Source organism: Pteronotus mesoamericanus, unplaced genomic scaffold (assembly GCF_021234165.1).
Source record: "Pteronotus mesoamericanus isolate MK-2021 breed Mesoamerican mustached bat unplaced genomic scaffold, CSHL_Meso_final scaffold_21, whole genome shotgun sequence".
NCBI lineage: Eukaryota > Metazoa > Chordata > Mammalia > Chiroptera > Mormoopidae > Pteronotus > Pteronotus mesoamericanus.
This window is the reverse complement of record NW_026555310.1, coordinates 15,058,008-15,200,889: the sequence shown is the minus strand read 5'-3', so window position 1 is coordinate 15,200,889 and position 142,882 is coordinate 15,058,008. Positions and strand designations below refer to the sequence as shown.

At 38.7% G+C, this 142,882-nt stretch overlaps 2 protein-coding genes, 1 non-coding gene and 1 pseudogene across 3 annotated transcripts; 2 read left to right on the top strand and 2 right to left on the bottom strand.

Moving 5' to 3' along the window:
- Nucleotides 1-34,746: 34,746 nt before the first annotated feature.
- Nucleotides 34,747-39,496, top strand: ETFBKMT (electron transfer flavoprotein subunit beta lysine methyltransferase). The gene is made up of 3 exons (XM_054591277.1): nucleotides 34,747-35,270; nucleotides 37,581-37,711; nucleotides 38,616-39,496. The coding sequence occupies exons 1-3, from the start codon at nucleotides 34,945-34,947 to the stop codon at nucleotides 38,957-38,959; spliced, it is 801 nt and encodes a 266-aa protein (XP_054447252.1). The 5' UTR covers nucleotides 34,747-34,944; the 3' UTR covers nucleotides 38,960-39,496.
- A 2,492-nt stretch (nucleotides 39,497-41,988) lies between these two features.
- AMN1 (antagonist of mitotic exit network 1 homolog) lies at nucleotides 41,989-94,855 on the bottom strand. Its single transcript, XM_054591276.1, has 7 exons — nucleotides 94,744-94,855; nucleotides 71,354-71,486; nucleotides 65,439-65,583; nucleotides 63,768-63,985; nucleotides 63,408-63,464; nucleotides 58,115-58,226; nucleotides 41,989-42,569 (listed from the first exon to the last, which is right to left on the bottom strand). The coding sequence occupies exons 1-7, from the start codon at nucleotides 94,770-94,772 to the stop codon at nucleotides 42,496-42,498; spliced, it is 768 nt and encodes a 255-aa protein (XP_054447251.1). The 5' UTR covers nucleotides 94,773-94,855; the 3' UTR covers nucleotides 41,989-42,495.
- On the bottom strand, nucleotides 89,659-89,766 carry LOC129085156 (U6 spliceosomal RNA). Its single transcript, XR_008530659.1, has one exon. It is a non-coding gene; the product is annotated as a U6 spliceosomal RNA (small nuclear RNA).
- A 40,227-nt stretch (nucleotides 94,856-135,082) lies between the features above and the next one.
- LOC129085129 (ubiquitin-conjugating enzyme E2 variant 2-like) lies at nucleotides 135,083-135,402 on the top strand (annotated as a pseudogene).
- The last annotated feature ends 7,480 nt before the right edge of the window (nucleotides 135,403-142,882 follow it).

The window sequence follows — 142,882 nt, the reverse complement described above, 5'->3', positions numbered from 1 at the left end:
AATGTTACGGCTATATTGCAAATTACGGCATCTTTCCTAATGTACGGTTGTATGAACAAGAGTAGGGAAGAGCTTATGATTTTGAGTATAGAACTCTTTGCTGCAACTTGACCAAAAAGCACACACCTAGATATGGAAATATTTTATGAAAGACTCTTTGTAGCTATATTTCTTAAAATGGAATTCTACTGGAATTCTAACCCAGGGAGCACAGTACAGGAGTTAAGCAGGAGTCTGGGGCCAGACTGCATGGGTTCTAGTCCTGACTAGGCTGTTTACTAGCTGGTAAGCTTGCACAAGTTTTTAACGTTTTTGTGCTTGTGTCCTTATCTGTAAAATGAGATTGGTGATAATAATATTTACATAATGGGTTACTGAGAATGAAGTTTGTTAATGCCTATAAAATACAGGATAATACCATGTAATGACTGGTAGGTAAACGTTTGTTAAATAAAACACCAATTTCAGGAAAAAATATGGAAACATTAATTCTAATAACATCAGTAGCTGCTTTTATAAACTAGTAAATAGACTTTTTTTTTTTTTTTACTTGCCAAAAGGCAATTGAACTAAATCAAAATAACTTACCATGAAGTTATCTAAACCCTTCCCTCTTCCAGGTTTTCTCTAATCATTAACTATATAACCACAACTAGTGGTCATGGCAACTAACCAGATAGTTCTTTTTAAAAATTTGTTTTTACAACTATTTAATCAGAATTTCTTAAGACCTTGAGCTTTATTTTACTTTCTTTCACATTCCTTAGTAACTCTTTCAAAAAGCACCCCCCTGCACCCCCCCCAAGAAAACCCCCATAATAATGACTAGCAAGATAAAGTAATATTGGAAAGCAATGCCTGTTCAAAGGTTGGGTTTAATTGTGAAGGGCCAAAGGTCACGCATAGCTAGGAGTGTCATAGTCCCAAGAGGGCTGGCCGTTGGTCTTCAGGACCCAGGTTAAATTCAAGGCTATTCCAGGAATTGTGCTTGCTGTTTGATTAGCATAGACTATCCTAGGCCACACAGCCTCTTCGCCAACCAGACAGAGTCCCCAGGCAAACAGAGGCTGTGAACAGGGGACTTGGAGTTAATCTAGTTCTTACTAGAGCATTCTAGGATACATTTCCAGGCCAAATTCCAGTGACAATTTTAGAAACCATGGATAAGACGGAATCACTATGAAAAAGATTAAAATATCACCTTATGCTTATGTGTCATAGTAGCTTTTCTAAGTATTTTCAGCGTTTTAACATGAACAGTCTTAGGCACAGAGCAAGACTCATACAATTAACTACTGCTTCCATGACCAAGAGCATTCCAAAGATGAGGGGTCAAAGCAGAAGGTTAATTATAAATCAGAATATCTGTGGATCCTTGGACCGGGCGGTCTGTCCAAACCTGAATGAATTACAGAGACAACTACGGGTTTCCTTCGTTTTCCCCGCACTTCTTTAATACAGGTACCTGCCAAGTTCTGAGCACTGACAGAGCTTTAATTCTCTTATTTTCTTCTCATTTTCATTTTTGTGTGTGTGTGAAGCTATAACAATAAAGGGGTAAATGGAAGGCACACATAATCTTACCACCTTAATGCAATTATCTTCATTTCTATTTCCTCCCAGACTTCGTTCAAATGCATGCAGGTTTTCACATAATTATCATCATAGGGAACATGCTTTTTAATTTTACTTTTTCCTCCTTTTATAGCAACACTTGCTCACATTGTTTTATAACCTTCTTAATTTTTACGGCTTCATATTTCTGTGAATTGGAACATGTGTGTTATTATGTGATGATTTACTTAGTCATTTATCTATCAGTAAACATATAGGTTGTTTCCATTTTTTGTTGTTGGTGGTGGTGATATTACAAAAGCTGTAATGAACTTCTCTGTTTTCATATCTTCTTTTGCATTATTTCATTGCCATAAATCCCTAAGAAGATTATGGGTCGTGGCAGATTGTATGTTCTCAAGATGACTGCAACAATATCTCTTCCAATCTCATTGCTCTTCTGCAATGTGACCTTTACACTCTCCCTTGAACCTGGGTGAGTTCTGTGACTGATATGAGCAATAGTATAGGGCAACAGTCACACTGCATCTGTTTCAGGTAAAACCCTGAATTGGCCTGGTAACATCTATTTCCTGTTTCTAGGAAGTGCCACTATCCTGAGACCACCACGCTGTGAGAAACCCCAGCCACATGAAGGAGCCCCTGAGGTCTGAGGCAGGCCCTGGTGGACAGAAGAAAATCCCAGGGTCACTGAGGTACCAGGCGTATGAGCAAACATGCCACTTGGAAGTGTATCATCTAGACCTCGCTGCCCCACAGGAAGCCAGGCAGACCTTCTCAATTATTATGTACAGCCCTTCCCAAATTCCTTACCCACAAAACCACATGCAAAATAAATTGTTGTATTAAGCCCCCAGGTTTTGTGATCATTACTTAGTAATAGGTATTTGAAACAAGGGTCAAAAATTAATTTTTTTCCCCCCAAAATGCTGGCAAAAGCAATTCTAACAGAATTGAATCAGTTCATACCATTTGCAGTGTCTTGAAAAACCTATGTGTTTCAAAGTGCAAGCCTCAGAAGGATTTTGCTCTCTGTATTGGCTCTAAGTTTCTTCACTTAAGGGAGAGCAATAGTCTCTGACTCTCTGGAGGGATTTTTACTGCTGGCTCTCTTCTGAGAAAGGACTTACTTTGGAAGTTCTCCACCAATTTTTTCATCCTCATTATCTTTAGTTTGCTTCCTTTTTTCCTTCTTGCTCCCCCCAACTTAAAGCCCTGCTCATCTTTATACAGAAGTAATATCTACCGTTTGCCCACTTTGAATGTGAACACACGAAGTTTTTCGAGCTCACTTAAAGAAACCAAGGACTTCAATGTGTGTGGGTACCTACATGGTATATTAAAGGTAAACACATTCTTGTGGGGGAGGAAGAAATTTTCCTCTTCCTTTCCAGGTTCTTCTAGCTGGTCTAGCAATCAAATTAACAAGAGAAAATAACCAAATTTATCTATATATCATATGTGCATACTGGAACCACATATATATGAGAGGTTCAGGGACACAAAGGTAAAATGAGGTCTATGTGACAGCCTGAGCTAAGGATAAGGTAAGGTATCTTGAGGCTTCAGAGAGGAGGAAGGTCATTCACAGGATGACAAGAAGAGCGGATGTTCAGTAACTAGAAGTTCGTCCTGCCCTATAGATAGGTTATAAAAAGTTGTTTCTAATGATAGCTATTATTATGAGCAAGGTTCCAAATGTAACTTTCTCTTGAACCCACAAGGTCTCGATTGCCTTCAGCTCAAAATAATTCAGCTGCCAAAGTGGCACATCTTGGGGAAGGCTGTCCTGAACCCCTTCAGCTGATTCATAAATTCATTCCAAAACCTTCTTGTGCATCTATTCTGTATTAGTAATATTGATTCTCTCAGGTAGGGCTCTTAGTATCCAGTAACAGAAACTAACTCAAATTGGATTAAGGTGAATGGGAATTGATTGGCATGTGGCATTGAAGACTGGTTTCAGCAGAGGCCTGATTCACGGCTCCAACAATGTGAAGGAGAAATGGATTTCTCTGCTTCTCAGCTGACCCTGCTATCTTCTGCGTGCTGGTTGTTCTCCAGCTCTGGGTGGTTGGTTGAAGCAGTAGCTTCAGCCTCTTTGTTAGGTTCAAGTTCAGTGATAGGGAGAGAGACATTCTTCCAGGGCGCTGACACACAAGTCCTGGGATCCAACAGTTGGGCCACCCTGGATCTTGTGCCCATTTCTGAACTGGTCACAGTGACAGTGGAATGGGTGATGGGGGGGGGGGGTATGTGCTGATTGGCCGAGGCTGGCCATCCCTGTGACATCCCTGAGTCAGTGTCACAGAAAGCACACAACAGAGAGGGGAAGTGGGAGTTCTCTGTCTGAGATGCAGCCGCCAAATCACATCCTTTGTCTTCTGCTTCTTCACAGGACTTCTCTGCAGACACTACAGTGTCACTGAGAGACGTGATGCACAGTGTTGGCCACTATTTAATCAGTAACATTCCCTGTAAGAGTGTTATCGCCGTACCTCAGCTTTCCTTTTTTTTTTTTTGCCCTGGATGCAAGGATATTTCTAAGTGCTTTGTTGTTCTCCATGGAGGCGCGACGAAATACCCTTCTCCACTACGAGAAGCAGCCTCTAGGTGCAGGAAGGAGGCCAACAGATGAAAAGTGACTTCTTTTCATCCACCCCAGGAAAATGCATAATTAGAATCTTCCCAGATGTAAAGAAAAGGGGGCTAGAACTAGATCTCCGAATGTGGAGTGACAGTATTTTAACATGAAAGAGTTCGATTAGACAACTCATTCAAGCTCCTTCCAGTTACAGGACTCATGATTCACATCCTCTCTTTCAGAACAGGCAGTTTTGGGGTTTGTTTTTAGGAAGGGGAGAGAGCATTGGCTTAGGGAGAGGGGAGTCTCTCCAGGAAAGAGGGGAGGAGCTGGGCGGGGACGGCGAGTTGGAGGGAAAGACGCTGCACCCAGGTCCCAGTTGTGCTTATCGTTATCTGGCAGCTGCTCCTCATTCCCCACGTGGATGTTGCGCATTTCCACAAGGCGTCAGAATTAGTACGAATCATCAGCTTGTCCTTGGTAGCTTTATTCCTTTGGATCTTGAAAGGGAAAGAAAACTATAGCTTGATGGCTCAGAACTTGGCAGGAGCATTTAGTGAAGTTGTCCATCGGGGGTGGGGGCAGTCATTGCTCTGGGTCAAATTCAGATCCAGGCTGGCTCCCAGGCCCTCGAGCAAGTTGTAGGAATTACAGGACCAAAGGCTATGAAAAGATGAGGCAGAAAGAACAGGGGAGGTGTTCTCTGTGCAGGCTCGTTTAGAAAGCCCCAACATGCAAGCAAAACGTTTGAATTCTTTTAAGGGAAGCAGAGTAAGCAACACAGGAAACAACTCAGCCTTCCCCGGGAGGCCAGGGAACCCTGCAGGGAGGGGAAGCAAGCCAGCGAGGAGACTTTCAGTGCCAAGCCAAAGACAGACACTTGCATCCCAGAAAGAGAGGTAGGCTGTCAAAAGGGGTGAACTAAAGTATGGTCTCAGCATTTGTCCTGATGTTGCGTCGTTTTAAGTTTTATGTCTCCTTGATTCACTTGTAAGTCAGAAGAAATGTAAGAGCTATGCAGCATGCGAGTATGTTCCCAACAGTCCGGTTTGCCAGGGAGGGACAAATGAACAAGCCCCGCCCCACTCCCTTAGGGATCTGCACCTCTGTATAAGAATCCAGAACCTCTCAGGTCATATGAAAGCCCAAATTTCATCCTTCATCTGGAATACAACATTCTGAGAAACAGAAAACAGGTAATTTGCAACCTCATCATGTTGAACCTTACCTGAGTGAGCCCAAGTGGGCCTGCAAAACAGTTAACAGCGATTAAGAAACCCCCCAAACCTTGGTGTTCTGGCAAAGGGCTCACTGCAAAGACCTACCCTTTCCCATAGGATTTAGAAAAGACTCACCCTTGTTTACCTGTGACAGAGTACACCCCTCGAATCCTTTTCTTTGCTTCATAAACGATTAGCTGAGCTGCTTGCCATTCAAAGCAGTTCCAACAATATGCTGTTAAACAAACTCTGGTTAAGTTTTTCTTCCTTCAGGCCCCTGAGCTTTGACCCGCCCTGCCCTTAGCCTGAGCCAGCCTACAGCCCCTCCGGGAATAGCCGGGCTTCAGGGTCCGGCATTCTCTGATCCACTATCCAGCCGATCATGCCACTTGTTCATTCCACCCCCCCGCCCCCCGCCACATCTGAGTCTCCCTCGCCTTGTTTATTCTTGTCTACAACAGAAAAACTCTTTGCCTCGCTCTTGAGATGCGTGCAGACCTTTAGGTCACAGCATTCTCCTCTTGCAATAATCTTTTTGACTACAAGTCTCTTTTTACTAGGTCTGGAATATTCTTTAAAAACTTGACAAACGAGAAACGAAAGGCAACTAGTTAGTTCTTTTTCTGAGCTCCTTCTATCAGTACAAGTTTTATAGAAATCAAATCTTGTTGGATTCTTCAGCCCTCTGCCTGGGTTTCTAGAGCCCATTGTGGTTTGCCTAGAGAAGGTGACCTCTGGCAAAGGATAAACAGAGCAGATAGTTTAAATTAAATGATTATTATGCAGTATGTACTGTTTTAAGTGGTTTATATATGTTATCTCATTTAGATACCATGGTTTCTATAGGAAGTACTCTTTTTCGCTCTGTGTTGGAATGAGGAAACTGGCACAGAGAAGGTAAGTAACTTACCCAAGGTCACACAGCCAGCAGGTGGCAGAGCTGGGATGCAAGGCCAGGTCTGTCCGAGGCCATGCTTGGGAATTTAATCACCATGCCATGGCCTTCCCGAGGGATGGCTTCCTGGCGGTGCTCCTCCTGGCAGTTGCTCCTTCCGGCAGTTGCTCCTTCCTACCTGTGGATGGGAAGAAGCTGGAGAGAAGGAGAGTTCCGACACCCGTCAGCTGGGAACTGGTTTAACACTCACCAAACACAAACCATTTCACAGAACAGCAATGGCCGTGGGGTCCCTCTGACCACTTGATATTCATGCCTTTAGCACAAAAACAAGAATGCAGTGTGAACCTCAGAAATGACCAAACAGTCCCCTCTCCAGGCTAACATGAGCAACTGCTGCTTCTTCATCAGTGAGAGTTTTGGCTGGATCCCATTCCTGCCAGCTCCTGGATAAAAACTGGGATATTCAGTCTCCATGTTACCACCCCTCTCTGACAGCACCTAATTCCGAGGAATCCTCTCTCTGCCAAACCTTTTTCAAAAATCATCGAACAGAAACCCAAATCCTATTATAAGCCCCTTCTCATTTCCTCTTTTCTAGATAGCCCGTAGTTCCCCAAGGTTTATAGTCGCACTTGCTTTATATGAACTGGTGGAGTTCAGACATAAATTTGATGCTTTCTTGTGCGCCACCTGGTGGTTATATGTTATAATAGCAGGCGCCTCTACCTTGGCTGTATTTACATTCATGTATGCACAAATTTAGTAAATAGTAAACATTTTTCTGTATTTTCTGTATATCTTTCAGATTCATTGTTATCTTACTTAATCCTTACAGGGGAGGCAAAGTTTTATGTTTATCCTTTTAACCTTTTTATCTGGGCCTGAGAATTAAATTGACATAAGACATTAATAGGAGAAAAGCATACAAATTTATTTAATGTAAGCTTTATGTGACATGGGAGTCCTTTTAAAGAAATGAAGACCCAGAGAAGTGGCAAACCTGAAATGCTTTTGTACTAGGTTGAACAAGGGGAGGCAGTTGTAGGAAAGGCTGGAGGAAGATAAAAATTATTTTATCAAGATCTGTTTGTACAAAGTTCCCTCCCCTTCAACTTCCTGCCCTCGATAATAAGAAGGTTGCCTTCATCTTGGCATAAGAAGCGCATGTTCCATTTGGGAATTCTATCTCCTGCTTTTTAGGGAAAAAAAGGGGAGAGTCGGAGCACCCTTCTTGCACCTGCTGTGTTTTTAAATGCCTTTAGCTCAAAATAATCTTTATGCCAAAGTGGCCTATTTTGGGGTGACATATTCTGCCACTCCTCCTCTTCACAACAACTCCTGAGGCTGGTGCCATTATTAATCCATTTACTAATTTATTAATCCAGGTGGGGACCTGGAATCACAGAGGAGATAACGAAATTGTTGAAGTTGTACCATTGGTAAATAACAAAGCCAGATTTTGAACTCTAGCTGCATTGTGTCCCAAACTCTCAGTCACAATATTGTACTGCCTCCCACTGGCAAATTCAGTTTCACCCCCGCTGGTCGTTGGCTGGCCAGCCACAGGGGTTGAGCAGATCACATGCACGCTCTGTGCAGATGACGCAGAGGTGGCCCATGAGGCGGCTACTTTGTGCAGCTGAACCTGGGCTGTCCCAAAGCTTCCCTGTGGTAATAAACACAACATTAAACACAAGAGGAGCTGCCAGCTTGAAGCTACAAACGCAGCCAGTCTCAGCCTTTCAGCATTGTCAAAACCTGGGGTGGATTTCTCAATGACATCGCAAGATTAATTTAACTTAGTTTGTCATTGGGGTAAAATTAAATCCCGGACTACTCCATCACAATCCCTTCCTTGCCACATTTCTGACCCCCAAATGGGTTCTCCAAATTCTGTTTCAATTCATGGAGAGTGAAAGAGTCGATTTTTCCTCGGATCTCAGTTTACACCCCCACCCTGGCCCCAATCCCATCTTGCTTTCATCTGTGTGGTGAGGATAATCCCGGCCCTATTCCTTCAGAAAATTGTGAGGATTATATTAGAGGGCATAAAAGTGAAAGCACTTTATAAACTGGGAAGCACTTCAAGTCAGCATCTCAGACTTGTGCCCCATGCATTTTTCTCTCTGGGTTGTGAAGGGGAGGAAGTAGCTCTTAGCATTAATTATTAAGAAACAATTAATGATAGTGCCCAGACATGACTAATGCTTTCTAAATAACATACAACCAACTCAGACTCTTCCTCCATAACCCTCTTCCTCTTTAACGTTTCTCTTTCTTTTTTAGATTTTGTTGTTGTTGTTTTTATCCTACCCAAGGGCATTTTTTTTCCATTGCTTTTAGAGAGGAAGAGATGAAGGGAGGGAGAGAAACATCGATGCCTGAGAGAAACATTGGTTGGTTGCCTCCTGTACATGCCTGTACTGGGGATCAAACCCACAACCTAGGTGTGTGCCCTGATCAGAAATCAAATCCATAAACATTCAGTTACAGAACGACAGTCCAACCAACTGAGCTATACTGGCCAAGGCTTCCTCTGTAACCTTTTGCTATGGATACCTGGTTGCAATATCCTAACGGCAGAAAGCTACCCTTCTCTACTAATAAAAGTGCATTCCCTTTTCAGGAATATGGAGCAATGACATAAAGGCTGCATTAGATTCCTGGCACTCAGTAGGCATTCACATATCTATTTAAAGAATAAAATGGAAACACTGGTCCCCATCCAGCCCTGTTAAACGTTGATATGCTTACATTTATTGCACTTCCCATATGCTTTAACCTTTCTCATCTTAAGTTGAAGAAAATACTGTCTGTCATCTTCTTAGCTCTCAGAAATGTTGTGAGATTTAGATGATATAGGAAGCATTTTATCTTAGTATATAGATGGAAGATTTTTTTTATATGTGTTTACCTTTTAGGTCCACATTGGTAAGAGGTTATCAACGTCACCTCTGTGTGTCTCCAGGGCATCGGTAGCAATGGGAGCTGGCAGTCCTCGGGTCTGGGCGTTAAGCAGCGGGGGGGAGGGGGGGGACCAGTACGAAAGGTGGGGGAATGAGTGGGCAAAGTGTGAGAAGGAACAGCTAGAGATCATGCCAGGGAAGCAGCATTCAGAGTTCTGGAGGTCTTGGAATGTCAGTAGAAGCTAGTTAATACTGGGAAGAGGATAAAAGGCAAAGGGCTCTTCAAAGTCAGCCCTAGCAGGCCGAAGGCCAGTAATCAATGAGAGAGAGCTCAAAAACCAGTTACTACTGGTGGTCCTAACGTAAATGCAAGAGTTAATGCATTTGCCTTGACTTGTGTCTGTGCCAGAATTGCTTTCCACCTTTTGCTGACACATGGAGCTGAAGGTTAACATCAGCACTTAGAGAGAAGTGGTCAGCATCTAATCAGTCAGTGTTGATTGCAGCTGTTTCATGCTATAAGCATGTATTCATGGCTCCATCTGCTGCTAACAGTGAGTCATCCTTGCAAATAAAATAAATATCAACACATTTCTATGCATGGTCTACCTTGTGCAAATCCTATGAGTGGTGTTACAAGAAATAACACATTTGGGGAGCAAGATAAATGTTCAAGTTGGCAATTTCCATATGTGGTTTCTGGTAATGCTGTTAACCTTGCTGGTATATCTAAATGTTACATTATTCAAATACTACTGACAAATGTTCATTCATGCTTCCTCAGTGTTTGAATATTCGCTATAGGTTACAGTTCTTTATAACACTACCAAACTTAATATTTCTTAATCATTCAACACATTTGTTTCAGATATCCATAACAATGAACAAAGAGCAGCAAGAACGGCCCTGGCTGGTGTGGCTCAGTGGATAGAGCGCTGGCCTGCGAACCAGAGGATCGCCAGCTTGATTCCCAGACAGGGCACATGCCTGGGTCACAGACCAGGTCCCCGGTTGGGGGCGTGCAAGGGGCAACCATGCATTGATGTTTCTCTTCCTCTCTTTCTCCCTCCCTTCTCCTCTCTAAACATAAAATAAAAAATAAATAAATAAATACAATCTTTAAAAAGAAGAGTAGGAAGAATGTTAGCAGATTTTAAAAAGAACTTACTGTTTCTAGAACTCTCGGGAATTCTGATTTCTCATTTCTGAATCCCAAAGAGAGATTCATATCTGTCAGGAATTCGGAAACATTAGTCTATTGCTCTTTGTTGTGTGTGGGACTGTGAAGGCGTTGCAACTGTGGAAAAGCAAGACCGTGGTTGTAGGTTCTGACTGTCACATGGTCTGAGGCCTACAAGTGGGAATGGTGGGGCGAGGGGGAGCAGGGTCAGTGTTCTTCCATCTATGGAGAGTGGTTTATAATTAGAATAATCTTCTAGGTTAAGAGAAGTACTATCATATCAATTAAAACACCTATGTAAGTTAAAATGTATTTGATAATGTCACAAGGATGCAAAAGTTTTATTTGATTTCTCCCTGTGATTAGAAATTTTGCAGAATATACGAAAGTGGGTTGAAATGGAAAGATATTTAGAGAAATAAATAATAATTAATGGTTGTGGCACAGCCAATTATTTGTGTTCAACTAACCATTTCATTTTCCTTTTGAGCTCAGAGGAAGAGTACATTTCCCGGGGCTCTGTTGCATGAAACACCTGTCTTTCAGGCTGGCGCTCCCTCCAGCTGCATAGTTGGAAGTGAAGGTTCCAAGATGCTGAACACACGTAATACAAAGAACTCCAATCCCTGAATGTGCTGCTTAGAGAACAGCTGCCCTGGTGAAACCTCTGACCAGGAACACCTGCATGAACGAAGAACAAAACTTTGTAGTGTTAGGACACGGAGAGTTCAGGGTTTGTTTGTTACCTGGCATAGCCTATCCTATCTTAATAGCCTGCTGCTACTTCCTGATTTTTCTATGGTGGGGGGATTGTATCAACCTGGGAGGAACACTGTACGGGATATACAGTGTGGTAACTATAAAAATCAGTCATATTCATATTATAGTATATACAAGACATTGTTGGAAACTGTATCCCTCACACTCGGAAATAATGTACCCACTGAGAAATCAACCAATAAAACCCACATTTAATAGCATATGCTGCCATCTGTTGAAATAACCTCAGGAACCCATGAGCTCTTTACATTAACCCATGAGGCTCCATCATTGCACCAATGCCCCATTTGTTTATTAGTATTTGATAAATTACAATTTATTGTTCTTTGTGTCAGTCTCTTGGGAATTTGGTAGTGTAAGACTCAGTCATCACGCTCTGCCAAAGTGGGTTTTTGGACTGTGATAAAAAGGAGGAGACACTGGCCTGTGAGGTCCCCACCAGCTTTCTGCTTCCGAGGAAGACTTTCTGTAGCAGCCGTAGGCTTATCAGCCAAAATTTCTCATGCAGCCAGTTGTCCTTTACGTGGTTTAAAGTAATTCAGGACTTTAAAAAAGAGCTTGTTAGCAAGAGGAAACAGCTGAAAGGGAAAAGCAAACTGCTGAACAACAACAGAAGGGCTCCACACCCTGGCTGGTGTGGCTCAGTGGCCTGAGCGCTGGTGTGGAACGGAGAGCTCACTGAGGTTTGATCCCCAGTCCGAACACACGCCTGGAGTGGGGGCCAGGGCCCCAGTGGGGGGCATGTGAGAGGCAACAAATCCATGTGTCTCTCACACATTGATGTTTCTCTCCCTCTCTTTCCCCTTTCTTCCCCCCTTCCCTTCTCTCTAAAAGTAAATAAATAAAATCTTTTAAAAAATAAAAAATTAAAAGCATGTTAGTGACACAGCAAAAACCTAATTACATCCTGAATCTCTGGCAGTCCCTAGGCTACAAGTACGAATTTGCAAAAGTCTGAGATGAATGAATGAATGAATGCTGAATGAATGCATTATAGAGCCGGTTGTTTTTTCCTTCTTTAAACAGCGCTAAAAGCAACGGTCCCCTACTTTTAGAACCCATAGCGAGGCAGTAATGAGTTGATGGTGCCCCCTTCTGGCCAACACGGGAAACCACAGGTTACGTGCCTCGTGGCTCTGTACTGGCAGAGTCTTGACTCAGGTACCTAGGCACAGCGTTTCGGAAAATCAGAAGAAAGAAAGTTTGAGTTGTGTGCTCTGTATGAATTTACATGTCATAGGCGTTTTCATTTCTAGAGAACCAAAATTGATAACCACATTTTTAATTTTATTTCACAATCTCCAAATACATATTTCTACTACAATAGTTGGCACGTATTCTCTCCTTTTCCTTTTTCTTCAGAGTTGTGTCAGCAGACATTCAACTGAGACTTGGGATGTTTCCCTTTGAGAGTCATCACCGTCTCAACTATTCTATTAATGTGATTTACATACTCTATTTAAAATGTTTCTATCATTTTTAATTTAAAATAAGGGAAAACAGAGTAAGGTATTAAATCACATACCTCTCTCTAATGGTGATTACCGTCGATCATATACAAGATTTCTGTTCCGAATATGCCCCGAGGGTCATTCCTCGGCCAGGGTGGAAAACACCAGCACCATAAATGTTGATGTAAACAAACGCGCTGAAGCGGGGCTTGGAGTGTTGGCACAGGGAGGGCCGCTAGCCTGCAGAGCTGCGGGCGGGGAGGGCGATAGTCCATGCAGCCTGCGGCAGAACTTGTCCAGCTGAAGGGGCACCTCACACCTGAGGCACCTTCTTTGTCCTGGTCCCACCTATTCAACCAGCAGCCTCCCACTGCAAAATACAGAGTGGGGCCAGGTGGGGCTCACTGAGCGTGAGGTGAGCTCTTGTTGAAGTAGCAGACGCCAAAAGAGGGAGGCAACGTTCTTGGGTTTCCCTTTCCTTGGGGTCTTTTGCTACAGGCCGGGGTGGGAGCAGGTGTGGAGGGCGAGCCTGGATGCGGTCTCTACCGAGCTGGGGTCAGCTCGTGGGCCACCCGCCCCCCCCCCGCCCGCGCCCGCACCGGCACTGCTGCTAATGTGCAATGAAGTATCTGTTGCAGCCGGCCGCTGTCCAAGCAGGCTGTTGCAGGAGAGCGATTCTGCTGTAACTAGAGACTACTAATGGGAAGGACAGCAGAGAGATAAAGTGCAGGGGACACATTATAGATGGAAGTCTTGTGGCAGATGACCCTGCATTGGGATCCAGGTTCTGCTACTGCCAGGCCCGTGTGAATTTAGGCAAGCCAGTTACTTACGCTGTTTGGCCTCAGTTTCTATATACTGTATTGAAGCTGAGAATAATAATCTACCTCACAAGGTTGTTGCGAGAAGTGAATGAGATAATGTGAATAAAGAGCCTACCGTACAGTCACACCCGATAAATATTGTTTTATTTTCCCCTGAATTTCCTTCCTGTACCTCTGGCATATGGAAAAATAATTGGTAGAAGTAGGCTGAGTGCAGGAGGGGAAAACGGACAAAGCCTTCCTGGATGACATTTTTATGTGGATAAAGATCTTTGCCTCTGCAAATATAAGCAGCACTTTGTATCTGTAAGCTATTAGGGATATTTTTCCTGCTCTTCTTCTAGCTCCTGAGGGCCACTGTGGGCTGAGGGTTGGGGACAGACTTTGTGAAATGCTGCCTGTCCCCCCACCTCTTAGAAGCAGATATGATTCGACACACAGGAGTCTAGCAACCTTCAGATGTTGTAGAGAAAGTCGAGCCCTTGTGTGGATGACATTAATATTTCTTTTCCATTCTAGAACGGAGGCTGAACAGGTTGCTGTGCAGGTTAAATGAAATACTTTATATAAAGGACACGAAATGTCATACAGTCATGTGCCCCATGGTGTTTTCATCAACAATGGCCACATATACGACAGTGGTCCCATAAAATTCTAACGGAGCTGAAGATTTTCTATCACCTACTGACATCACAGCCATCAAAATGACATAAGGGCAACAGCCTTACTCAGAGCTATTAATATAAGACTATAGAGAAGGAAATAGTTTTGGGCAGCTGTATGTGTACTTTAAGCTAAGTGTTATTACAAAAGAATTGAAAAGTTAAAAAGAATTTCAAACTTTATAAAGTAAAAAGGTTACAGTGAGCTAAGGTTAACCTATGATTGAAGAAAGAAAAATACTTTTTTTAAGAATGTAGTGCAGCCTAAGTGTACAGTGTTTCTGAAGTCCACAGCAGTGCACGGTAATGTCCCCGGTCTTCCCATTCACTCACCAGTCACGCACTGACTCGCCCTGAGCAACTTCTCATCCTGCATGTTTCATTCGTGGTAAGTGCCCTATATAGGTGTACCATTTTTTTCTCTTTTATACTGTAGCACTTTCATTATATCTTTTCTATGTTTAGATACACAAGTACTTACCACCATTATCTTACAACTGCCTACAGTACACAGTACAGTAACATGCTATACAGGTTTGTATCCTGGGAGCAATAGGCTCTAACATAGAGCCTAGGTGTGCAGTGGGCTGCACTGCCTGCCTAGGTAAGTGCACTCAGTCATGTTCACACAAGGATGAATTCGCCTAAGAGTGTATTTCTCAAAATTCCCACCCTGGCTTTCTTCCGCTCCCTGGCACCTGGGAATGCTCCCCTCCAGCCAGACTGGACGCTTTATTTTCTCCAGAATGAACTTGTAAATTCTTGCCTTTCACTCTGCGCTTGAAATATTTGAAATACGTTTCTCCTTTCTCATTACTGAGTCTAAATCCTTAAAGGCTAAGGGCATGTAGCCTGGTCTTTACATGCACAGCTCAGGAAACAGGCTGCCTGGGTTTGTCATTCCAGCTCCAATGCAAATTATTTATGAGATCTCAAGCGTGTTACTTAATCTCCTGTGCCTCCCTGTCTTTACCTGTAAAGCAGGTGTCATTCTAGCACCTACATTCTAGACTTATTTTGAAGGATAAAGGAGACAATTTATGTAAAGCACTCAGAACAATATCTAGAGGGAAGTGTGTGACCAGGAAGTGTTAGCTGTTATTGCTCATGTGGGCTTCTTGGACCTGAACCTTTTCTGACCACCCAGTACCACAATAATGACTCTTTTTGTGTCTAAATTCATGTGTTGTCTCTGCTACTTCTTTGCCGTATATTCATTCATGCCACAAGTATTTGTTGAATGCCTTTTACATGCCACACAATGTTCTACAAACAAATTCCTTGTGCTCATGGAGCTCATGGTATCTCAGTGTCTCTAGAACTTTCCATAACCCTAGAGTCCCAGGGGTAACTCAAACTCAATATAAACTCAAATTTATACCTTCTATCCAAAATACATTCCTTTTCTTGTACTTCTCTAATACGGGAGTATCATCACTATGCACGTAGTTCTTCACATCACAAACGTGGGTGCTTTCATCAAAGGAAAGTGTCTACAGTGAATTTGCTTTAGTTTCCTGCCAAGTTTTTGGTTTTTACAAAAATCTGAGAAGGCTCGTTAGAGTCTGTTGCTCAGGTAGCAAAGCAGGGGGTGGGGAAGGCGCTGGCGTGCTCTGTCAAGTAGTCTCATTAACCTAAACTCAGGAATGGTCAAAAAGGACTTGTTATAAATAACACAAGATGCACCCATCACTCAGGAAATTCCAAAGGTTTTAAAAGCTTTGTGCCAGGAACTAGGGTCAAAGACCAAATATATATTTTTAAAATACACCACAGGCCTGAGGATCCTAACAGTTAGGAGATACTGGCATATTACTAGTGTCCTATTTAGTCATTAATAATTAGTCCAGTCTGTCAGTCTTATTCTCTGAAAAGGACTCCCAGAACGAAGCCACTCAGGTTTGCAAGGGTTCTATTTGATCCTGTCGGAAATGGTCTCAAAAATATATGGCTTCACCATTTCAGGCGTCTGACAAACTGGGCTAAGAGATGATACAATATTATCTCTTCATAATAATATAATAATTATATACTATTTAAAGGATAATATAATAAACTGGGCCTCTTTTGAGGTATTAGTGTAATATTGAGATCCCTTTTTTCATAACTTATTTATTCATTCCTTTACCCTCAGCTACTCTTCCTCCTTCTCTCTACTGACACCCAAGGTTTTCTACCTTTGGAAGGGACGTCAGGTTAGGCTGCTGTGCTGTCTGCCCGCTCCGGGCACGCCGACTCACACCGGGAAGCCACCGAACCAGGGGCTACATCGTCACTAGCAATGCATCGGCATCCCTTTTTGCTCCGAGTTTGCCAGTTGGGGTGAAGGCACGACCTGAACTGGGGACAAAGACCAAGTAAACGTAATTTTGAAAATTATAACAAAGTCTTTTAACAAGCCTTTGTGAAAAATCTTCCTTAAGAGTTCAGAGGGTATCTCTGGAATATGATCCATCTGTCCGAATCACAGTCCTGGGAAATGTGTCAAGATAAAACAGTGATAGGTAGGAGCCAAACTCTTTATGTCCTTTTCAAGCCTCGACAAATGGATTTAATTTATTTTCTTCCTCACGGGGTTGTAAATGTGCTCTCACTCTCCTTCTTTTGTTTCCTGGCTGTGTAGAAAGCTTCTCTTGTAAAACAACTGCTCTGACAGTAGCAGGGAAGCTTAGTTTTTCTATTTCCCACTTGGGGAAAACCCACCTAATCTGTGTCATGATAGAGGAACGCAATTCACTGAACAGTAATGAAGGAGCTCTCTAAGGTTCTGTCACCATAACCTTAGCTGCCCTCAGTGTGCCCTCAGAGAAAATGGAAAGAATAAATGTTAACTTGTGGAACCACCAGAAGTACTTAGCTTCAGCTGCAGGTGCCTGGGGGTCCTTCCAGAATCACCATCTCAAAGTCTGATTAAGATGAAGATAAAGAAACTGAGCGGTTTATCAAGTCCTGGAGGAGGTCATTCAAAGTGACATCAAATGAATGCAAGAATGAAGCAGTCTTTGAGCTGGAATGCAGAATGGAATGGCTTTCAAATTGTGTTTAAAGGCCATTGTCTGCCAAACTTTGGGGCTGCTAGTTGTCTGCGTTCCTTGTAAAATAGATTCCAGGGTTCCATTCCAGACCTACTCAGTCGGCATCTCCCAGCGAGGGCCCCCGGAACTGGAATTCAGTCAGGTGGCTTAGGTGTTTCTTAACCACCAGGGGAGCTGGGAACACGTTGCTCTAGAACTGTGTCTGTATATAGAACACAGACTTGGAACTTTTAAAATGACAGCTCCCAGATTCCACTCTGAAGATTCTGCACTGAAACATGTAGAGGGGGGTGGGCTTGTGTCATTTAAAAACTCTTTTCAGCTGATACCCATTGACAGCACTGCCTTCCCGGGGAGCTTGTTAGAAATGCAGACTCTGGGGCACCGTCTGGACCTGAACCTGCAGGGACTTTTATCCAGGTTCCGAGGTGACGGGTGTGCACGTGAAGGTGTGCGGAGCACTGTCCTGGTACTGAGAGGTGCAGGTATTTCAAATCTGGTTCCCAATGTAGGACAACTCGCAGCGGGGAGGCCCAAGGCACCTGTGAAGAGGGCTCACCACGTCTCCTTGGGTTCTGGGTGACATTGCACTTCAAAAGCAGTTTTTGGCTGATGAGAAAGTTGGGAACAGGCAAAGGTGAAGTGCTGCTCTGGAAAGAAAATTGAAGTGGAGGTAAGCAAGGTTTGGTGGTCAGACTTAGGGGCTACGATATAGCTAGAAGGAATGTTGGGGACATGTCCTGAGACTGTATTTGCACACCGTTTCTCCTTCGGGTGTATGCTTATTTGAAGCTGCTAGAAGGTGCTTATGGTCGATGACACTTAGGCTATCCTTGGGGTCCCAATGGCTCTTAGGCTGACCACTCTGTCTCTCTAGATCTTAGGTTGATCTCTGTGAAGAACAAGGACTTTGGCCAGGGGCAAGTCCCTTTCAACTTTAAGAATGGAAAGAGGGAACAAGGAACATTTTTTTTTGTATTGAAAATTTTAAATGAGTTCACTTTTAATGTTTCATTTGTAATACTACATTTATTTAAAACAGAAATGACTGGCTTTAGAATTCAACTCTCTAGTTTGCTGTCCTAGAACTTTTGTTTGTGTGATTTCCTATCAGTCATCTAGGGAAAGAATTTCTAATCCCTTTCTGATCTTCATGAAGAACAAAGGAACTGCCTTGGCTGGTGTGGCTCAGTGGATTAAGTGCTGGCCTGCAAACCAAAAGATCTCAGGTTTGATTCCCAGTCAGGGCATATGCCTGGGTTATGGGCCAGGTCCCCAATTTAGGGGTGTGTTCGAGAGGTAACCGATTAATGTATCTCTTGCACATTGAAGTTTCTCTCCCTCTCTTTATCCCTGCCTTCCCCCGTCTCTAAAAATAAATAAATAAAATATTAACCAAAAAAAGAACAAAAGCAATATATAATTTTCCAAGTGTTTCCTCTGAGGCAACAATACATTCTTCAAATAAATTTCATAATTCTCTAGTGGAAAAAAATGTAGGATGTTGTGAAAATAAATGAAGAGCACCCATCTATGAACAAACAAGCTATGTATTCAAACTTCTGCTATATAGCAAGGGAGTTAGCCAGCATCACTCGCATTTGGCAGAAACTTAAAGGGGAGTTGGAAGTTTCCAGGTGTGCTGTGATTGGAGGTTTCTGGTATGGGAACCAGGTGTATTAACTAGAAGTAGGGTGTCTTAGGAGGTGGTTTGGGGAGACTATCTTGCTTTCTCTGCTTGGTTGGAAGTGGGGCAAATATTAGGGAAGCTGGTAGTCATTGGCCTGATCTGAATGCTTTGAGATAATTGCTGCAGAGGTTGTGGTTTGGTTTCTGGGACTGGTTGCTGCAAACATTGTGGTTCAGAGTTTTATTGTCATACATGCTGGTTATTGTCTGTGTAATCAGTCTCCCAATATGAAATTGTTGGAAAAAGAAATTTTTTTTTTGTTTCTAAGTATAGCTCATATCTGTCACAAGCCACATTTAAAATATATTTTGGAAGCGTAGAAAATATATTCTAGAGCTAGTCTGTTCTAAAGAACTTTTACTTTTAAAAGATATAAGAAGCCATGCCTACTGAAGACCAAGTTCCTGATCAAATACCACCTCAATTATCTACTCACAATGTGATCAGCTTGATCAATAGGTAAATGTGTGTGTGTGGCAGCGGCCGGGGGGGACAATAAAATGAATTCTGGCTATTAAAGATCATCTCTCTGTTAATAATGCACCTAGGCGTACCAGACTTCCAAATTTAGGACTTAATTAATAAGCCTTCATCTTATCGATCAGAGAATTAGTTAATTAATTAATTAATTAGTTAACTAAAGGGTAAAATCATTACTCCCATGTAGATAAGCAATGAACATGTGTGATTTTTAAAAACTCATTAATGAGGAATCCTGGCCGGGTGGTTCAGCTGGCTAGTGCATCGTCATGATTTGCCAGTGTTGTGGGTTCGACCTCTAGTTGGGGCATGTATAGGAAGCAGTCAATGAATGCATAAATAAGTGGAACAAGCTGATGTTTCTCTCTCTCTCAAAAAAAAAAAAAGTTTTAAAAACCTCATTAATGAGGGAACTGGTGTTCAAGAAGAACCAAAGTGGAGGTCCCAGTCTCATATGCCCCTAAGCCAATCATCCATAGCCACATAACCAAATCTTCAACTGTCCTGATTTCCCCCAAAATGCTCATTCTGACCTTAAACAAAGAATCTTTAACTTTCTTCAAGTCAGTGTTGACTATGCAGCTTCCTAGCCAGTCAGCAGCAAACAACGAAGCCTTTGTCATACTGTTGCCAGACAGAGGGCCTGGCCCTGAGCGTGTCTGCCTAGGGCCAGTGAGTGGTGTGTGGGTTCTTGCCTTCGTGTAGGAAAGATTTCATAATAGAAGTCCAAGTGACTATTAGGGTACGTTTATGAAACCTGGGGACAGTGAAACAAGGAAGAGCTTAGCATAGAAAAAGCAAGAGGAGAGCCTAGGCGGGGCTGCCTTAGCTCTCTGGGAAGTCAGAGGAAAGAGGGCCTTGGGGAAAAGGCTCAAGCTGGCCTGGGACAAGCTGCCAGCTGCCCCATTGCCTTAGCGTTTAGGAGCTGTGTGTCTATGGGGAAAGCTGTGGGGGAAAAAGAAGGCAGTGGCACCAGCTGCTCCCCAGAGGGAGAGCTCAAACGTGCAGGGTCCTTTGTCTTGAGGCTTTTATCTCTCTCTTACTGGTGCGAATCTTAGAGGAGGTCTCAGGGGAGGGTTGCAGGAGAATATTCATCAGCTCTCCAGGTGTGCTCTTTCAGGGTTGTGGTCTTCACCAATTGGTCATTGCAGTTGGTCCTGGCGCCGCTCCCTTGGTTTTGCTGCTTTTCTGGGCCTGGAACTGAAATACAACTGAGGACTACAGGTTATCTCCTGGGCAGAGAGGTTACCCTGGGGGCAAGGTCCTTGTTTTCCCAGCTTTGCCCCCTGCCAAGCAGTCAGGGTCTTTGGCCCTGGTGACCATTTGCACCAGGCCACAGATTGCTCACCATTGTATTCAGCTATCTGTCTCAGATTCCCTATTCCACTTGCCAAGGAATTCTCCTAGCATCTTACGACTCTGTCTCAGTGCCACCACTCCAGGAGGAAATGAAGTGTTTAGTAACCAATCACTATAGAAAACAATGAACTTCCTCATTCTCATTTTATAAACTGAGCTGTAATTGCTGGAAGATGAACTTCTTTTTGCTGCTTTTGGTTTTGAAGTCTCCCAGTTTGTGAAGTATGTTTCTTCATCAGTAAAATATTCATAGCAAGTAAAGCTCTGAATTTTCTCTTGATACTGGTACGCTGGTACAACCAGTTCAAAGAAGATGCCAAGAGATTCATTTATAGAACAGGAATATTGAAATGAATTGGTAAATGGCGCAAAAGTAGCTTCTTTTTCTACAGAGCAGGAGACAAGGGCTTTGGACAGGACAGAATTTGCATGTTGCTAGTCAGCATTTATTTAGGATTGCTATTAGCTAGCTACAATTTACAAATTTGTAAAACAGTTCCCAGAAAATCAGAATCACATGACCCAGAGGGTGAATGTTAAACAATGCATAGGTTTCCACTTGAAGCATGCACTTGTCAGTCATTACACTTTGAGAATTCTGAGCATGTTAAGTAAGTGCTCATGGAGAAAATAAAAACCCAAGAATAATTTCCAATCAGTTACATAAATTTTATTAGAAGCGCTCACATGTTTTTTATCCCCAGGCAATAAAAGACTGATGATGTTTGAGTGTACCACACAGCCCTAAGGGCATCAAATTTTTTTGAAAATTATAAACAAATTTTTAGGGAAGAATTATGGTAAGTCCTTTTTTAAAAAAAAAAACTTTTAAAAATGTTTTATTTATTTATTTTTAGAGAGAGGGTAAGTCAGGGAGAAAGAGAGGGAGACGAAAGAGAGAAACATTGATTGGTTGCCTTCCAGACACACCCAAAACCAGACCGAACTGAAACCTGGGCATGTGCCCTGAACAGGAATTGAACCAGCAACCTTATGCTTTGTAGGATGATGCCCAGCCAACTGAGCCACACCGACTAGGTTTTTTTCCCCCATTTTTTAATGTTTCAATTATAGTTGACAGTCAGTATTATATTAGTTTCAGGTGTACAGCATAGCGGTCATGATGGAAGAACTCAAGAGTGGGAAAATTTTAAGGTAATACTTGATAAACTTAAGTAGTTAATGCATGTGAAAAACCGTTGTTTCAGGAACTGCACGTATGGCCCAGCCTGACTCCAGGACACCACAGGCGACTGACCTTTGTGATCCAGAAGAGACCGTACGCAATCGAGGTGGTATCCGACCCATTGTGTTCTGGGGAGAGACAGTCTGTCGCCCAGGACATAGATAAAGAAAATTGCTCAGGACACAGGACACAGATAAAGAAAATCACCAGTTGGCAAATGAAAGGATGTTGGGAAATTGCTGGACTGCAGCTTTTATCTGATTAACCTCTTTTCTAGGTCTTAAATCCTTTACCTACATTTTTTCCCCCTGAGTCCCAAATCCCTTACCTACGCTTTTGCCCCCTTATGAGAAAGACTGGCTTGAAAGCAAGGGGAAGACAGTCTGTTAGGATACAAACCTGCCGTCCTCTCAGATAGCCAGCCATCTGAATAAAGCACCCATAAAGATTCAACCCCTGTCTTTGCTTTTTGGGTCTGGTGGGTGACAGGCAGCCCGAACGCCAGGTTTTCCTGTTTCAGTCAGACACTTACATAACTTATGAAGCGATCCTCCCTATAAGTCTAGAACCCACCTGACACCACACATAGTTATTACAGTGTCATTGACTATATTCCCAATGCTGTACTTTACATCCCTGATAAGTTCGAATTACTATAACTATCAATGTGATATCAGTTCAACAGCATTCCTAAAATATCAGTTATTTCCCTCTCAAGAAAAATTTCAGAATTCAAGTCACAGAGCGTACTCTCTGATATTATCAAGGGTTAATAACCTTGAATTCATTCTAATTTATTTATTTTTAGATTAAATTATTAATTTGTTCATTCAACAAATATTCATTGGTCTCTTACTATGAGCATTACTTTGTTCTAATGTGTAGGAAGCAAAGCAATACAATGGGTAAAACCCCAGCCTTCAGTAAGCATGTGGAAGTAAGTCATAGGGAAAGGCAAATCAAAAACCACGACATACCACCCCACACCCACTAGAATGGCTAAATTTGAAATGCCTGATACCAGGGTTCATGATATGGAGCTCCTACACATAGCTAGTGGGACTATTAACATTGTATAACCATTTTGAAACTGGCAGTTTCTTATGAAGTTAAAAATATACCTACCCTACAGTCTAGCAATTTCACTCCTTGCTATTTTCCCAAGAGACATGAAAACAGATGAGCTCTACAAGAATGTTCATAGCAGTTTTATAGCTTTATTTATAATGGTCCCAATGCAAAAAGTACACAAATGTCAATAAACAGAAAAATAGGTCTAATGAAGTATGTTCACACAATGGAATACTATTGAACAACAAAAAAGGAGTGCCCATATAAGCAACAACATGGCTGAATTTCAAAAACACGCTGAGCAAAAGAAGCCAGATACAGAAGAGTACACACTGTATAATTCCATTTATAAGAAACTCTAGAACAACTAAAACTAACCTATGGTGACAGAAATCAAAACAGTGGTTGCCTAGAGGAGGTGGGCAGATGCTTGAAACTGGTGGGGAGTGGGCAGGGGGGATCTTTCTGGAGCAATGGCAGTGTTCTGTATCTCTGCAAGTGTGGTTTACAACGTGTGTGTATTTATCAAAACTCTCATCAGACTGCCCTAGCTGGTGTGGCTCAGTGGATTGAGTGCTGCCCTGTGAACCAAAGGGTAACAGGTTCAAACCCCAGTCTAGGGCGCATGCATGGGTTGCTTGCCAGGTCCCCGGTGTGGGGTATGTGAGAGGCACCCGCACAATGATGTTTCTCTCCCCTCCTTCCCTTCTCAATAAATAAATAAATAAATAAAATCTTTTAAAAGAAACTCTCACCAGAAAAATCACTTAAGATTTGTGCATTTCAGTATATGTAAACAGACTTCAAAAGAAAAAAAAAGGAAATGAATTCCTATCTTTTTGGCAAGCCCCTGTCCTCATGAGATTTCAGTAAGCAAAACAAGTGACGAATGTCTATGGAGAAAAGCAAAACAGGGAGAGGAAAGGTTGCGACTTTAAATAAGGTGGTCAGACCCTGTTGAGATGGTCGCATTTGAACAGATGCTTAAAGTAAATGAGGGGTAAAAATCTGCAATGAAATACTAGAAAACCAAATTCAGCAGCATGTTAAAAGGGTTATACATTATGACCAAGTGGAATTATTCCTGGGAGGCAAAGATGATTCAACATAGGAAAATTCATCCACGTAATAACAGAATGAAGGGAAAAATACCACATGGTCATCTCGATTGATGCAGAAAATGCATTTGACAAAATTAAAGGGGATAAAGGTGTTCACTGTGCATGCATCTGAGGCAAGACCATCTGGGCTGGCTGAATAGCCAAGTGTAAAAGACTCTGAAACAGGAAACAGCCAGGCGTGTTCTCAAAATAAGATGGTGGGTCCGGAGTGTTTGAAAAGTTGTTTTCTGGGGGGAAACAGTAGGAGTAGAAGTCAGAGATGTGATAGAAAAGTGCAAGGGGTGCAATTGGAGGTTTTTCTAGTGGAGAATCGACATGACCTGCCTTTCTTTTGAAAGGCTTTTCTGTTGAGAGTAGAGCACAAAGATCAGGGGTGGAAATATAGAGGCTAGTTAGGAACCTATTACAGTGATCCAGGCCGAGTTGACGGTGGCTTGTAGAGGGAGGCAGTTTAGAGGGTGAGCAGTGGGTGACTGAATATATGGTGAAGGTAGAGTCTACATGATTTGCTAGTGATTAGTTGTGAAGTATGTGTGTGTGTGAGAGAGAGAGACAGAGACAGACACACAGAGACTGGTCATGAATGATACCAAATCTTTCTTAAATATCAGTGCTTAACTATTATCAGTGATAAGAATTTATGTCATACCTTACAAACAAGCATGCCACTGTACACCTGAAACTAATACAAAATAATATTGAATGTAAATGGTAATTAAAAATATATAAATTAAAGAAAAACAAGTATGTCAGTATGTGATTACATTAAGGGTGAGAATCTTTGCTCTTTACATGTAACTAAATCTATTTTACAGTTTCACTTTTTCTTTGAGTTTGGCTTTTTTTGAGTTTTCTTTGAGCTTGGTTTTATAATGTTTTTAAACATTATAAAATGTTTTTATATTTTATCGATTATCGAATTACAGGTGTCCTGATTTTTCCCCCTTTGCCCCGCCCCCACCCAGCCCCTGCCAGTCCTTCAAGCGATTCCCCCACCATTGTTCATGCCCATGGGTCATGCCTGTAAGTTCTTTGGCTACTCCATTTTCTATACTGCACTTTACATCCCCATGGCTACTCTAACTACCTCTTTGTACTTCTTAGTTCCCTCACCTCTTTACCTATTCCCCCACCCCGCCCCTGCAACCCGCCGGGCCCTCCCACAGGCAAGCAGCAAAACACTCCCTGTATCCATGATTCTGTCTCTGTTCTTCCTGTTAGCTTAGTTTGTTTTTTAGATTCAATTGTTGATAGACATGTATTTTTTTTTTTTTGCCATTTTATTGTTCATAGTTTTGATATTTTTCTTTTTCTTAAATAAATCCCTTTAACCTTTCATGTAATAATGATTTGGTGATGATGAACTGCTTTAGTTATTTTCTTGTCTGGGAAGTTCTTTATGTGCCCTTCAAATTCTAAATGATAGCTTTTCTGGGCAGAGAATCTTGGCCGTAGGTCCCTGCTTTTCATGACTTTGAATATTTCTTGCCAACCCTTTTTAGCCTGCCAAATTTCTCTTGAGAAATCAGCTGACAGTCTTATGGGAACTCCCCTGTAGATAACTAAGTTCTTTTCTCTTGCTGCTTTTATTATCTTTAATCTTTGGCATTTTAATTATGATATTTCTTGGAGTGGGCCTCTTTGCATTCATCTTGTTTGGGACACTCTATACTTGCTGGACTTGCATGTCTATTTCTTCACCAAATTAGGGAAGTTTTCTGTCACTTTTTATAAATAGAGTTCCAATTTCTTGCTCTTTATCTTCTCATTCTGGCACGCCTATGATGTGACTGTTGAATCTCTTGAAGTTGTCCCAGAGGCTGCTTACACTATCCTCATTTTTTTGGATTCTTTTTCTTCTTGTTGTTTTGATTGGTTGCTTTTTGCTTCCTTATGTTCCATATTATTGATTTAATTCTGGGCTCCATCGACTCTACTGTCATTTCCCTATAAACTGCTCTTTATTTCAATTAATGTATCCTTTGCTTCTGACTGGATCTTTCTTATGCTGCTGAGGTCCTCATTAAGTTCGTAGAGCATCCTTATAACTAGTGTTTTGAACGCTGAATCTGATAGATTGCTTATCTCCATTTTGTTTAGCTCTTTTTCTGGAGTTTTGATCTGTTCTTTCATTTGGGCCATGTTTCTTTGTCTCCTCATTTTGGCAGCCTCTCTGCATTTGTTTCTATGTATTAGGTAGAGCTGCTTTGACTCCATGTCATAATAATGTGGCCTAATGTAGTAGGTGTCCTGTAGGGCCCAGTGGCACAGCCTCCCCCATCACCCAAGCTGGGTACTCAAGGTGTACCATTTGTGTGGGCTGAGTATACCCTCCCCTTGTAGTTGAGCCTTGGTTGCTGTTGGCAGATCAATGAGAGGGATTTATCCAGGCCAGTCAGATGCAAGATTGGCTGTGACCACTGACCACCAATCTCTGCCCTTCATGGAGGATCAGCTGTGCAGGGGCCGGGTGGTGGTACTCTGCTGTGGCCTGTAGCTGTCCACTGGGTGCGATGACCCTGGAGTTTCCTGGGTGGTGCAGGCCAATGTCAACCCTCACCTGCCCAGGGCCACCCTGCCTGAACTATAAATCAGTCTGAGATGGCTGCTCCTTGTGCTGGGCTTGGAGATTCCCAGGTGAAACTAAGCTGTGAATCCAGGCCGGCTGCTTCTAGTGCTTGACCGGAGGTTCACTAAGGCCAGCTGTTGCTTGTTTGAGAGGATTTAGGAAGTTTTGAAGCAGGAACCAAGACAAGCGATTCATACAGAAGAGCAGCTTGGGTGGGCCTGTAAGTTAGGTGGGGTAGAGTCTCTGGCGAGCCAAACAGTGTTAGCCAGTTTGATGGGGTCTCAGATATGGCACCAGCTTGCTGGCTCTGGGGGGGTGGGAAGATTTAAAAAAGGGACAATGGCCTCTGTTTGCCTTGGTTCTGGGCACTTCAGTTTGGAGATCCCCAAACTGGTCCTTTCAAGCTGCTGCCCTGATGCTGGAGCTCAGAGGAAGTGAGCCTGGGTAATTGAGTCTGTGTTTGGTTCTTTAAGAGGAACTGCTTGGAGCTCCAGCAGTTTCTGTCTTCCACAGCCTCAATCCCCACTGCTTTTTGCAGCCAGAAGTTGTGGGGACTTATCTTCTTGGCACTGTAACCCTGGACTGGGGGACCTGGCATGGGGCTGGAACTCCTCACTCCTGAGATATCCCTCCCGAATTATTATCCACCACAAGTGGGTGAGGCACCAGCCTGTTCTGCATCTGCACCCCTCCTACTAGCCTGGAATGATGTGGCTTCTTTAATTCCGTAGTTGTCAGACTTCCATTCAGCTTGACTGCTGACCATTCTGAGTGATGGTTTTTCTATATTTTAGTTGTAATTTTGATGTGGTTGTGTGAAGAGGCAGGCCTTGTTTGTCCACACTGCCATCTTGACTGGAAGTACACTATTTTTTAAACCATTTTACAGATATACCTGTATAATACTAAGCTAAATTATCACTAGGTGGCACTACAGCTTTAGTTTGTTGAAGATTTCAATTCTCAGTGGGAACTCAATCTCTTTTATAGCAAACTGATCTTAAAGAACAAGCAACAAGCATTTTTAGGCATGACTTCAGAACCTGTGTTTAGACGTTTGCCTAGTGACTAACCAGAGGAACGTTAACTGCAAATAGTAGTTAAGAAACTAATAAAAGGAAACCTACAAAATCACACAGACATGGTGCTGCAGGTTTGTTGAAAGGGCAGTTCTGTGGAGAGAGAAAGCTAGAAGGAAGCTGAAGCTCTAGAAAACTCAAAACCTCAAGTTGATTAAACAGCCTGAGGAGAAACACATTGTGGGATTGCAGGGCAAGTCATGCTTGCTTGGGTGCAGTTTATCTGTTGTTTGCCTCTCAATGCTGATTAGAAAACTAATTAAAGTGGCAATATTTTATTAGGAATATATTTACAGTTGTAGTTAGAATTTATATTTGTAGCCATTTATAAATTATATATTATAAATAATATTCTCCAAAAGTGATAAGGGAAATTATTTTTTCTCGTCATTCCAGATAATTCCAACTGTTCTGCTAGTGCTTAGGAAAAACAGAGCCCTTGTATTTAATGTGCCTGAATTATGTAAGGTTGGCGAAATGATGCAACCATTTGCATTTAAAATGAGGCACAGTTTGCCCTGGCTGGTGTGGCTAAGTGGGTTGAGCACCAGACTGTGAACCAAAATGTTGCTCGTTCAATTCCCAGTCAGGTCACATGCCTGGATTACAGATCAAGTCCCCAGGTGGGGGTGCACGAGAGGCAACCAAACACTGATGTTTCTCTACCTCTTTTCCCCTCCCTTCCCCTCTCTGAAATAGACAGATAGATAGATAGATACATACATACATACATACATAAAATATCAAAAAAATAAAATGAGACATAATTTGAATAAAAGATGGATGGAGGGCAAATGAGCCCATGGAAAAATGTTCAAAAGTTGTCAGTCATTGGGGAAATGCAAATTAAAACCAGATGAGATATCTGAGATATAGTTTCATGCTTATTAAGAAGGTTATAATAAAAAAGACAGACAACAATAAGTGTTGGTGAGGATGTGGAGGAACTGGAATTCTGTTACACTGATGGAGGAATATAAAGTGACAGTCATTTTGCAAAAAGTTTGTAGTTAATCATATGACCATATAGGGTTGCCACTCCACTCCTAAGTATTTATCCAATGGAAACAAAAGCAGAGGTCTCTACAAAGACTTGTACAGAGACTTGTACAGATATGTCTATACCAGCTTTATTTGTAACAGCTTTATATGTAACAATAACAACAACAAAACCCCCCAGAAAAACCCAAACACCCATCAATAGGTAAATGGATAAATAATTTTATATATATGTATACTGGAACACTACTTAGCAATAAAAAAGAGTGAGCTATTGATGCACAAAACTACATGGATGAATCTCGAAACAATCATGTTGAGTAAAATAGAAGACAAAAAGAGTACATACTGTATGATTGCATTTCTGTAACAATCTATAAAATGCAAACTAATCTACAGTGACAAAAAAGCAGATCAGTGGCTGCTTGTACATGGGGGAACATCGGAAGGACAGAAGGGAGAGATAACACGGGATCCTAAATATGTTCACTACCTCCATACTGGTGATGGTCTCATGAGTCTACACATATATCAAAACATTAAATTATACACTTTAAGTTTGTGAAGTTTATTGTATGTCAATTATTACTCCATCGAGCTGTTAAAATTTTAAAATGAGACAATGATATGTGGTATTTGTTAATTTGCTCATTTATTTGCTTTTTCTTTCATTTAATAGAATTTGAGTGTGCAACTATGTCAGAAGATACAGGAGAAATTAGATGTCCCGTCTCTAAGTCCAGGCCAGGAACCAGGCAATGACAGGTCTGCACCATGTCCTTGTTGACTATACCCATGGGAAGCTAAGACACGTCAAGACCAGTGTGTGTGCTGGAAAAGGCTTTTCAGAGGACCATCAACCCGAGTCATGTTCTGAAGGCTAAGGAGGTGGTTAGAGACAGTGAGGGTGTGTGTGGTGGTGGCCGCCGCTGTCTGCTTTAAGCAAGGCTTAGGGTGGGAGAGCGGGTCCTGTGTAAGGCAAACAAATTGCAGAGGAGAAGAGGAGGGTTTTGAAACAAAGCAGGAAGATGAGTAGGCACTGATCAGTACGAGCCTGGGAAACTGTGATCAGGAATTTGGCTTTGGTATTGAAGGTCTGGGGAGCCAGAGAGGATTTTAAGCAAAAGGGAGAACATGATCAGATAGCATGGCGATTAAGGGCACAGGGAGGTTAAGTTGAGAAATAAAAACTGAAATATTGCCCTTAGGTAGCCTATTGTTATGGTTAAGCAAGCATATTCAGTCAGTCTCCAATTCTTGCTGATAGCTTCTCCTGGATCATTTTCAGAGGTGTCCAATTCTTTCCATCCCTGCTGCAATTGCCTTAGTTCCAGTCCTCGTTATTGCTTGGATTATCATGACTTCCTCAAACTTGTGGTCTCCCTGTCTTCAGTGCTGCCTCTCTCTAAAGTGCTTGCCACCTGCAGCTTAAAATATTTTTCTAAAACTCAGATCTGATCCTCTTAGCTCAAAACCTGATCTCCAGCCTCCAGTATTGCTCCTTAACCAACACTATCTCCGTATTTCCAATAACAATAATCCAGGTAATAGTGCACTTATGAAGCATTTACTATATGCCATTAACTTGTGCTAAGCACTTTACTTTTGTCTTATCAAATTCTCCAATAGATTATTATTATTATCATCAACATTTTACGGACAAGAAAACTACTTATTGTAGGGGAAGAAAAAGTTCTTTCTACCCTCATGTGCTCGGTGTCTGGGATATGTGAATTACACTGACAAAAGACAGATCAATGAAGGAAAAAAACAAAATTCACACATACAACACATATACATGCAGGAAAATTTAGTGATGAGTAACTCAAAGGGGTGGTTAGAATCTGGGGCTTATACACCTAACTTAGTAGGTAATGGGGAAGGGGAGAAAGGGCACTTATGGGGATGACATTTTGGGAAGATAAATGGAGAAAAAGATAAATTCTCTTTTAGGTGGCAGACAGTCTTCTGAAGATGTCTGTTTGGGTGTGGTGTCTACCCTTCAAGTCAAGAAGATAAGACTTGCTCCTGGAAAGGGGGATTATGACAACTGGGTTCTTTTGGGAGACCCTGCTTTAGGCAGATGAGGGATTTCAGGAACTCGGCTTCCTTCAGTTCAAAATAATTCTTATGCCCAAGTAGGAAGGTTTAATAATGTACCTGAGGTCTTAGAGCTAATAAACATTTTAAAGAAAACTTTTAAAGACAAATTTGAGTATGGAATAAAAATCTTTTTACTTGCACTTGCAAGAGAGATCTGTTTTTAAAGAACTGGCTCTCTGAACAAAAATATGGGCTGATATTTAAAGGCAAAAATCATGTGAGTGGGGTGGGGGGAACATACTTTCCTTTCCCCTCAAGGTTCTTCTGGTTGGTCTAATAACCAAATGGACATGAGACAGGTTAGCAAGAGAGAATAACCAAATCTAATACATACAAAAGAATGGGAATTTTGCATATATAACAGAGTCAGAAACCCAACATGCATGGGAGGTTCAGAGATAGAAAGGAAACATGGCCATGTAAGACATCCCGAGCTAGGGATGAGGTGAGGGACCTTGGGGGCTTCAAAAGGTCACGCAGGATAAGAACAGCAGAACTTTAGTAAATAAGTTTGCCTGTCCTACAGATAGGTCAAAAGAAGTTATCTCTGATAATCTCTTATGGACAAGCCCTCTAATTCAAATTCTTCTAAGTAGTTAAGAGGTTTCTCTTGAGCCTGTGGCTGGCATTGCCTTTAGCTCAGAACAATCTGCACAGCACAGAGGCACACCTTGGGGAGATTCACTCTGGGCTTCTGCAACCACAGGGTCAGGGAGAGGTCAAATTGTTATCAGATAAGTCTGCTTGATTGCGTTTAGGTCATATTTAATAAAAGCAATTAAAAATTTCTTTCAATTAAAAAACAGCAACATGTTTAACACCAAACAACAAACAGAAAACGGAGGTGTCTGTTTTTCTGGCCTATCTGGGACTGTAGGAATGTAAGGCCTTTTCTGAACTATAAGAAAATAAATTTCAGAGAAGACCATTTGAGCCTCAATATAAAGAAAGGGTTAGAAGAAGGCAGGATTAGAGAGAGAGCCTAGTTAGAGGAACTCTGGCAAGCTTTCATGAGGCAGAAATAAGGCAATGGGCCGTGGAGGGGTTGGAAAGGAGTGGCTCAAAGCTACCCTCTGAATTAGAAAGGAGGGGAAAGGACATCCAGCGGTCTCTTTAGCCTCGTTCCAAGCTGTGGATAAGGTGTCTTTACATTATTAAATTCATTTTTAGTGACGATCATCAAAATTTTTTACTGGAAACCCTGTTTTGTAGAAATGTCAGACCTGCCTCCTCTTTCTGGTTTCTTGGGCAATGATTTCCCAGTCATTCTTGCTATTGTTCTTGCCATTTGCTGGGATAGAACACAACCTGGTTAAAAACAATTTTTAGACAAATTGATCTTGAACATGTTTTACAGTTTATTGTTTTCAAGAGAATTGGTGCGTGTATGGAAGTGAAGAGTTATAGTTGAGAAGACAAAGGTTTACATCAGTAGCTAACAAAAAAAGCAGCTAGTAAATTAATGACTACAGTTTTATTCACAGGCATAAAAACACCATACTAGTAATTATAGAGGAAATGGAGAGCAGAATACTATAAAATGCCAGGCGTGTATCCTATCAGAAATAAATATGCCATATTCATCTAAGAAGCCAATGATGAGGATGCATTTTGCACTCCTCATAGGAATAACAGTTTCATTCCCGTTTACCGGGTTTCAGTTTACAGAGAAAGCAGAAACCCTCTTTCTAAAGAAGGCAGAAGCAGAGAACCCAAGCGTCAAGCTTTAATTTTGAACAGGCGGCTGGCTGGTAAACTACCATGTTAGGAGCAAAATCATGGTTTGCCTGGTTCTTGGTTGGGGACAATTTTATTTTTTCTTTTGGCACCTGTGGAGCAGGTTTCAACCATTTTCAGGTGAGATGATGAGTTAATTTTGGAATATGTTGAGGGGCCAGAGGGATATCTGAGTCCAGTTGCAAGATGGACATCTTGGTCCAGAACTTGACTGATTTAAGTTGCAAATAGATTTAGATTTTACATTTATTAACATTAATTAAAAAAGAGAGGTGTACATTATGATTTAATTGCAGTTCAGTGTAAGCATCATAGAGTGCATACTCTATGTTGCAAACCACTCTATTCCTAGTGCTTAGAAGGGTGATTGGCACCAAGTGTCATAAATGGTTTCATAATGAGCATTTTAGAAACCTGAACTTGACCTTACGGAGCGAGGTCGGGGCGCACTCTAGTTTCGCCCCTTCTGCCCCTTTAAAAAAGTGCAGGAATGGCCGGAGAAAGCGCTGCTGGGAAGGAGGGCGGAGCCTGCCGCCGCGGGAGTCCTGCAGCCCGGCTCCGCTCTGCACCAGCCAGAGGCCCCAGGCACAGCTGTGTAAAAAAAAAAAAAAAACAACAAAAAACAAACAAACAAAAAAACCCCTCGCGAAATGATGTGCACGGGCGAATGACAGACGTGCCCTGTGCTTTAGCCTTCCAGGGCGGCGTTAGCAAAGCCAGGTAAGGCGAAAAGGAAGGCTGTACCTGTCCTTTTAAAATCGGGTCCTGTCCTCCTTGTAGGGAAGTACATGTCACAAACATTTTTTGGAAGTTACCCACTTTAACCCGCCGTATTTCCTGATCAGTTAATACCTCTACTAAGTGTCCTCCACATAAGCACATATTCATAACCGATTGGTGCTGGGTGAGAGGGGCAGAGGTCCATCTAAATGACATGACATCCCAAAACACAATCATCTAACAATTAGTTCAATGGGATGTCAGGGTCGTTAGAGACTCCGGTGTACTCCCAGGGCATAGACATGAGATAACTAACACCCACTGAGGTGGCCTGACAGGCATTGTGTCCTGCCCAGGTGTCTAAGAGAGAGAGAGGAGAAAGAGAAAGAGAGAAAGACAGGGAGAGTAACATGATATGAGAGAGAAACATTGATCCATTGCCTCACCTACCCACTGGGGCGGAACCTGCATCCAGGCATGTGCCCTGACCAGGAATTGAAACAGTGACCTTCAGGTTTGCAGAGGACGTCCAACCAACTGAACCACATATGCGTGGGCCTGCCCAGTGTTTTGATAGTTTAATTAATAGCCAAAGTTGAAAAGTGGGAGCTTATGCATGAGTATGTGGATCATTTTGAAAATTAGAAGATCTGACTAGGCTCCCTGCCTGGCAGCTTTTGCTGCTCTCTTTGGGTCCGGGTTTGGCGGCAGTCTGCACTTTGCCTGCCATCCTACAGTGAGCCTGCATCACTCATGTATCATCAGCAGTCTGGCTCATGGTAGGCATTTGAGTTGTGGGCCCCTACTCTAAACACCGAAGTGGGTATAATATTGTTTAAAATTTAGGCAGAACAGACCAGAGGTCCCAAACAACTGTGTGTATAATTTGTGTTTAAACTGCTGTTTCCCATTCCTACTTTTTCTTTCCGAGATGTTTTTCTTTTAGAACAAGTGTTTTCAACTCAGATGAATCATCACATATATTTATGGAAAGAGATTTGGGAGTTGATATTCTGTTATTACAATGAAATCCACAAAGCTTTTTTTTAAGGGAAAAATTGGAATCTTGTTTAATAGATGTTTTATGCTATCACAATCATTATTGAAATGGAGTGTAGTCAGTGTAATCTGTATACGTCTGCCTACAGAAAATTATGGTTTGTTAGCCTCCACAACTCTTGGTTAGACTTCACAAAAGCAAAAACTGCATTTGTTAATTGCTCTATCCCAGCACTAGATTCTAAGCTTCCTAAACTTTTGTTTTGTTCACAGTTGCCAAGCATTGTGCCTGCTTAAAGGTAAGTGATTAAATGTATAAAAGAACCTTAAGGGTATACCTTATTTTATATAACAAGCATTGTTTTTCTCAAAATCAAATGCTTGTATACCTGTTGTTTGAAATTATTAAAAGGATTTAGTTGTGAAAAGGCATGCTTTTAAAAGATTGGATTTTCCTAAATTGATGCACCAAAGCTTTTATCTAAAATGTACTTGTACTTGTGGATCATCTGTTACAGAGCTTACACTGTAATATTTTCTTACTATGTAATAGGATTTGGAAATGTCGTGAGCCTTGGAATTTTCAGCATTGTTTCTGTTTTTAGAAATTTAGAGATCCCACTTGAGATCAAGTTGGCAGACAGATCCTTACACTTCGCCCATCAGGAGCCGCTCTTACCAACAGCAGTGACAACCTGTGTTTTGGGAAAGGCGTGATGGCTTTGAGTTCAGGTTGGAGAGCATTTGCACTGTTTCCAGGGACCCGCTGTCGTGTCTTTCTGAAGGCCACGAGAAGCAGTGGTTTTTCCTTGTTTCCCCGGGGCCACTGCCCCTGGAGAGGCACTGGAAGCTCTTTGGACCCTGAGATGAAAGCGTTCCTGGAGGAGAACACAGAAGTCACCAGCAGTGGCAGTCTCACCCCCGAAATCCAGTTGCGGCTTTTGACCCCCAGATGCAAGTTCTGGTGGGAAAGAGCTGATCTGTGGCCCCACAGTGATCCTTACTGGGCGATCTACTGGCCAGGAGGCCAGGCCCTGTCTAGGTACTACCCTAACTGAAATGGGAACCTTTAAGGATAGTCCTTTTCTCTTTTCAGCCCCTTCCAACTCTGCATTCTCCCTGCCCCTCAACAAAGAAACAGAGAAAAAACAATAATCCTCTTGTTTTCTTAATTTAGAGCAGTTACGCATTTTTCTTTCTTTTTTTCTTTTTTGGTTTGCTTTGTTACAGAAGTTTACCTTCTATTCCAAGCTTATCAAACTATTTCCCTCAATACAGATCTTTCTTCAAGAGAAATCCTAGGGTCAGCTGTCAAGGCTGGAGATAGTTATAAGGTGACAAGACTGTGAAACAAAAAGAATAAGGACTTCTCTTTCACAGGAATTAATGCTGTATATAATATAAAAATTTAAAAATACTGATTTGATTTGAGAGAAAAGTGGAGGAGAGGGGAAGAGAGAGAGAGATAAATATTGATTGGTTGCCTCCCATATGCACTCCGACCGGGGATCGAACCTGCAACCTTTTGGTGTACAGAACAATGGCTCCAACCAGCTGAGCCACACCGACTGGGGCTGTACAATTTTACGTGCCAAATAAATGCAAACATAGAACTTTTTGGAGAATACTGGGAAGCTTTTCAGGTGGTATCAAACAATATCAATTTTCTGACTGTTGTGTTGCCAAATTTTCAAGCTTTACTGCTCACATCATATTTAAAAAGTACTGACATTGTAAATGACTGTTTTCTATTAAAGTTATTGTTTACCAACTCCAAATATACAATCAAATTTCTTAAGAGACTGTCTGAATCAGGGAATACAAACTGGTGACCCACAGATGTATGTTGTTTGGCTTTTACTTATTGTGAAAAAAAAGAGTTGCTGCCTAGGCATTTTACAGTGTGATAACCCTGCTTAAACTCTGAGTCTGGGCATTTTTATAAGGACAGGAGTTTAGGATGCTTGTTAAAAGTTTCTGCTTTGCCTTTCCCAGGGCACCTTTAAAAATAACCACTTAGAGTTAAGCCCTCAAAAAGTTAGTGACCTCTGCCCCAAGTCACCAGAGACAGAGGACTGCCCTTCCCCCAGCTCATTGTGCCCCTTTGCTTCTGGCATCTGGAAGTAGTCAATCTTGTGATTCTATTTCCTTTGTGGGTGTTTTGAAACTGAGCCTTCCATCAGAATGCCCCACGGTTTTCACCTTCCTGAAGCGGAAGCTGCAGGCAGAGGGAGCTAGCCACCTTGCTGCCCTGGTGCGGGGGCGGGGTGGGGGGGGTTGTGCCTCCTCATTTAGCAGGCCCTAATCTGCATATTCTTACTTTCCATACACCAGCTCCGGTGTCTCACCACGCTCGAAAACTTTAAAAAAAATCAGTTGCTAACAAAAATATACATTGATTTGAGAAACAGGAATAATCTCTGATAACATGGGGTTTCTGGGTGGCAACAATTAGCTGAAGATGGGCAGCAGCTGTCCCTTTAGGCATGGCACGGGTACCACTACTTAGCTCTGGTCCCTGCTATTTATTATTCCACTACTAAGATCAAGTGTCAGGTGAAATTCATTATTTCATTGTTTCCCCACTCGTCTTCACTTGTTTGGTAACTACTTAGCCACGCTCTAAATTCTTTGATTGAACTGGACTTTGATGGTACCTTCCTAGAGAGGTCATTATAAGACAATTCAAGCAGTAGATAAGGTTACTCCGATGAACAATCAAAAGGAGATGGTGGGCCCTGGCTTGGCAGGAGCATCATCCTGTACCAGAAAGGTTGTGGGTTCCATCTCCGGTCAGGGCACATACCTAGGTTGTGGGTGGGTTTGATCCCAGGTTGGGGTCCAAATGGGAAGCAGCTGATCAATGCTTCTCTATCACATCAATGTTTCTTCCTCTCTCTCTAAAATCAATAAGAATATATCCTTGGGTAAGGATTAAAAGAAAAAAAAAGGGAGATCGTGGATTTTGGATCTAGTGTACTGAGTCTGGACTATAGCAGTGTTGTGTCAGCCTGTATTCTTAGTTCTTGGTACTTTCTGGATCACAGTAAGTGCTCAATACTTTTAAATAGTAGCTTGAAGAGCCTGATTAGTCCATGCTGTGGAACTGCTCTGCACAGCTGCTGAAGAGAAGTCAAACAACTAGGGCCTCTGTCTGCCACCATTGCCCAGCTCTTACGGTCAGCGTTTTGTCTCACCCTAGTCAGGCCGAACTTGCCAAGGTTGGACCAAGTTCTTCTGCTAAGTTTCCCTATTCTTTGTCCACTGAACCCAAAGAAATTATTTTTTTGGACAGTTCTTACTGAGCTTCTCCTATGTCTTAGAAAATGTTTTCCCCCTCTTTTGCATTTAGGTATCTTTTGGATAATCCTGATGTTGTCAGAGGAAAGTCTGTGTTAGATCTGGGGAGTGGATGTGGAGCTACAGCTATCGCTGCTAAGATGAGTGGGGCATCCAGGATCTTGGCCAACGACATAGACCCTAGTAAGGATTTCACATTTAAAAATATGTAGCGCTCATCCTTTTTTCCCTTCCAGGATAAATATCTACAGATACCTCAACATGATAGCTTATACCCATGTGCATTTTATGATATGATATTGTGAACTTATGGTCAGTGGAACATTATCTGTGGGAATTCTGTGAGGCGTAAATTGACAGTGCATTTTTCCCCAGGAGGATTTGTATTTGTGTGTGAGATATCTCAAAGTGATAGCAACCTGAGAATATTTCATCTTATTTCCTGGGATAGGAATTTATTGAAATATATTGGTGTTGTGGGGGTGGTTGGGGCAGGGGAAAGTGGTGGTGGGTAAATGGAAACAAAAGTATTTAAACAATGAAAAAAAAAGAAATATATAGTATATTTATTTGATCCCAAACCCAAGTGAGGGTGGGTCTGTGTCTTTGAGAGCGATTTTTTTCCATTAGAACCCAAGCTGAGACAGGTAAGTTTCAATTTTATCTGATTTCCTCCCAGTCCTCCCTTTCACTAAAGACCTGGTCCTTGAAGATCCTTATACAGGGGGCTGAGTTTAACTTACCACTTCGTTCAAGCACAAGGCTCGTTTCCCTGTCTCCTGTAACGAACCAAACCAAACCTTGCGGTTATTGAGAGCAGCAAATGTTCCTTATAACCCCAACACTTCCAGGTATATTGTATTGTTTGTTTTGTATTTGGGATATCCATTCATATATTTGAATATCTCAGTAAATGGCTTACATTGGCATAAACTTTATGTTTCCTTACCTAAAAATATCCTTCAACAAAAAAGGGAAGAAATGTTGTTACGAGATTTTCTAAATTATTGAAAATACTCAACTTAATCAATAGGGAATTAAAACAGCCTGGTATATACCAGTTCATCATGTGCTTTTTTTTTAAAAGTTGCAGGAATAGCTATCACACTAAATTGTGAATTGAACCAACTGAATCCTTTCCCTATTTTAACCAAAAACATTTTGGATTTGGAACAAGATAAATGGGACCTTATTGTGCTTGGAGATATGTTTTATGATGAAGACCTTGCAGACAGTCTTCATCGATGGCTGAAGGACTGCTGTTGGACACACAGAACTCAAGTATTGATTGGTGACCCTGGCCGACCTCAGTTCAGAGGACACAGCATTCAGCATCAGCTGCACAGAGTGGTAGAATATTCGCTTCCAGAACCTACTAGGCAGGAAAACAACGGACTGACAACAAGCACAGTGTGGGAATTTCAGCCTTGAGTTGTCAAACTGCTTCCAAGTATGGATGTAGCTATGTTTGGGTTTAACCCTAAAAGACTCTCTAGTTTGAAGAATGCAATTCCTATTACATGGCAAATGTTGTTTCCAAAATATAAAGGTTTAAAGTTTTATCTTCTTTCTTCATGTAACTAGTTCTGCAGTATGCCAAATATATAAATCTGTATCTATAATTTTTTCTAGTCTTACTGCTATAGGAATATAGTTATAGAAGGGAATACCCAATGGTAGAAACATGTAATTTGTGGAGAGAATTAGATATAGCAGTCTCTTTCTGGAGTTGAGGACAACTATATGAGGTGTTACTGAGTTAAACAAATAAAATGCAAAATATAGAAGAATATAGTATTTAGTACATAGAAGGGCCTCAATTTGACAATCATGGATAAAAATAAAGATGTTAGAATTTTCTACCTACTCTGTACTGACACCTTATGCCTCTTAGAAATTGGTAATGCCACCACTACATGTCCCAGGTTTTCAGGATTGTATATATCAATAAAACATACTGTGATATAAACGAGAAGCGATGTGAAGAAGCATGTGCATCGTATACAACTATGTAAAAAAGATGCACATATATGTGGAGGTAGGGAAAAAATGCAAAATGGAGTCACTTTAACCAAACTGCTGAATTGTTAACATTATGAAGGTTGAGGCATAAGGAAACAATTCTTTTTCTTAATTAGCCTGGGAACTTAAACTTTTGAACTTCCCAGTCCTATGTCAATGCCCAGACATTTATTTACCTTCGAATAACTCTCTAACTAACCCCTAAAGGACTCAGGATGTGCCCAGGCCCCTGGGTGCCCATCCTGCAGACTCCCTGGCATCCATCATCGAGACCTCTGACATCCGGCTGATAACCGCCCTGGACCAATCCTACGGCTAAGGATGCAGGACCAATTATTCTCAGGGGCATGATTTTTACTATGAGAACTCTTAACTTTTCTTCTTTGGAATACTTCTGGGTTTTTGTCTAGCTGTGTTTCCAGTTTGCAAACTCTAATAAATCTTTGCCATTTTTTTTTATCTAGCGAAGCCTCCAGACTCTTTTTGAGTCTGTTGAGTGTATAAAATACATATTTGCTTACAGTATACATAGAATATCCCTGGAAAGATAAATAAGAAACTGTAATCGTGGTTGTCTTCTGAGAGGATATCAGGTAGCTGGTGGACTGGGATGGGAGGAAGATCTAGTTTTTACCTTTGGGTCTTGTAATTTTGTACTAATTATATGTTCTGTATTTTCTATTTCTAATTTAAATCTGCTGTAAACATCAACACTGTATACGTGACAAGTTAAGAATAAAATGTAGCCTGTTAGTGCCATTATATAGCTATATATCTATATCTATATCTATCTCCATACTATAAACGTATCACATTAATAAAGTAATTAATAGGACAAAAATAGAGCTGAATATATAAATCCTCCTTTAAACATGTGTAAGAAATTTACCATACCATACTTTCCTTGTTTTTTTTTTTTTCCTGTATCAGAGTTAAAATAGGAAATATTTAAGAAAGTACCATTGAGACAGGCTCATGGCACAAGAAATACGCTGAATTGGGAGGCAGTTGAAGTGTAGTCTACTTCAGAGAATTTCTTGATTATAGAAGAGTAATACATTTCATTTGAAAAGTAAGACCTGTGCTGTTTACTTCACAATGCGAACCCAATAGAGCTACAGGATACAACCTCTGTAACCATATTTTTTCTATTTACTCATTATGCATTCCTGAATGCACTTTTTAAGGGAGAAAGTTCATAGATGGAGAGCAGTATTTGGGAAATGTGATATCATGATATCACATATATATATTTGGTTATTCAGATGTCCAAAGTATATACCCCAGACATATTTGGTCTTCATCCACAGTTCCTGGCTCATACCTCCCAAACCTTTGGAATTTCCTGGAAGATTAATGATGCATCTTTTATTATAAATTTGGTCCCTTATCCTCAGTTCCTGAAAACAGAGACATAAAGATGAAAGGGTGTCTTGTTATCATCACAAGCCCTTTCCACCATAACTGGGTTTATGTTAATGAATGTGACTTTTGCAAAGCACCTAAAGAAGAGTGCTGGTTGCCATGAACCAACCCAGAATACAGGGTTAAAACTTTCACTCCCACTGCTATTTTCTGGGGAGGTGAGAGCAGCTAGAGGTTGAATCAATCACCCATAACCAATGAATAAATCAATCTTACCAATAATGAGGTCTCCATAAAAATCCCCAAGGCTCTGGCTGGGTGGTTCAGTTGTTCAGAGCATTGTCCCATGAGCAAAAGGTTGTGGGTTCAATACCTGGTCAGGGCACATACCTAGAGTTGCAGGTTTGATCCCTGGGTGCTTATGGAAGGCAACTGATTGAGGTATCTCTTTTATATTGATGTTTCTCTCTCTCTCTCTCTTCCTCTTTCTCTCTAATATCAATAAATGTATCCTTAGATGAGGATTAAAAATAAAAATAAAAGTAATAAAAACCACAAGAAGGGGGTTCGGAGAGCTTCTAGAAGCCTTCCAACCTGCCCCAGCTCTGGGCTCAAGCTCCATGAGGACAGAAGGCTCCTTTGTGACCTCTCCCTGTGCATCACTTCATCAGGCTGTTGATTCTTATCCTTTAATAATCTTTGTAACAAATTGGTAATCTAATGAGTAAACAGGTTTCCCTGAGTTCTGTGAGTCCTTTTAGGAAATTAATAGAACCCAAGGTAGGGGTCCTTGGAACCTCTAATTTGTAGCCAGTTGGTCAGAGACACAGGTAACAACCTTGACTTGCAACAAGTATCTGAAGTGTATGGGGGCTGGGGAGGCTGGGAGAAGGACTGAACACTTAACCTGTGGAATCTGTTCCTATCTGCAGAATAGAATAGAATCTGATTCTATCCCCCCAACCATATGATGCATTTGGATCTGAGAACCCTTTCCAGGAAAAAGAGCCATAAAAATCAGTGAAATAAGCCACTGGGCAAGGGCCTCAGTAACATTTCATATGCTGGATGGCTAAGGGGTATGATGTCATGGATCATGACGTTAAATATTGTATTTCTTTGTTTCATTGAAATATTCTATAAAGAATTTACAGGCCTATGTTCAGCTTTGCTTTTGGCCAATGGACATTTAAATGTATCAGGAAGGTAGGAGCTAGAAAATAGCTAGAATTATGCTTTTAGAAATACCTGTACTTAGAATTTATCCATATTGGCACATTTCTTTTACAAAAGCTCAAGTATCTAGGTAGGAAAAGGAAATCTCCAGGGAAAGCAGGTAATTTACAAACTTTGTTATTTAAGAAACAAACACTGTGCCCTCACCCCCCACCCCCCCAAACCCATCAGAAGGCATGCTAGGGTTACCATTCAAAAACAATAACTCATCAAGCAAACACAGAATAATAGCACTATTAAAGCGTTTAAGAGTCTGGTAAATCACAAACCATACTACGTGTTGGAAAGTCAACCTCCAAGACCACCATTTCCTGATAGTATGGAGAGCATAGCTTTGATAAGCATCAATAAACAGTCCATGTCACTTGCTTTAATTTGCTTGGGCCTCCTAACTGCTCCAAGACTTCTCGTGAATGATCTACAAAAGGAAATAGGGACAATACATTAATTCACAATAATCAGAGATACTTCATGTGTCCTCATGCATAAACTGGGGATGACGATAACTATTATATCTAATAGAGTTATTTAAAGGATTAAGTGAGGAGACAGTATACAACTCCTGAGAGAGGGGAAACAAGCTGGGTGGAGGTGGGCAAAGGGAGAAAAAGCAGGGACAACTATAATAGCGTAAACAGTAAAAATACAATAAAAAAAGAATAGTATACAACTAAAAATACATTTAATTAATGGTAATCCCTGCCACTATTAGCTGCAGTGCACATATCATAGTAATATTTTTATTTTTTAAATTTATTTATTTTTAGAGAGGAGGGAGGGAGGGAGAAAGGGAGAAAAACATGGACGTGTGAAAGTAAAAATGATTGGTTGCCTCTTGTATACCCCCAACTGGGGACGGCCCGCAACCCAGGCATGTGCCCTAACGAGGAACTGAACCCCTGACCTTTTGGTTTGCCGAATGACTCCCATCCCACAGACCCACACCAGTCAGGACCATGGTAATACTTTTAAAAAACAGACATATTGTTTTCTCTGTAATTTTGCCAAAGAGTAACAGAGTAATTTCATCATTAACCTGTGTATAGTTTTTCCCAGGCTCCTGTCAGGACATAGATGACACACTACAGTGGTGTTTGAACAGGGTTTAATGAAACATCTATTTACAAAGGAGTGGGCAGAATGAAAGAAAGCCAGCAGGCATGGTAGAGCACCTTGGGAAGCTGCAACATGCCCAAAAAGGTTAGGGGAGAGAGCAGTTACTAGAACAGAACAACTGAAAATCTATTATATAGGAAATCTAGATTAAAGACAGGTTTCTAATAGGTTGAATGTAAAAGGATGGACAGATGTATCATGCAAACAGCAACTATAACAAAGCTAGAGTGGCTATACTTGTAGTAGAGGAAATAACACTTCCCAACCATTCCATGAGGCCAGTATTACTCTGACACCAAAGCCAGGCAAAGACAGCACACACACATGCACAACTACAGACCAGTATCTCTTATGAATAGGTACTCAAAAATTTTCAACAAAATACTAGCAAACCAAATCTAGCAACATATAAAAAGAATTATATGCCATGATCAAATGGGACTTAGGAATGCAAGACTGATGTAACATCTGAAAATTTATTAACATAATACACTGTATTAGTTTCCTATTGCAGTTGTAATAAATTACCACAACCTTAATGGCTTAAAACAATGCAGATTTATTATCTTAGAGTTTTGGAGGTCAAAATTCTAAAATGGGTCTCACGGGGCTAAAATCAGGTTTTAGCAGGTCCAGCATTCCTGTTTGGAGGCTCTAGGGGAGAACCCAGCTCCTGGACTTGCCCAGCTCCCCGAGGCCGCCACATTCCTTCCATTCCTCCATATTCAAAGTGAACAGTGCTGGAGAGAATCCTTTTCATGCTCTCACCTCTAGGATTCTCCTTCTTCTGCCTTCCTCCTGTACTTTTAAGGACTCATGATTATATTGCGCCCACCTAGGTAAATAGGAATAATTTCCCTATTTTAAGGTCAACTGATAAGCAACTTTTAAATTCCACCTGCAACCTTATATAGCATAACACACACAGGTTCTGGGCATTAGAACATGGACATGTCTGTGTAGGGGCATTATTCTGCCTATAACACATAGCATATCAGTAGAATAAAGGACAAAAACCACTTGGTCATCTCAGTACTCACAGAAAAAGCACTTTGATTTGACAAAAATCAATACTCATGATAAAACTATTCAACAAACTATGTACAGAAAGGAAATTCTTTGACCTGATAAAGGGCATCTGTGAAAAAACCCACAGCTAATAAACTTGATGGTGAAACACTAACTGTTTTCCCCCTAAGAAGAGGAACAAAGCAAGGATGTCTGCTCTTGCCACTTCTATTCAACATTGGACTAGAGGGTCCAGCCATGGAAATTAGGGGAGAAAGAGAAATCAGAGGCATTCATGTTGGAAAGGAAGAAGTAAAACTATATTTGTAGATTATATAACATTGTATATAAAATGTCCTAAGGAATCTTCTGAAAAATTAGAAATAAGAAATGATTTCAGCAAGGTTTCAGGGTAGAAGATCAATATACAAAAATCAAATGTGTTCCTGGTCATGATGGCAGCATAGATAAACATGGCTGGCTCCCCTGCACAACCACATCAAAATCACAACCAAGCAACAGAACAATCATCATTCGGAACTGTCAAAAATTGAGCTGAATGGAACCCTACAACTACAGAATTAGAAAAGAAACCACACTAAGACTGGTAGGAGGGGCAGAGATGGGAAATGGGCTGGTCCCACACCCATGTGTGGCAGATAAAAATTGGGAGGGATATCTCAGGAGTGAGGGGTCCCAGCCCTACACTAAACTCCGCAGCCCAGGGTTCCAGAACCAGGAAGATAAGTCTCCATAACTTCTGGCTATAAAACCCAGCAGGGTTTCAGGCTGTGGAAGACAGAACCTGCTGGAGTCTCAGGCAGTTCCTCTCAAAGGGTTTGTGCGCAGATTTAGTCACACTCACTCCCTTTGAGCTCCAGCATAGGGGCAGCAGGTTGAAAGGCATCGGGACATATAGGGAGGAACTGAATTGTCCAGCATCAGAGCGAGAGCTGGGGAGCAGCTTTCTCCCAGACAGAAGTGCTGGCAGAGGTCACTGTTCCTTTTGTGAGCTCTCTCTGCACAGAGACACAGAGCTGGCAGGTGAGTGCCATATCTGAGACTCCATCAACCTGGCTCACACTGTTTCTGCACCCTGTGGTTTCCTGAGGCCCTACCCCACCCAACTATCAGGTCCACCCAAGCTGTTTCCAGTGGCTTTCCATATGAATGGCTTGTCTTGGCCCATGCCTCAGATTTTCCTAAATTCTCTCCAACAAGCAGTATCTGGCTTTGGTAAACCCCTACCTCTTGCTAATTTGCCTAGGCCCAGCACTTGCAGCAGCCAGCTTTGGTTCACAGCTTGACCTCACATTGGCACCTCCAAGAACAGTACAAGTAGCTGCCATCTGCAGATTGCTTTGTAGCTTATGGTGTGTGATCCTGAACAATATATAGGTGGTAGCTGACCTTGGATGTGCCAACAGCAATCGAGGCTCAACTACAACAGGAGAGTGCACATGCCCACATGGTAGCACACCTTGGGTACCCAGGTTGGGTAACAGGGGAGTGTGTGCCACTGGACTCTGCAGGACACCTACTATAGTAGACCACTCTACCAAGCCTGGGAGATGTAGCAGCTCTGCTTAATACATAGAAACAAATGTAGGGAGGCTGCCAAAATGAGGAAACAAGAGACAAGACCTGTATGAAAGAAGAGATCAAAACACCAGAAAAAAAAACCAACCTAAACAAAGTGGAGACAAGCAATCTACGAGATGCAGAGTTCAAAACATTGGTTATAAAAATGCTCAAGGAACTTCGTGAGGACCTTAACAGCATAAAAACCAGTCAGAAATCCACTAATTGAAATAAAGAGCAATGTATAGGGAATTAACAGTAGAGTGGATGAAGCGAAGAATCAAATCAATGACTTGGAATATAAGGAAGCAAAACCAACTAATCAGAATAGTAAGAAGGAAAAAGAATAAACAAAACTGAAGATAGTGTAAGGAGACTCTGGGACAACTTCAAGCATACTGACATTCATTCCACAGGGGTGCCAGAAGGAGGAGAGAGAGCAAGAAATTGGAAACTACTTGGAAAAAATAATGGCAGAAAACATCCCTAACTTAGAGAAGGAAATAGACCTACAAGTCCAGGAAGCACAAGATGAAGCCAAAGAGGTGCACTCTAAGACACATCATAATTAAAATGCCAGAGGTTAAAGATATAGAATCTTGAAAGCAGCAAAAGAAAAGCAATTAGTTACCTTCAGTGGAGTTCCCATAAGACTGTCAGCTGATTTTTCAAAAGAAAGTTTGCAGGCTAAAAGGGGTTGGCAAGAAATATTCAGAGTGTTGGAAAGCAAGGACCTACAACCAAGATTACTCTACCAAGTAAAGCTATCATTTAGAATCGAAGACCAGATAAAGAGCATCCCAGAAAAGAAAAAGCTAAAGGAGTTTATCACCACCAAACCAATATTATATGAACTGCTAAGGGTCTTTTTTAAGGAAAAAAGGAAGATCAAAACTGTGAACAATAAAATGGCAATAAATACCTATTTGTCAACAACTGATTCTAAAAAACAAAATAAACAAGCAGAACAGAAACAGAATTATAGATACAGAGAATGTTTTGATGGTTGCCAGATGGGAGGGAGGTTGAGTGGATGGGTGAAAAAAGTGATGGATTAAGAAGTACAAATTGGTAGTTACAGAATAGTCATGGGGATGTAAAGTACAGCATACAGTAGCCAAAAAATATATATGCATGACTCATGGACATGGATAACAGTGTGGGGACTGCCTGAGGAGTTGGGGAGGGGAGGGGTAGAGGGGTGCAACTGGGACAATTGTTATAGTATAAACAATAAAATACAATGAAAAAATCAAATGTTTCTATATACCATCAATGAACAATCCAAAAATGAAATTAAAAAAAAATTTCATTTATATTATCATCACAAAGAAAAAATACTTAGGAATAAATTTGACAAGTGAAAAACTTATACTCTGAAAACTATAAAACACTGTTGAAAGAAATTAGATATAAATAAATGGAAAGACATCCATATGTATAGATCAGAAGACTTAAGATGGCAATATTCATCAAATTTACCGATTCAAGGTGATCCCTACTAAAATCCCCTTTTTTAAAAAAGAAATTGACAGGATGAGTCTAATATTTATATGGGAGTTCAAATGACCAAGAAGAACCAATACAATTTTGAAAAAGAACAAAATTGGAAAAGAATTTAATTTTAGTTGGTGTTTCTAGGAATATTTTGGTATTTTTACTAGTTAGGAAGGTGTTATCAAACATTATGTATACATATTTGTTTTCTGACTCTATGTCACTCTTCTATAGGAATTTATTGTTGAACATAAATAGAATGATACTTTCCATTAAAAAGCATAGGGTATATTTTTATGTAATTTAAAAATTTTTCCTGACCAGTGTGGCTCCGTTGGTTGGGTGTCCATTTTGCGAAGCAAAAAGTCACCAGTTTGATTCCTGGTTGGTCAGGGCACATGCCTGGATCACGGGTTTGGTCCCAATCAGGGTGTGTACAAGAGGCAACCAATCAATGTTCCTCTCTCACATCAATGTTTCTCTACCTCTCTGCCTCCCTTCCTTCCCCTCTCTCTAAAATAAAAATAAATAAAATCTTAAAACTTTTTTTTGATATAGATGGCAGTATTATACTACTCAAGTAGAAATATTTGATGCCTGTGAGTTTATCAGGCTATAGGGAGAAAACTGTATGGCTTAGGAAATTGTTCTATTAAGGAAAGAATTAGATATTGTGGCACAGGTCACTCAGGTTTTAACTTCCAGTTCTACTATCAATTATTTCCAAGATCTGGGGCAAGCCACTTAAGTTCATTGTATTCTGTTCCCTTGTCTTTAAAACAAGGGAATTGTTTCCATGACTTCTAAGGAACCTTTCATCATCTCTCTAAAAATCTATGACTAACACAGATGGAGGCCACTTTTTGAAAGTGATTCATGGTAGAGGCTTTTGGAGCACCAAGAGGAAGAAACCATGGGAAATATAAATTAACAAACTAATTTTTTCAAATGATTAAGGAAAACATAATTTTGACATGTTTGTAGAATACACAGTGAAAAAAGTGAGGATGGGCATATTTTTATAAACAATGATCAGAGTTCTAATGCTTCATAAAGAAGTCCTGTGGTGCCGGATTAGTAATGAATGAATAAATAAGGACCAGGTAACAGAATAATATAGGATTTAGAAAATAGAAAACATGAAATAACAAAAAGTTGTCCTTTAAGTAAGGAATCAGCTTAATTACAGGGAAACTGAAGCAAACTACTTGGGTCTTAAAAATATTTTCGTTTTGGCCCTTTGCGGTAAATCTTGACAATGTTATCATCTAGAAATCTTTGTAAAGAACTTGCTTGTAAAGCAACCAGGCTGAAACAAATCCTCAGATATAGCTGAAATTCCAGTCAATTCAAAGTAGCAGATTTCCTGTTGGGTTTTTTTTTCCCCTTTCAATGTAAACATAAGAAAAATAGTTTTATTACCCTTCTAAAATATAAACCTCCACGTCTATGAAAATGCTGCAACATGCCTAGATACTTATGAGAAACTGAAATGCATGTATATTGTAGGAGATTAACAAAAGTGTGAATTGAACTGAGGGATAATCATTACAGACATAATTAAATTAAAAGCTTAATAAGTTTAAAAATTATTTTCCTGCTTCCTGTCTATAACTTATAATAATTTAAAATAGCAGCTTAGTTTTTCTCTTATGCAGAAATAAAATCAGTGCTTCTAACAGTTTCAAGACCTAATTTATGATGTGGAGTTCTGTTTATAGTTTGACCTTAAGGTCAAAAAAATTTCATAAACATTTAGAAATATAGTATGGAGCATAAACCTGTTAATTCAGGGAATCTGAGATGGGTAACCACAGTGGGCAGTGCTAAATCTGGGGGTCAGGTTGCTGTGGGGATAACATAATATTAGAATTGTACAAATATATGTACATACATATATTCTTTTCATAGAATATCAATTTATTGTCTTATATGGTCATATATGAACAAACACATGAACACATAAACAAGAGGCAACATGTTACAAATATTTTCAGAGAAAATAAACACTTAATAAATCTAAGGGGGGGAACATGTTATATAAGGTGTCATGAAAGAAGAAAGAACTTTCATTTTGCAGGCCCCCCAAAAAAAGCATTTGTCTTTTTTGGAGGAAAAATTTAAAAATTAAATATAAGGTGACTATATTAGCCCACTTTATTTTCATTCAATGATGGTAGCAAAAATATAAAATGGTAGCAGTGCTGATAGGAAAGAGGGAGAGGACAGATAGATGATCTGGGTAGCTGAAAAACTTCAGCCTTTTCTCTTTAGGAAACTTTATTGATAAAAGAACATTGTGTATAAACTCTTGCATTTTTATCAGATCCCCCAAATGCATGACTGAAAATTATACATAAGGGAAAGTTGAGGTCTATAAAAGGTAAGTTATTTACTATTTGGAGAGATGGCAGGAAACAGCACTTCTCTACAGCTTGAGATTTTAGTTTTAGTTTTGGTACTACTACTAAAAACTGAGTCACACACTGGGCAAATAACATTTCAGCATCTCACTTTCCTATTCTGTGAAATCAGGGATCAGGAAAATAATATACAGAGTATTCTGTGCTAAAAAATTTTTGAGAAATGCTTGGATAAAAACACTTAAGTTTCTTAGCTATAGTATTTTCAGAACCTTTGATAAATTAGTATTTATTTTATTGTAGTGGTGTGTTGAGTTTCCCAAACTTATAGTGGTGTGTTGAGTTTCCCAAACTTTTTTGACATATAAATATTTCTTGTTTTATGCTATACCTCTGGTGTCTTCCAGAACACTATACCAATGTAATCTGTAGTTAGTGAATTCAAGGGGTCTGGGGGCAGAGCAAGGAAAAAGGTATGGCCACAGGGTGGCAGTAGAATACAAGAGGTTTTATTTGGGTTTCACTTTGCTAGGTTTGCATGCAAAGGAAGTCCTTCGCAACATGAGACCCTCCAAAAAGTGTGTGTGGGGGCTTGGGATGGGGTATGGGGGTGGCACCACTCAAAAGGAGAATAGGGTCAAGATAAGGAGTCTCTTGGTCAGAGAGCCCCAAGGTTAACAGTGGCTTGGGGTCTTTTCTAGCCCTGGGTTCTATCTTACCTATGGGTAGTAAATGCTGAGTATGTTTTTTTCAGGGTATGCAAAGCAGGCAGGCTCTAGATGGATAGATTAAGAATCTGCTTATTTAGGATATATTTAAAACAAATGGGTGAGCAAATATTTGAGTTTGGTGCCAGAGGGCTTCTGAGCTAATAGTACCAATCTGCTATGAAGAAGTAAACAATATAGGGCCAATATATAGAGGCCATCCTTAGCTCTTCATATAACAATAATACAGGTGGTAAATGCTGGATTAGGTTAACTTCAGGTCAAACATATTGTTATTCTATTCAAAATATTTTGAACTCCTGCCATTTCAATGTCTGCTTCCACTGCTCCATCAGACACATGAAAATATAAAAAGCAATTTGAAGGGGATATTGTATTCTTGTTACAAATGCTGAAATTGACTGATATTTTTTCTTTACTGTAAAGCAATGTTTCTCAAAATATGATATGAGAATCTTACAGTTCAATATCCTTGCAGGATTGTGAGCTGAACTAGTCACTTCATTTGACTGAAAGAACATCTGATAACCTAAGGTTATTCAGACTTGGATACTTGCAGACTATCCCTTGAAAAGGAGCAAAATAAGCCTGCCACTTCAAAGAAAACAAATGACAGTTTGTTGCTAATGATAAAATGTTAGCTCTCAAGTGAAGTTTGGAAAATTTGTAGTTGTCACTGTACCTTCAAACTACCCAGTACATTTATGAGGAGATCAGTGGCGACATTAACAAATGTGATTTTTAAAAATGTGTTGACATTTGAGATATCCATATATAATTCAGATAAACAATATTTTCCAAACTGCCTACATGTTACAAAATCATATATGGATAAAAGATCTGTTCAAAATGCGAGATACACCAATGGATCGTAATGCAAGTGTATGAAAATTTCATTGATATATTTTCAACTTTCACACTGCAATAACCTTTAAGAAATTACTACTTGATGAGTTAGGGGTAATATCAAAGACAAGTATCCACAGTGGTCTGAAAAATGATGATCTGAGTGAAAATACTTGTCTCTTTTCCATGTAATAGGCTTATTATTTTTAAAAAATGAATTAATAAATCTGTTTAAAAAGTCTCAGCTTTAATTTTTAATTTAATCATATAACCCACATAAACAAAAACTCCTTGGGATCCTTTATATTTAAGAGTGTAAGTGGGTCTTGAGATGCCACCATACTTGAAAAATGACACCATAAGGTATTAACTCAGTTGCTAAAAGCCATAACTGGTTGTTTTATCTCATCACCAGTATAAGACTACAAAGAAAAACCAATAGAATTTGTTCTGAAACAAAGTGTGTATACAAAATCTAAGAATCTTCTTGAATTACATTTCTAGCATATATCTTTTAGAGAGAAGTTAAAAACAAAATACTACAAGGAAGGAGAAAAACATGCTTTTAAGATGCACACATAAGTCAACATCATCAGAACATTATTTCTTAAAAAGAGTAAACCATGAGACATTGCTTTCAGATGAATACAGCTATTCAACAATATTTGTGAACCATTGCTCTCAGAGGAAGCTGGTGTGTTTTGGGACTTTCTATTTTTCTATACTCTGGCAGTTACACAGATAGAAAAGAGTCCATGTGAATTCACAAGCATGCCATGCCCATAAGGCTACAAATTCCAGGTCTATTAAAATAAGCAATCTAAAAAGGCCCCTTCCATTGGCAAATACAAATTCCTTGAAGTAGGAAATGGCTAGGTAAATCTCTTAGTATTAGGAATCAGGTCAGACTGTAGTACTGTATTATGCTTTCAGGTATTATGACCTCTGAATAAATCAGAATATTGAAATGTCTTTTCTTTTTCTGTAGAAAGAGAAGTAGTCTTTAATTGACCATAGACATTGGAATGATTTTTCTGATATTTTTCTGGTATTTTTATTTTTGTAATGGTTATAATGGTCATTTTATTTGTGATTAAAAATATTTGTAAATATATCATGGCATTTTTGGATAATGGTGCTTTAACTCATATGTTGAACAAGCATGGCTCTTAAGGTACAATGTTGGTTTCAACTCTATTTTTGTCTCACTTTGTCTCTGTTCATTGAGGGATCGTTCGTCCCTTGCTCTGGATGAACATTTTGGTAATACTATGACTTTCTAATCCCTACTATAAATTATCGAACCATGTTTTAAGTTGGAAAATATCCAATCCTCCCCCGTGCACCCATCTCCCTGGGATGGCTGTCCATCCCACCATGCCCACATCTGGTCTGTGAGTGACACTTATGCACCCTCAGATTCTGGGAGGGCAGGCTGATTTTAATGCAGCAGCAGCCTTTCCTGTCAGCAGGTGACCTATGCCAAGGGTGCATATCAGGCCCTAGTAGTCCTGCTGAAGCCCTATTGAGCAAGAGGTGGAAGGTAAAACAGCAGCACTCTCCAAAGAAGTCCTCACCAAAATTATCTTCTTAAAAGATTGTATTTATTTATTTTTAAAGAGAGGGGGAGGGAGAAAAGGAGGGAGAGAAACATCAATGTTGTGTGAGAGAACCATCTGTAGATCTGTTGCTTTTCGCATGCCCCCAACCAGGGATCTGGCCTTGACCCAGGCATTTGTCCTGACTGGGTATCAAACTGGCAAACTTTGGTTTGTGGGATGATGCCCAACCCACTAAGCTACACCAGTCAGGGCAAATTCTCTCTTAATTATCATCATTTCAACCCTTTAAAACCTTTTTGTGGATGATGGGTTTCCAGGGTTGTGAAATGGGTTCTCAGATATTTCTTTTGAAAATTGGCATCTCTGGCATTTTTCTCACTTTTGAATTTTATACTTACTGCATTTTATTGCCTTAATTGAAATTCCCATTTTAATGTCTCAATAAAGTACCAGCTATATTGAATAGAAGAATATAATTAATTTTACTTTTGTAATCTAGAATTATACATATTTATTGGTATCTATATGTATAACACTGCTAGATATGGAAGACAAAAAAATGATAAGGAAAGAATTACCTGGCATTATCCCTGTCCTTTAGGATCTTAAAGTTGAATTGGTAAATTTAGTATTTGGAGTCATGTGAATGGGGAATAATTTATTGCAGTTAAGCTTTTCTAATGTCTGGAATTATACTAGCTAGGCATTTCTCTTGAATTCACCAACTGATAATATATCTTTGGTTACCAATGATCTTAATACTTACGTAATTTATCTCAAAAGACTCCTGGTTTAAAAATCAGATTAATCACTGGAACATATTTTCCAGGCTTGAAAATTGGTATTTGTCAATCATTTATATATTAATATGGGCACATTTAAGAATTTTAATATTGTTCTTGGTGTACTCAAATAAGTTTTCACTGTACCTTCTAAAGATTTCATTGCCCATTAAGGTCTTTGATCATTCTTTAAGCAGTTTGTCTAAGGATAAGTTTTCTTGGTTGACTATATACATTTTTGCTGATTTGATTTTTATTGAAAGTGGAGGGAAAATGCCAATTTAACTGTTTCCAAATGGTAACCATAAAGATAATCATGATAAAATTAGCAAAAGTTGATTTTATAACATATTGTATGGCCAAGTTGTCCTGTGACAAATATAACAGAACATTAAAATAGAACTATCTCAGCTAATGTTTCAGGACTAGAGCTACTGGCTACTCTCTCACTCCAAAATACCAGATCACCTATACAGGACTTGAAGATGCTTGGCTGAAAGCTGATTTTGGAATCCATGGTGTCTCATCCATTCAAAGATAAAAAAGTGTTAAAGTAGGGAAGGATGGAGAGTTGTAAATTGAAGAAAGGATTTCTTTGAAGACAGCTATGATTTGAGTTCTAAAAAGAGGGCTGAAGGTGCTTGCTCTTCCGCTTAAGCCTGGTGAGAAGGGGCTCTAAAGAGATCAGTTGGAGACTGTGGGGGACACAGTACACTAATATGTCCCTTGGAGCTTGGAGACAGAGAACACTAGTATCAGACCCACACCTAAGAAAACTAAAAGACAGAAGGCTATGGCAAAGAGCCCATGAAGCTAAAAAGAGGACTGAAGTTGGGAAATACCTGCACTCTTATTGTCTAAAGTATATGTTTCCTGTGTACACAGATTGGGCCAGCAGGAGGCTGCCTTTTATCTTGCTCATGAAAGTGTCAGGGAGAGGGAGAATTCTCCCTGTAAACTTTTATAGTTTTTATGGCTGAATTAGTAATAAAATACTGAAAGTGACATAAGAGTACATTAAAAGGAGAAAAACCAATTTAGTACTTGCTCACTGGAGAATCACAGTATGTTATTCAGATTATGAAATGAGGCTCAAAGAATTACTGAGCCAAGCACCTTTTCATTCTTTTTAGACAAACAAACAATAAACTTGCAAAGAACTAACAGGGAAAAAAAAAATAGAGCTCATTTGGAAGGAATCCAAGAAAGGTTTGGGTATTCATTAGTGAGGAATCTAAACAAAGTTCAGGATGAAGTAGTAAATTAATAAAGTGTTTATAGAAGCTCTCTGGCCCTGGGTCTCTTTAGTCTAGTGATAAAGTTAGCTCTCTCTGCCATCCTGGAGCAGGGAGGACAGCTTTCACAGAGGAGATTTATTTCCTGCACTCAAGGAGAAAAGAAGGGGGGTGGTCAAGGTGCCCTTCTGGCCCTGGCTGCTTAGCAAGTAACCCTAAAGTAATCAGTATGCTATTGTGGGATATTTTGGGGGCAGCCTGTCTTGGGCCCTCGCAAAACAGCCTGGATAGGTTAGGAAACCTCAACTAAAAGAGACTGAGGGTGCATTTTCAGTTGCCTGGGGGCAGAGGAAGAAAATGCCAGCCACTAGCCAGAAGACACACATGTGCTTGGATCAAGAGACCTGCAGACAGGAAGATGGGCAACGATGAGGGGGGAGGTAGGGCGTGGGCTCTGAAGAACCTAAAAATGTCCCACATTTGGGAGAGCATGGATCAGGATCAGCTCAGCCACAGAGCCGAGAGTGCTGACACTAGATCACAGAAGTAGTGGCCAAGTAAGTCTTTTTCTTTCCCTTATCTACCCTCCTGCTTACCCCAGTCCCGCCATGTACTGATACGGGTGGGGCCAGAAACTATGCTGGGCAAGCTGGGGAAGGAAGAGAAGCATGAAATGGTAAAACACAGAAGCGAACCATGCCCCTCACTCATTGCAGCCTGTCCACCTACAGCAAACCTGGAGCAGAAAGTTTTAACTTGAACTTGTTTGGAGCATTACATGGTCCTAAGACATTTTAATTACTGAAATGAGAGGTTTTCAGTTTATAAAATGATAAGATTTTTAACTATCCAAGAATGCTAAGTCAATGGCACATGTCTGATATTTCATCTGGCTTTGGGAAAAATTAGTCCCTTTAGAGCAGATCTGTAATTAAAGTGGTGTGAGGAAAATAGAATCACTTTATGAGTACCACCTGCTTGTTTAATGTGTTGATGAAATGTGCACATAGCTCAGTGGGTACATTTACACACTTGTAATTGGTATTTTGAAAAGATCTCTAATCAAAGGTTGCTGTTATTACATTTCCCATATCGTGGTCTCCTCTGCCTTACAACAACAGCCTACTTATTAGAATATACTTTCCTGCCTTGTTTGATGACCAGAGAGCCTTTTTTTGCCTTCTCACATTCCCAGAGTAGTGTGCACATGTGCCATTCCCCTGTGCACAGTCAGTCCTAGGAGTATTTTTGGTTCTCAATTATATTCTTAAAATTACTATGAATTTTTAATAGGATATATCATTCACATGACACAAAATTCAAAAGGTAGAAAAGGGTATATGTAATGAAGATTTTTTCCAACTCTTGTTTCTTTACAACTTTCCCCAGAAGTAGCCACTGCTAACAGGTTCTAATATACCTTTTGGCTTCAGTTTTTTGAGAACTGTTTTGTCTAAAATAAGATTTAGTCCTTGTTATAGATGTCACGGATAACCAAATATAATCCATTACAGGCTTGGTTTAGATTGGCAGTCCAAACAACAACACCACCAGAATAGAAGTTGTCAAAAGGACTTCTAGGATAGTAACTCAATCTAGAGAGTAACTGTTGAGGCTAATTCGAAAAATGGGCTAGAAGGACTGGGTTTACAGTGAGATCCAGTGTTAGGAAATGCCCTGTCTGGTCTCAGGAACTGTAACTCTGCCAACAGGTGGGAGGGCCCCAAGGCTGAAAATAATCAGGGAGGCCTTGGAGAAACAGGCCCCTGAGGAGACATAACCTGCTCCCCCTGTAGAGGCATAGCCTCTGCCTCTCTGCTTGGCCCTGTGATGGTCGCTTGTTGATGACGGGTAAGTTTTTCCATGATGAGATAACAACCTAAACCTAAGGATCGACTGGTATGGGAAGCAGACAAGAAATTGGGGGACACGGAGAAAGGGCAAAAAGGCTCACATCTCTTGGCTCGGCTTGGACATGGCCAGAGTCCTCACTCTATCTGAAAGAAGTCTCCTTGTCTCTCGGCAGCTCCCTCCCCTTGCCTAGCTCAGGCTAGAAACAATACTGGAGGCAGCCCTAAACCAGATCTGGCAGTTCCCAGGGAAATCAGGCCTAAAAGTAAATTCTTTATAAAGTATTCTTTGTTTTTCCCTCAGAAGCTATAGCCAGCTCATGCTGGGAAGGAAATTTACATTATTCACAGACCCTAACTCTAGACCCCTAGATACTCTTATTTTCACTATGCTCTCATGTTTAGTCATCTCTCTTGTTTACTAGTCTCTTCTCGGACCCATGTAAATCACTGTGTTCCTGCCATTTGTTTTCTTCAAAACATCGCCCATTCTCTGTAAACATTAACATACTGATGTAATGAGAACCTGTGCATTCCTGTTATCTAGCCCCACTGATAACCCTTCCAATAAAAGCCTTTGAACAAAGGGGCCTTCCCCACCAGAGGGATGTGCCATGTCCCCTCTCCTGGCATATGGAGAAGTGTTTGTGATGACTTGTGTTTATTCCCCGATCCGTGACACCACCCCCCTGACGGGCTGTGCGGGATTCAGAGTCCCAGCTCCCATCCCAGCTGGCCCCGGACAGTAACCCTCAGATCCTGGGGCGTCGCGCTCCCTGTGACAGCACTCCCTGTCCCCCACAACCCCTCAGCACAGCGCGCCCAATGCCTCTATCCAGGCTATACGCTGGCATGGGTGGGTGTAATACAAAACGGGTGAGGCACTGTGGTTTGGGGACCATGGTGGTAACATGGCAGTTATACAGGCCGAATGGGTTGTGACTACTTTGTTCTCCTTCAGTGAAGTATCACATTCCAAATTATTCTGAATCTCAATGGCTACAGCTTGATGAGATTATATATAACAGGTCACTTAGCATTTTTGATAAATGTAATAATAGAAACTTTTCATTGTCTACTAAAGCATTGTGTTTAGTATCACGACCACTAGCACTGCCACCATCATCATCCTCATCATAGTTAACATTTATTAATGCTTACCATCACTGCCACCACCACAGTTAACATTTACTGAGCCCTTACTATGTATTTGGTACCACATATAGTGTTGTCAGATAATCACTGTGACCAAGTTTATGGGGTAAATACTATTGTTATACCCATGTTACAGATAAAGAAACTGAATAATGAAATGGGTGAAATAATTTATTCAAGAGCACACAATTATTAAAAGATAAAACCAGGATTTGAGCCCAGGCAGTCTCTTATACTGACCTGTTAACAGGGGACATCCATGAAACAGTAATATGCGTATCTGAGGACAGCGAGTAATGACAGCTTCTATAGACTCATCCGTCAGATTCACACAATGTTCCATATGAATCTCCTATTTAAAAAATGAAAAGAAAAAATAGGTTTATAGTAACAGTTTGAAAAAGTTTGAGAAATACTCTGATACAAAAGAAAAACTCTATAGAAAGGACCAATGTAAGTCTGCAGTAATTTGGAAGTTATAGCAGCTTTATAAGTTAAATGTCTAGCCATTTTATGAAGTCATTTGGCAATATCTATTAAAGCTGAAGATGAGTGTACCTTAGAACTCAGCAATTCCTACTACAGATGACCATTATTTAGAAAGAAACTCCTGTATGACTGTAAGAAAACAATTTATAAATATGCCAACTGCAATATTATTTGTAATAGTAAAGTAGGTAAATAAATGCTGGTTCATTCATATAATAGAATAAGATTAAAAGTTAAGATGAAAAATACCTACTTGTATAAATAGACATAAACCTCAAATACAGTGTTAGCTCAAATTCTTTGGAAAACAGTATGGTAATATCTTCTAAAGATAAACATGTATGTACTGTATGATTCAGCAATTTCATTCCCAGGTGTTTATCCAAGACAAATAAAAACATGTATACATAAAGACTTGTATGCAAATGTCTACAGCAATGTTTATAATGGTCCAAACTGGAACAACCCAAATGTCCATCAAATGGTCAATGTAGGAACAAATTGTGTCGTAGCCAGACTACAGAATACTGTTCAGAAAAAAAAAAAAGAGGAATGAAATATTAATGCATGCATCAACATGGGTAAATCTCAAAAAACATTATGCTAAGTAAAAGAAGTAAAAGAAGAGCATAAAAAACCCAAAAGACAATATACTGCATGATTCCATTTATATAAAATTCTAGAAAAGGCAAAACTATAAGGACAAAGTAAATCAATGTGCTTGTGGGGAGGGCCATGGCAGGGGACAGACTACAAAGGTAGGAGAGAAAACTTTTCAGGGTGATGGAAATGGTCTAATCTTAATATGTTGGTGGTTCTAAGGCTGTTTAACAATTGCCAAAATTCATCAAATTGTATGTTTAAAATGGGTAAATTTTATTGTATGTAAATTATACCTCAATAAATCTTGGAAAATTTAAAAACAATTTTGAATAAAAAAGCAAAATGTAGCCTTGGCTGGTGTGGCTCAGTGGGTTGAGCACCAGCCTGTGCACCAAAAGGTTGCTGGTTTATTTCCTGGCCAGGACGTGCCTGGGTTGTGGGCCAGGTCCCTGCTTGGGGGTGTGTGACAGGCAACTGATCAATGTTTCTCTCCCTTTCTTTATTCCTCCCCTCCTCTCTCTCTATAAAAATAATTAAAATATTTTTTTAAAAAACAAACTGTAAACACATACATTATGAAACTATTATGTAAAATTATGAAATAATACTACAGAGAGAAAGATGAAGTACTCAGACTCACAAGAAAAGATACATGGGCACCTTTAAAATAGTGATTAGCTCTGAAGGAAGTAAGGGGGAAACGTGAGGGAGGAGCTTTAGATATAATACACAACTTTTTGAAAAACTTAAATAAATGAAAATGTTAAAATTCAAGTGAATGGCCTACAGGTCTCTGTTATATTACTTTCCATACTTTTCCATAAGTTTGAAATATTATATATGCTTTGTTTGATGCTCTAATTTGGAACCCTTTTGCTTTGCTGGTGAGAATATAAAATGGTACAGCTGCTGTGGAAACAGTATGGCGGTCCTTCAAACAATTAAATATAGAATTCCTACATGATCTAGCTTTTTCACTTCTAGGTACACACTCAAAAGAGTTGAAAACAGGGACTTAAACAAATATTTGCATACCTGTGTTCATAGCAGAGGTATTCACAGTAGCCAAAAGGTGGAAACATATATCAAAAGATGATTATGTATATTTGACCATAATTGTAAAAAAATTTTTACAATTCTGGAAGATTCAGCTAATAGCTGCTGGGTATGTTTATGGTATTGCTATTTCTTTTCTCCTGAAAAGTTGATATTAAGTTGGTGTATATATTATAATTAATAATATCTTAGAAATAAAGAAAATCTGAGTATATTGAAAAACTCATAAAAATTGAGGCAAAAAGTATCCTATGTTATAAATTGGCAAAGGCTACAGACAAATATAATTTGAGAACAACAGATGGAACAGTGTTTGACTCAGGTTCCATTTAAAATATATTAAATTAAGGTTTTTTTAAAAAAGAAAAATCTATGTGGCATATTGAGGTCCTGGCAAAAATTATGAATTTACCACATAACCTTTGTGGGAAATAATTTAGCAATATGAATTTAGGACCATTAAAACAGTATTCAAATTCATGGACCTACTTGTTCCATTTTGGGGAGTTTGTTATAGCAATGGAAGAAAAAAGTGATATGCCTCAACATATGGCTATTTCTAACAGTTAAAAACTGTAAATAATCTGAATTATCAAGAGGAAAATGATTTAAAAAAAGAATGATACATTATATAAACAGATTTTGTTCTCTAATATGCCAGTGCCTAGAACATAGCAGGTACCTAATAAATATTTGTTGACTACATGAATATTTTGTACAACAAGTTAAACTCTTAATCATGAAGATTATAGAAAGTTATAAAATGAGTACAATATAAGAATATGAGAACATTTATTGAGTACATGCGTCTATAATTACAGTAAAACCTAGAAATAAAATGGTGACAAAATGGTCCCTGCTAACTAGGAACTCAGATAGACATTTCAGAAATATTTATGACATTGAATAAATGCTGTAATATAAGTTTGTACCCTTTGTCAATCTTTAGGAAATGTCCTTAAACTTTGAATCAAATTTATTTTCAAGTTATAAACAACTTAGCAAGATGGATAATTTAATTTCTCAGACTAAAACAAATTAAAAGCCACAGATTGAAACAGGGCATCTGATAAAAGGTAGGCATACATATCACCCACAAGAGAAGAATTGGTTGAGTTTGTATTTCTGTTTCTTAGAAACTGTGAGCACAAATATGCTGTGAGCCAAAGGTCAAAGTATATTCATTCTATATACTTTGTTTAAGGAAGGAATTAAATTTTAACAAATTTTAGATAGTTTTCCATTTAAGCACTTATAGCAGTAAATTTTGGAAAAATGAAAACCGCAGTGATATAGCACTGTAAGTGTCAACACTTATTTGTTTCTAGATTTTTTCCTATGTCTGCTTAGGTTGGTGCTCCAATTTGTCATGCTAAAGTAAATAGATATATTTCCTATACTGTATAACAACTAATTTCCTGGTGGTTTTATTAGAAAGTGACGAACTAGGTTAATTGTTTGAGAACTTTATTTAAAATGATGGTGATTATAAGATAATGTTGTTCTTAGAATTAAATAACCTAATAAATATAAGGCAGGAGCACGAACGCTGAAAAGTAGTTAGGTGTTCAACAATGTTAGTATTTAAAACAGTGAAAATTATGGCAGAGTTTATTGCCCCTACCGTCAGCATACAATTTAGAATTTGGAACCTGGCATAAGAAAAAGATGGTAATTTCTCAATCAAAAGATTGTAAAAAATAAATAGGTTATATTTTTTTATATACACACAGATGCATATAAGCAGGATGCAGATATGTAAAATATCACAAAAAATAATCTATTTGGGCATTAACTCATGGGGAAATAGTTTGGCAAAACCATGTTACTGCAGTTCTATTAAAATAGTTATTACTAACATTTACAATTCTCTTATAGCATGTTTACTTCCAAAAAAAATTTGATGCGACTTATTATTGACAAGCACAGCCATATTAAACATGAGAGTGAAAAGATACCAGCAACAACGCCCTGGCCGGGTGGCTCCACTGGTTGGAGTGTCATCTCGTACACCAGAAGGTGGTGGGCATGTATAGGAGGCAACCAACTGATGCTTCTCTCACATTGATCTTTCTCTCTCTCTCCCCCTATCTTCCTCTTTCTCTAAAATCAATAAAAACATTTCCTCTGATAAGGATTTAAAAAATGAAAAAATAAATTTAAAAAAAGGCTATAAACTGGAAAAGAAGAACTCCAAATCCTAGGACAAAAGGCTTCTAAAATACACATATTTTTAATTTACTTGGGGGGGAGGGGAGAAAGAGAGGGAAACATCAATTTGTTGTTCCATTTATACATTCATTCATTGGTTGATTCTTGTTTGTGCCCAAGAGTGGGCATCAAACTCACAATCTAGGTGTATCTAGATGATGCTCTAACCAACTGAGCTACCTGGCCAGGGATATAAATATATTCTGAAACACATTATTGAATTTAAAGAATGAACACTAATCTAAGATCTTTTTAAATGATTGTACAATGTGGCTACTGGGGAGGAAAAAACCTTTTCTTTATCCTCTTATGTTCTGTCTTTGGAGTCTTGCATATTAAAATGACAAATACAGATTAGCAAGAAAAAGAAAAAAAGAGAAAGTGTATTTGTCTGCATGCTTACAGAGAAAATGATTTAAAAAATGGCTAGAATTTAGAGTTTATATACCGTCTTAATAGGGGAAGGGTACAGGGATAAAGAACACTTAGAGAAAAACAAATGACTTTTGAGAAAGACAAAATGGACTTTCAGGAGAGTAGATGGAATGTATGATAGTCTTGGGACAATTTTTGTTTATGCGACTTCTCATCTGACTTCTCCAGTGATAGGACTGATCTTTCCTCTATGGGAAGTTTTCCTTCAAGGGGATTTGATGGCAAGTGAATTATTTGGAAGGCTCTGCTTTTAGGTAGATGGGGCGAGAATGGTAGTTCAGACAAAACTTCTTTTTGCATGGCTTGATTCTAAAAAATTTTCAGCTAAAAATAATTTTAATGCCATAGTGGTATCCTTTATGGGCGCCTTCATAGGTCCGGAAAATATAATGACAAGAGAGTAAGTAGTCCTGGTAGAAATATCAGTCAGACATGAAACCTAAAGAATATTACTTCACATTGATAAATTCTCAAACGTCATCCAAAATAGAACTATCCTTAAACATGTTAGAAGCTGAAACTTCTGGAAAGTAAAATGGGTTTTTATTTTAAAGCATACCTTATCTCCTAATTTACCAGTTTTTATTTACTCTGGGAATAAAGAGGTAGATACAAAAAAAATCTATGGAAATACCTAACTGATAATAAGGCACTCGTTGTCTGCTGGGTTTAAAATATAATTTCTGAAGATAATATAAAAATGTAGTTAGCATCATTTTTATAGATATTTTTAAATTACCTCTAATTTCTTGGCACAAGGTCCACTAACAAGCGCAACCACACCATTGTCAGATACCTAAGCAAAGGGAAAAAGCAACACAGCACATAAATGGATATGATGGAGGTAAAATTTTCTAAAAATTATTAATCATTTAGATATAGCTTTATTGCCTCCAAATGTGTTTTAGCCATATATACCTTCCGCCCTTACTTTAAAAAATTGAGCAGAATGTCCAAGTTACACTGCAATTATTTAACTACCAAAGTATGAAGTACTCAACAATTTTAATAAAAGTAATCATGTTCTTTTAATGAGTCATTGAAAATATATTGGGCAAACACATACAGTCTCTTTATTACAAGTCTATATTTCATTTACCTGAGTGGCTGAAATGCCAACATATTGCAAAAATAAGCAGTTTTCTCCTAATGCATGTAAGGACACATCAGTAATACGTAAGCAGCCACCTAAATCAATGATCTTTAGCAGCCGGCAATTGCGTGCAAGGGCAAGGACTCCTTCATCAGTGAGGTTGCAGCATCTTTTCAGACGAGCCTCATAAAGGTATGAACAAGATGAAGCCACAGCTTTTATTCCTGGGGGAAAACATAATTATGTATCAATGAGCTATAAATGTATATATATGAAAACATGACTGATTTTCATTTAAGCAATCACCAGTACTGACAATGATACATCTACTTGTATGATAGCCCTTTTCAAAGTAGTCCACCTGTGAGGATACACCTATCCAGTGATGCTATCATTATTTAAAAGTATTTGGAATGTTTCAGAAATTTTCTATACAATCTGTAATATATTTTTCAGAATAACTGCCATTAATGGTCAGCCCTTATTGTTTATGAGTTGAGAGATTTCCTTTTAGGACATAGCCAAATCATTCAGAACTATATTAGGTAATTAAATAGTAAGTGATTCTCCTTTTTGTCAAAAGTTTTAAAGTAATAAAGTCAATGTTCTTGTCACCTCTGAATACACACCAAAGTTAAATTGCCCAAACGTCTTAAATAACGCTCCCATGCTTATCCTCAGGAATGCTGCCTGTCTCTGCACCCTCTCTTCCGTCTTTCACTCTGCCCCTTTCTATCACCATGTTCCTTTTCTCTTAGCCTGGACCAATCTTACTGAGGGTCAAAAAGAAAGAGGTCCTTAAATCGAATTAAACTGATACAAATGCATATTGGGAGACTGGTAAATGAGAATATGTTACAAAAATAAGAGTACTTCAGGATCATAGGCCCTCCAGTCTACTGTGAAAAGATACATTTACGGACAAAATACACAAAATAGAAGGCGGCAAATTTATGTGTAGGTAATTTTTATTGTTTCATAGTTTAAGAAAGAACTTTTTAAAATTTCATCACTGTACAGAATGAAAATTCTTTTCAGTGAGTCATTATTTGTGTAAACATTTAAAAATTTAACGATTCTTTGCAATATTGTGAGAATCCTAACTTGCTAACCAAAATGATTGCAAAATATAACCAATGACCCACAAAATTTTCTAGAAGCTTAGCTAAATAAGTCCTTTCTTAAAGAAAAAGGTAAAAAAAAATCTTATTTTGAAAAAAAGGTAAAAGTCCACTAATTTATGCATTAATCACACTGAAAAATACAGTTGTTTGGCTAGCACTAGACAGTCTGATAGGAGAGTGGTAAATTTAATCTGATGATAACTTAGCTTTCTGTTGTTTAGATCCCCAAAGCCTTAGGGTATGAACTGGTCCTTTCTTATTTCACTGTATCAGGCAAAATATTGAAAACATAGAGGTATCCATCCATGTTTACTTTAAATATGTTTAAGATACAGGAGAGTGACATACCCAGTGTGTTTCTTAACTTTCAGCACTGGTTATAAGCAAGAATTCTAATTTGGATTCTTTATCTTAGTTTGAATATTTGTGTTGGTGATTATAGTTTCTATTTCTTTGACATTTTCATACTTTTTTTTTTACATACTTTCCCCTTTTTTTCTCTTAAATTATGCCAGATGGTGAATAGTAATCTACAAATTCATAATAAACATACCTTCTGAGGTTATAGAAACTCTGTTTTCTTTTGAGGAATTTAAATTTAATTCCTTCAGTTTTCTGCAGTTACACAGGTGCAGGAGAGCAGTATCCGAAATATCACAGGTCTGTAGATAGAGAGTTTGGACTTCAGGATGTAAAATCTGTAATAAATATATGATTTTTAAAAATGAGTTCTTCCTATAAATATAAATGTTTTGGTGGTCATAACAGACCACTGGAGGATGGAAAATACAGCAAAAATCAGAAACATGTCTGTGTGGAGATAGATACATAGATCAAGAAAAGCAAGGCTATTTCCCACTGGAGATGCATCTTCTAGTGCCTCTAATGTCTTTATTGGAACAAATAGCACTGTTGAAAACATACAGCTGGGTATATAGTAAAGTCCCACTAGACCTGAAAAGCAGAATCAGTGTGATAGAGGTGCTTCTTCTCTCCCAGTAAGTAGTCCCTGCCTATTATTAGAGATTCTAGCTATGCACCTCCTTACATACCAAATGCTTATAGAGCAGTAGTATTATCATTTACCTCCTTCATTCTTATTTTTGGGACCTAGTACAAACAAATCCAGTATTATTGACTATTCACTTGAGGGCAACAAATAACAGATCAATTTCAAAGCATTCTGAGCTCTCCCTCTGAGATCGTTTTTCTTTTCTTTTTTTCCAAAATAGAAAAATGGCTTGACTTTTCTGAATACGAGTAATGTACTGTTATTGTGAAATATTCAGCCAATTTATTTATATTAAAATTTTAACTTATTAATTTTTAGAGAAATTGAGGAGAGAGATAGAGGAAGGGGGGAGAGAGGGAGGGAGGGAGAGACAGAAAGAGAGAGATCAGTTTGTTGTTCCACTTATTTATGCATTCATTGGTTGATTCTCCTATGTGCCCTGACTGGAGACTGAATCTGCAACCTGGCGTATTGGGATGACGTTCTAACCATTTGAGCTACGGGGCCAGGGCTTCAATTTAGAAAAATTGTACAAATGATAAGAATAACTATTTCTATTTATTGGGTACTTACCAGGAAAGGTACTGAGTATGCTGTATACGTTGTCATTTAATATTCTTTCTCTCACATACAAGCACACATACACACACACTTGAGAGACTGGTCATTGCCATTTAATGAAAGAGTTGAGGCATCCACAGCAACCACAGCTTAAAGGCATCCACAGCTTAAACAGCAACACAAACGACAGAACCGAAAAAAGAGCAGAGCTAGGTTTGGAAATCAGGTTTTTCTAATTTTAAAGTCCATTCTTTTAACCACTATAACTAAAGTTACCCATAACACCAATACCCAAAGAAAAACATGCCAGTTTTGATTTTTTTGAAGAAAAAAAAGGCTTTTGAAGAAAAATGAGATTAGATCATGTATATACTTATGAGTAAATTTCACAAAAATAATTGTGGTTGCATACTATTCCATAACTTATTAAATGCATCTTACACTGGCAAACACTTAGGCTGAACATTTAGGCTGATTTAGGAGGTGATATGGTAGGTACAGTGATTAAGAACATGTACTTTGGAGGCAGACTGAGTTTAAATACTATGAAAAAATTTTTTAAATAAACATAATGAGTGTGATAAAGCTCTGGGTTTTTTTGTGCCTCACTATTGTCATCATTAAACAGGGATAATATTTTGTTAGAAATAAAGGTACCTTGTTTATAATATATGCTGCATATAACTGTCAATTATTTGTACTATTGTAAATGACATTATGATGACCATGCTTGTGTGCTTTCCCAATTATTTTCTTGAGATAATATCAGAAGTAAATGTTAATTATATGAGGTGACAGAGATGCTAACTAATCCTACTGTGGTAATCATTTTGCAATAAAGGAGTATATCAAATAATCATGTGTGTTTAACACTTGAAACTTATTCAATGTCATATGTCAATTATATCTCAATAAAACTGGAAAAAAATACCAGAAGTAAAATTGTTGAGTCAATGGTAAGCAAAATTTTAGGACTTTTGATAGTGCCAAACTGTCCTCCTAAAAGGCTTTTTATCAGTTTCCACTCTCATCAGCAGAGGATAAAAGTGATAGTTCCACACACTATTGCCAACACTAGCTATTATAATTTTTTAAGTCTCTCACAAACTGAAAGACAAACTAGGACTTTTCTTTCTTTTTTTATTATATTTATTGATTATGCTATTACAGTTGTCTCAATTTTTCCTCCTTTGCCCCTCTCCACTGAGCACCCCCTACTCTATCAGGCAATCCCCCCACCATTGTTCATGGTCATGGGTCATGTGTGTAAGTTCTTTGGCTACTCCATTTCCTGTACTGTACTTTACATCCCCATGGCTATTCTGCAACTACCTATTTATACTTCTTAATCCCCTCACCTCTTCACTGATTCCCCTACACCCGCTTCCCATCTGGCAACCATCAAAATGCTCTCTGTATCATGATCATGATTCTGACTTTTATTTCTAATAACGTTAAATATACTTTTATTGAGATACATGTTCCTTATAATTTATATTTCTTTACTTTGAGTATTTTCTGATTCTTCTATTTTAGTATTTGTTTGTTTTGATTTTTCCTATTGGTTTGTGGGGATTCTTTATATTGTTAAGAAAAAAACCCATAGAATTTCATCTGTATCGCATATTTTTCCTAATTACTTGACTGCTTATTTTTTCTTCTTGCCATAAAGAAGCTCATATTTTAATGTAATTAAACACATCAATCTTTATCTTCTTGGTTTCTAATTTTGGTGTTGTCAATTAACTTTGACCAAGAACTGCAAAGTAAAAAGAAGTTTTATTTGGGATCCTTAGGAATTGCAGTTCAGAGGCTACAGATTTGGGTAGAAATCCAACTGTGTTTTAAGGGGCAAAGAAAGAGCGTTTATAAAGACAGAAAGAGGGCCACTGCCAGAGGGGTTATGCAAGTTGATTTAAGAGCTGTGAGTGGTGCTGTTAAGCAGACTTACACTGTGCTACCTATATGTGATTGTTGCTTTGTCTATTGGTAGGTGAAAATTTTATTTTTTAATAGAGTTCAGTGATGCAGAGCCAGTTCCAGGAACTGTAACAAGGTGTAGTCATTTGTGGTTTAGCCCACTCCAAAAATTCAACTTCATACGGAGTGGCTGTGTTAGTTCGGCTTTCTGAAGGCCTCCTGGCTCCATTTTAGATTGTTGTCTTGACAATACCAACTCCATTTTGCTGTTTTCCTTTCATAGTGCCATTAAAAAAGGTCTTCTCCATCCACAGACTATAAAAAGATTTAGGAAATATTTCAAAAAGAGCCATCCAAAGATGTGTGCAACTTTGCAACAGAAGTTGGACTTGGTTTCATAAGCAGGGCTCTTGCAAGGATGGGGACTAGAGGGAGAGTGCCAAGGAAAATCATACTTTTGTTTTTTTTTCTCTCATTCATCCCCTTAGCCAGTTTTTATTCAGGTAAAATTAGGTTTAAATGAAGATTAAAGATTGCCATAAAACAAAAATTTAAGGTACTGAAATATAGACTAAAGCAGCTATTTTCAACTGGTGTGCTGCAAGAGGCACACTGGTATGACATAAGAACTTTTAAAACATGCAATACCTGACTATTTAGTCAGGGGTACTGACCTCTTTTCCTTACTTTGTCAAATTTAAACATGACAACAGTCAATACAATAACCATCCAGTCAGATTTTTGTCAGATTTGCAAAGAATGTTTTTTGGTGTGTTGCAGAATTTTAGTAATTAGTTTATGTGTGCCATGAAGTGAAAAAAACTGAAAATTGCTGCTCTAAAAGGACAGAATGAAATGAGGATGGTGGGGAAGAGAAGAAACTCACCAGTTTCTGTAGTGTCATAATATTTCCTCTGGTAGCTACGCATAACTTATACAGCAGATTACAACACTGAAATGTGTATGTTCAAATGCAAGCTACCATGAAGAAAATAAGCATTAAAGGTTAATGTTAGAAGGAATGCCAAGATACACTGAAGCACAATTACAATGTGAAGGTCACTGGGATGGTCATATGCTGGAGTGCCGTCATCCGAGTTTGCTTCCTTTTGATCACGGGCTTTGGGGAGAATGTGTGGTAAAAACAGCAATGAGTACAGTAGTCCTCCCTTATCTGTGGTTTCATTTTCCATAGTTTCAGGTACCCATGGTCAACCATGGTCCAAAAAATATTAAATGGAAAATTCTAGAAATAAAGAATTTGCAAGTTTTAAATTGTGCACCATCCTAAGTGACATCATGACATCTTGCACTGTCCTACTCCATCCTGCCCAGGATGTGAAGCATCCCTTTGTCAAGTGTATTCACACTGTATACACTACCTGCACATTATTCACGTAGTAGCCATATCGGTGATCAGGTTGACTGTCATAGGGTTGTGGTGCTTGTGTTCAAGTAAACCTTATTTTATATAATAATGGCCCCAAAGCACAAGGGTAGTGATGCTGGCAATTCAGATATACGAAAGAGAAGCTGTAAAGTGCTTCCTTTAAGTGAAAAGGTATGTACGTGTAAGAAAAAACATAGTATATATAGGGTTCAGTACTATCCACAGTTTCAGACATCCACTGGGAGACTTGGAATGTATGCCCTGCAGAGAGGGGAAACTGCTGTAGGCCTAGTCTCTGTAGACACTGACGAGAGCTACAACCCCAGAGACTCTCATGCACCACACATACACACACCCCCCTACATGACAGCAGGTGAAGCTGGAGCCCTACAGAGAAAGCAGGACAGTGACAACAGCAACTGGACCTTCTCATGGATGCCATCATGGTGTGAGTGGCCTGTCCCCTCCCACATACACACACACAGTGTGCACATATGCGCATGCATACATACACACTCACAAGGGACTTAGGAAAACTGTGTCTTAGGGATGCGGGTTGGAGAAAGGAACTTTTTTTCCAGTATCTTTCCTGTTTTGAATCTTTTCTGCTTCCTTTCTTTCTTCTCCTTTTCTTTTCTTCTTTTTAAAAACAATAATAATAAAAGTAAAGTTCTCTTTAAAAGACAAAAAACAAAAACCAAAACCAACCTGAGGCTCAATGTCAGAAAGTGTGGCAAAGCTAGGATTTTATTCATGTTGGAGACTCAAATTATGTTTACTGCCTTAAAGAATAGCTAATTTTAGCTTAGTATGGAAGGAGTAAGTATAAATTAGTAGGAGTTAGATAACCAGAAGAGGAATGAGAAGTTTAAAAGGGTGATTTCTTAAACTGTTGATTGTTATCCATGTGTGGATAAAATTAATTTTGTAGGCTATGATCAACATTTTAAGAGGAAATAAGACATAAGAGAATAAAATAGAGAATATCCAAGTGCACTGCATATAGTATAGTGAGTCCTCACTTAACGTCATTGATAGGTTTGGTGACTTTAAGCCAAATGACATCTACTGAAATCAATTTTACCATAGGCTAATTGATAAAAATAAGAGTTAAGTGCCTGTGGCATCTCATCAATGTTACAACAAAATGATGTTATTCCAGAATCTGCTGTATTGTTACAGATAACTGTGGTTTGTGTACTAGAGTCACAATGTAACATATATTTCTTATCATAGGTCTTTTTTTGGTGCCATTTGTTTATTAACCCTGCATTTAATTTTTTACTTTTTCCAGCTTTACTGAGGTACAATTGATCAACAAGTTTAAAACTTTTTGAAAATGTGCAGATCAAGGGTGCTGGTCCTATGAAGACAAGGGAAGTAACTGAAAAAATGGTAAGGGAAGATTTTTTTAGGAATTATTACACATGAACATTTTGGTTATCTGTAGAAAATGAGAACCCTGATGCTTTATTATATTTTAAAGTTATTACTAATCTACTATATACCATTGCTCCAGAAACCTGAAACCATATCCAAATTGTAAAATATAAAATGCTTGCTTTATAGTTGTACATACTCTTACCTCACTTATATTTGAATCTGTTATCTGCCCCTTCACACTCATTATTCGTATCAGTCTATCTTTTATGCCAGGAGGCAAAAGCTTAATGTCTGTGATGTATCTGGAAATATTCTTCGTAAAGTACCAAAGGCATCTGAAATACAAATGTATAATAATACAGTAAATCATATTGTACCAGTACTGATTTTATATTTATTTAATGTTATTTACTAGCACTTAGTTCTTTCATAAAGAGAGTATATTTTTTAAATTTTATTTTTCAATTATAGTTTACATTTAATGCCATTTTGTATTAATTTCAGGTGTATAGCATAGTGGTTATATAATCATATACTTCACAAAGTGTTTTCTCTAATATTTCTGTTACTTACCTGGCACCATACATAGCCATTACAATATTGCTGAAGAGGGTGTACATTTTATATTAATATTTACAACTTAAGCTTCATAAGATATAAAGCTTATTCTGTGCTCAGTAATGGACAAGTAAGTTGTTTTTCTTAGAAGAGTGATTTTTAACTGCTATAATTTTTAACTTTTTTTCTCAGCACACTTCATTTACTAAAATGCATTCTAAAGACCCCCCAAAAAGTGTTTTTTCTAAGTCCATCTCTCCAGTTCCTAAGACACAAGATTTCAGTCCCATATTCCTAAGTAAGCATTAAACTAAGGCCTACTAATTGACAAGTTTTATCTGTTAATCTATCAAATTTGTTTTCACTATTTTTCTTTAAAAATTATACAGGTAATGAAATGACTAGAGAGAACTATAAGCACCAAGATTCCACAAATAGCATACATCATAGAGAAAACATAGTGCCAGGACTGTATATGCTTAGAGTTACCAGAGCAGGCAACAACCGAGACCAGTATGACTGACATACATATATGTATCTTGAAATTCCAACTATCTGAGAAACTCATACTTTAAACAAACAAACATAAATCGTATTTGATTTCTGCCTACAAATACTCCCACATATACATAATTTTACATTCATGAAACATGTGGTCATTCACTTGAATTTTTTTAGTGCAATCTTATTTTTTCTTTTCTCCTTTTGGTTGCCTCTGCCATTCCCTCTTATCTTTCCCCATTTCATTAGTTTAATTCTTCAAGCTAACTTAGTGTATGTTCTTTCATACTTTTCTCTGAGCTTGTACAGACACACACATACTAACACATACACTTAAAGGGTGAGAGGGGGATCATAGTCTCCTAAAATGGCAGCATTCTATACTCATTTTTCTATACCTTATTTTACTCAGTATCTTGTGAAATTCTTTAAAGCATCAATTACAGTTTTAATTCCCCTTCAATGCCTACCTAATATTTCACATTTTGGATGCTTTATATAGTCATTCCCCTATTGATGAGCATTCTGCTGTTTCTAGGATATGTTAATATATGTTGTCAGATTGTTTTCCAGGAAGCCTGTAATACTTCATATTTCTATCATCAGTATTGAAGGGTTCCTTTTCTTCTACATCCCTCAAGCAATAGATATTACTGTTCATTTATTTTACCATTTATTTCCATTATCTCCATTTTCCAATCCCATCCCCCATCATTCCAGGAAAACATTCTAATGTCAAATATGTATCCTTTTGTTGTATTTGTCCCTTAAACATGATTGTTGTAGACATGTATTTCTAACTTATGTATATGGTATTTGTCATAGATTTGTTTAGTTTTTCACTCAGCACTATCTTTTAAAGATCTGCTTACTCTTAAATGTTGGAAGATCTTATGGGTGAAAAGTGGCATAACATTAATTTGTATTTCTCTGATTATTAGTAAATTTAACACTTTTTCATGAATTTGCTGGCTAACTAGATATGCTATTCTCTAAAGTCTATTCATAGCCTTTGCCCATTTTTATATCTTTTGACTTAAATTTGTAAGAGCTGTTTCTGTGGCCAAATATACGACTAATTTTGTGTATGCTCTATAATTCAAAGAATGTATATTCTTATTTTTAAATATATTTTATAAATTTATTTTTTAGAGAGGGAAAGGGAGGGAGAGAGGGAGAGAAACATCAAAGTGTGGTTGCCTCTCAAACGGCCCCTACTGGGGACCTGGGCTGCAACCCAGGCATGTCCCTGACTGGGAATTGAACTGGCGGTCCTTTGGTTTGCAGGCCAGCACTCGATCCACTGAGCCACACCAGCCAGGGCAGAATGTATATTCTTTATCTGAGAGATGTAATGTTCTCTATTACATATGTGTCTAAATATGTTTGCATATGTCTGTGCACACAAATTCATTATGTGAATATACAAGCTCTGTTCAGAAAAAGCCCAGCTATTGTTAAAATAACAAGAGCAGTTTGTGCAACATTAATGTAACCTGGCAGCCACGGAGAGTGGATTAGAATGTGCACATGTAAATGATCATGTCTTCACTGTACTAGTCAGTGGAGGTGGTAGACACCATTGAGTGAGCATTTGTACTGTGTGGCTGTCGCATTCAAAATGACTGAGCAAGGAGAGCAGCAACCTGCATCAAATCTTGTGTTAAGCATGAACGTTCCTGCATGGAACCTATTTAGATGATTCAGAAGGCTGCAGCTATGGGCAACTGGTGATCGGCAGCTTCCCCTGGACAATGAACCTGCTCACATTTTATGCAGAGTTTTTTGGTAAAATGTCAAATCACCCAGATGAATCAGACCCTTATAGCCCAGATTTGGCACTTTGTGACTTCTGGCTTTTCCCCAGACTGAAATCACCTTTAAAAGGGAAGAGATTTTAGATCGTTGATGAGATTCAGGAAAATATGACTGGGCAGCTGATGGCAATTGGGAGAACTGTGTGGGATCCCAAGGTTCCTACTGTGAAGGGGACTGAAGTGTCATTATCCTAAATACAATGTTTCTTTTTTTAGGTGTTTTTTAAAAATTATATTGTATTGATTATGCTATTAGAGTTATCCCAATTATTCCTTCTTTGTCCCCATCGACACAGCACCCTCCACTTCCTCAGGCCATCCCCACAACATTGTTCATGTCTATGGGTCATATATACAAGTTCTTTAGCTGCTCCATTTCCTATACTGTACTTTACGTACACATGGCTATTCTGTAACTACTAAATTGTACTTGTTAATCCCCTCACCTCTTCACCTATTCCCCCCACACTGGAAACCAGCAAAACACTCTCTGTATCCATGATTCTGTCTCTCTTCTTGTTTAGTTTGTTTTTTAGATTCAATTGTTGATAGATTTATGATTTTTGCCATTTTATTATTCATAATTTTGATCTTTTTCTTAAATGTCCCTATAACCATTCACATAATAATCATTTGATGATGAACTCCTTTAGTTTTTTCTTGTCAGGGATGCTATTTATCTACTTTTGGATCTAAATAATATCTTTGTTGAGTAGAGCAATCTTGGCTGTAGGTATCTGCTTTTCATGGCTTTGAATATTTCTCACCAATCCCTTCTAGCCTGCAAAGTTCTCTTGAGAAATCAGCTGATAGTTTTATGGGAACTCTCCTGTAGGTAACTAAGTTCTTTTCTCTTGCTGCTTTTACGATTCTCTCTTTATTGCCCCGGCTGATGTGGCTCAGTGGATTGGATCCCAGCCTGCAAGCTGAAGGATCACTAGTTCAATTCCCAGTCAGGGCACATGCCTGGGTTGCAGGCTGGGTCCCCAGTTGGGGGCTTCTGAGAGGCAGCCACACATCAATGATTCTCTCCTTCTCTTTATCCCTCCTCTCTCCCCTCTCTAAAAATAAACAAATAATATTTTTTAAGAAAAGATTCTCTCTTTATCTTTAACCTCTGGCATTTTGATTATGATGTGTCTTGGAGTAAGCCTCTTTGCATCCATTTTGTTTGGGACTTTCTATGCTTCCTGGATTTGTGTGTCTATTTCCTTCACCAAGTTAGTCAAGTTTTCTGTCATTATTTTTTCAAATAGAGTTCCAATTCCTTGCTTTTTTTTCCCTCCTTCTTCCACCCCTATAATGCAAATGTTGGAACACTTTGAACTTGTCCCAGAGGGTGCTTACACTATTCTTATTTTTTGGAATTTGTTTTTTTCTTGTTGTTCTGATTGGTTGTTTTTTGCTTCCTTATGTTCCAAATCATTGATTTGATTCTCTGCTTCATCCATTCTAATGTCATTTCCCTGTAAATTTTTTATTTCAATTAGTGTATTCTTTGTTTCTGACTGGGTATTTTTTATGCTGTTGAGGTCCTCACTAAGATCCCTGAGCATCCTTATAACCAGTGTTTTGAATAGATTACTTATCTCCATTTTGTTTAGGTTTTTTTCTGGAGTTTTGATCTGTTCTTTAATTTGGGCCATGCTTCTTTGTCTCCTCATTTTGGCAGCCTTCTTGTGTTTGTTTCTATGTATTAGGTAGAGCTGCTATGACTCCCTGTCTTGGTAGTGTGGCCTAATGTAGTAGCTGTCTTGTAGCATCCAGTGGCACAGCCTTCCCTATCACCCAAGCTTGGTACTCAAGGTACATGCTTTGGGCTGAGTATACCTTCCTCTAGTAGTTGAGCCTTGATTACTGTTGGGAGATCAATGGAAGGGATTTACCCAGGCCAGTCAGATGCAAGGACTGGCTGTGACCAGTGATCACTATCTCCATCCTCCACAGAGGAACAGCTGTGCAGGGGCAGTGTGGTTGTGCTCTGATGTGGCCTATAGTTGTCCATTGGGTGTACAGGCTCTGGGGTTTCCTGGGTGGTACAGGCCAAAGTCAACCTCCACCTATGTTCTGCTGAGAACTACCCTGCATGAGTTTTGAAACAATCTGACATGGTTGCTACTTGTGCTGGCTTAGAGATTCCCATGCCAAACCAAGCTGTAAATCTAGGCTGGCTGCTGCTAATGCTGGGCTTGGGGCCACTTAGTAGAGGGGGCTAGGGGCTTACAGAAGCCTGAAGTTGCTTGTTTGATATAACTTAGGAAGTTGTGAAGCATGAGCAAATACCAGTCATTCATATAAAATATCATGATTAACATTTTGGGTGGACCTGTATTTTGGGTGGGATAGAGTCTCAGGAGATTTTCAGGGCAGGGGCAAAATGTGTTAGCCAGGTTGGGGGAGTCTCAGATACGGCACCTGCTTGTTGGCTCTGGGGCCTTGTCGGGGGAGAACTCAGAAAAGAGACAATGGCCTCTGCCTGCCTTTGTTTGGAGAAAGCTGCCCCCCAGCTTCCGCCTTGCTGCCAGATACTTCAGCTCCTTCACATGAGCCACTGGTGCCTTTCAAGCTGCTACCCTGGTGCTGCAGCTCAAAGGAAGTGAGTCTTAGTAGGTAAGTCCATGTGTTCTTTCTTTAAGGGGAACTTCCATTCAACTTGATTTCTGATGGTTCTGAGTAATGGTTGTTTTGTATTTTAGATATAATTTTGATGTGGTTGTGTGAGGAGGCAAGCTGTGTTTACCTATGCTGCCATTGTGAACAGAAGTCCTATACAATGTTTCTTGTACTTGTATATTCTTCAATTAATGTCTCTATATTTCATGTTACATGGCTAGATAACTTCTGGACAGATCATACGATTGCTTATTGATAGTATTATTTAATCCTTCTGTGTTTATTTTTTTCTATGAAATCTGTAGAATTCTTAGTTTACAATACTTGTATTTTGAATGTTTTCCTTTCATCTGTACTTGTTTTGGCTAGTTTATGTGCTTACTGGTTTAAAATGAAATTTTTCAAAGATACAGAAAAATAAAACAGAAATATATAAATTCATGTACCCCAAACCTAGAAGTTTAAAAATGCTACTATTTTATCATATTGCATCAGATATCTTTCTTGAAACATAAAACATTTCAGATAAAATTAAAGCCTTTTTTGAACACCTACTCAGACTTACTTCCTTGATCTCCCTTTGCAGAGGCAACTTCTACCCTGAAGTTTTTAAAAGTTTCTGTCTGTGATTTTATTATACTTTTAATACTAAAGTAAATTCATAAGTAACACAGAGTAGTGTTTTCTGTATGTATAAAATGTAGTATATTAAGTTTTTACATGACTGAATTTGTCAACTGTCCATGGCCTTGTGATAATTTTTAAAAAAAATAAGACTATGGTGTTAGCTGCACATTTATGATCATTATACCTTCTTGTGGAATATTCCTTTTGTCATTAAGTAGAGCCTTTCTCTATCCATATTGTTTTTCACTTCAGATTCTATTCAGTCTGGCTTTTTTTTTTTTAATATGTAAGATTTTATTCATTTTTTAAATGATTTTTAAATTGTATTTTTGTTCCATTAGCATTTAGTTCCCTATACCCACCTCCTCCCCACTATCACCACACTGTTGTCCATGTCCTTTTTCCTTTTTGTCCTATCCCTCTGCTCCCTACCCTTCCCCCCTACCCCTTAGCTGACATCTAGCTCTCTATCTATATAGTCTGTCTCTATTTTGCTTGTTAGTTTAGTTTGTTCCTTAGATTCCACATATGAGTGAAATCATATGGTATTTATCTTTCTCTGACTGGCTTATTTCACTTAGTATGATGTTCCCCAGGTCCATCCATACTGTTGCAAAGGGTAAAACTTTCTCATGTTTTATGGCCAAGTAGTATTTCATTGTGTAAATGTCCCATGAGTGGAGTTGTTTTATCCACTCATACTGATGGACACTTGGTCTGCTTCCATATCTTGGTGCTTTGTAAATAACACTGCAATGAACATAGGGGTGCTTATGTTCTTTCGAATGAATGTTTTAGGTTCCTTCAGATAGATTCACAGAATGAGATCGCTAGGTCAAAAGGAAGATCCATTTTTAACTTATTGAGTATCTACATACTGCTGTCCATAGTGGCTGCACCAATCTGCTTCCCACCAGTGCAAAAGATTCCCCTTTCTCCACATATTTGCCAGCATTTGTTTTTTGATTTATCGATGATAACCATTCTAACAGGTGTGCGACGATATCTCATTGTGACTTTAATTTGCATTTCTCTGATGATAGTGACATTGAGCATCTTTTCATAGGTCTGTTGGCCATTGGTTTGTTCTCTTTAGACAGGTGTCCATTCAGGCCTCTTGCCCATTTTTTAATTGGGTGGTTTACTTTTTTGGTGTTGAGAGTCTTGTAAGGTTTTTTTAAAATATAAATTTTGGATATTAACTCCTTTTCAGATGTATCATTAGTGAACATGTTCTCCCATTCAGTGGGTTTTCATTTTGTTGATTGTTTCCTTTGTTGTGCAAAAACTTCTTAGTTTGAAGTAGTTCCATTTATTTTTTTCTTTTGTTTCCATTGTCTGGGGAGATATATCTGACATAATATTGCAACAAGTCATGTCTGAGATTTTCCTGCCTGTTTTCTTCTAAGATTTTTATGGCTTTGGGTCTAACATTTAAATCTTTAATCCATTTTAAATTTTTTCTTGTGTGTGTTATAAGAAGGTGATCTAGTTTCATTTTTCTGCATGTATCTGTCCAATTTTCCCAATATCATTTACTGAATAAACTATCTTTAGCCCATTGCATGTGCTTGCTACCTCTGTGAATATTGATTGACTATAAAGGTGTGGGTTTATTTCTGGGCTCTCTATTCTGCTCCATTGATCCATGTGTCTGTTTTTATGCCAGTACCACGCTGTTTTGATTACTATGGCCTAACAGTTTAATTTGATATTAGGTAGTGTGATTCCTCCAACTTTGTTCTTCTTTCTCAGCATTGCTGTTGCTATATGGGGCCTTTTTGGCTCCATATAAATTTTGAAATATTTTTTCTATTTCTGTGAAACACATAATTGGAATCTTTATAGGGATTGCATTGAATCTATAAACTGCTTTAGGTAGTATGGACATTTTAATGATGTTAATTCTTCCTATCCATTAGCACAGTATGTGCTTCGACTTATTTGTATCTTCGGTTTCTTCAGTGTCATAATTTTCTGAGTACAGGTCTTTCACATCCTTGGTTAGATTATTCCTAGGCATTTTATCCTTTTTGAAGCAGTTGTAAATGGGATTGTTTTCTTAATATCCCTTTTCTGTTAGTTTGTTATTGGCATATAAAATGCAAACTGATTTCTGAATATTAATTTTGTATCCTGCTAATTTTCTGAATTCATTTATCAGTTCTAGTAGTTTCTTGGTGTAATCTTTGGGATTCTCTATGTACAGTGTCATGTCATCTGCAAATAAAAGTTTCTTCCTTTCCAAATTGAATGCCTTTTATTTTGTCTTCTTGTCTGACTGCTGTGGCTAGGACTTCCAATACTATGTTGAATAAGAGATATTAAAGTGGACATCCCTGTTTTGTTCCCAATCTTTAGAGGAACACTTGTAGTTTTTGCCCATTGAGTATGATGCTGGCAGTGGATTTGCCATATGTGACCTTTATTATGTTTAGGTATGTTCCCTCTATTCCCAATTTGCTGAGAGTTTTTATCATAAATGGTGCAGGATTTTATTAAATGATTTTTCTTCATTTATTGATTGTGTGGTTTTTATCCTTCATTTTGTTTATGTGGTGAATCATATTTATTGATTTGCAAATATAGTATGAACCTTGCATTCCTGGACAAATCCCACTTGATCATGGTGTATGATTTTTTTGATGCACCGCTGTATTTGGTTTGCTAATACTTTGTTGTGGATTTAAGCATCTATGTTCATCAGGGATAGTGGCCTATAACTTTATTTTTTTGTAGTATCTTTATCTGGCATTGGAATTAGGATAATCCTGGACTCATAAAATGAGCTTGGAAGCCTTCCCTCCTCCATCATTTTTTGAAATAGTTTGAGGAGAGGTGTTAGTTCTTGGAATGTTTGGTAAAATTCACATATGAAGCCATCCATTTCAGGGCTTTCGTTTGTTGGGAGTTTAAAAAAAAATTTTTTTTTATTACAGCTTCACTTTTACTAGGTGTAATCTGTCTATTCAGATTCTCTGATTCTTCCTGATTTAGTTTTGGAAGATTATATATTTCTAGGAATTTATCCATTTCATCCAGATTGTTCAGTTTGTTGGCATATAGTTGTTCATAATATTTTCTTACAACCCTTTGTATTTCATTGGTGTCAGTTGTTATTTCTCCTCTTTCATTTCTGATTTTATTTATTTGGGTCTTCTTTTTTTCTTGATGAGTCTGGTTAAGGTTTGTCAATCTTGTTTATCTTTTCAAAGAACCAGCTCTTGGATTCATTGATCCTTTGAATTGTTTTTCTAGACTCTATTTCATTTATTTCTGCTTTGATCTTTATTATTTCCTTCCTTCTACTCACTTTGTGCTTTGTTTGTTGTTCTTTTTCAAGTTTAATTGTAAAGTTAGATTGTTTATTTGAGCTTTTTCTTTTTTTTTTTTTGAGATAGGCCTGTAATGCTATGAATTCCCCTCTTAGGAATGCTTTCCCACTGTCCCACAGATCTTGGATCATTGTGTTCTCACGGTGTTTTGTTTTAAGGGATCTTTTGATTTCTTCCTTGATCTCGTTGACCCATTCATTGTATAATAACATGTTATTTAGGTTCCATGTCTTTGTGTTTTTCAGTGTCCTTTTTGTGATCGATATCTACTTTCATAACATTGTGGTCAGAGAAGATGCCTGATGTGATTTCAACCTTTTTAAATTTATTGAGACTTGTTTTGTGTCCTAACATGTGGTCTAGCCTAGAAAATGTTCCACATGCACTTGTAAAGTATATATATTCTGCTGCTTTGGAGTGAAATGCTCTGAAGATACCAATTAAATCCATTTGACCTATTGTGTCATTTAAAGCTGCTGTCTCCTTGTTGATTTTATGTCTGGAAGACCTATCCATTGAAGTCAAAGTGGTGTTAAAATCCCTGACTATGACTGTATTTCTGTCAATCTCTCCCTTTATGTTCATCAAGAATTGCTTTACATATTTAGGTGCTCCTATGTTGGGTGCATAAATGTTTACTAGGGTTATATCATCTTGTTGGATTGTTCCCTTTATCATTGTGCAGTGTCTTGGATCTTACTAGAGCCTTGGTTTTAAAGTCTATTTTGTAAGATATAAGTATTGCTACCCCAGCTTTTTTGCCTTTCCATTTGCATGTAAAACCTTTTTCCATCCCTTTACTTTTAGTCTGTACCTTTCAATCTGAGGTGGGCCTCTTGGAGGCAGCATATATATGGATCTTGTTTTCTTATCCATTCAGCAACCCTATGTCTTTTGGTTGAAGCATTTGAACCATTTACATTTAAGGCAAATATTGATAGGTAAGTATTTATTGCCATTTTAAATTTAAACTATTTCCTCTGTTTTTCTTTTTTTTGTTGTTGTTCTTCTTCTTAAAGCAAGCCCTTTAACATTTGTTGCTGTATTGGTTTGGTGTTAACAAACTTCTTTAGCTTTTTCTTGTTTGGGAAGCTCCTTATTTCTCCTTTGATTTTCAATGATAGCCTTGTTGGGTAAAGTAGCCTTGGTTGTAAGTCCTTGCTTTTCATCACCTTGAATATTTCATGCCACTCCCTTCTGGCCTGAAATGTTTCTGTTGAGAAATCAGATGAGTGTCATTGATGCCCCCTTGTATATATCTGCTTTTCTCTTGTGGCTTTTAGGGTTCTCTCTTTGTCTTTAAGTCTTGACATTTTCATTACGATGTGTCTTGGTGTAGACCTCTTTGGGTCCAACTTTTTTGGGACTCTCTGAGCTTCCTGGACTTGTGTGTCTTTTTCCTTCACCAGATTAGGGTGAATTATTTCTTTAAATAGGTTCTTGATCCTTTGCTCACTCTCTTCTTCTTCTGGTGTTCTCATGATGCAGATGTTGTTATGTTTTACATTGTCCCAAAGATTTCTTAAGCTCTCCTCATTTTTTAAATTCTTTTTTCTTTTGCTGCTCTGGTTGGGTGTTTTTTCCTACCTAGTATTTTAAATCACTGTTTTGATCCTTTGCTTCATCTAACCTACTGTTTATTCCTTCCAGTCTATTATTTATGTCAGATACTGCATTCTTTATTTCTGATTTGTCTTTTTTTGATGGTTTCTTTGTCTTATTTCATGCTGTTGAGTATCCTTATAATCATTACTCAAAACTCTCTCATAAATTGCTTGACATCATTTCTTCTAGTTGTTCTGAAGAACTCTCTTGTTCTTTCCATTGGGGCCTGTTTCTCTGTCTTCCCATCTGGCTGCCTCTTTGTATTTGTTTCTATGTATTAGGTAGACCTGCTAGACTCATGCACAACTAATTCAAACCCTGCCTATAACTGGCCTTGGGCAACATGTTTTGAGATATCAGTGACCCACACAGCTTGTGTCTCCCTCTGCTGAGTCTGGGTGTGTGTAGAAAGAACCAAGCCTGCCTTTTACCAGCACCAGGCTTGGGGGAAGGTCAGCTACAGTTTCAGAGCTTCCGAAGTATTGTCTCTGCCTGGAGGCTTTCTGTTAGGCTTAAAGAGTGAAAGTCTTCCAGCTGTATTCTTCAGCAGCAGGGCTTAAGCATGACAGGGAGGGGGCAGAGTAATTCCTGTGGACAGGGCTATTGCTTCCCCTTAGGCTGAAGCCACTTGGTGAGGATTGTTCTGCCTGAGAAAGATGGCTCTGGCAGTATGGGGAATGACTCAGCACAGGGATCCTGGCAGCTGTTCCTTCACTTCTCTCCCCAGAGCCACCAACCCCAGACTTTCCTCATGCATCTCTAGTCCACTCTGCCCTCCCTCTGCTGGAGTACTGGGTTAAGTGGCTGCAAATGGAACTTTATGTGTTAGCTCCCTAAGAGGCTCTCTGCATCTCCAGCATCTCTCCTTGGTGGACAGAAACTCCACTATTTTTCACAGCCATAGTTATTTGGGTTCCTTTCCAGGTTCTGGTGCTATAGGCTGGAAAGCCCAGCTTGGGGTTTATAACCCCCACACTTCTCAGGGGGACTGGGCCACTGAAATATCCCTCTAGGACTTCAGCTGTGTCCAAGGGAGCCCAGCCATCCATCCTGTGCCTCCTCTGCACTCCCTTGTTTCATTGTGGTAATGTGGCTTCTTCTGCCTATCCATGGTTATAAGGCTTCTTTCCAGCTAGTGTTCAGTTGGTTATTCAGGATGATTTTTCCATAATTCCAATTTGTTCTTGGGAGGAGGTTAGTATAGCTTCCATTCATTCCTCTACCATATTGAGTCTCCCTCTGTTTGGCTTTAATATTGATCCATAATCTTTCACTTCTTTTGTTAATATGCTGCAAGATTAACCTGCATTGATGCAGAGAGCTGTATCTGGACAACATGCCAACTCACATTGTTTGTAGAGTCTTTTGGCAAAACATCAAATGACCCAGGTGACTCAGCCCCCCCTACAGCCCAGATTTGGCACCCTGTAACTTCTGGCTTTTCCAAATTAAAATCACCCATGCATGTATACCCACACACATATACTTTTAAAAGGGAAGAGATTTCAGACCATCGATGAGATTCAGGAAAATATGACGGGCCAACTGATGGCAATTGGGAGAACTGTGTGAGGTCCCATGGTTCCCACTTTGAAGGGGACTGAGGCATCATTGTTCTGTGTACAATGTTCCTTGTATCTTGTGTCCTCTTCAATAAATGTCTCTATTTTTCACGCTACATGTCTGGATACTTTCTCAACAGAACTGGTATAGTAGCCATGCAATATGCCTTTAAATTACAATACCTGATTATTAATTAATTTGGATGGCCTGTTATAGAGTGCTGTTCAAGTATCTTGCGTGGTTTTCTTTAGGGTTTACCATTTTACTTGCTGATGTGTAGGAGTTCCTTTTATATTCTGGATATGAGCCTTCTGTTGGTTATATACATTGCAAATATACCTCTCATTCTATGGAATGCCTTTTTACTCTCTTAATCATGTGTGTTTTCTTTTTTGTTTTTGTTTTTTTGCTGAAGAAAAATTCATCCTATTGTAGTCCAATATATCTGTTTTTTTTATGACAAGTATTTTTGTGTGTGTCCTGTGTATAAATTCTTTTACTGTCCTTGGTTCATAAAGACATTCTCCTATGTTTTCTTCTAGGAAAAAAATTACTAAATTTATTGTTTTACCTTTTGCTTTTTGATTTAAAAACTATCAGTAATTGATTTTTGCATTTGCCAAGAAATGTGTAAGGCCTGAGAGTTTATCCTTCTTACAGGCTAAAAATTAGCTTATTACCATTCCATGAATGTTAGCAGAAGGCATGAGATTGCTGGATCAGAGAAAAAGAATTTTATTACTCATTACAAGAGCCGTATGCAGAATTTCATGCTTGTGTTAGTTCCCCATGGCCTCCTAGTCCTACAGTGTAATGTCAGTAAGCCCAGATGGATGTTTTCCCATGGAGTGCATTGTCTTATAGGAGAGGAACAATGAGCTTGGGGATTCACCACTTTTATAGCAAACTAAAGCAAGCCTGCTCTTTTTTGGAAGGGGACAATACTTCACCCTTAAGATTACTTGCTACAAACACAACCTTGAGAAATTACCTAGATAAAGAGCAACCAGGGCCCTGCATTCTGGACATACCCAGCAGGAATGTACTGGTTCATCGAAGGTTGCCTCTCCCAACTATCCATCCCAACATGTTCTTGGATAAACTCAAATATTTATACAAGTATGTCACTCTGTCAGCTACTTAGATTAATTTGACCAACAGATGCTGAAATCAAATTTGTTCAATTTGTCTCTTAAAGCATTTAATTAAGGTTATTATCAACAGTAGGCCAAGTAGTAGGATAAGGCCAACCTGCAGTATGACCTCAATGGCACCCCCAGGGTCCCATACTCAGCCAACTATATGAGTAGAAAAGAAAGGGAAACAGTACGTCTTATTTTAGATAGATAGGATGTATCAAATTCCAGTCTATGATCCATTATGAAACATGCAAGGTAACTTAGATTGTTATTTCAAAGACTATATTTTTCTTTCCTAGGGCTTCTAATTTTTAAAAAATGTCTGTTATTTGTGTTCTTCCCTGAAAAATACCTATTCCGTTGTTTTTTAACATTTCTAATGTATTTGTTTTAAAATATCTTTCAAATTATTCTCTCATCTGTAATTCCTAAAGTATCAATTCTCCTATTTTCTGTTGTCTCTTTTATGCTATTTTTTTCTTTTTATGCTTTGTAAGTTTTGACTGTTAACTCCTTTTTTGCACAAGTAGTTTTGCAAGGTATTCTTGTGTTGTTTGTATTGAGAAGTCACAGCTTTGGAAGTATTGTCACGCTGGGAAGACTCTGATTTTAGCAGGGCTCTTTTTGACTATCTCTTTCTTTCATTATTCTGTTAAGCCAGCTGTTAGCATCCACTTATTAGACTGCTCTAATTTTTTCAGCAATGCCTGGGAGTATAAATTGGTTCACAATTTCATCCAATTCACTTTGGACTCCTTTACAGTGTTAATTTCTAAGGTTTGTTCTCACCTCAGGCTAACTCTTGTAAGATGTCTCTTTCCTAGGTCTTCTCTAATAAACTTGCTGGCCTATGTTTATCTGGTATCTCACATGAAGCTATCAGCTTCTTTGCAATTACTTAATACCAAAATCTCCACTGATTTTGAGAGTGCACGTAGGCTTGAACTTCACTCACCCTATGTTCAAATAAAGTCAGTTTCTTGGGAGCTTTGGTATTCTCTGTTTTGCAGCCTGCCTCTCCCTCTGGGGAAGAAAAAGCTCTGAGGCATAATTTCAGAGCTGGGAGCAGGATGATAAAAGGATAAAGTCAGTACCATTTGCTATGGTGGCACCATTTGCCTAGCAGGCCCATGACCTTGTTAAACATGACTGCCATTTTACTTTTCTGAGCTTATGTTCCCCAGGACTAGACATTACAGGAAATCAAGAACAGAATGCAACTAACTGCTCCCTACAGCCACAGGCAAAAGATAATAAACTGTAGCCTTGTGCTACAACACCTGCAACAACCCAGGGGCCTCACAGTAGCAACCTCCACCCTTTTATAATCCAATTATAGTTCAAAAAAAGCTCAAATCCCCTACCCCTCAATGCTGATGTATCTCTCCAGATCACAACCCTCTCCATTCTTGGAGAGTGAATAAAAACTCTCTACACATTCTTCTTTTTGTGAATTCTTTCACAGTCCATGTCACCGACAATCCTAACAGATAATGATTACTTCTCTCTAAGTGACACCCTGGTTTAGGAGCAGGGTTCTGGGCGATAACCTCTGGTCTTCTTGGCTTGCCTCTTCTAGGATGGAAACTTCCTCATGAATGAGCTCAGATGAGGGAGACTGAGACCTCAGTATCCCTAGAATAATATGCTGAGATAAGCCTCTGCCCTATGAGTGAGGGGTAGGTGGAAGTAGCATCCCCCCAACCTCTTAGCCATACTTGACTACAATTGAGCCTGAGAAGAAGTTTTTGGTGTGAGAGATGATGAGAAACATTGGCATCCAGGCATTCTCAGGAAGATACCGAAGCCTTTAACTGGAAGCTTAGAGGAGAGGTAGTCCCGTCATCTGAGGTATACTCACCTGGACTGAAACTTCCAGTCAAGCTGGAGTGGGAGAGGTGGTGCAGGAAGGGAACAGGTATAGTTGAAATGCCACAGACACTCACTGTTCTGAATTTTAATAGATTATCTTGAATGACTGTTTCCTCATTTTCTGCATGCCCTCAGGAGGATTTCCAGAGAGTTGAAGTGGTTGCTTTTGTGTTACAACTTTCAACTTCATGCTTATTTTCTTGGGAAGCAGGTCCATGGAGCTTCCTTACGCTGCCATTTTGTAAATCTTCCAAATCTCATCAAACTTCTCATCCATTTAACAAATATCTGAGTCCCATTAATAGGAAATGCTGTGATTCCTTTTTTTTTTTCAAATACATACTCAGTTTCTTTTCAAATGAATTGGTCATTTTAAGTTTGCTTACTTTTGAGTACCAAGTTCTTCCATCTCATTGGATTCCAAACAATTTTTGGAAAGGGTGGTATGTGAGAGAGACAGACAGAGAGGGAGGCACAGGGGAGAGACATACTGATGTACTGTATATTTAAAAAACGCTGTAAGTTGTTAAATTGAGTTAAAAATGAAGGTGAGATAATTTCCCAACTTCTGCCTTTTCGTCATAGTTAGGTCTTTCACATTTTTGTGAGTATGCCACAAATGGAAGGTCCCAATTGTTCATTTGGGCTATTTCTCAGGTTGGCTGTGTTTGCAACAAGCAATCCTGAGAGATTAGGTCTTGTCTACTTCGAGGATTAAGGGCAGGTATGCATATTGTTTGCTATAAAACAATTTATTACCAAAGCTCTGTGTTCCTTTTCTGAAATGCAACCACAGATATGTGCAGGCATTCATCTGAGACCTCTGTGTCACACCCATGGGATTTGGGGAAGAAGGGGAATGAAGGCAAATATGTTAATGCTCATGCTACTTGCTCTACTGTGAGTAACAAAGTTCTTTGTCTCTAGCCCAGGAATCTTGTGTCTTCTGCCAGCATCCATGAAACAGTAGCGGTCTAATCTATTAGTATGTAGGTGAAATAAAATCAAATCCTAGATCTGACGGTTTAGTAATGAGAACTGGATGCTGACCAAAACATAGCTTTATGGAAGAGGAAGGGCAAAAATCCTGTGGGGTGGGTCTGGGGATATGAGAAGACTCCCTGTGGTTTGGAAACAAATGCTCTCACTCAGTTGCTGGGTGAAGGGAAAAGGAGTAAGAGCTCTCCACTGTCCTGCCTATTGATGAGAAGTAGGATTGAAACAAGCCACATGAGTGGTGTTTGGTTATTGCTCACACTCCTCTATATGGGAGGAAGGAATGCTATTATGACAATTAGGGTAGCAAATCCTGTGGCTCCAGTTAAATGACAACATTATTATGGCGTCTGAGGTAAGCTGACATAAGTGGTATCAGTAGTGAGGACCTTGCTATTTGACAGAATTTTGGGTGAATCAAAACCATGAGAAGTTCATTTTGTTGAGCCACAGGGAACAGCCCCTCAACACATAGGGGAATAATCAATCCTTACCAAATAGTGCAAGGGCAACTGCTCATATATCTTGCTCCCACCACAGTCCAACGTGACTGGTGAGGATCATGGTGTGCTGAGCATAAAGATGGCCAATGTTATCAAGGACTGTAAGGTAAAATGCAGTGGTGTCCACTGGGGCATAAAGAAAGGGACCTATGAGCTGAAATGATCACTGGGAGGTACCCAGAGGAGGAAGCAGTGCCTACGCCCAGGCACCAACACTGGAGTAGACAGCCAAGGGAGAAAAATTGCATCCTGGCCACTCCCAAGACTCTGTATGAGCTAGCCTTTCTGACCACTCTGCACTCCTCACACTGATAGCCAGGGAATAATAACATAGTCTTGTGTTGACTGTTGCTGTAATTCATAACTCATACATTCATTATGCTTCTGGTCTCTGCCCTGGCTGGTGTGGCTCAGTGGGTTGAGCACTGGCCTGGTTAGCGGTGAACCAAAAGGTTGCTGGTTTGATTCCCAGTTGGGGCACATGCCTGGGTTGTGGGCCAGGTCCCCAGTTTGGGGAATGCTAGAGGCAACTGATTGCTGTTTCTCTTGTGAATCCATATTTCTCTCCCTTTCTTTCTCCCTCCTTTCCTCTCTCTCTAAAGAAATAAAATAAAAATCTTTAAAAAAAGCTTCTGGTCTCTGATATTTTAGGGGGGAAAAGGCACCCAAATTCAACTGATGGGTTTTCGGTAAAGTTCTCAGTGAGGAAGAGATGCTAAAGTGACCTCATGGTGGAGCCCTTTGGGTCTATCAGTATAGTGTTGTTGTGGGTTTTGCTACTGAACGTATAATTGATATAAATGTGTTACATGGTTATACTTTCCTAGTCCATAAGTATCAGAGTGGATTCTCCTGTTTAGAACAGAGACATGTAGAGGGGTTATATGGACCATGTACCTAGCTTCATAGCCTACCTACTTCTCTGTACCCTCCTGAGGAGTATAGCAGAAACCATATAGAACCACAGGAAGAGAAAGAACAATCACAGCTTTAAAGACTTTAAAGCTACCAGAGTATTCAGACAAGCTTTTTCAAGTACAGGAAAACCTTGGAGGTATAGCAGGTTCAGTTCCAGACTACTACAATAGAGCAAATATTGCAATAAAGTGAGCCACATGAATTTTGTTGGTTCCCCAGTGCACATAAAACTTTATATTATAATGTAGTTTATTAAATGTATAGTAACATTATGTCTAAAAATGTACATACCTTAGTATAAAAGTACTTTATTGCTAAAAAAATGCTAACCATCATCTGGGACTTCAGTGGATTGTAACATTTTTTTCTTGGTGGAGGGTTTTGCTTTGATGTTGATGGCTGATGACTGATCAGGGTGGTGGTTACTAAGACTGTGTTGGCTTTGACAATTTCTTTCTTTTAAAATATGAAAGACTTCATGAATTGTTGTGTCATCCTTGTGCAGGGGTTATGCTAATCTATGTATCATCCCAATTTCAGTATATGTGCTGCTGAAGTGAGCGAGCACAGGCAATTTCTTAAAATTAAAAAAGTTAAGTTTGTCACATTGACTCTTTCTTTCACAAACAACTTTTCTGTAGCATGTGATACTATTTGATAGCATTTCGCCCACTATAAAACTTCTTTTAAAATTAGAGTAAAAAAAATTTGGAGTCAATCCTTTCAAACCCTGCTGCTGCTCTACCAAGTTTATGTAATATTCTAAATCCTTTGTTGTCATTTCAACAGTCTTCACTGCATCTTCACCAGGAGTCAATTCTATCTTAAGAAAACACTTTCTTTGCTCATCCGTATGAAGCAAATCCTCATCCATTGAAGTTTTTAAAATGAGATTGTAGCAATTCAGTCACACCTTCAGACTCCACTTAAAATTCTAGTTCTCTTGTCCTGGGTGGAAGGCTTAGTTGTTGGGAGCATCATCCCATGCACCACAGGGTTGCAGGTTTGATTCCTGGTAGGGGCACATACCTGGGTTGTGGGTTTGATCTCTGGTTGGGACGTGTATGGGAGGCAACTAATCAATGTTTCTCTCTCTCTCTCTAAAATAAATACATACATACATAAAAACTCTAGTTCCCTTGCTATTTCTACCCCATCTGCAGTTACTTCCACCACTGAGGTCTTGAACTCCTTGAAGTCTTCCATCAACTTATTCAAACTCTTGTTGATGTTGACTTCCCATGAATCATGGCATCTAGAATGATGAATCCCTTTCAGAAGGTTTTCAATTTACCTTGCCCAGGTACATCTATAATCTACCATTTACTATCACTATCTATGGCAGCTGTAGCCTTACAAAATGTATTTCTTAAATAAGACTTGAGAGTCTAAATTACTCCTGACCCATGGGATAGAGTGGATGTTGTGTTAGCAGGCATGAAACAACATTAATCTCATGGACACCTCCATCAGTGCTTTTGGGTCACCAGGTACACTGTTAATGAGCAGAAATATTTTGAAAAGATTTTTTTTTCCTGAGCAGTAGGTTTCAACAGTGGGCTTAAAATATTTGATAAACTATATTGTAAATAGACAAACTGTCATCTTGGCTTTGTTGTTTTAGTTGCAGAGGACAGGCAGAGTAAACTGAGCATGATCCTTAAGGACCCTAGGATTTTTGGAATGGTAAATGAGCATTGGCTTCAACTTGGAGTCACCAGTTGCATTAGCCTCTAGCAAAAGAGTCAACCTGTCCTTTGAAGCATTGAAGCCAGGCATTGATTTCTCCTCTGTAACTATGAAAGTCCTAGATGGCATCTTCTTCCAATAGAAGGCTGTTTTGCCTATATTGAAAATCTGTTGTTTAGTGTAGCCACCTTCATTAATTATCTTAGCTAGATCTTCTGGATAACTTCCTGTAGCTTCTACATAAGCACTTGCTGCTTTACCTTGTATGGATCTGGCTTCCCTCCTTAAGCCCCATGAACAATGTCTGCTAGCTTCAAACTTTTTTCTGCAGGTTTCTGGCCTCTCTTAGCCTTCATAAAATTGAAGAGAGTCAGAGTCTTGCTCTGGATTAGGTTTTGGCATAGGGGAATGTAGTAGTTGTTTTAATCTTCTAGCCAGACCACTAAAACTTTCTCTATATCAGCAATATGGCTGTTTCACTCTTATATCATTCATGTATTCATGGGAGTAGCACTTTAAATTTTATTTAAGAATTTTTCCTTTGAATTCACAACTTGGCTGTTTGGAGCAAGAAGCCTAGCTGTTGATCTATCTTGGCTTTCAACATGGCTTCCTCACTAAGTTTAGTCATTTCTAGCTTTTGATTTAGAGTGAGACATGTGACTCTTCCTTTTACTTGAACACTTAAGAGTCCACTGTAGGGTTATTAACTGGCTTAATGTCAATACTATTGGGTCTTCAGAAATGGGAAGGTCCAAGGAGAGGGAAAGAAAAGGAGGGAGGGATCAGTTGGTGGAGCAGTCATATTATACACATTTATCAATTAAGTTTGCCATCTTATATGGATATTGTTTGTGGATACCCCAAACAATTACAATAGTAACATCAAATATGACTGATCATAGATAACCATAACAAATATAATAATAATAATAAAATTTGAAAATTGCAAGAATGAACAAAATGTGACACAGAAATACAAAGTGAGAAAATGTTGGAAAAATGGCACTGATAGACTTGCTCAGCAAAGTGTTGCCACAAACCTTAGATTTGTAAAAATTGCAAAGTGCAATAAAATAAAGCACAATAAAATGAGGTATGCCTATACAACATTACTACCTGCCTGATGCATCTGCCACCACATATTTTTTTTAAGGCAACTATTAACTTGTTAATAAGCTCTTGTTGAATGCCTGAGCATGAGACCTTGTGACTGACTGTATGGCCTGATATCCTTATTTTGACATGGATCAACTTGGACTCTATAACTTGTAATAGAAGGGCCCAAAGGCTTTGCTGATCATATGAAAACAGTGTATTCAAGTTGATAAACTAGTACAGCCATTATGGAAAACAGTATGGAAGAAAATAAAAAGTATAACTATAATACAACCCAGCAATTTCATTTCTGGGTATTTATACAAAGAAAAGAGTAGTGTTCTTTTGAAAAGATATATGCAGCCTTACATTCATTGCAGAATTATTTACAAAAGCTAGGATATGGAGGTAACCTAGGTGTCCATTGATAGATAAATGGATACATAGGATACGGCATATATACACATGTAATATTATTCAGCCATGGGAAAACATGGATAGACCTAGATGGTATTATAAGTGAAATAAGTCAGACAGAGAAGGACTAATACTGTATGATTTCACCTATCTATAAAATCTAAAAAAAAACAAGAAATGAACAAACAAATAAAAAGAGAAACAGAGATACAGAGATACACAGAACTGATAGTTACCAGAGGGGAGGGTGGTAAGAGGAAGGGCAAAAAGGTGAACAGGGTTAAGAGGTACAAGTTTCTAGTTATAAAATAAATAAGTCATAGGGATTAAATGTATAGCATAGGGAATACAGTAAATACTATAGTAATAACTTTGTACAGTGACAGATGGTTACTAGATTTATCGTGGTGGTCACTTTGTAAGGTATACAGGTGTCAAGTCACTGTGTTGTACACTTGAAACAAATATGATGTATGTCAAATATAATTTTTTAAAAAGTCACAGTTGACCTGGCTCTAGAGGGATCTTTGTTTTTTGTGGAGAAGTGACAGCTTTGGGGGACACTGTATCCACCACTCATACCACCTGAAGCAAAGCAATTGGCTCAGTGGGGCCCTTGATTCACAGAAGTTTCACTAAATGTCTGGGCCTACCTAGTTCACTGATGGTTCAGCTCAGTTGAAAGCTGATGGGGTTCATTGGGTGTCCAGTTGAATCAGAATTTTGGAAAACAGACTGCAGCAGTATTGGCTGATCAGGGCAATGTGAAAGCTGTTATCCTTACCCTAAACCAGGGGTAAGAAAACTACAGCCCATCAGCCATATCTGGTCTATTGCCTGCATTTGTAAATAAAGTTTTCTTTGAACATAGCTATGTCTATAGCTGTTTTCACAACATAATGGCAGAGCTGAGACCACAACAGATCATGTGTAAACAATATTCATGCCTACTTCTGTGTGGATCACTCAGAAAGCTCACCAGGTCATCTGATGTCATCAACAGAGACATTCAAACTGCAACCCCGGAAAATTCATCAGATTAAAACTGCCATGCTCATTCCACCATCTAAAGACTGAAGCTCAAATCCAGAAATTTTCTTGACTGGCTGCTCTCTAGACTCAGAAACTCAGTTTATAATTGCTGCACCTATTAACCTTTGTCTTTTTTTTGTTCCATAGAAATGTTTTTTTATTAAATACCTGATTGCTTATACCATTTAAAGGACTAACTTAAATGGGAACTTACCTATAACACTGCCTCCTATTGAAATGAGATATCCTCATGTTTATCCTAAGTCACAACATAATTCAGTATGCTAAGGCACTAAGGCTATATCGAGAGGCTTATGTCCACCAGGTCCAAAAGGTTCTATGATTCCTTTCCAAAAGAAGACAAAGTGCTGCACACATTAGAACCTAAAGAGTTTATTGGCCCTGACCCATGTGACTCAGTTGGTTGGGCATCCTTTCGCAAGGCGAAAGTTGCCGGTTCTATTTCCGGATGTTTCTCTCTCACATCAATGTTTCCCTTCTTCTCTCTTTCCTCTCTTTCCCCTCTTTCTAAAAATAAATAAATAGTAAAAAAAAAAAAATAGTATAAGATAATCTACTTTTAGTATACTTTTTAGTATACTCTCATTACATTGCAATAACCATCCTGAAGATTAAACAACTTCCTCATTGTCACTAGCCTCTGAGTTCCTTGTTTCCCCCTCAATAAAATATTCATATCAAGTAAGGCTCTCAGAAGTTTCTTTTGACACTAGGCATCCTTCTAAGGACTTTACGTATGTCAAATTTCTTCCTCACTACAACTCCATTAGACAGGTACTGTTACACTGATTGTATAGATCAAGCACTGGGGCTCAGAGAGAGGCTGTTCCTCTCTTATGGTCACATAGCTGGTGAAAGGCAAAGCCGAGAGAGCTCCACCCGGTCATCCCAGTCAAAAATCCAGGCTGCCTCAAAGAATTAATGTTTATACCAGTTATTATAACTGGGAGGAACTTGGCTCAAGGCTTCTGACAGCCCCATCTAGTGTTTTGTTCTACAAAAGCTTTCAACTCCCGTCACAAACAGGCCACTGCCAGGAGCTACCAGGGCGTCGAGCTGTCAAGGATGACTGAGAATTCGGACACCCATCTGGGAACGTCCCGGGCAGGGGACAGAGAGGCAACCCAGCCCAGCAGCCCACTGGGGAACAACTGTCATCAACAAGTAGACGACACATCAGGAACCCAGGAGATGGTAAGGAAGAGGGAGGGAGAGCAGCGCAGAACCCGGCTGGGCGGGGGAGACGCTGGGTCGGGGCGAAGAGAAGGCGGGGACAGGGTTCACTCACAGATCCAGGAGTTTATGGACCCGCCGCATCGCGGCGGTCCTCAAGAGCCTCTTCCGCGGTTCCAGGGCCGCCGGAACCCAGCTAGAGACCGTCCTTCAACTCCTCCCTACACAATGAGTAGGGCCTAGTGACGTCATACGGCTCCTTCCGGTGACTGGAACGGGACCACGCTCGGGACTGAAAAGGCAAAGAGAGAACCCTGGGGCGGAGTCTTTGAGAGCTTCGCGGCCTGGGCTGAAGTGATAAAACAGAGAGTAGCCCTAAGCTCGCGTGAAGCACTATGGGAGTTGTAGTTCTTCCAGTGGGATCCGGCTTCGGGTGGTTTCCCGGCAGTCACATTCCCACGCGAAGCCTAGCCCAGTATTCTCTAGTGGAGCACTGGTGAGATGTCTCTGCTCTTACTAGTCACGCACAGCTGAGAGGTTGCCGCTCTTACTACAGGATGGTTTTGATGCTGGGCCATACGTTTGGCAGTGCACACAGGAGAGCCCCTTAGACAGCCCCTTGGACACAGGCTCCATTACCGTTAAGTGGAGCATTGTAGGATCCGGGGAGGACTGCATTTTACCGAGCGCTTTCTGTGAAGCGTGCACTGCGCGACGTGCCTTCAATAATTAACCATATTCATTTAATCCTGTTAAATTGGAATTATTGAGCCTTATTTTACAGATGAGGACATTACATGCTAACAACAACAACAAACTCCGTAAGAATTTCATCATGGAGGCAGGAGTTTTATGTTCAAATCAGAAAGGATTCTAAATGTCCACCCAGCACAGACAGAAGGCTTTGACTAGAAGTAAATGACAAAGAATTATTAAAGGCTCTTAGGAGATTCAAGTCAGAAACAAAACCTAGGCACTACCCATAGTGTTGTGAAGAAGAAAAGCTGAGAGTTTTGTATTTAAAATTTTTAAATTACAGTTGGCATTCCATATTATATTAGTTTCAGGTGTACAGTGTAGTGATTTGACATTCCAGTGCCTTGTGATGTGCTCACCACACTAAGTCTAGTAACCATCTGTCACTGTGCCAAATTATTACAATCTTAAGCTGAGAGTTTTACAATAAAAAGTCACATTCTTGAGAAGAATCAGTCCTGCATTCCCAGCCTTTGGATTTGTTCAAGATGGTAATCAGACAGCTGTCAGGTGGTTTGGATGATGGATGTCAGGTGGTTTGGAGATGGGAACATTCTTTCCTGAATTCTTCAGAGGGTTTGAATGTAGAAGGGGCCACTTAGTAAAGCTGACAAACTTGGGGGAAGCCCACTGGCTTCACAAACCCAGAGAGACTGGAGGTAACCACAGAAGGTGGTCTGAATGTAAAAATTCCTAACTAAAAGCAGATCGTGGTGGGTAGTTTCGTGATAGGCCTTTGCTTCCTTGACAAAGGTCAATCTCTGCCTTTGAAGTTGTCTATTGTCTGTTGTGCATTTAAAATAACATACCTTTGAAATGTCAGGATAGTTTTTTTTCCAGTAAAGGGCACAATATCGGGCACTAGAGCAGGAGACCACCGAACCCCTCATTGTCTTCTTGCCCGCATACCATCTCTATGTACTGGAACTGTTAACTATCCAGTATCCACCAACATAAAAGAAGTATGTCTCTATGTTTTGTTTTTAACCAGTTTCAGAGATTTCTCCACCTTGCTTTCTCCTGCCTCCCTAACCTACCAACGATAAATTTCATGTAACCCTCCTTATGACTTCTCCTATGATTCTAATGTATAAAATAAGCTGCAAAAAAAAAAAAAAAAAAAAAAGTGCCATTCTCTGGAGCATTTTCTCAATCTGTTGGGATTTAGCTTCCTGGCAATTGTCAATTTGATACAAATAAATGCTTTTAAGTCTTTCTCTTAGACTGGACGTTCTTTCATCAACTATATATATGTATGTAGTTATCTTCAGACACAACTGAAAAGTTAAAAAATTTAAGTTCCCGGGCTAGTTAAAGCAAGAATAGAGTTGCTTTGTCATACCTCAGCCTATTTGACTTTAAAATTTAGCAACTTGACCATAGTGATTCCATTTTATTTCTTTAGTCTTTCCTCATAAAAAAGGGGCACCTTTCCCCAGGTGCAGTTGTCTCCCCTTGGATATGCTGCAGTGTACGTGCTACTTTTTAGTGCTTTTTCATTTTTCCTCAGGGATTAATTTTTTATTTATATTACTGACTTCCCTTTGAAAGCTGGAACCCAGGCTTGTTCATCTCTTCATGATGCTGCTCATTCATCAACACACGTTTATGAAGCACTGAAGGAGAGCAGGGATTGTGCTGAGGATTCGGTGGTGAACACTTGCACCAGACTGGTAAAAGGACAATCAGAATAACTGTTAAATGCTAAGATGGAGTTAGTTTTATGGGAACACACATGGAGAGGTGTGCCAAGCAAGTCAAAGAGAAAAGGGTGATCTGTTAGGGACTTCAGACAGTTTGGGATGACTACAGTGAAGAGTGGTAAGAGATGAGTGCAGAGCACAGGTTGCCAAACTTTTTCTATAAAGGACCAGATAGTAAGTATTTAGGCTTTGTAGGCCATACTGGTTTAGTCATGACTACTCAACTTGTACATCAAAAGCAGCTATAGACAGTATGAATGAGAGGGGCCATGTTCCAATAAAACTTTATTTATGGACACAGAATTTTGAATTTCATAGTTTTCAGTGTTAGGGAATATTCATCTTTTGATTTCTTTCAACCACTTAAAAATGTAAAAACCTTAAATTGTATAAAACAGGCAGTGGACTGGATTTGGCTGGCTGGCAATTTGCTTTTTCCTGATCTGGAAAACTAAAATGGGGTCTCAGAGTCTATGTTATGTAAAACAACTTAGGCTTTGTTTAGAGGACTTTGGGCAGAGTCACAGATAGGTTTTAAGTAAGGATAGAACATGCATAGAATAGATGAGTTTTAGAAACAAATGTAAAGCTATTCAGTGGTTAGTGAATTGTAGAGATCACAGGTGGAGGTTCGGAGATCCCAGTAGAGTCTTTGATGAATCTTAAGTGAAAGTAACAGCAGTAGAATGGACAGATTCAAAAGGTAATGGAAGTAGAACTGATTGGATTTAGAGATTGATTGGGGTTGGGTGGGGGAAAGTGAAGAGTCAAGGCTAATTTCTAGGTTTTGGTTTTGGAAAATTGGGTGGCATATGGTGGTATCATTTATTGAGCTAAGAGGATTAAAGGGATTTTTTTTTTTTTGGCCTGAAGAGGGAGAGATTATTTAAAATTTGGATATGTGGATACTAAAGTGTCTGTGGAAAATAAAGGCTTGGAGCTATAGATGGGGAAATTATGCTGGTTTGCTTTTAAAGAAGAGATCAAATATTAGTGACAGTACATACATTTACTTAATGAATATAGTAATTTTTTGAAAGAATCTTCTGGGATTGCTCTAGGAGCAAATTTGACCTCGGAAGACCATGGATGACCTTGACAGAGCAGTTAAGGGCAGGACTTCATTGTCCTTCTTATCCATTAAGTACTGCCCAGCTTGAGAGCTGTCTATTTCGGTCTTCCCCTTGATTACTTGATTCTTCAAGACCAGGAAAATTCAGGTCACTTGCCTCAGTATTATGAGATGTTCAGCTTTGGGTACATGTATTTTTCTGAGTAGTCAAAAAAGTAATTGCTGCTGGGTTTTTTTTTTTTTTCTTTTAAGAAAATATAAATTATATAACAAGGTAAATCCTAGTCATTTCTAGCCATTTATTTCAAAGGTCAAAGATGCATAAGTCCTCATGATATTACAATTCTTAGAGCTAGTTTTACAATGATTTCCTGCAGATTTTAGGGTCAGTGGTATCTCTACACTAGCCTCTTAGAAACTTAACATAACCATTTCAAGAATTTACTTTGAGTCTCTTGCCACTGAATAAGATAGAGCTGACATACGTGTGGTTGCCTTGCTGTGCTCATTTAATTCCTTCCTTATTTTATAGCAGCCATGTAGTTTGGGGAACTGACCCTGTCCTCAGGGGTGGGATAAGATTAAGCTAATCAGTGATTGCTGCAGTGATAGATACAGGGATTGGTAGGCCTAAACTAATCAAGAAGTCATGACATTTTCTCAGCCACAAGGATGGGTTCAAGAATGGGCATGTGACCCATTTGGGGCCAATAAGTAACAGGAAAAGTTTGAAGATTTCTGAGAAAGAAGTTTCCTCAAATTTATGACAATGCTTCGTGAAGCAGCACACTCTCTCTTCTCAGCATTGTTATGTTGAATGACGTTAAATAAAGACAGTAAGAGAATTTCAGAGGACAACCAGGGTCCTGACTGAACTATGCCTGAATACCACCCCTCCTCTCTACTGCCAAATTACAAAAATAAAACAATTCAGCAACAAGTTTGATTCCTCTATTCAAGGGAAAACAATTCATGGATTAGGGGAACACAGTGTCTCACAAGCAGTGGTGCATGCTCCCTGAAGGATGTTTGGGCAAGAGCAAGGTTATATAATGAAGCAACAATGAGGAAACGCATGACTGGCTTGGAGGTTGGAAGTTTCCAGAAGAAGCTAGCAGGTTAGTCAGGGATAAACAAAGAGTATTTGGCTGAAGTTGATAGACGGGGGCTGCATATGTGAGAATAAGGAAATCCGTAAAGATTCTTGGCAGTTGGTATCAGCTGGCTAAATATACTCTCTCTGGTCAAGCAGAGCATTTACTGGAACATGAAAGTTATCCAAGGTTTGGTTTGCTGACATGGCACCCTGGGCAGGAGTGTCTCCATTATGAGCCCAGAAATGTATTTCAACCCTACTTTCTGTCATGTAATGTGGTTAATCTCCTTTGTTGTAAAATCAGCGGAGTTGAATTTTCTGTATTTTGTCATCAAAAACACCCTAACAGTTACAAATTCAGAGCAGGAATCTCCAGCATATAGATGGAAATTGAAGGTATAGGAATAGATGAGCCCAGCCTACAGGTGTATGTAAAGAGAAAACAACCATCACAACAAGAATTCCTTGGACAGAGAGCTAAGGAACAGCAATTGCTGGTGATTGACACTGAGAAGGAGCACCCAAAGAGGTAGGGAGCAATACTGGGGTGCTACAGAAGATAAACATGATCAAAATTGTTATATGCTGTGGAGAGGTCAAGTAAGATAGCTCTTGAAGGTGACTTAGCAACAAGACAGTCATGGGTAGTCATTGAGGTGGTGGTGGAGGATGCAGCCTGATTGTAATGGGAATAATGAATGGGAAGTGAGGAAATGAACAAATAAATAGCCTCTCACAATAAGTACTTGTGCAAATGAGTAGCTATTTAGACTGATGCCGCGAAGAAAAGTAGATTGTATAAGGACAGAGCTCCACTTCAAGGCAAGTATAATGGGACAATTCAGAACTATTATTTATGGACCTTCTAGGTATCCAACATGGTAAATACTTACATGATCTCACATAATCATGAAATAAGTCTGAGGTATCATGCTATTTTATAGATAAAGGTGAGAGCTTTCCCAAATAAAAAAGTCTGTCAGACTCTAAAGACCACATACTTTCTATTCCATTTTGGGTGCTCAGGAAAGAAGTGTATGGTGCATCCAAGACCAGCAATATAACTTGCAGAGCCTCTTTTTAAAAGTTATGAAGAATTTCAGGATGGTGATAGCAGAGCATTGAACCAAAGCAGGGCCCTGTGCAACTGCCCAAGTGGCCCACCCGTGACGATGGCTCTTGGTGCATCCAAACTCAGGACTGCTCAAAGAAAATCAGTTCCAACTACTGACCGTTCAAGAACTCTCTGTCAAAATAAAATTCAGTGACAGATATGAACACAAGGAAACATTTTTACTAGCTGTTTAAGGGAACCGGGCTTTCAGAAGTAGTGGCTCATTAAACAGAATAAGAAGAATTTGTAGATCACATGATAGGATTGATATTTACAGCTCAAATAGGGCAGTTGACAGCTTAGATTGGCTAAGAACAAGATGTTCTGTCTTTTGGAAAGGAAAACAGGATGTTATTATTCTTGTGGCTTATCTTGGGAAGCAAAGCTTTTAGGATTTCCTGTTAGTCAAGACTTTTAGGAAGTTCCTGTTATTCATGGTTTACCTTGGAATGCAAGGTTATTGAGAGTAAAAGTCTTTTCTGCTGCATGGTAAGTAATTTGTGGACAGGGCAAGGCTAAGGGCAGGATGTAATTTTTCCTTTATCTCTTCTTTGCTTGCTGTGCCCACTTTACTGTATTTTTCTCTAGCTCAGGACCTTCTCCATTTTGTACCCTGGCTAACAAGCAAAGAAAACTTTATTATAGTTTGTTCCTCTGAATTACTTTTCTTAAATATTTATTCATAGTTATTCATTTCTATTATTCTATTATTTCTATGATATTCTATCATAGCTATTTATTCATAGTGTGTGTGTATATAAAAATATATAATAAATATGTATTTAACTGAGTAAGTATATCTCTTACACTATATATATTACATATATAAAATCTTAGGTCAATAAGAATGTGTGTACACACAAGTAAATGGCAAAAAAAATTGTTGTTCAAATCAAACTTTATATGTCATATCTCAAAAAACAAGAACAAGCTACAAGTTAGGTTCTTCACTCTTAAGCCATACTGTTCATATTTTGATTCAAAATAGTAATTGCTCTTCTAATATTAATTTTCAGTTCAGTATAATATAAACATCATCATCTATTACTAACCCCCAAATCATTTCAGTTGGGTTTTGTTAATGTGCCCAGACTAGGCCTAAGGTGGAGTCACTTATAATTCTCCCCAAATCTGCAATGTGGAACAAACTAAGTTTCTGTGCCCTGCTCTCCCAGAAAAGGAAGTCCTAGGCCAACCAATCAATGCTTGCCTGCTCAGCATAAGTTACCTGATCTCGCTCCTACACTTCCCTTTGCTGCATATAAGGAAAGTAACCCAGCTTTAACCAATCAGCAAATGCCCGGTATAGTTTCCTTTTCACTTTGGTCTGTAAACATTTCAGGCCTTGTACAGTTCTTCAGAGCTCCTTTCTATCTGCTGGATTAGATGCTGCCTCATTATGAATTGCTGAATAAAAGCCTACTTGATCAGTAAATTGTCTGTGGAAGTTTTTGACAGTTATCAATGATAGTTGTGAACATTTATTGAGTGATTAGAATAATGCCTTGCACACAATAAACATTTTACAAGTTCTGACTTATTTAATCCTCAAAGCAATCCTGATTGGTGGGTATTTTTACTATTATTACATTTTTCCAGATAAGAAAACAGAGGCTCACTGAGATTAAGAAACATGCCCTAGACCATGTGGCTAGTCAGTTCTGGAGCTGGGATTTGGAACCAAGCAAATCCCAGATGCAGAGCTGGGTTCTTAAACATGACTATGTATATTGCTGCCTCTGCATTTTTAGAACAAAAACTTGACCATCTTCACAATTATAAAATATAGATATCAAAGATTTAGAGCTAACGGATATCTTAGCTATAATTTATTCCAACATCTTAATTTTACAGTTTGAGAATCCATTTCAGAAAAGTTGACTGATTTTTCAAGATTTCTGTGCAGACAAAAGATGGAGCTAGAACCTCAGTTTGCCAATCTCTTGGTCAATATATAATTTTAAAGCTGATCTTTAGGTTATAACTCTGAAGAGGGCTGAAGATAAACAGAATAAAGAAAAAGTCAGATAAGCCACTACTTTATTAAACTACTATGTACAGCTTATTTCCAGGTAGGAGTGCCCTTAACTTGTGCCAATGTGAAAATAACACACATTCTTTTATTTAAATTTTTTTATATCTCATATTAAGTTTTAACTCTAAATTAGAAAAAATAGTGCCCATGCTTGTGAATTTCTGTGCATTGTTAAAATTTTTCATTGGCTGGACCCTTGATTTATTGTGAGTGCTAAAAAAGTTACACTTTTCCTCCCACCTTCTAAGTTCTTCTATAGGAAAAATAATTAAATTAACAGAGAAAGATTAACAGGAGGAAAACAAATTTTAATACATGTGCATGACAAATTCACATAAACACGAACATTCCAAAGACAGTGAGGCAACATTGGGTATGTATAACATTTTTGGAAAAAGGAGAAAGGCAGGGGATGGGGTATTAGATTTCAAAAGTGAAAATGGGTGATTACAGGTAGTTGAGCAAGAGCAGGACCACATGGCAGGCAAATCCTTGCTAGGCAACTGAGAAGCAATGGGACACAGAGGGTATCTAGCTAACAGGCCCCTGCCTAAAGCCCTCCTATTTGCCACACTTCATCCAAATTAGGCCATTCAGGCTAAGGAGAACATCCTAAGATTTCCCTGCTTGGAGTAAGTCTTTCCATCTGGATCTCTTAGGCAAGAAGGAGGAGGCTCAAAGGTTCTTACTGAGTCTTATTTCTTAATAACCAGGTTAAAACCAATATCCCAAAAAGGCAGCCTCAGGGTGGCAAAACTTTGGTTTCCTTCACTATAGACCCGTGTCTTTCAAATTCTCAGTTTGAGACTTTCAATGTATGACTCAAAATCCAAGCAAGAGAAAGCTGGCCAAGTTCAAGCAAGATAAGCAAGGATGTATTGATAAAGAGGCTGTTACCTAGGAATGGGCAGAATTAAGAGAAAGCAGGGGTAGGGATGGTTCAATATCCCAGGACTAGCAATAGAAGGAGCCCTTATGCCTCCTAGTCCTGAATAGGTGGGGAGGGAGTAGTGACCAAAACCTGGAGAGAGTGGCCACCTAAAAGGAGCTATGGCTTTTGGATCAGTAAAGGGACATAGCCAGTCTGTGGCAAACCAGCCAGGAGGGAGCTGGAAGAATGAATAGTCTAACCCTTTCTCTGTCCTCCTTTTGCTCTCCTGTTGGTCCCTCTCAGAGCTTCAACCCAATCAGAAGTTAGAGGTCAAGGATCCCAGTTTATGCAGTTTATAAAGTTAGTCTGTTAGAGCCCAGAATAGAAAAGGGCAAGAGTGGAAAATTTCCAGTTCATAAACACACCATTGATTTTTAGATGGAGTAATTAAATATCACAAACATTTTGAAAATCAGTGGGACCAATTGCTTACTCTGAGCCAAAATAATAACATGTCTTCTTGGTGTTTACATTTTAGTGTGAGAGATATCATAGAAAACAAATACACAAACAAAACTATGTAGAGATGAGGACTATAAAGAACAAGATAGGACTGAGGAGAGAGTGGGGGAAGGGGAAAGATGGACAGGGATTACAGGTGTACCTTGTTTCATTGTGCTTTGCTTAATTGCATTTTACAGGTGTTTAGTTTTTTTTACAAACTGAAGGCATGATACTCCACCAGCAAAAAGATTATGATTTGCTTTATTGAGATATTTGCTTTACTGCAGTGGTTTGGAACTGCACATGTAGTATCTCTGAGGTATGCCTGTACTTTTGCTTGAGCGGAATCTCCTGGCAAACCTAAAGAAGGAGTACTATGCAGACAGGATGTTGGGGGGTGGGGATGGAGGAGAAGTACAGAGAAATTGTAGATGCAAAGAAAGGAAATTATTTAATTGGCTGTAACTTAGAACCTCGTTGGCTGTTTGTGATTGCTTGCCCTAAGTGTTTTGATATTGTAACCTTGAGGCATTTACAGGCTTAGATTTTGGTTTGCTTATGTGGGCCACCATGGCATTAGAGCCACCTCAGTCTAAGAGCCTCCTTATTTAATTAATTTAACAGATATGAAGGATAAAAAGGAGCTAACCATGCAGAGACCTGGGACAGAAGGAAGAGAAAAACTCTGAAGCAAAACATTTGTTTGCTAAAGTTTGAAGGATTGAAGAAGGTCTGTGTGGCTGAATGAAGGGTAGAATAGTAGAAGATAGGATCAGAAAAGCCAGATCAGGTAAAACCTTGATGGTCAAAGGACTGAATTTGAATGTTATTTAGAATGAAATGGAAAACATTAAAAGTTTAAAGAAGGAGACTGATACCACTTAGGCTGCAGTGTTAAGAATGGAAGGGGATTGTGGAGAGTGACTCACAGCAAGTCTTGAACAGAGCTGGTGGCGGCTTCCCCCAAAGCTATGCCTCTCCTTAGCCCCCATCCAGCATCCTCAGCCCACTTCGCGAACAGGTAGAAGGTGCCCTCCAGGGAAAGAATTCCCTCTGCTGGTGGTAAGTAGCCAGTGCATCTACAGGGCTTTTCTGCCTGGGGCCTGAAGCCTTCAACCCTGGACTCTTGTCATGGCCGTGATAGCTCTTGGAATCTCTGCATCATGGACTCCTAAATCTCAGAAGCATGGAACCTGCATGTGGCCAAAAGCTTAGGCTCTGACCTGAAAGTCAAACCCTTATTTTTACCTAAGGTGAAGTGTGATATTATTTATGATAAATACATATTTCGTCTTCATTATGTTTCTGGGACAGAGCTCCTAAAACTTCTGGAATGTCCTAAGAGCAATGGGAACATCTTTTGTTATGGTATTTGATCTTTCCCCCTTGGTACCTGAAATAGCTTCAGAGCTATAAATGTTACAGGAGTGCCTTGTTATTCATAACAAATCCCTTTTAGCCAAATCAGAGTTTATGTTAATGAGGTGACTTTTGGAAAACCCCTAGGGATGGGGGCTGGTTGCTGGGGAAACCAGCCTTGTAATTAGAGGGTCAGAACTTTCAGTCTCATCCATCACTGGAGGAGATGGATGTTAGGTCTATCACCAATGGATAATGATTTGATCAATCAGGCCTATGTAGTGAGGCCTCCATAAAATCTCAAAGGACAGGGTTTGGAGAGCTTCAAGGTTGGTGAGCACGTGGAAGTCTGGGGAGATGGTGTACTGAGACAGGGCATGGAAGCTCCGTGCCCCTGCCCACAAAACTTGCCCTATGCATCTCTTCCATCTGGCTGTTGCTGAGATACATTCTTTTACAATAAACTGGTAATTTAGAAAGCAAAATGCTTTTTTGAGATCTGTGAGCTGCTCTAACAGATAAATTGAACATGAGGAGGTATTCATGGGAACCTCCACTTTATAGACAATAGGTCAGAAGACTGGTAACAACCTGGTCTTGTGAGTGGCATGAGAAGTGGGGAAAGGGTGGGGAGGGGACTTGTGAGACTGAACTACTATCTCCAGGTAGATAGTGTCAGAATTGAGTGAAATGATAGGATACACAGCTGCTTGACGTGTGGAAGACCCACACAGCTGGTGTCAGAAGTGGAGTAGTGTGGAGTGAAGTATTGACAATGGAGGAGAAACACATGTGGTGAGTTTTCCTTACATTGAGTCACTTCTTGGTAATTCGGTTTCTTCACTTGTAAAATGAGAATAGTAATACAGTACTGTTAATGGCCCTGCCCTGGCACAGTCTGGTCTGGTCTGGTCTGGTCTAGGATCTTCCTTATGTCAGGTGACCTCTGGGTTCTTGACTCACCCAAGAAAAATTTCAAGGACGAGTTGGAGTGAGAACAAAGCAACTTTTATTCAGGTAAAGAAAAAGAAAGACGCAAGAGCACAGGTGCCACTGTGAAAGTAGCCAAAAGTATGTGTCTGAGTGGACGTGGGCCAACTCACGCCTGAGTTGCATATGTGGTCAGTTAGTTCTTGAGATTGTAAGTGTTTTCCAGGGTGGGGAGGTGTTGTCTTCAAGCTTTGTGGCACCAAATTCTGACTTTGCCTTCAGGTTGGGAGGGGACCTTCTTCCTAAAATGGTACATTCCTGAAATGTCATGGTGTTTGTCCCCCTTGGCCCCTGTTCTACTCATGGCATCAATTTTTATTATAATGATGGTAAAATGAGCTTTGGGGTCATTCTCTGGTCAATTTTACATCTATCTTGGATTAGTCTGGACCTTACTGGTTTTTGTTTTCTTCCTCCCTGACTATGGTGGTTTAAGCCTTTCACCCTTAGGCATCTTTAGTTCGGGACTATAGGGTGCTATGGTTTATTAGCTAGCTGTCTGTTGTTTCAGCCATTTGTTCAACCTTTTTATAACAATGGGGAATTGTAACCCACCCCATCATTCTCTTGGGATTTTTTCTATAAAGGCTGATTCTGTCTAATATGTAGTTTAGAGAGCAACAGCAGGTTAGTATAAGAATCCTGAGAGCTAACTGCAAGAGATACAGACTCCGACCTTCAGGCATGTCAGCCCTGGAAGATTTGCTGAACTTCAAACACGGAGCTGGGATGACGTGAAGCCAGGATGACTAAACCAAAATGATGCCCACCAGACCATCACTTGCCTTATCAGAACGGACTGTGCTAGTCTGCACGTAGAGAGCTTTTCAAACCCCTCCCCCCATCTCTTCATTCTGTTTCCCCTCTTCCTCCTTGTAAAAACTTCTGCCTGCACTGAGATGTTTAGATGGGCCTTGAGACAAGAGTCCCCCACCTTCCAGGTGGCTGGCACCTGAATAAACCACTCTCCTTTTACATCAGCACCTCTCTCTTGAGTATTGGCTTTGGAAGCAGCAGGTAGCTGGACCTGTGTTCAATTACAGTTTGTCTGTGTCCTCATTCCACTTGCCAGGGAATTTTCCTAGTTTCTTACTAACCTGCTTTATCCAAAACCCATAAGGACAAATGTGTCTCAGAATTTTAAAATTTAAGGATTTTAGAAAGCTATCATGATGCATATACCAGATATTATGAGACACCTTCTAGGAGATAGTCAAACATGAATATTTCTGCATTGAAAGGTATTATGGTAGACAGACTCCTGAGGTGGCCCTACAACCTCCACCTCCTAGTGTTCAGTTCTCTATGTGACATTTTCCTTACAAGTGTGGGCAGGACCTATGAGTTGCTTCTAATTGAAAGAATACAGCAAAGATAATAGGATATATTGGGTTGGACAAAAAGTTAATTTAGATTTTTCCATAAAATAAAGTACACATTTTACATTTTCACAGTTACTTCATTGGTTTGGATATTAGGAGTATGTTGGCTTTCTCTTGTGTGGTATAACACTCTTCTCAATTAATGTCTTGATTTGATCACTATCAATTTCAGCTGGTCTACCAAACTGTGGAGCATTGTCCAGTGAGAGATCTCCAGCACAAAATTTTGCAGACCATTTTTGACATGTTTTATCAGTCACAGTACCTTCTCCACACACTGCACAAATTTTTTTTGTGTGTGTTTCAGTTTCATTTTTTACCTTTCTTGAAATAATAAACATAATATGCTGAAAATGTTGCTTATTTTCTTCCATCTTCAGTATTAAAAATGGCCACACAAAAATTCACCAAATTTTTGTTTTTTAAAAATTCATGCTGATAAGACAGCTGTCACAATACAATCTAACAAAATTGTTTCGAATGAAGTTAACGACAACTAAGCACTAGTAGAGCCATCTTTTAGAATAAAGCAAACTTTGGCCAATCCAATATGTGATTACATGGACATGACTATGTGCTTATGTTATATAAGATTGTAGTATCCATTTCTTGGAGTCTCAGTCTCTCTACCCTGTCCCCTTTGCTGGTTTTGAAGAAGCAAATAGCCATGGTAGGGGATCCCACACAACAAGAAATGTCAGCAACTTCTAGGAGTTGAGGGCAGCCTCTGGCTGATAGAAGGGGGAAAAAACCACCCAAAAAACCCAATGCGAAGCTCTCAGTTCTGCCACAAGAAACTGAATTCTGCTGATGATGTGAGTGAATTTGGAAGTGGATCCTTCCTCATTTGAGCCCAGGTGAGACAACAGCCCCAGCTGACACTTTGAAGCCTTGTGAGACCCTAAGCAGAGGAACCCTGCTTTGACTCCTGACCAGCTAAGAGATAGTAAATCCTTGATAGCTTAAGTCACTAAATTTAGAGTGATATTGTTACACAGCAGTAGGAAACTAATAATGGATATTCATACCCTTATGTCCTGATTTTTAAATTTTATAAATAAAAATTTCTTAAAAATTTTTAAATAACTTAAATAACCTCATGTCCATTCAGGACAAATTTTGCTACCAAAAGAGTTTGGGCAGCAAATATAGGAAAAGTCTATTGGTTTTCAGAGATTTTGGGACTTCCAAATACAGATAAGGGATTGACCTTATAGGGTATCTGGAAGATGGAAAAAGATACTATGTGCAAACCACTAGGAACAGGATTTAGCTCATAGGAAATGCTCCATAAATACAGACCATTATTATGATGAGAATCAGAGGTCCTTGGGCAGGTCAACCTGTCTGCTCTGTTATTCCTTGCTAGTCATTTCTCAGTCTCCCCATCTCTAACAGGAAGGCCTCTCAGAGGAGACCAGAAAGGGAGGTAGGCAAGCAGCTCCTACTTACTGAGACTTTGTTCTGGGAAGGCTGACAAGATGCTCAGCAAGATGTAATGTGAGTGCTGCTCCTGAGCAAAAAGTCATTTGGTCTGCTGTGGCCTTTCTGTTAAGGATGTGCCCTAGGGAAATGGCTCCTCCTTGCTGAGTCTCAATTTCTCTGTCAGTTGGGGCTGGCTGGTCCCTCCCACCTAAATATATGAGAGGAGAGGTAGGACAATGCATAATCACTCTGGACTGAGGGATTATTTTTGTTTTTAATATTACTTGAGGGGAAGAACAGACACAAGGGTTTGCTTGGTCTCTCCTTCTATACCCACCCCAATCCTCCACCCTTGCACAGACCATAGAGGAGTGGTTTCCTGTTTCTCACCTAGTCTGCTGCACAATTGAAGTAAAGACTGTGGTTCTCCATGTGCCCAAACCACCATACTCACCTGTGCACCCCCCATTTCTTGCACAGTAATAATCTGTATCAGTATTCCTCTCCTACCTCCTCCACTAGACTATGGGTTCATGAGGGTAGCCCAGTGTCCTGCATACACCTCCATAAAAGTGGAATAAATGAAAATAAGAAGGGAAGTAAGAAATTTACAAGGTGAACAGGAAGGTTAGACAACATTTCCAACTCAGACATGCACTGATGATTGCCCAGAGATGGTTAGACTAGGTACATTTTGAAGATTAAACAAATAGACTTACTGAAGGATTGGAAGTGAGGGAAAGAGAGAAAGCAAAGAATTGATCATTCCTTCATTTTCAACTAATTATTGGCTTTTGACAAGATACCAGATACTGTCTAAGATGCTTCAGGTGCAGTGACAAACAAGAGAAGGTCCTTGATCTCAAAGATCTTATATTTATATTTTAATTGATGGAGATAAGCAATAAACAAACAAAATATTGCAGAGAATGTTAAATGCTCAGAGGAAAATAACAGAGGGTACTGTAATAGATTATTATGTAGGACAGATTTGGCTAACAACCCAATTCAAAATAGCTTTAACATTGAGGTTGTTATTTCACATGAAAAGTCAGAGTAGGATCTCCCCTGGGTTGGTTACTCAGTGGATCAATGACAATATGACTCCAGCCCAGTATCTCTGTGATCCTCTTGAATTTTCTTCAAATGCTTGTAAGATGGCTCTACGGGTCTAAGCAATACATCCTTAAGGTGTCTGGAGGCAGGGAAAATGTACCTTTTTAAAAAATCATTCTTTTTAAGTACACAAAAATCTTTGCATAGATGAACCCCCTCAGCAGGACCCTTTGTATTATAGCAAGTACCATGACTAAATCAATCATTGCCAAAGGAAATAAGACATCATCAATGGCTTAGATCAATTATGATTTATCTCATGGCATTGGGGATGGGCCACCCCTGTATCAGGTATTGTGGCTAACAATACCTGAACAAAATCAGGATTCTATTAGAAGAGGAGGCAAGAAGAAATGACTGTAAGCAACAAACACTGCCATCCACAGAGAGTCAGGGAATAATTAAAAGGGGTGGTAAGGTCACCCTTGCTGGTGTGGCTCAGTAGATTGAGCCACACCAACTCAACCAGTTTGGTTCCCAGTCAGGGCAGATGCCTGGGTTGAGGGCCAGGTCCCCTGCTGGGGCTTGCAAGAGGCAACCACACACTGGTGTTTCTCTCCCTCTCTTTCTCCCTCCCTTCCCCTCTGTCTAAAAATAAATAAATAAGATATTTTTTAAAAAGGAGGTGGCAAGGTAATATTCCTAGAGATGATCATGTTTTACTTGAGTCTTGGCAAGAAGAGGTTGCTAGTCTTAGGAAATCTGGGGACTCGCATTCCAGGGGTAAAGAAGAGCAAAAAGCACTGCTAATGGGAACAGGTTTCCTTTTGGGGTGATGAAAATGTTTTAAAATTTATTGTGATGATTGTTTCACAACTGAATATACTAAAAATCTACATATTTTAATGGGTGAATTGTATCCTAGATGAATGATGATATGTCAAATCTATTTTTTAAAAAATAACAGTAAATGCAAATGCCTTGAGCCTAGACAAATGATATAAATTACAAGAATTGTTTAATTCTGTGAGTTAGATTCAGTGGAGATTTCTCATAGCAGACCTTAGTCATAGCTCACCTATTAACAAAGGGTATGGAACTCACTTTCAGAACTTCTAATGAAAGATAGAGAAATATCCTATATTTTCAGATGTGATAGTCCCTGTTGCTATTTCTCTCACAGGAATGCAGTTTTCTTAGGCTTCAAGTCACTCGCATGTATGGCCTCCAACAGTTCAGCCCATTGGATATAAGCTTTAACAATAGGTATGACCCAAGTTAATTTCTGTCTTCCTCTTTCGTAGCTGAGATTATTTTTGTTGTTTTCTGGTTTTACACAGCTGTAAGAAAACATTTTTTATCAGAGCTAGTGTTAGACGCACCTTGCAGGGGGAGCCTTTCTAACTTCCTGCAGAGATACAGAGGTGCAAGTGAACATTTGCCAAGAACTGGCACTTACCCAAAGTTGTGTGAGAGAAGGAGTTCGAGTCTATCTCATATACATAATTGAGGACCAAAAAAAGGTCAGCGTTGCTGGAGTTTAGGCAGAAAAGAGGTAAGGACAAGAGGTAGACAGGGACTAGATTATATAGGGTCTTGAGGGTTATGAAAGTTTATAGCTAACTGTGATGGAAGCCACTAGAAGTCTATAAATAAGGATGTAAGATCTGATAAGCATTTTGAACAGATCAATTTGGAGCCATAAATTTGGGGCAAATATCTGTAACACAAATAACTAAAGAAGATTGGTATCTAGAGTACTCTTACAAAATAATATGATTAAAAACAAAAAAAAAATTGAAAAATTAGCAAAATACTTAAGTTGGCAGTTTCCCAAAAGAAGAAATCCAGATAATCAACAAACAGAAGAAATGTTCAATCTTATTAATCAACCAGGGGAATATATGTTAAACCACAATAAAATACCTGTATGATCTACCAGATTGAAAAAAGGGAAAAAATATATGTAACGTTACCCAAGAACTTCGGCAATGCCAATGCAAAATCACCCTCTGGTGGTCAGAATGTTAAATTGGTATGACCATTTTGGAAAATTGAGTATGTCTGCCTTCATGTTTATTAGACAATTCTATATCTATATTCTCCTGGGTATATATCTTAGAGAAACTCTTGCATGTGAGTACTGGAGACATGTATCAGAATGTTCATTCTAGCTCTAGTAATTGAAAACTTCCCATAGTCCATAAATAGTATAGTCTAATTGCATTAATTATGGCATATTGTATTATGAAATTTTATACAGAAATCAGTATGTATGAAGTTCACGAACAATATTGAGCAAAAAACAGCAAATCACAAAAAAATATATACAGTGGTAATCTATATAATTTCAAGATTGACAAAAATAAATTATAAGAGGGGGACCCAAAAAGCCCCAGAGTTTGTTTATAAAAAGTTGTATATTTATTCTTACATGTTTAAACTTCAGTCACCTTCAAAGTATTCTCCATTTGATGCAATACACCTACAGAAACTTTTTTCCTACTCTCCAAGACAGTTTCTGAACTTGTCAATTCTATTGCCTTTTAGTGCTTCTGCTATTTTTTGTTTCACCACTTCCACATCGGCAAAACATTTCCCTTTGAGGAATTGTTTCATCTGGTGAAACAGAAGAAAGTCACTTGGGGGTGAGATCAGGTGAATAGGGAGGGTGGGGCATTGTGGTCATGTTATTTTTGATCAAAAACTGCTGAACATTCAGCTTGAATCACCCATCCTGAAATGAGCAAATGGGTTGAAAGAGCCTTCAAATAAACTTCACTGAAGCTGAACGCAGCCTCTCACAACACCACCGGCTGGTATGCTGATACACTGATACAGGTGGGTTTCTAGAGTACTCACCTAGTGGAGGAAGCCTCCAGAAGATAATTCCATTTTTTTTAGGTCCCCACTCACATATTATTTGTATGTGTGGGGTGTGTGTGTATGTCTGGTAAAGCTAAAGTAAAGTGAGAGAATTAAAAAAAAAAGGATTGCCATTATGTCCACTTGAAAGGAGGAGATGTGAGCAGGAAGCAGCCCTATGAGGTACTGAAAATGTTCTTTGAAGCACCAGCCATTTTAATTTTGATGAAGTTCAACTTTTTTCTTTGGTTGCTTGTGCCTTTGACATCATATTTAAGAAATCCTTGCTACATCCATGAACACAAAGATTTATTCTTATATTTTCTTTTAAGAGTCTTATGATTTTTGTTCTTATTTTCAGATCATTAGTCCATTTTTCAGTTACTTTCTGTATGTAGTGTGAGGTAGAGAGCCCAACATCATTCTTTTGCATCTAGTGTTCCATTTCCAGAACATATTATGAAATATGTATTTCATAATATATTGTATATATTCTTTATGTGAAATATATTTCATAGATTTAAAAGTGCAAATAGGAAACAGTTGCTTTTGAAGCTGTGTGGAACATTCTTACTAGTAACATCTGGTCTACTACTTAAGCTGATAATTTTCCATTGGATATAAGCTTTAACAATAGGTATTACCCAAGTTAATTTCTGTCTTCCTCTCTTGTAGTTAAGATTGTTTTTGTTGTTGTTTTCTGGTTTTACACAGATGTAAGAAAACATTTTTATCAGAGGTAGTGTTATGCATCTCGCAGTGGGGGGGTCTTTCCAATTTCCTGCAGAGGTTTCTAACTTCCTAGAGAGTAAGTTGTAGTGAAATCAGGAACCCAGTTGGATTGTTTCAGTTTTTGGCTGAAGCAACAGGGTGGTGCCTTTCACTGACATAACAATGAAGGCAAACAGAGGAAGGTTTGGGACAGAGAGGCAAAATTATCTTTAGGGTATGTTAAATCTGAGTGCCTTTTTCAACATACAAGTGGAAAAGTCAAAAAAGGCAATTGGATATGTAAAGTTGGAGTTGGGGATAAAACAGCATATATGTTTGGGAATCTGTAGTATATGATTGTCATAAAGCCATGGGACTGGTTCAGATTACAGAGAAAGGGTAACAGAGGTGTCCAACCTTTTGGTGTCTCTGGGTCACACTGGAAGAAGAGTTGTCTTGGGCCACACATTAAATACATTGCAACATGTGGTCACACAAAAGAAATCTCCTAATGTTTTAAGTAAATTTATGATTTTGCACTGAGCTGCATCCGTTGCCATCCTGAGCCACATGCGGCCCGCAGGCTGCAGGTTGGACACCCCTGGAAGAATGTCAAGCACCAAGTTCTAGAGTATGCTAAAATTTGGAAGATGGGCGGAGAAAGTGATAGGTACCCGAAAGGACAGTGAGAAAGAGCAGCCAGTGATGAAGAAGGAAAAATAGAATGGTTTCAGGAAAGCTTAGAAAATAAAAGGTTTCAAAGAGAAAAGTATAGTCAAATACTGCTAAGAAATCAACTATGACCTGGACAGGGAACTAATCATTACATATGACAATATAAAGATGGTTGGCAACTTTGATTAAGAGCTATTTGTAGGGGAAGAAGGTAAGAGCCTGACTGGCTTTAAAAGACACACTGTAGAGTAGAACACTCAGTGGCCACAGTTTGGTTTATTCACATTTTTTTTTTACAGTTTCCTTCAAATAAGATCAGGAGGCATATTACTCACCACCCATTCTTCTTTATGAAACAATGCATGTATTGGCTTTAATGTGCACCCTTTATTGTTACGTGTAGTTAGGTGGTATACCATCAGAACTGAGTCCAGCATACCCTTCCCAGTCTATGTTATGGCTCACAAAATAGTGATTATCTAAGTAAAAAACATTTTTGTATGAAGCATTAGCTGTTAGTAATGTGCAGAACAAAAAGCCCTCTACTACTTCTTTTTCATAGACCACGTATATGCGAAGAACTGGATCATGTTCTGCACATGGTGATTAGTGGCTTCATCCATCTCTAAACAAACTATTTGCTAGCATAGGACGGCAATTCCTCTTTCAGGTTGAATTCCATTGACATTAAACAATGACAAATAAGGTGACAATGGAATTTTGCCAGTACCTTGTTTTTCTTTCTAAGTGTATTTTCAATAACTTTGCAGCTACTTTTTACAAATCTTTTAACAATGGCAAGAACTACTTGTTTTAGCATATAAGGAGTGCAACTTTGAATAATATATCTGTAGTTTTGGCCTCTTTCTGACTTTAGCAAAAAGGATTATTTAATTTTGTACCAAATTGTTTATTTTAATAACAAAAAAATGTAATTGCGTTGCCAGAGCTCACAGTGTTTTGTTAGTAGTTGAATTGAAAGCATATTTAACTACATGCCAAAACTTGACAAAGTTTCTTAAAAAAGAAACACAATGAGAAAAAAGTAGCTGGATTGCTAATTTTCCGATATCCACTCTTATACTTCTATTCATATTTTTCTTTTTATATGTTTCTATGAAATTATCACAGTTGCCTCTTCATTTATCTAAAAATGGAAGTCCTGTTCATTTTTTTACATTTGACATTCTGAACTTTAATATTTATTATTTCATCAGTATGTTTTTGCTTCAGTAAAACACTTTCAAAGTCCTTGATAACGTTTTTTTGAACATTGGAGATATAAGACCACACAGTGGCAACCCATACAAAGTTAGAGTGTTATGAAAATATTTTAAACCAAGATGAGTTACACCTGGGAATTGAATGTTAATGGAGTCACCCTGCCAAACACAGTTTTTAAAGTATATGAATGTAGTGGAACTTACAATTTGAAGACAGTAATGTAAAGTTATCATTTTTCCTTTTTGGGGAGTAATCACCAAAAAGTCACAAGCAGAATGAGAAGAAAATGCTATGAGACAAATGCCTAAATTACAAAGGAAGTATAAAAGTTTAGTATGGGAGGATGTTAAGAGTGCATATTTTAGAAAAGTCTCATGAGGTTTAGGGTGTGGCATTGGATTTGGGTCAGGGTTAGCATTAAGGAGCAAAATACATTGCTTGACGGTTAAGAACATAATTTAAATCTCTTGTGGAAAGCCTAAATCTTTTGTTTCAAAGGCAGGAGTGAGATTCACAGGCTGGTTGTGGGAGCTTCCTTGAACTGCAAAAGGTTCCAAGTAGCAGAGAAAATGCAGCAACATGGACACGTTACATTAGCAGAAAACAGCCTGTGCCTGTGACAGTGAGCAAGAACAGAGAGTTTGCATTGTGAACGTTTCTGTAATGTCCTATATCCACTCGCTGGGGAGAAGACAAGGTCAAACTCAGAAATAAAATTTTGCTTATAAGCCAAATTTCTGCTGGCTTGGAAAACAGTAGAGAATCAGAGTAACAGGAAGCTTCTTGGATGGGCAGGAAGCCAGGAAGTACACTGTTGGCCTAAGAAAGGATTCTTACAGCAACACAATTCTTTTGGTACTAAACTTTGGCACAACAGCCACGTGGACAAGCTCAACATGGGATGCTCTAAGCCAAGAGCCCCAAAGAGGAAGTGGTCTTGGTAACTAACACAAATAGAAACAAACCTAGTCTGGAGGAAAACACTACAAATTTGGTTCAGAGGACTCCCACAGATTATGATCAAACGATGAACTCAAAAAAGATTACCAAACACACAAGAAGAAAATAACCATGAGTGAGAGTCAGTGGAAACAAGAAATCATAGATTTAGAGTCCCCAGTGATTTCAAGTATTGGAATCACAATTACATATATACAACACAAAACAGCTATGTGTGAAGCGTTTACATAAAGCATGTAATTAAAAAAAAAAAGAACATGCAACTAGAAACACTTTGGATATGAATGAACAGAAGCATTATGGAAACAATTCCAAAGAAACCAGAAATAAAAAATACGCTTGTTGGTGGCAAAAAAAAAAAGAAAAGAAAAGAAAAGAAAAACCCAAAATGCTCAGTAGAGGGATTGACTAGATTAGATAATTCAAGTGAGCATTTGTGAATCAGAAGATATATCTGAAGTACTGATGAGGAATGATGAGGAACAAAGGAAATGGAAAATATGAAAAAAAGGTAAAGAGATATGGAAGCTAAAATAAAATTGTCTAATACTTAGGGAGAGTTCCCAATCGGATGAGAAAGGGGGAGAAGAAATATATGAAGGGATAATGGTGTGAATTTTTGAGAACTGAGGGAAAACATAAATTCATAGATCTTATAAACAGAGAAGAAAAAAATTACGAGATAGGAAAAAATTTTAAAATATAACTCAAGCAAAAATTGCAGAAATAGGATACTGGATCCTGAAAATGTAAAAGGGCATAAACTGTTTTTAAAAATGGTCCCATGTGGTCAATACCAGCATATATACTCATAAACTTTTTAAGTTTTAGAAATAAAGCATTTTTTGAAAGTTGGAGAAGACATATCATTTATAATGAGGAACAGTTAGGCCTACTTAGGATTTCTTCTTAACATTCCTTCCTAGAAGACATTGTCAACAGAGTAAAAGAGACAAAATCCTTAGGGAAAGAGGGGTGACTTGGAGATTTATATCCAGTCATATTGTTGCTTAAGTATAAAGGCAAACAGTTTTGAAAACATAAGATCTTAGAGACAGTTTCCATTAACTCTTTTGAACAGTATGCCAGTGGACACATTTTATCAAAGAAGAGGTGATTAGTAAGTATATGGTAGGTAGATGTGAGGTTTGCTGATAAGGAGGACTAAGACTGAAATAAATGTATGGGTTAGAGTTATTAGAAAGATAAACATAAGGATAATATAATTAATTAAAATTGGGAATTATGGAGAGAAAGGAGAGGTGTAAAGAAGAAGAGAGCTACTAATTTCATTATTGTTTAGAATAGAACATTTATAATACTGGACAAAGAAAAGGAAGATTAGACATTAGACAAAAATACAAACATTCATAATCATCAGAAGAAATGCCCATATAAACAAGCAAAATCTTACACAGGCAATTGTATTTTTAATTTTGAAAACATGAACTGTCACACACAAAAAAAACATGATATAACCACGACTAAACATATCTTTCATACCAATAACTGGAATTATAAATAGGTTACACTCACCTTTGAATGTCATACTAGATATCAAAAAAGAAAAAAATTATATACTGTATAAAGAGAGAAACCCAAAACTAAGAGATTCAGAAAAATGGAAAATGAAAAGAAAAAAGTGATAAATGAGTGGGTAAACCAGACTAGGCTAATGCAAACAAAAGTGATCACAATCTTAGTTTCAAATATGACAGAATAAAATGCAGAAAAAAAGGTAAAGAAGGGCACTTTATATGCTTAAATAACATAATTAATAAAAAGAGAGCTAATTGATGTATGACAATTTCTGTGATTCTGGAAAGAGATACACCTCCTATTTATATTCCCAATTAAAAAGGAAACCTTGCCCTGGCTGCTGTGGCTCAGTGGATTGAGCACCATCCAGCAAACTGAAAGGTTGCTTGTTCAACTCCCAGTCAGGGTACAATCCCAGCTGAGGATGTGCGAGAGGCAACTGATGTTTCTCTCCCTCTTTCTCCCTCCCTTCCCCTCTCTAAAAATTAATAAAAATAGAAATCTTTAAAAAAAAAAAAAGGGAAACCTTGCCCTGGCCACACTGGCTCAGTTGGTTGAAGCATAGTCCCATAGACCAGGAGTTGAGGGTTTAATTCCCAGTTAGGGCACATACTCAGGTTGTGGGTTCGATTCCCATTTGGGGTATGTATGAGGAAGAAACCAATCGATGTTTTTCTCCTTCTCTCTCCCTTCCTCTTTCTAACAATGAAAAAATGTCCTCAGGTGAGGATAAAAAATTAAATTAAATTAAAAAATAAAAAGGAAACCTCAATACATTCCCAAAAGATAAAAGAGTACAGAGAACTTTTTGTAGTAGCAATGTAATAAAATGAGAAGACAAAAGCCCCTACCCACTTGGAAATAAAATATCTTGGGTTAAACACTTCTTGGGCCCAAGAGAAAAATCCAAGTAGAATTGTAGACTATTAAGAAAATACTGATAGTAAAAATATTACATTTCAGAACCCGCATCATAAATGCTAAAGCAGTGTTTAGAAGAAGCATATTTTAAATACTTGTGTAATATACCACAATAACAGATATATTGACCTAGATTTATTCAGAATAACTAGGGATTGTATCAGGAGATTTCAAAAACCTACTACATTTATACATATACTATTTCATAAGCAAAAATCACTAGCAGCAAAATTATAATCCAAAATCAATGGCATTTTAGGAATCGAAATATCTTTCAAACTCCAATGGTATCAAGCAAAAATGCAAGTCTGGATATCAATAAGGTAAGACTTTATTAAGGGAGATTATTGCAGTAAGAAGGCACTCAAGATCTAAGCTAGAAACGTCTCTGAGGCAAAACTTTTATATGCAGAGACTATAGGACAGATGGCTGTACAAAGGGGAAGGGTGTACCAAAATTGCTGAGGGAAGTCTTGAGTTTAATGAACTGTGTCCAAAATTGCAGAAACAGTAAGGTCAAGGCAGGATATTTTAGCTGGTAGGCAAATGGGTGGGATTTGGGTCTGAGAGGGACCAAACAAGTTACCCACACAAAAAGTTTGCATAAAGTTCAGGTCCTAGTCATTCTTTAGCAGATCAGTATTGTGTCAAGCATTAAGTTTGACCAGCCTTGTTATTGGCTTTCAGTGTTTGAATAATTTTGGTTTTTAAGCAGATATAAATTATTTATATTCTAGGTCATAGTGACACAAACATATCCTAGAATCTGGTTCTACAAATATTCCAGACTAGGTTTTAGCTAGAGGTGAATAAATCACAAAGCAGCTGAAATTTTTCACAAAACTAATGAATAAGGAAGAATGAAAACACATGAAACAAGCATCTAAATGAAGTTAAAAAAAATCAGCAAAATAAATAAGAAAGCAGAGACAAGAGGTTAAAATGGTAACAGCAGAAAATACTTAATTAGAAAACAAAAAATGGTAGAATGAAATAATTCAAAAACTGGTTGCTTGGGGAGAAATAGATAAACATTTAGCTAAATTAATTAAGAAAGAAGAAAAACATACTTAATGCAATAATTTGGAAATGCCAGATAAAATGGATTTTTAAAGAAACTCTAAGTTACCAAAACTGATCTCAAAAGAAACAAAATACAAACAAATCAATTACCATAAAAGGAAGTCCAAAGAACTGTCCCACAAACAAACAAAAAAAGCATGAGGTACTTTCCAGAGCTGGTTATGCTGCACATTTAAAGAACAGATACTTTCAAAAATATTTAAGCTATTCCAGTACTTAGAGAAACCCTCCATATCCTTTATCTGAAGCAAGAATAATTTTGATATTAAATCTGACAAAAACTATAATCTCACTTATAAATATTGGTAGGACAATTCTAAATAAAATATTAGAAGAAAGAATCCTGCAATATCTTTAAAAAATAACATGACAAAATGGGATTTATCTCATATATACAAGAATGATTAACTACTAGGTCATCTATTTTACGAACAGATCTGTGGAAGATCAACTCTTCAGACTTTGAAAACAAGCTGATAAAAACTTTTAACATCTACTTTAAAATAAAAAATATTCCTAAAAGAATAATAATACATGACACGAATCTATCTGAACTCCCAGGCCAGCTTATGTTCAGTAGAAAAATATTAAAAGCACTCCCATTAATAAAATGTTATAAAAATGATGACTATTATGACCACTAAAACTTTCTAAGCTAATGGAAATATAATTTGGGGGAAAATTAGAAGTTAAAAAATATTGGAAACACGGATGCCTGCTCTTGCCACTTGTATTCAATGTTGTACTGGAGGTTCTAGCCAGGGAAATTAGGCAAGAAAATGAAATAAAAGACATCAAGTTTGGAAAGGAAGAAATAAAATTATCTCTATTTGCAGATGACATAATATTATATATAGAAAATCCTAAAGATTTTACAGAAAATCCATTAGGGCTAATAAATGAGCTCAGCAATGTTGCAAAGATTCAAGATCAAGATACAAAAATAGTTGTATTTCCGTCCACTAGCAATAACAATTAAAGGATAAAATTAAGAAAATACTTTCAATTTATAATAGCATCAAAAAGAATAAAATACTTAAAAATAAAAGAAGTAGATGATTCATACCATAAACACCAAAACTCCAATGAAAGAAATTAAAGAAGACTACTTGAAAAGATATCTGTGTTCATGGATTGGAATGTCTAATATTGTTAGATGACAGTACTTCCCCCAAATAATCAGTCAATTCAACACAATTCCTGTTAAAATTCCATACCTTTTTTTGCAGAAATGGAAAAGTTGATCCTCAAATTCATATAGAATTACAAATATACATAGCCAAAGCTACAGTAATCAACACTGTGGTACTGGTATAAGGATAGACATATAGATGAATGGAATAAATTGGGAGTCTAGAAATAAACCGGAACACTTATAGTCAATTGCTTTTCAACATGGGCTTCAAGGCAATTCAGTGGAGGAAAGAATAGTTTTTCAACAAATGGTTCTGGGACAACTGGACACCTACATATACAAAAGAATGAATTTGGAACCTAAGTACCACACACTATACACAAAAGTTAATGCAAAATGGATCAAGTCCTAAATCTAAGAGCTAAAATTATAAAACTCTTATAAGAAAACATAGACTTAACTCTTTGTGACATTGCATTGGGCAATGGTTTCTTAGATATGACACCAAAGTAGAACCAACAAGAGAATAAATAAATTTGACTTCATTGTAATTAAAAATTTTTGAGTTTTGAAAGACACTAACCAGAAAATGAAAAAAAAAGTCTTACAAAATGGAATAAAGCATTTGCAAGTCATATGTATGAAAAGGGACTTATATCTAGAATATATAAAGAATTCTAACAACTTAACAATAAAAGACAACTCAATTGAAAAAAATGGACAAAGGATCTGAATGAACATATCTCCAAAGAAGGTACACAAATTGCCAGTGAGTACATGAAAAGATTCCTAACAGCACTAATCACTAGGGAAATGCAAGTCAAAACTACAGTGAGATTTTTTAAAAGGACAATAAAAAGTGTTGGCAAGAATGTGGAAAATAGGAACCCTCATACATTGCTGTTGGTAATAAAAAATGGTCCAATTGCTGTGGAAAACAGTTTGTACACAAGTATTCATAGCCAAAAAGTGTAAACAACCCAAATGTCTACCAACTGATGAATAAATAAAAAAATATGGTTAATACATTAAAATGGAGTATTATTTTGCATAAAAAGGAATGAAGTCCTGCTGCATGCTACAACATGAGTGAACCTTGGAAACATTATATTAAGTGAAAGAAGCTATGCACAAGATGCCATGTATTGTATGATTCCATTTATATGAAATATCCAGACTACAAACCCATAGAGCTAGAAAGTAGACTAGTGGTTGCCACAGGTTAAGGAGAGAGAAATGGAAAATAACTATTAATGGCTATTCAGTTTTATTTTGGGGTAATAAAAATGTTCTGCAGTTAGGCAATCATGGTGGTTGCATGGTCTTGTCACTATACTAAATATGCTAACTTGCACACTTTAAAATCATGTATTATCTTTTATCATATTTTAATTATAGCTCAAAAAGTATTGCTGAGCTTTCAGCTTTTTATATAGTAATACACTTTTCAAAAAAGGAAAATAATTATTTGGGGGAATTGAAGTGGTAAATTTATAAATTATTTACAGATGATATTATTATATACCTGGCAAACCTGGGAGAAAAACATAAAATTTTACAGATTATAAGAGAATCGGGTGGATATTCAGGTATGAAATGAATATTTAGAACTCAGTCATTTTCATATATACAAACTTCAAGGAGTTGAAAAAACTTATTTACAATAAACATAAGCAAAAAAATTCTTGGGAATAATCTAACAAGAAATGAGCAAAATCCAAATAAAACTTTAAACTCACTACTAAGGGAAACAAAAGAGTTTGAACAAATGGAAAGGCAAAATTGACCTATGATAGGCTAACTTAACATCATAATACTTAAAATTCTTTCTAAATTAATCTATAATACCTCCACAATTCTAAGGATTTTTTAAATAAATTCTAAAGTTCATACAGAAAAATTAAAAAGATCAGAATATGTCTGATGAGTAAGAGAAATGACAGAACTAGTCAAACCAACTGTTCTATTATTTTTTTCTTTTGTATTAAATGCATTGGGCTGATATTGGTTAATAAGATTATATAGGTTTCAAGTGTACAATGCCATGATACATCATCTATATATTTTATTGTGTGTTTTTAGCACCCAAAGTCAAATCTTCTTCCATCACCATGTATTAGACTCCCTTTGCACTTTAATCCTCCCACCCTTTTCCCCTCTGGTAAACACCAGTGGACTTTTGTACTTTGATTTTTGTACCCTGCAACTTTACTGTTTGTTCATTGTTCCTTATGCTTTTTTCGGTAGAACCTTTAGTTTTCTGTATACAGAATCATATCATCTGCAAAATGTGACACTTTTACTTCTTCATTCACAATTTGGAAGCTTTTTATTTCTTTTGCATCACTGCTCACTGCTCTGGCTAGGACTTCCAGAACTGTGTCGAATAAAAGTGGTGAGAGTGGGCATCCTAGCCTTATATCTGATTTTAGAGGAAAAGCTTTCAGTTTTTCACAATTTAGTATGTTATTAGTTGAGGGTTTGTCATATGTAGCCTTTATTATATTGAAGTACTTTCCTTCCATACCCATTTTAATGATTGTTTTAATCATAAATTGATGTTGTATCTTATCAAATGCTTTTTCTGCATATATTGGTAAGATCATACGATTTTTATCCTTTGTTTTGTTAATGAAGTATGTTACATTGATCAATTTGCATATATTGAACTCTCCTTGTGCCCATGGATTGAACCCCACTTGATCATGATGTATTTTTTTTAATGTATTGTTGAATTTGATTTGCTAGTATTTTGTTTAGGATTTTTGCATCTGTATTCATCAGAGATAACTATCTATAGTTTTCTTTTTTTGTGAGATCCTTGCCATGTTTCAGTGTCAGGGTTATGTTTGCTTTATAGAATGTTTTAAGAAGTGTTGCCTCTTCAATTTTTTGGAAGAGTTTGAGAAGAATAGATATCAAATCTTCTTTGAATGTTTGGTAGATTTCACTAGTGAAGACATGAGGTCTTGGACTTTTACTTACTTATTCATTGTTAAATATTTATTTATTATATTAAAATAATATATTTTTCCCCTGCCTTGTCCCCATTCACCCTGCATCTGGCAATCCCCACACTATTTTTCTATCTCCATGGATTATGCATATAAGTTCTTTGGCTACTCCGTTTTCTATACTGTACTTTACATCCTCATAGCCATTCTGTAACTACCTATTTGTACTTCTTAATCCACTCACCATTTCACCATTCCCCCTCATACCCCTCTCATCTGGCAACCATCAAAATGGTCTCCATATCCATGATTCTGTCTCTTATTGTTTGCTTGGTTTGTTTTTTAGTTTCAATTGTTGATAGATATGTATTTTTGCCATTTTATTGTTCATAGTTTTGATTTTTTTCCTTAAATAAGTCCCATTAATATTTTATATAATATTGGTTTAGTGATGAACTCCTTTAGTTCTTTCTTGTCTGGGAAGCTCTTTATCTACCATTTGATTCTACATGATATCATTGCTGGGTGGTTGTAGGTCCCTGCTTTTCATGACTTTGAATATTTCTTGCCAGTCCCTTCTGGCTGGCAAAGTTTCTGTTGAGAAATCAGCTCACAGTCTTATGGAAATCCCCCTGCAGGTAACTAAGTTCTTTTCTCTTGCTGCTTTAAAGATTCTCTCTTTATCTTTAACCTCCGGCATTTTAATTATGATGTGTCTTGGCGTGGGCCTCTTCACATCCATATTGTTTGGGACTCCCTGTGCTTCCTGGACTTGCATGTCTATTTCCTTCACCAAATTAGAGAAGTTTTCTTTCATTGCTTTTTCAAATAGATTTCCAATTTCTTGCTCTTCCTCTTCTCCTTCTGTCACCCCTATAATGAGAAAGTTGGAACATTTGAGGTTGTCCCAAGGACTGCTTACACTGCCTTTGTTTCTTTGGATTCTTTTTTCTTCTGTTGTTCTGATTGGTTGTTTTTTGCTTCATTATATTCCAAATCATTGATTTGATTTTTGGCATCATCTCCTCTGCTGTTGTCTCCCTGTAAATTATTCTTTATTTTAATGAGTGTACCCTTCATTTCCGACTGGACCTTTTTTTATGCTGTTTAAGTACTCATTAAGTTCCTTGAGCATCTTCATGACCAGTATTTTGAACTCTGTTTTTCATAGACCGCTTATCTCCATTTTGTTTGGTTCTTTTTCTGAAGTTTTGATTTTTCATTTGGAGCATATTTCTTTGTCTCTTCATTTTGGCAGCCTCCCTGTGTTTGTTTCTATGTATTAGGTAGAGTGCTATGACTCCCTATCTTGGTAGCATGGCCTAATGTAGTAGATGTCCTATAGGCTCCAGTGGCACAGCATCCTCTATCACCCTAGCTGGGTACTTGTGGTGCGTTATCTATGTGGGCTGAATACACCCTCCTCTAGAAGTTGAGCCTTGATTACTCTTGTCAAGTCCATGGGAGGGATCTACTAAGGTCAATCAGCTTCAAGGACTGACTGTGACCAGTGACCATTAACCTCTTCCCTCTGTGGAGGATCAGCTATGCAGGAGCAGGGTGGTGGCCCTCTGACATGGTATGCAACCCTGACAGGGTGCGCAGGCAATGGAGTTTCTGGGTGGTGCAGACCAAGATCGGCCCCTACCTGTGTTCTGCCTGTGACTACCCTGCATGAGCTATAATGCAATCTGATATGGCTGTTATTTGTGCTGGGCTTGGAGATTCCCAGGCAAAGCCAAGATGTGAATCTAGACTGGCTTCTGCTAGTGCTGGGCCTGGGGACACTTATCCAGAGGTATGGGGGCTGGGGGCTTACTGAGGCCAGGTTTTGCCCATTACAAATGATTTAGGAAATTGTGAAGGATGAGCCAAGACCAGCCATTTATATGGTAAAGTTGCAGTTAACAATTTAGAGTCTCAGGAGGTCTTTTGGGCAGGGCAAACAGTGTTAGTCAGGTTGATGGAGTCTCAGATATGGCATCTGCCTGCCAGCTCCGTGTCAGGAAGGCTCAGAAAAGGGACAATGGCCTCTGCCTGCCTTTCTGTCTGGGAGAAAGCTGTCCCCTAGCTCCTGCCTTGATTGCAGACACTTCTGTTTCTCTCTGTATGCCACTGGTGTCTTTCAAGCTGCTCCCCATGTGCTGAGGCTCAGAGGGAGTGATTCTAAGTTTTTGTATGTGTCTTTAAGGAGATCTGCTTGGGACTCCAGAAGTTTCTTTCACCAACTCAATCCTCACTGATTTTTGCAGCCAAGAGTTATGAGAACTTATCTTTCTGGCATTGGAACCCTGAGCTGTAGGGCCTAGTGGGGGACTGGGACTCCTCACTCCTGAAATATCCCTCCTGAGTTTTTATCCACCACACATGGATGTTGGACCAGCCTGCTCTGTGCTTCTGCCCCCTCCCACCAGTTTGGATGACTGGTTTTCTTTAATTCTGTAGTTGTCAGACTTCCATAAATTGTGATTTCTGATGGTTCTGAGTGGTGGTTGTTGTGTATTTTAGCTGTAATTTTGATGTGGTTGTGCAAAGAGGTAAGCCGTGTTTACATATGCTGCCATCCTGACTGGAAGTCTGGACTTTTATTTATTTTGAGGTATTCGATGATTGTTTTAATTTCCTCACTGTTGATGGGTAATTTAGATTTTCCAATTCTTCATGATTCATTTTAGGACTGTTATATATTTCTAAGCATCCTCTTGACCAGAAACTTACCTATTTCTTTTAGGTTATTGAATTTGGTAGCATATAGTTTTTTCATAGTATTCCTATGTATGATCCTTTGTATACGTGTGATGTCTGTGGTAACTTCTCCTCTTTCATTTCTGTTTTTGTTTATATGAATCTCTTATCTTTTTCCTTAGTGAGTCTAGCCAGGAGTTTGTCAATTTTATTAACCTTTTCAAAGAACCAGCTCTATATTGTATTAATTTTTTGTACAATCTTTTTGTTTTCTATTTCCTTCAACTCTGCTTTACTTTTTATTATTTCCTTCCTTCTGCTGACTTTTGGCTGTTTTTGTTCTTTTTCTAATTTTTAAAGATGTAATGTTAGGTTTTTTACTTGAGATTTATCTTGTTTTTTGAGATAGGCCTGTATGATATATACTTCTCTTTTATTGTTGCTTTTCTGCATCCCAGGTGTTTTGACATGCTGTATTGTCACTCTCATGTGTACCTATATAGCTTTTGATCTCACCTTTTATTTCTTCTAGACCCAGTCATATTTTAATAGTATGTTGTTGAATCTCCACATATTTGTGGGTTTCTTTTCTTCCTTTTTGCAGGTGATTTCTACTTCAAAGTATTGTGGTCAGAGAATATTCTTAGTATGATTCTAATCTTCTTGAATTTTTTCAGGCTAGTTTTGTGACACAATTTATGGTCTATCCTTGAGAATGTTCCATGTGCACTAGAGTGAATGTAAAATCTGATGTTCTGGGATGGCAGTCTCTATAAATATCAATTATGTCCATATGGCCTAAGATGTCATTTAAGGTCAATATTTCTCTTTGGGGGATCAGTGTAGTGCTGTAAATGAAGTATTTAAGTCCCCAACTATGATTGTGTTTTTGTCAGTTTCTCCCTTTAGTTCTTTGGTGTCAGTTGTTATTTCTCTTCTCTCATTTTTTATTTTATTTATTTGGGTCTTCTCTCTTTTTTCTTGATGAGTCTGGTCAAGGTTTGTCAGTCTTGCTTATCTTTTCCAAGAACCAGCTCATGGATTTATTGATCTTTTGTATCAATTTTTGACACTATTTCATTTATATCTGCTCTGACCTTTATAATTTCCTTCCTTCTACACACTTTGAGCTTTCTTTGTTTTTCTTTTTCAAATTTCTTTCATTGTAAAGTTAGATTGTTTATTTGAAATTTTTCTTTTCTTTTCTTTTTTTTCTTTTTGAGATGGGCCTGTAATGTTATGAATTTCCCTCTTATAATTACTTTCCCTGTGTCCTACAGATTTTGGATTCTTATGTTCTCATTATCATTTGTTTCAATGTATCTATTGATTTCTTCTTTGATCTCATTGTTGACCCATTCATTGTTTAAAAAGATGTTATCTAGCTTCTATGTCTTTGCATGTTTTTCAGCATTCCTCTTGTGATTGATTTCTAGTTTTATAGCATTGTGGTCGGAGAAGATGCTTCATATAATTTCAATTTTCTTAAGTTATTTGAGACTTGTTTTGCCTCCTAACATGTAGTCTATCCTAGAAAACATTCCAAGTGCACTTGAAAACTTTGTATATTCTGCTGCTTTGGGGTGCAATGCTCAAAAGATATCAATTAAATCCATTTGATCCATTGTGTCATTTAAGGCTGTTGTCAACTTCCAGCCAAGATGGAGGTATAGGTAGATACACTTCTCCTCCTTGCACAACCAAAAGAACAACAACAGCAAATTGTAAAAGAAAAAACAATCAGAACTGCCAGAAAATTGAACTGTATAGAAGTCTGACAACCAAGGAGTTAAAGAAGAAACATGCATCCAGACTGGAGGATGGGTGAGGTAGTGGCTGGTGGACTGGGCAGGCCCACAATTGAGTGCGGATAAACTGGGAAGAACAACTAGGGAGAGAGACAGACTACGCAGCCCTGGGGTTCCATTGTGGGAAATGAAAGCCTCAAAACCTCTGGCTGTAAAAACCTGTGGGGGTTGTGGGGGCAGGAAAGGCTCCAAACCTCACAGGAGAGTTCACTGGAGAGACCCACAGGGTCCTTAGAATGCACAAAAACCCACCCACCTGGGAGTCAGCACCAGGCCCAATTGGCTTGTGCATAGTGAGGGAAGTGACTGAAAGCTGGCTTAGAGCCAAGCAAGTGGCATTATTCCCTTTTGGACCCCTCCCTGACATACAGCACCACAACACAGCAATGTGGGTTGCCCTGCCCTGGTGAATACCTAAGTCTCTGCTCCTTACAACATAACAGGATGATGGGTTAAAGGGACATAAAGAATCCTCTCTGTTTATGCCCAAGTTGTGACTTTTATTGTAAGAATAAAATGGTGACATGCTGTCTCCAGGGGAGAACTGGCCCTTTCCCTGGGAGACCAATAGTGTTAATATTCAACTTTTGATATATAGCTGTTCCCTCAAGGAGAACTGGGCCTTCTCTCCGAGGGAGCTGTTAACTGACTCACACAAAGATCTTGGGGTATAGCTACCTTTGTCTAAAAACTATTTAAGCATAACTTCAAAGTGAGACTGTGGAATCCCACCCAAGGGGAGGACATTTCACTCAGAACTTTCCCAGTTGAACCCTGAATGCTGCCTCTGGTATTCCGCAGTGTCTGTGTTCAAGTCCTGGTGAATTCTTGTCTGGTGAGGTCTGTTCTCCATTCTTGCTTTCACTTTCCTTTCTCTTAATAAAGTACTCAGTTATTCTTATTTTGATCTGGGGTCCTCATGTCTGTGAAACTGAACGTCCAAATTAAGTGGCCATTATCTTGTATGTGCCCCTTAATGGCACACAGGAGCACCAGGACAAAGAAATATGGCCCAAATGAAAGAACAGACTAAAACTCCAGAAAAGACACAATAAGTGATGAAGAGATAGCCAGCTTATTAGGTGTAGAGTTCAAAACACTGGTAATCTGGATGCTCACAGAATTGGTTGAGTATGGTCGCAAAATGGAGGAAAAAGTGAAGACTATGCAAAGTGAAATAAAGAAAAATATACAGGGAGCCATCAATGAAGGGAAGGAAACAAGGACTCAAATCAACAACTTGGAGCAGAAAGAAGAGATAAACATTCAACCAGAACAGAATGAAGAAACAAGAATTCAAAAAAAAAAAAAAAATGAGGAGAGGCTTAGGAATCTCTGGGACAATTTTAAACATTCCAACATCCAAATAATAGGTGCCAGGAGGAGAAGAGGAAGAATAAGAAATCGAAAGCTTATTTGAAAGAATAATGAGGGAGAACTTCCCCAATCTGGTAAAGGAAACAGACTTCCAGGAGATCCAGGAATCTCAGAGAGTCCCAAAGAAGTTGGACCCAAGGAAGCACATGCCAAGGAACATCATAATTACATTACTCAGGATTAAAGATAAGGAGAGACCCTTAAAAGCAGCAAGAGAAAGGAGACAATTACCTACGAAGGATTTCCCATAAGACTATCAGCTGATTTCTCAAAAGAAGCCTTACAGGCAGGAAGGGGCTGGAAAGAAGTATTCAAAGTCATGAAAGACAAGGACCTACATCCAGGTTAACTCTATCTAGCAAAGCTATTATTTAGAATGGAAGGGCAGATAAAGTGTTTCCCAGATAAGGTAAAGTTAAAGGAGTTCATCATCACCAAGCCCAAATTATATGAAATGTTAAAGGACTTATCTGAGAAAAAGAAGATCAAAACTATGAAGAGTAAATGATAACAAACTTACAACTATCAACAACTGAAACTAAAAACAAAAACAAAGTAAACAACTAGAACAGGAACAGAATCACAGAAATGGAGATCACACGGAGGGTTATCAGTGGGGAGAGAGAGGGGTAGAATGGGGAAAAAGGTTCAGGGAATAAGAAGCATAAATGGTAGGTACAAAATAGATGGGGGAGGTTAAGAATAGTATAGGAAATGGAGAAGCCAAAGAACTTATATGTATGACCCATGGACATGAACTAAGCGCTGGGGGTGGAGGGACGGGTTGGGGAAATGCTGATGGGAGGGGGGTGCAGGGCGGAGGTGGATAAAGGGGAGAAAAAAATGGGACAACTGTCATAGCATAATCAATAAAATATACTTAAAAAAAAAAGGCTGCTGCCTCCTTGTTGATTTTCTGTCTGGAAATCTATCCATTGAAGTCAAAGGGGTGTTAAAATCTCCAACTATGACTGTATTTCTGTAAATCTCTCCCTTTATGTCCATCAAAATTTTTTTTTACATGTTTAAGTACTTCTGTGTTGGGTACATAAATATTTACTAAGGTTATATCCTCTTGTTGGATTATTCCCTTATCATTATTTAGTGTCCTTCCATGTCTCTTACTATAGCCTTGATTTAAAGTCTACTTTGTTGGGTGTAAGTATTGCTACCCTAGCTTTTTTTCCCTTTTTCATTTGCATGAAATATCTTTTTCCATCTCTTTACTTTTAGTTTGTGTATTTTTCAATCTGAAGTGGGTCTCTTGGGGACAGCATATTTATGGGTCTTGTTTTCTTATCCATTCAGCTACCCTATGTCTTTTGATTGGAGGATTTAAGGCATTTATATTTAAGGTGATTATTGATAGATGTGTATTTATTGCCATTTTAAATTTAAACTATTCCCTCTGTTTTTCTTTTTCTTTTCTTTCTCTCTTTTTGTAAAGCAAGACCTTTAAAATTTGTTGCAGTACAGGTTTGATATTAACAAATACCTTTAGTTTTTTGTTGTCTGGGAAGTTCTTTATTTCTCCTTTAATTTTAAATGATAGCCTTCTTGGGTAAAGTAGCCTTGGTTGTAGGTCCTTGCTTTTCACTGCCTTGTATAATTCATGACAATCCCTTCTGGCTTGAAATGTTTCTGTTGAGAAGTCAGATGACAGTCTAATTGGAGCTCCCTTGTAGGTAACTACCTGCTTTTCTCTTGCAGTTTTTAGGAGTCTCTCCTTGTTTTTAAGTTTTGCCATTTTAATTATAATGTGTCTTGATGTAGACCTCTTTTTGTCCAAATTGCTTGGAACTCTCTGCATTTCCTGGACTTGTGTGTCTCCCCCCCCCCCCCACCAGACTAAGGAAGTTTTCAGTCATTATTTCTTCAATAAGGTTCTCATCTCTTGCTCACTCTCTTCTCCTTTTGGTATTCCATGATGTGGAGGTTGCACTTCATGTTTTCCCAAAGGTTTCTTATGCTCTCCTCATTCTTTTTTAAATTATTTTTATAATTAAACCTACTGTTTATTCCTTCCAGTGTATTATTTATTTCAGATAGTACATTCTTTATTTCTGAATGATCCTTTTTTGGTGATTTCTGTGTCTTTTTTCATGCTGTTCAATATCCTTATAATCATTACTCTAAACTCTCTATCTGATGAATTGGTTGCCTCCCTTACATTTAGTTTTTCTTCTGGAGGATTCTCTTGTTCTTTCAATTGGAGCCTGTTCCTTTGTCTTCCCATTTTACCTGCCTCTTTGTGTTTGTTTTTATGTACTAGGGAGATCGTCAAAGACTCTGGTGTAAGCCTATGTCAGACACTGCCTGTGACAGGCCCTGGGCAACCTGTTTGGAGCTATCAGTAATCCGCAACTTGTGGCTCCCTCTGCTGGGTCTAGGTGTGTGCAGAGAAAACCAATCTGTGCCCAAGGCTAGCTTTGGCCAGCACTGAGCCTGGGGAGGGTCAGCTAAAGCCTCCTCAGGGCTCCCAGAGATCCACCTTAATTGTTAACCAAAGAGGACTTTCAGAGGCTCTCTTCCTCCTGGTGGACAGGAACCCTGCTGCTTTTCACAGATGGATATTATCTGGGTTTCTTTTATGGCTCCGGTGCAGTAGGCTGGGCAATCCAAGCTTGGGTTTTATACCCCATACTTCTCAGTGGATACCCTCACCCCCTAGCAACTGAAATATCCCTCCAGTACTTCCGCTACTGCTTGTGGGAGCCACACCAGCCCTCCTCCATCTCCTCCTCACTCCCTACCAGTCATGTTGTGGTGAAGTGGTTTCTTCTGTGCATCCTTGGTTATAATGCTTCTCTCTAGCTAGTGGTCAGTTGGTTATTCAGGATGATTTCTCTACAATTTAGTTATAATTCCAGTTTGGTCCTAGGAGGTTTGTGCAGCTTCCACTTACTCCTCTAACATCTCAAACCCCTCTCCCTTTAGTTATGTTAATAGTTGCTTTATATATTTTGACGTTCCCTGATTGGGTGCATATATATTGAGAAGTGTTATGTGTCCTTGATGTAGTGCCCCCTTTATCATTTATAAAATGTCCATCTTTCTCTCTTGTTACCTTTGTTATCTTGAGATCTATTTTGTCAGATATAAGTAAGGCTACACCTGCTTTTCTGTGGATGCTATTTGCATGGAGAATCATTTTCCACCCTTTCACTTTGAGTCTCTGTTTTTATAGCTTATATTTGTCTCCTGAAGAAAGCATGTAGTTGGATTTTGGTTTTTGATCCAATCTGCTACTCTATGCCTTTTTATTGCTGAATTCCATTTACATTTACATTGAGGATAAATATTGATGTGTGAGCATTTCCTATAGCCATTTTATCTTTTTTTTTTTCCTCGTAGCTCTGTGCCTCTATTTGTTCTTTTCCTTCATGATTCTGTCTGTTGTTTTAAAGTAGTATTGGCATTTATTTGTTACCATGGCTTTAAAAATATCAGTTTCATGGGAATCTTTTATTCTTTTTTTATGAAATCATTGCCTGAGGATATATTTATTGATTTTTAGAGAGAGAGGAAAGGAGAGAGAGAGAGAGGGAAACATTGATTGGTTGTCTCCTGTATGTACATGACTGGCAACTAAAAATGCAACCTAGGTGTGTGCATTGATCAGGAATCGAGCCTACAACCTTTTTGCTGTATAGGGTGATACTCCAACTAACTGAACCACCTGTCCAGGCCAGACTTTTTAATTGTTCTTTAGGGACTTTATTTACTTATTTTTAGGGAGAAGGGAAGGGAGAGAGAAAGAGAGAGAGAAATGTCGATGTGCAAGGTGAACATTGATTGGTTACCTCTCACATGTCCCCATCCAGAGACCTGGCCACAACCCAGGCATATGTCCTGACTGGGAATTGAACACATGACCTTTTGGTTTGTGGGACAACACCCAACCCAATGAACCACACCAGTAACAGCTGGGTGGGGTTCTTTTATTCTTAAAAAAATTTATTTTTACCTGTCTTTGATTAAGAAACTAGAGAGGAGGTAATTTCCTTGGAGTTATCATAATTTGTTATTCAAATGTTGTAATACCATGTTTTCTTTTTCTATTGCTGCTGTACAGATTACCATAAATATAGTGGCTTGAACAGTGCAATTTTATTATTTTACAGTTTCTTAAGTTAGAAGTCTGACACAGGCTAAAGTCAAGGTGTCAGAAGGGCTGTGTTCTTCCTGGAGGCTCAAGGAAATATCCGTTTTCTTTCTTTTTCCATCTTCTAGATGTTGCCCGCATGCCTCGGCTCATTGGCGCCTTCCTTCTTCTTCAGAGCCAGTAGCACAGCATTTCTCTAATCCTGCTCTGTTGTCACATCTCTTTCTCCAATCCTCCCTCTGCCTTCCTCTTTCATTTATAATGACCTTTATGGTAACATTGTGTAAACTTGGATAATCCAGAAGACTGCCTCCCCCTGCCACCCAGGTCCTTGACTTAATCCTGGCTGCCAGGTCCCTTTTGCCAGGTAAAGATTATATTCCAGGTCCCAGGTATTAGGGCATGGGCATATTTATGGGCCATTATTCTACCCATCACACTTGGAAATTAAATCAATAAATAAATCAGTTAGGATTGCACTTGACTTTTTAAAAAGAAATAAAGGATCTCTTTGTCCATGTACCAGAAATCTGACGATGGGAGTTCCAAGGCTGGCATGGTAGCTCACCAATGCTGTCAAGGAAACTGACTGCTTCTGTCTTGCTCTCTCTCATACTTGGCAATGACTGAAAGGTCTTAGGCATCACACGTGTGTTCAGAAAACTGAAGAGGAAAAAGCAATACTAGAAAAATTCAGTTTACATCTCATTAGCTATAATTGAGTCAAGGGGACATGTTTAACTGCAAGAAAATCTGGGGAGTTAAGTTTTTAGCTTCTCTCAAAAAAGGAAGGAAAATTGAAATTAGGGCTGGAATGAGTGAAAGATGTGTTAACCTACAGAATGACTGCAACAACTAAGTGAGTTTAACAAACAACTTTATCCAGTTGTTGCAGAGAAGGTACTAGATGTTAGAATTTTAGTGGACTATTTTCTATTGGTGTTACTTGATGTCCGTTGGTCCTGGGTTCAAAGTTGATAAAAAATTCACAGGTCATGGTATCTTATTCCTCACACCAGTTTACTTACATTTAAAAGATACACAGTAGCATGCAGATGGCTGTGTTTGGGTGCAGAAGATGGCAGTCTCCGCAGACAAATTATGTAAACATAATATATAGCCTGAAAGTAGAATATGGACCTAAATACCCAGAAGCTCCTCCATCAGTTAGATTTGTAACAAAAGTTAATATGAATGGAATAAATAATTCCAGTGGAATGGTGGATACATGGAGCATAAGAGTGTTTGCAAAATGGCAAACCTCATATCGCATGAAAGTTGTTCTTTAAGAGCTAAGATGTTTAATGATGTCCAAAGAATATGTATACACCTTCCAAAGCCACCAGAAAGACAAACACACAACAATTAATTTTATTGGTCTCAAACTTTCCTTAAACCATTAATTGTCCACTCATGTTAATGTCTTGATTAAATATCACAATGCAAAATACCCACACATTAAGGAAAAGAATTCCAGCTGGTAAATATGACCTGGACATTTGTAAGAACATAGTTAATATATACATATTGTGTTTTCAGGTAATGAGAAAAAATGCAACACAGTTTTTTAAAGGTACTACCATTTATACATAAACCTGGTGTACTCAAAATAGAATTCAGGTTTACAACTTGAAAGTATGTCAGATGGCTGTGGAAGCATGTATGTTTCTAAAAAGTAACAATCTCAAGAGGGAAAAAGAGAAATGGCATGCCTTATCCATCTTACTTAGTGAGAAGGCTTCAGTTTAAATTGTCTAAAGTAGCAGTACCATGAATATTGTTACAAATTATTTTAATTTTTGAGTGCTATCAGTAGTATAAAAATGTGTTCAGAATAGTTTTGATACCTGTATTTATAATAAAAGATGTCTTGGGGAAGGTTGATGATTAAAAGCTGTCTCTGTGTGTTACATGTAACAGACATGATAAATTTTTGTTTACAGTCTTTGTCAAACATGTATTTAAGTTTTAAGTGAAATCAGCAAGGAAATAGGTGTGAATATGTGATTTTAAAATTAAAGTTAGTCTTAACATGTAAATAATATATGGATCATCTCCTCAAAAAAAAAATTACACAGTAAGTGTTGCACATGGCTAAACAGCAGAGTCCTTCTGACACCTGGCAACAGGTTAGTGTAGCTTTCATTCTCCTCCATGACCCAGGGCTTATTTTGGAAGAGATGAGGTTAAACCTGATGCAGGTGACAGCACCTTGAGCCAGCTATCCTTTCTAATCCCCACCTGTGTGTATCCTCTGCATGTTGCACAGTCTCTCTAGGAGTGAATATCAAATCACATGCCTCCCAGTGCAGCTGCAATTCATCAGTCAGAGATTTCATAATAAATGTTTCATCAAACAAGGTATAAACTGACTCACAGCTCCCTGATTCTGTAATAAGAGTTCACTCAGATCATCTGATAACATTTTTCTTGCCTGGGCTAATCAATATTGTCTCTTTTTTCCTCTTGAATTCAGAATCAGATATGGAGGTCAAAACATCACCTTAATATAGCTGACTGGAAGATGTGGCCAAGTGGGCATGCTCATACCTGTCCCTAGTCACTGGCACAGTTGAACAACACAGGCTTCCCAGTAGAACAGTACAGGCCCATGCTAGGAGAGCAGATCCATTCTGCAAGATACTTGTCTAGCAAGGGTGTAAGGGAAGGGCTGAGCTGTTTATTCTCCCCAAATGCCCAACTAGTTGCTCCTATTCCCCTGGGGAGGAGTAAATGAAGGGTGGGGAGAAGCTCAGTGATTCTCAGCCATCCTGGGAGTTTGAGGTCACCCAGCGGAAAAACGTGCAGCCAGGGTGAGGAACCACTGGTCTTGCTAAATTTACTGTATATGGAAATATAAGGTGTGGAGGTAACTGTTCTTCCTTACAACTAAGAAAGTTCAGAGTGTGTGTGTATGTGTGAATGGGTGTGTGTCGTTAACCTTTTCAATGAAACTTTTTGTTTTGAGGTAATTACAGATTCACATGCAGTTATAAGAAATAATACAGAGATCCGTGTAGCCTTCACCTAGTTTTCGCCAGTGCTAGCATCTTGCAAAACTTTAATACAATATTGCAACCAGGATATTGGCATTGATACAGTCAAGATACAGAATACTTCATCCCCACAAGGATCCTTCATGTTGCCCTTTTATAGGCAGTCATTTCTCTCCCACCCCTACCCTCTCCAGGAAGGTTCATTTTAACTATGCTCTGCTCTTCTCATAAATGACAGATTTTCTTTGCTGTATGTTCCTTTCTATGAATACAAAGCAAATAAAGATAACTGTTTTCAATTTCTTCTAGCAGTAAAACTGTCTTTAGCCACCAAAAACCTTTTGCTGGGCTTGTGTTAACACTGTTGTTTGAAGAAATGACCCGCAGTCATAAAATAGTTCTTTTGGGGAAGGGGTTGGGTAGAAAAATGTGCTCATAAAATATTCTTCAGACATTTTCCACATAGTTTGTGAATACCATAATCGATATAGTTTTCATTCTTCCTTTGTTCAACACCAACCCACAAAGTCTCTGGAGTAGCTTTTATTTTAAAGGTGCCTATGGCGATTAACTGTCTCCCTCCTGCTTAAGTTTTCAATAAACCAAATAGCTAGTGTGCTTCTGACTATATTAGAAACTAATACACACTTGGAAATTTACTTGTTCTTTGATGGTCCTTCATGACATACCTCAACCTCTCAGGACATGTCTCTCCCTTGGTTTAGATCATAGAATTTCTGGCATCATCTCAGAAGATTCTCAGGAATGTCCTCACCTCAGGTCTTACCACCTCGCCCCTCCAGTTATTCTGGTTTCCGAGTCCCCTTGTAGCTTCACTCTCTTCCCTAATTTGGCAGCTCCATCATCCCTCGCTATTTCCAGCATCCTTGATTCTCTCACATTTTTCTCTTCTGTTTCATTTGTGCTATTCCCCCAACTCCCATTCCAAATGACAATCTACTTTCTCCAGTCCTATTAGGAAGAAATTTGGAAAAGAAGATAAAACATTAGGTTTTACATCTGACAAATACAGATTCAGATCTTAAGTATGCTATTTTATCGGCAGTGGACATTTGCTAATTTTGTTCACCATCCTCCAATCCCTTTTCTTTTGGCAGCAACATGCCAATTCTCCTTTAGTGAATTACACCTCCAACACTGTACTCCAGTTTTGGAGGCAGCTTCCCTAACTAAGCATATGGCCCTTGCTAAGGCAAAGAGTTTCTCTCTCTCTGAAATTGGACTCAGGAGTGGAGTGATCCATACATTAAATGAATCACATAGATAACAGTGTCCTAAAGAATCAGTCTATCTGTTCCTAATGGTGGGACCTGTGAAAATACTTTGGTTTCGTCTTTTACATATTGATTCATTAGCCCCCACTTTGTATCGATAGGTTCACATATCCTTTCCAAGAAATTTCTTTATCTTATGTTAGCCAGAGTAATTTTCTTTTCTATGTAGCCACACAACCCAAACTAACTAGCTGTGGAAGCTTATGCTAGTGCCTTAAATCCTGTATAATCAAGAAAATTATATTTTTATATATGCATGTCATGAGAAGTAAAGGTGAAAACAAACTTAAAGGGTCTGTCATGCCATAGACACAATAAATCCATGACCACAACATTTAGGTGAACTTACCACAGAGTTTGACAATCTTTTTATTTTTTCTGGGTCATCTGCTTCTCTAAAATCCCCTAAGCAGATTTTATAAACATTTATAATTTTCTTCAAGCTGCTCATTCAATCTCCACTTCAATCTCAACGGCCTGTCTCGTGGCTTCAATGAGAGGAAATACCTGTTGACTTGACATCTGGTTTTGCTCTTGAGGAATGGCATATACCAACATCGAAATGTTAAAACTTTCTAATCTTATATGTATAGACATAGCAGGCTGCTGCCTGGGGGCCTGTGATTGGGCTTTATGAAGTTATTGGACATGATGACCTCTTGCTCACAGCACATTTATATGGTAGAAATGTGGGGGTAGTAGGAGTAGCCACAGTAGTAAGAGCTGCAGAATGTGGACAACGGTCTATGCTAACAGCACATTGCGGGAAAATACTCTTAGAATTTGGTCCCATAACAGTGGCTCAGGAGAGGTTTCAGCCTGAAATCCTGAGTGTTCCAAGAAGAAGTTGGTCTTAGTAGAGCAATTACATCTAGAAGGACAGACATCATAAAGTATCTGAAGGAGGTGGCAGATAGCAGTTGATTATGAGGTGGCTGGGTACAGCTCTTACATTTATCATTCTCCACTGATTTTAGGGTGAGCCTCCTCTTCTTCTTTATGTTGAACTAAAACTATAAATAATGGCTTGGTGGACATATTGGTTGCTTCTTCTACAAAGGGAGAGAAATGTATGCTGTGTCCATATTCCATTATGTCTTTGCACTAAAGGTTGTACCAAATGGATAAAACTCTTTGGAGGTAAGATTCCCTTTAGAATGCTTTTTCAAAAAAGGTTCCCAATGAGAAGTCCTCAGACATAATCGATCCCTCAGATTGAGACAGCACATCTATCAGTTGAGAAACTGGTGCGGCTTTCACATTCTTAAGCCAGGAGTTGGTTATAATGTGGAACTCAGGAAATAACTGATCTGGGAATTTAGATTTGGCAGTTCACACCATGCAGATGGTAACTAAAGCCACTAGTATAAAAGAAGTTATAAAGTGAGAGTTTTTAGAATACTAAGAAAAAAAGGAAGAGGTTGAATTGTGAAGAATACCAATATTTATAGAGAGGTAAAGGATGAAGATGAGCAATGGAGGCTGAGAAACAGTCATGAAAAGGTTAAGACCAAAGGCAGGGAAAAATGGTGTCACAGCAGCCAAAGGAAAAGAGGTTCATGGAAATCTGTAGAGATTAAGGACTGAAAAACATGCTGGAATTTTCAACCAAGAAGTCCCTGCGATGTCACAGTGACCTGGGGATCGCAGTTATATTAGAGAAGTTGGGGTGCAGGTCAAATTATTGTGGGCCAGAGAAATGAGAAGTGGGGAAGTTGAGGTGTTTATGGATTTCTCCCTCAGGAGCCTCAGCTTTGGAGACAAAGTAGTAACGAGAGCAGAACATACAGTCTAGGAAGGGTTGTATTTTTTCTTTTCCCCCGAGAAGGCATAAAAGTGAAGCTTCTGAGTATAGTGTCAGGATATCTAGAACCAAGATAGGGAAGAGCTAGCTACTAAAGAGGAAGTAGTCAAAGTGTAAGAGCCAAAAGCAGATTGCTGGAAGTGGGAGAAGATAATAAAAGATACAAGGGCAGTATGGTAGCTAGACTCCAAGATAGCCCCAGTGATCTGTGCTCCTTGTATTCACACACTTATGTTGTCCACTCCCATGTTGTACCAGGGATGGTCTGTGTATCTGATTGAATATGGCAGAAGTGATGCTATGTTGCTTCTGAGATGGGATATAAAAGATACTGTGGCTTCCATCTTGGTGGCTTCTTGCCCACCCCACCCCCCATCCCATCATTCACTCTAGGGAAGCCAACTGCCATTTCCTAAGCAACACTATGGACAGGCACACATGGTGAGGGACTGAGGCTCCTTGCTGACAACTGTGTGAGAGAGCCTGGAAGTAGATCCTCCAGTTCAGCTGGCGTTCAGATGACTGCAGCCCTGGCTGACATTTTGGTGGTAACCGCATGAGATACCTGGAGCCAGACACACTCAGCTAAGCTGCTCCCAGATTCCTCACCACCTGAAATGGCATGAGGTAATAAATGTTTATGGTTTTAAACTGCTAAGTCTCAAATAATTATAAAGTGTAGGGGAGAAAAAAGTTTTCTTCAGCTCCCTTACAGTCCCTGGTTGTGTCTAAAAATGAAGCTGACAGGAACAGATTAGCAAGAGAAAAGCATTCAGATTTATTTAATGTCAGTTTTACATGCCACAAGACCCAAAGAAAGAATTAAACCTGAGTATTTATGCTAAGTTGGGTGAAGAATGTACAGTATTAGAGAAATATGATAGGTTGAGGAATATGAGGTAATTTTAAATTGGGGACACTTAGCAAGACCTGTTTGTTTGTTTTTTTCTTGGCATCCCTTTGTCTTTAGAGATAACAATGCTCCTTTCCTCTGGATACAGGGTGGGTACGCTGACGTGAAGTTTTCAAGAGAGAAGGGTCAGAGTGATCTTCTTGCTTCTGCTATTTTTTCATACTCTTTCAGCTTAAAATATTCAATATGCCAAGATGCCATATTTTGGAGTAGCATGTCCTGAATCCTATCAATAGGCTGAGTAGTAAAATAATCTAAATTTCTACTTTCTTGATTCTGAATGTGCTAATTTTACTAAAACTATGGAAATAAGCAAGATATTTTCAAAGCTGTAATGCTGATTTTTAAAAATCCTGTGCAGATTTTGTATTAAGATGGAGTAATTGCTTTTCTGTGTGGTGGGGATAAAGACGACTTAGCGTACTAGGCAAAGAAGCAAAGCCTTATTTATCTACTGAGCCTGAGCCCATCAGCAGCAATAGATAAATAGTACCGAGGGATTAATTTTGGGCACAGTGATGGACTCTGTTCCCTCTGAGAAGCTATCTATCATGTCTGGCCATTATTACAAGTTCCTGTTCTTTTAAATTTTCCTCTTAAGAGTGATTAGCAGAATGATAGATGGGCTACCTGCTAATATATCCAAGTCCAACAATAATTCTTCATTGGACAAAGCAGTATGGTTGTTAGCATAAAATACCCAAATAGTGAGAAGTTAATCATCCAGGCAGGAAAAAAAAAGATGTATACAAAAAAACCTATGCATGCATGAGGAACAATCTGAGAATGTATCAAATCAAAACTATGTTCAAAGCAAAAATCATGCTTGCATGACGAACAGAGCCTCAGTTAAGACAAATGAATACCCTTGATCACAGAACAAGGAGAAATTCTTCCAGCAAGTGGGGGTAACTGCCAAATGGGATTGTATAAAAGAAGTATCAAGGGAAAACTAATTTTGAGGTTATAACCAGGTGGAACTGAAGCTGATTGTTGAGGTTCTGCTTTAGGTTAGTCAAGAGAATTGTGCTCCCCTTTTAACCATTTATGATAAGTATGAAATTCATGCATAAGAAATTATTCTGCTGGTGGATGTGACTTACCATGGTAAAAACTATACATTTTTAAGTCATTTCCATTATTTATCTTAGACCTTTACTCTTATATTCATTTTAGGAAGGACTTATGTGCAAACCATTGTACAAAGTTTAAACTGTCAAAATATGCCTTAAAGAAAGTGGGTTTAAAAAAATTTATTTATTTAGCCAAGAGGTTTTAAATCACTTTCTAGTCTCCTTTGCTGTATTTTGGGTTTCAGTAGGTTGCAGCAGGCTGGACCACAGTAACAACTGGAGCTTGACCAGGTCACAGGTCCGGGCAAAGGCTGCAAGATTAACAGGCCCTGCTGTCAGTACAGAGGAAGTTCAGACCCTGAGGGCACGGCATGGCTTTCACGGTTTCCCATCCAAAATCTGTGGAAAAAATTATAGCACTTGGAAGACTTTGATTTGAATTCTGGTTTTTCTATTTAGCAGCTGTGTTATACAGAGCTAGAGACTTGACCTCTTTGAGTCTCAATATCTGCTTCATAAAATAAAGTTAAAAACATCCTGCCATTATTACATACTGGTCAAATGAGGCCAATATGTAATAATCATGTCAAATATATGAGGAAGTCATTTTTAAACTTCAAAGAACTATAAACATATTTTTATTGTTGATACTATTATTGTTCCTTCTTACCTTGAATCTTTATGTTCTTGGCAAAAGCTCAGATAGGCTTTAAATCTTGAATATAACTTGAAAAAGGCTAATAGCTAAAGTGAAAAATAACTGTGTCT

What these genes read in the sequence shown, in the direction of transcription:
- ETFBKMT (XM_054591277.1), top strand. Translation starts at nt 34,945, where the DNA reads ATGGCTTTGAGTTCAGGTTGGAGAGCATTTGCACTGTTTCCAGGGACC. An exon ending in GGAGGCCAGGCCCTGTCTAG is followed by an intron (nt 35,271 to 37,580) that starts GTACTACCCTAA and finishes TTTTGCATTTAG; the next exon opens with GTATCTTTTGGATAATCCTG. An exon ending in GGCCAACGACATAGACCCTA is followed by an intron (nt 37,712 to 38,615) that starts GTAAGGATTTCA and finishes TTTTTTTAAAAG; the next exon opens with TTGCAGGAATAGCTATCACA.
- AMN1 (XM_054591276.1), bottom strand. Translation starts at nt 94,772, where the DNA reads ATGCGGCGGGTCCATAAACTCCTGGATCT. An exon ending in GTCCATAAACTCCTGGATCT is followed by an intron (nt 71,487 to 94,743) that starts GTGAGTGAACCC and finishes TTTGTATTTCAG; the next exon opens with ATGCCTTTGGTACTTTACGA. An exon ending in TGGATGTCCCCTGTTAACAG is followed by an intron (nt 42,570 to 58,114) that starts GTCAGTATAAGA and finishes TTCCTTTTGTAG; the next exon opens with ATCATTCACGAGAAGTCTTG.